Here is a 143,252-nt window from a genome sequence, read left to right on the forward strand (position 1 = left end):
TAGTATTCTGCCATCGTGCCCATTTTACAGATGAGTACTATCTTAGTTACCTAGTGCTGCTGTAACACAAATACCACAAGTGGGTGGCTTTAAAGAGCAGAAATTTATTTTCTCACAGTTCAGGAGGCTACTCAGGGCATGACTGTAGGGGGAGGTCCTTCTTTATCAATTTCATCTTCTAGTAGCCATCAATCCTTAGAGTTCCCGGGCCTGTAAATCTGCCTTCCTGATAATCAGATTATCTTTCCCCATATGTGCTGGATTGTCTCTGTGTCTGTGCTGCTCCTTATAACTCAGAAGTGATTAGGTTTAGGACATACCCTACACTGATATGGCCTCATTAACGTAACAAAGAAAACCCTATTCCCAAATGGGATTTCATCTACAGGTATAGGGGTTAAGACAGCAACCCATATTTTGGGGGAACACAGTTCAATCCATTACGAGGACATTGAGGCTCAAGGAGATAAAATCCCTTGCCAAGGCCCCCAGGTGTTAGGTGGTGGGGAGGGGATTTAGGACCCAGATCATCCAAGTTCACATCCTGTGCTCTTAGCCCCACTTTCTGCTTGGTAATTGCTCTCTCCTTGAAGTTGACCCTGACCCTGGTCCTGTTACTCAGACTGGGATTATCCCAGCCCATAACCCAGTGAGCTTCCCAGGGATAGGTGGGCAGGTGCCATTGAGATGGGCAGGGCACCATCGGGACACACCTGGCTCATCCAGATCCTTTCCAAAGGTCTGGGCAGGCTAGGACATGCCCTCTGGGAGCCCCAGCCATAAGAGCAGGGAGACAGGGTGGGGGCTTGGGCCTGGGGTCTGTCCTACCTGGGGCTGGCTCCCTTGGTCTGGGGCAGAGCTGGCCTTGGCTGGGATCGCTGCCTCTCCTTCTACCGGTTAGGCAACCAGCAATGTTTAGTGCCCACTTCTTTTGGGAAGAATCTGACGGCTGTGGCAGGGAACCAGGGGCAAGAATGGTTGCACAGATGTGGGCTAATATCCTGGTTCTGCCACCTACAGTCTAGTCTTGGGTGCTGACCTAACTTGTCCAGTTCTCTATTTTTCCATCTGTAATTTTTTTAATAGGGGGGAAATCATTCCTGAAGTTATTGGGAGGATTAGATGCGATAATAATATAATATTAGTAATAATAACATAACTACTGCAACCACAACAAAAACTGACATTCCTTGAGACCTTACTCTGGGCACTGTGCTCAATACTTTAAATTTACAACTTCATTTAATCCTCAGCACCACCTTCTAAGATAGGTGTCATTCATTGTTGTTGTGTGCTGTCAAGTCGATTCCAACTCATAGCAACCCTATAGGACAGAGTAGAACTGCACCTTAAGGTTTTCTAGGCTGCAATCTTTACCAGAGCAGATGGCCAGGTCTGTTCTCCTACAGAGACACTGGTCGGTTCAAACTGCCAACCTTCCAGTTAGCGGCCAAAGGCTTAACCATTGCAGCAACAACGCTCCTTAGGTGTTATATATTGCCCACAATTTACAGAGGCAGAAACTGAGGATTATTAAGGGGCACTGAGTTTCTGTTAAGGGTGATAGAAAAAACTGGAAGCGAATAGCGGTGACGGTTGTACAACATGATGAACATAATGTCACTGAATTGAAATGGCAAATGTTTTGTCATGTATATTTTTATCACAGTTAAAAAGAAAAAAAGAAACTGAGGCATAGAGAGGTTATGTAACTTGCCCCGCCACAGTTGAACCCAGCAGTCTGACTCCGAGCCCCATCTCTTTAACCACTATATTGTAATAGACATGTCTAGTGCCATCCACCCTCTCGTACCATCCTCTGGAGACACACAGGAGGAAATACCTCTCAGGTATCATAACTTGCAATTGTGCCATAGCTCCCAGAGACTGGCTCTATATATGTTTTTAAATGGATGGATACTGGACTTAATGGATCTTGTTTTCCTCTTTGCCTTGCCTGCTGGGAAGCTCAGAATGTGATTCTTGGGCAACCTCTGGTAATTACCCAGAACTTCAAGGAAGATATTCTGTGGACTTTATTCAGGCCTAGATTTCCTTTGTTTTCTCACCTGTTTTTCCCTTAGCCAGTTTCTTTGACCTTTTTAAGCATGTTGTAGCATATATATTTTGATAATCTGTTTTAAATTTGGGCAATTGGGGAGCAAACATCCTTGTCTAAGTGGCTGGCATGTAGTAGCCACCTGATACATTGTGGGAATAAGACATAGCCCTGTAAGGAAAAGGCCACTAGTGGTGATGACAAGACAACGGGTCTGCACCCTTAGAAAGCTGTGGATTCAAAGCCCTGGAAGCCCAAATGAGTGGTGGAGGTACATGCTGTGTGCCAGGCCTCACGACAGGAGTGGCATCTCAATGATCTCATTTTTATAAAAGTGAAAACCAGACCCAAACCCATTGCTGTCGAGTTGATTATGACTCATAGCAACCCTATAGGGCAGAGTAGAACTGCCCCATAGGATTTCCAAGGCTGTAAATCTTTACAGAAGCAGACTGCTACATCTTTCTCCCGTGGAGTCACTGGTGGGTTCAAACCACTAATATTTCAGTTAGCAGCTGAGCAACTTAACCACTGCGCCACCAGGGCTTCTTGTTTATACTGTGAAGTAGATTGTATTCCTTTCTCAAGTTACAAATGGGGCTGCCTGATATCATGCCCCAGAGATGGGTAAGGACTCACTCAAGAGGCTTAATAGCTGGCAGATGGCCAAGTTGAAACTCCAGTCTGTCTTACCTCAGCTGTCTGTACCCCTTCCATTCCCAAGGGTTATTATGTAGAGGCAGAAATCAACTCAATCAGGCCTAGCAGAAAAGGAAGTGCGTTAGTCCAACAACTGGTTCAGAGTCTGGTGGTGAATGGCTTCAGGCATGACTGTTCCAGGAGCTCAAACAGTCTTGAGGAACCCCTGCCTCTCCATTTCTTAACTCTGATTTACTCGGTCTTAGATTACTTCTCAGTCAGACTTTACCCTCTTGGTGGTAAGAAGGTCACTGGAAGCCTCAGGGTCACTTAGAAATCCCAGCAGGGAAGAATGAGATTCTGTTCTCAGTGGTTCCAACTAATGTCCTTTATTTGAGCCCCATTGGTTCTTAGTGGCCCAACTTTGGTCACATGCTCACACCCGAATGAACCACTGTGGCCACGAGGAGGCTGTGCTCTGACTGGCCAGGCCTGGATGACAAGCCCACTATGGAATGAGGGGAGCAGATGGTAGGGAGGTTTCCCACAGGAAAATTGAGGCATTGTTAACAGAGGAGTGGGAATAGCTGGAACATCAGGTGTCCGCTGCTGGGAAGACTTTGGGGGGGCAGGGGAGAAACAGTTTCTGAGTGTCTGCCCTGGACTGGGTGTCTCCCTGTCAACCATCACAGGCGCCCAGCATGGGAGGAACCAACACCCCATGGTCCAGATGCAGGCAGCATGGTTCAGAGAGGGGCATCAACTTTCCCAGGTGCCCGGCTTGAAGGAGGCAACTCAAGGCCCGTGGTCTTGTCCCCAGAGCCCCCTTTCTTCTGTGTCACCATGGGAATGGTGTGGTCTGTGGGGCTCAGGAGAAGAGGGTAGGGGAGCTTGGTCCCTGCTAAGAGGTCACTGGCCTTGAGGCAGTGTTCAAACCAGCCCTGGGGTGAATGGAGCCCTTGAAACCTGAACACAGGGGACAAATAGCAACAACAGTAGTCACAAACACTCATTGAACCAGGCACGAGCCAAGTGTAAACCTCATAGGGCTGTTATGGGTTGAATTGTGTCCCCCAGAAAGATATGTTGAAGTCCTAACCCCAGTACCTGTAAACAGGACCTTTTTGGAAATAGGGACTTTGAAGATGTTATCAGTTAACACGAGGTCATCCTGGAGTAGACCCAGAGAGACAGACTGAAGGAATGTGGCAGAGATGGGAGTGATGCTGCCACAGCCAAGAGATGTCTGAGAACCCTGGAAGCTAGAAGAGACAAGGAAGGACCCCCCCTTGAGCCTTCAGAAAGAGCACGGCCCTGCCGACACCCTGAATTCAGACTTCGGCCTCCAAAACTGTGAGACAATACGTTTTTGTTGTTGTAAGCCACCAGTTAGTGGAACTTTGTTATGGCAGCTCTGGTTGACTAACACAGGGGCCCATGTCCTGACCTAACCCCCTCTCACCTTCTCCACAGGTCCCATGTCACTGCTTATTGCCTTCGATGGGCACCCTCCTGTCTGCTCGGGTCTGGGCCTTGTTCACAGCTCAAGGTCGGTGATCTGTGGCCTGGGTCTCTGGCCCCTTGCCTCAGTCCTGCCCTCCTACCCCCTCCCAAGCTGTGTCCTGCGCCTCCTGAGAAATCGGCCTGTCCAGAGGTGTGGTCTCTGGCAGGGTTAATGATTGCTTAGGGGAGGCGGGGATGGTGCCAAAGTCTGCAAGTAGCACTGCCACTGTAGGGCCAGACGAGGCCCATCCGTGCCTGCTGGCGTCTGTCCACCCCTCCAAGGCCCCTTCTGGGGCGCAGGTAAGGACCGCATAGGCGGCTGGGCAGGGGCATGGGGTAGGGTGGGTCTGTGGGGGCCAAGGTGAGCTTTATTGTCTTTTAAGTTTCTCACTGCAGCTGGGCAGAGGAAGCAGGCACCAGCCAGTTCTGGGTTGGACAGACCTGGGGTTGAGTCCCAGCCTGGATGCAAGGCCTCAGTTTCTTCTGCAACATGTGGATAGCAATACCTACTACCCATGACATTCCAATGGCCCCCTTCCCTTCTGAGTCCTTGGGTAATTTGGACCCGCTGAGGGTTCTTTGGAGTCCCTGGGTGGTGCAAATGGTTAATGTGTTCAACTGCTAACCTCCAACTAGAGGTTGGAGTCCACCCAGAGGTACCTCAGAAGAAAGGCCTGGCAATCTACTTCCAAAGAATCAGTCATTAAAAACCCTATGGAGCACAGTTCTACTGATACACACAGCAACTGATGGTGGTAGTAGAGGGTTCTTTACAGGGTGGAAAGGAGGTGGAGTCCTCAACTGAGTCAGCCTGCCTGGGCCCCTTTCTAGGAAGCTCGAAGGGGGTGAGGACAGGGTGACTGAGCCCCCAGAGCTCAAGGAGAAAGAGCCAGGGCTCTGACCCGAGCTACGTGGGTTTAGATCGCAGCTCTGCACTGACTTGTGGTGGTCACTTAACTCTCCTGGGCCTCAATGACCTCATCTGTAAAATGGGAATGATAATAGTGTAAGAAAGAACCTGGGGAGCCCCTGAACCATAGGCCTGTGGTGATGCTCAACTCCAGGCCAGTGTTACGGAGTGTCAGGTTGAGATTAATCCCAGGACTGACCCTGCTCTGGCTCGTTACTGGTCCCTGTAGCATCCCCTTGCCCTGGTGTACAAGGCAAAGACTCAGCTGAAAGCCAGGGCTGAAGTGGGGACTTGCTGGGCGGGGGAGCCAGGCACAAAGCAGGGGCTCATACACACTGAGACCCAAGTGACAGAAAGCGGAAACCAGTGTATGGGCTCTATAGTCCTTATCATCACTCCACATCTCGGCAGGGGAAACTGAGGCCCAGAGACGGGAGGAGGCTTACTTGGGGTTGGACGGCAAGTAAATGAAAAGCTAGAACCAGAACTCAGGTCTGTTTGACTCCATATGAGTCTGCTGGACAAAGCAGCCTTGCTGCAGGCACAGAGGGGCCGACAGGTCCTGCATCTGGGCACCAGGTCACCCTGGCTGGGCTCTGTGTGCTCAGAGGGAGCAAGGATGCCAGGGGAGTCGAGTGGAGCCAGACCAAGCTTTGTCAGGGACTCCTTCATTTGAAATCAGGCTGGGTCTGATGCATCTGCCCCTTACTCTTGGACACTCCTCTCCGAGCTTCTCTGAGCTTGGATTTCCTCACCTGGAACCAGAGCGGTAATTCCTACCCAGGAGGCAACGGTCTTGAGAGGTTAACGAGAAAGTCTGTGGTGGGTGAACTAGAGGGGCAGTGGCTGTGGTGGACGAGCCTCAGAGCGAGGTGGCTGAGCTCACTTGCTGGGGCCTGCAAGCTAGGGGGGCGCCTCCCTCTCCAGTCTTCCTGGAGGCCCTGGGCAGGCCTGGGCTCCCCACACCCTTGACTGGAAATTCTGAAAAGAGTTCTTGGGACCATAAGCTGTTCAGAGTGGTAGTGGCTGATGCCAGTTTGTGGCTGAGAAGAAGCCAGCGCTTCCTGTGCCAAGCAGGCCTGAGGCCCCAGCTGGTTTATCCATCTTTTTAATGGATAAACAAGATTGGACCAGCAAGGGGTACCAGAGTTTAGCGGCCCAGAGGAGGGGGCACTGATTGCCTGACCTTTGCTTCTCACTCAACCTGAATCTTAAAGGATGGAGAGAATTTGCACTTACGTGGAAGGCAGGAAAGGCCTTCGGGGCACAGGAGGCAGCATACGCAAATGAACAGAGCAAGGAAAACAGAAGGTGTGGTGCTGAGGGTGTTGTTGCGTGCCAAGTCACGTGGATTCCAACTCATAGTGACCCTGTAGGACAAAGTAGAACTGTCCTGTAGGGTTTTCTAGGTTATAATCTTTACTGAAGCAGACTGCCATATTTTTCACCTGTGGAGCCCTGGTGGGTTCAAACCACTGGCATTCTGGTGAGCAGCCGAGTGCTTAACTACTGCTCCACTAGGAGCATTCAATCTCACTGGACACAGGAAGGGGAGGAGAAAAGCTCAAAGAGAAGGGGTATCCCAGGATCTGTGAAGACCCAGCCTACCAGCTGAGAGGCAGGAAGTATGTCCTGTGGCCTGTGGGAACCATGGGGGAGGTTTGACCTGGGGAGTAACTAGGCCCGATGCTGCTGGAAGTCTCATCAGACAGGTACATCCTTGTGCCTCCTCCAGTGCACACAGGCTCTGGACCTGTTTCTCAAATGACTGAATCCTCAAAGGACATTTCTGAACTGCAGGACTTTGGCCTCATTTGTGATTGAATGAGCATGTTTATAAAAAGACTCTGTGACAAGGAGGATGCAAAACAGTGTGAAACTCAGGGCTGCGTGGAAGGGAGGAGGGGCAGGATGCAGTAACAGAGAACATGGGTGGGGAAGTCCCAGTTCTACCTCTGACAGACTTTGGGACTTTGAGCAGGAGCATTAATCCCGCTGAGACTTGGTGTCCTCATGTGTAATAGGGAGTTGACAACCCATCCCTTCCTTCCAAGGGTATTGTGAGGACCAGATGACGGGAAAGGACTGCAGTTATGCATTATGCGAATGCAAAAGGTTGTTATTATTGTTCTAAGTAAGGGTCAGCAGCACTCTTGAAGCCCCTGTGAGAATAGAGGCGGATGTTGGGAGAAACTTCCATGGGCCGTGAGTGTGCTGAGTATAGGAAGGGGCCCACAGGAGGAAGCCTCAGAGATTTGGAGCGTGAAGGTCCTAGTTAAGGCTGTTCTCCCTCAACTTCGCCTGTCTGGGGGCTCTGGATGGCCTGCAGGAAAATCTGGTGGAACAAGAAGAAAACACCAGAAGCCTGGAAAGGGGAAAGAGCACAGGCTGGATCTGCTCCTGATCCCATTACTCGTGTACTGGGTCATGTCTTTGCCCCTCCTAGAGACTAAATGGTATAATGGGGGCAAAGCACCAGCCACAACCCATAGCCCATCTTGTGTCTCCCTTTCCCCTTAGGGACTGGGTGGAGGGACTCTCCTGTCTTCTGAGCTGGGCTGAGCTGGACTTTGTAATGGCAACGAGCACACCTTGTATACCTTGTATACCCTACTGGCTGTACTTTAGTGACTAATTGTCCCGTGACTGTTGACTCACCTGAAGGAGAGGAAATGAGGGAACAAAAGGGATGAGGGGTTCAGGGCCAAGATTATAGCCCAAAGGGAATGCCAGGGGTGTCCAGCCTATGTTAAAATGCTTCTGGTTTTTGTCCTCACGTAGTGGACACCAGCAGCCCATCACCATTACTCATGCCAGCCTCATCCCCATCATTACTATCTCCAATGTCATCTGCACCTCCACCTTCATCATCACAAATGTCATCATCCCTCCATCCTCACAGCCATACCCGTCCCCACCCTCACCCCCATCACCAACTTAATTCCCACCTCCATCTCCATCACCACCTCCAATGCCATCTGCATCACCACTTTCATCACAAATGTCATCATTGCCTTCATTCCCACCTTTTTATACATCATCATTGCTTTATCCACACAGCCACCAACTTAATCCTCCCTCCACCTCTATCACCACCTTCAACTCCATCTTCATTGCCACTTTCATCACCACAAACATCGCTTCCATCCCCATAGCACTCTCACCCTCAGTCAAACTTCCACCCCAACCCCACCTCCATCACCAGCTCTAGGACCACATCAGTCATACTTGACCACAACTCCATCACACCAACACCTCCAACAGGATTGCCCGCCCCCCCTCCATGGCATCAACACCATCTCCCTTCCAAGCCCCTTTTGGGTAGGACGGTATCTTGGCACTGGGGATATTTCTCAGGTCTGAGGACTTGTTCATTCCTCCTGAGCAGTCAGCTCCATCTGCATTTCCCAGCCTGGCTGAGTGTAGCCCTGCTGTCCAGTACATGGGCTGTCCCCAGCTACCTTTCCTGGGCATCTCGGCAGCAATCAGTTTTCACAACCTCTTCACAACGGCGCTGGCTAGAGCCACACTGCAAGTAGTGACTAGGATAAGGTTAAATGTGTTCACACACAGCCCCGGCACAGCCTGTTCAGCTCACTCCCACCTCTACACTTAGTCTTGGAGCAGCAGGTGATGATGGTCACAGGGTGAGGTTTCCATGGTGATGGTACCTGCGGTGGGAATAGCAGTCAGTAATAATGTGAAGATGCCCCACAAGATGCAGAAGGAAGGGGTTTGCTTTTGCTGAGCACCTACTGTGGTCCAAGTGCTGAGCTGGCACAGTCTTACTCTCATTCTTTCCCCCCCTCGCCCTTATCATTCTTTAGGGTTAGCTGTCCCATCTTAGAAATGAGGAAACAGGCTCAAAGGAGGGCTGTGAAGTACCTAGGGAGCCTCTGATGCTTCTCAGCTCTGCAGTAAGGCTCTTCACCTCTCTGAGAGTTAGCTTATTGGTATTGTTAACTACTGTCAAGTTGGCTCTAATTCATGACAAACCCCACGCACCACTGACCAAAATGCCGCCCAGTCCTGCGATATCCCTGTCATCGGTTGTGGATCAGACCACTGTGATCCATAGAGTTTTCAGTGGTTGATTTTCAGGAGTGGACCACCAGACCTTTCTTTTTAGTCCGTCTTAGTCTGGAAGCTCCTCTGAAACCTGATCAGCATCATAGCAACACACAAGCCTCCTCTGACAGACGGGTGGTGACTGCGCATGAGGGGCATTGCCCAGGAATCAAACCCAGGTCTCCTGAATCACCACTGCCCCTGAGCTTTAGTTTACCCATTTGTAAAGTGGGTACAATGGTACTGTCCTAGTTATCTAGTGCTGCTATAAAAGAAATACCACAAGTGGATGGCTTTAACAAACAGAAATTCATTCTCTCACAGTTTAGGACACTAGAGGTTCAAATTCAGGATACCAGCTCCAAAAGAAGGCTTTCTCTCTCTGTCGTATCTGGGTGAAGGTCCTGGTCTTCAATATTCCCCTGGTCTAGGAGCATCTCAGCACAGGGATCCCAGGTCCAAAGGACACGCTCTGCTACTGGCTCTTCGTTCTTGGTGGTATGAGGTCACTCTCCTCTCTGTTCCCTTCTTTTTTTGTATCTCAGAGATCAACTCAAGATACAACATAATCTTGTAGATTGTGTCTTGCCTCATTAACATAAGTGCTTCTAATCCTGCCTCATTAACATCATAGAGGTTAGAATTTACAACACATAGGATAATTGGGCCTGGGTAGGATAATTACATCAGACTACAAAATGGAGGACAACCACACAATACTGAGAATCATGGCCTAGCCAAGTAGAATTTTGGGAGGACACAATTCACTCCATAACAGGTACTACCTTGAAGGGTTGTTGCTGAGTATGAAATAAGGTGATGCATGTTGGTGCCCTGCTCAGTGCCTAGCATGCAGTAGGTGCTCCTTACATGGCAGCTATGGCTGTTCATCACCACAAAGTTGAATGACTGCGAAAGTTCCACAGGATGCTTGGCCACATCTTTTTTTAACCATTCCCTTGTGTTACGGGTATATGTTACTTCTCATTTTTCATGATTATAAATAATTATTGTGATAAGCAAACTTCCTGCAAAAAAAGCTACCTTATTTTAAGTTAGTTGGATTACTGAGTCAAAGACAGCAACCCTTTTGAAGGTTTTGGGTCCACTTCTGGCCCTCTGAGGCCCTGGAGAAAGGTTCTGTCCATCCGCTCCCTTCTTTGTGTAAGGGAGGTACCAGGGAGCTTAGGCTTGGGGATCTGGGTTTGAATCCCACTGACTTCTAGCTGTGAGATCATCAGCAGAGCACTCTGAGCCCCAGTTTTCTCATCCGTAAAATGGGTGGCTATGAAGATTACGTTACGTGGATTCCAAACATTCTGCCTCCAAAATATATCTCTATTTTTACCTCTTCTCTCCAGCCTTGCTGCCACCATTTCAGCCCACTGACTTACAGCAACCAGAAAAATCTTTTAGAGAAGTAAATTTGGCGCTGTCACTTCCCTACTAAAAACCCTGATGTGATCCGCTATTTTTCTTAGAATAAAACAAGCCATCATTACCGTATTTTATAGGACCCTGCATGATCTGGCCCCTCCCTACTTCCCCAGTTTCACACCCTTTCCTCTCTCTCTCTCTGGCCTCCAGCCACAGGGACCCTTTTTCAATTCCTGTAACGCACCTGGCACTTACCTGACCTGGGGCCTTCTCTCCTACAGCCCACACTTCCTGGTACTCCCTCATAACAATACCCATTTTTACCCAAGTAATATGTGTGTTAAGGAGCCCTGGTGGCGCAGTGGTTAAAGAGCTTGGCTGCTAAGCAAAAAGTCGGCTATTCGAACCCATCAGCTGCTCCGTGTGAGAAAGATGTGGCAGTTTGCTTCCTTAAAGATTTACAGCCTTTGGAGACCCCATTGGGCAGTTTTGCTCTGTCCTATAGGGTCACTAAAAGTCAGAATCAACTCGACGGAAGTGGGTTTGGTTTTGGGATTTTGAGAATCAAACCAAAAAAACCAAACCAGTTGCTGTCACATTGATTCTGACTCATAGTGACCCTATAGGACAAAGTAGAATTGCCCTATAGGATTTTCATGGTATTTTCAATCACCTCAAATGCATGCGAAAGCTGGACAATAAATAAGGAAGACCAAAGAAGAGTTGACACCTTTGAATTATGGTGTTTGTGAATAATATTGAATATACCATGGACTACCAAAAGAACAAACAAATCTGTCTTGTAAGAAGTACAGCCACAGTGCTCCTTAGAAGCAAGGATGGTGAGACTACTTCTCACATATTTTGGATATGTTATCAGGAGAGATCAGTCCCTGAAGAAGGACATCATGCTTGGTAAAGTAGAGGGTCATCAAAAAAGAGGAAGAGAGGCGGGGCCAAGATGGCAGACTAGGTAGACGCTACCTCGGATCCCTCTTGCAACAAAGACTCGGAAAAACAAGTGAATCAATCACATACATGACAATTTACGAACCCTGACCAACAAACACAGTTAAAGAGTTGACCTGAGTAACAGAGACTGACAACGAACAACCATGGGGAAGCAGCGACTGTGTTCGGAGCCTGGAGCCAGCATCCCAATCAGGAAACCTTGGCGCCCAGCTTTAGACTGGGTGCAGGGGAGCTGAGCACTGCATCCTGAGACAGCGCAAACACGGGGCGCAGCCCTAGCCCCCCGAACTGACCTCGGGAGAAACCCAGTCAGTGCACGCAGACAGTGCAGTGACGCGGCTGACAGGAGGAGAAGTCACCGGGAGGCTGCGACTGGTTTTGGAGTCGGGAGTGCGGTGTCCCAGCCGGGGAACCTTGGTGCTGGGCTTTGGACTGGGAGCGGAGGAACTAACCGCGGCTTCTGAGACAGCGAGAGCACGGGACGCAGGCCTGACCCTCGGGGGGCAGTCTCTACCCAGCCAGCGCACACAGGCGACGCGCCCCGCCTCGGGAATCTCAGATGAAACAGTCATCCCAAGCAAGATAAGTAACTTTGTCTATATTCCGGGGTGCTACTCTCTCCTATTTATCTGAACCCTCCCCTCCCCTTCCCAGGCGGCTTCATTAACATTGGAATTTCCTGAGCCAGAGAGAGAACTGCTTGAGGTTTTTCTTTTCCTTTTTTTTTTTTTGGTCTTTTCCTAACCCATTCTTCTGGCCTGAGAAAAGCAACTACAGAAAACCCAGGGACCAAAAATCCTTCCCTAACTGGACTAAAAACACAGAACCAGCTCCAGCCAAGCATATGTGATCCACAGTCTCGGGCTTTCATCCCTACAGGGAACAAGGTGGCTAGTATAATGCAAATGCATTTCTGATAGGGATCTGACTGCAATTGTTTTAGCGGATTTACTGGAAAGACAAGTTTCCCAGGTCTGATATCTCTGCGTATTCAACAGAGCCCTCACTGACCCACAACAGGGAACTGAGGGCTGAAGCTCCCCCCAGACCACCTAACCTCCTGCCTTAGGGGTCTAAGGAGGGTGACACCTACCAATCTGTAGAGGTACTTGCATCGGGGGCTTAAGGTCTGGTGCACACAACTATCACCACTATTTCTCTAGGTGGACCCAAAATCAGATTCTACTCAAGAATAGTGAATGGACTCAGGCTTATATATCTGGTAACAGCCCAAACCAGCTGGTAATAGGACATAAGTGAGTCAAGGGCTACAACAATCAAGACAGCTCAATCTAGTAGCCCATCTACGTATATTGAAAGAGAACAAAACAAGATAAGACTCAATGAGCAAATATAGAATAAATCACCACAATATCTTAGTGGTGGCTCGGAGACAGCAGTTGATATCAAACCATATAAAGAAGCAGACCATGACTGCTTCTACAACTCCCCAAACTAAAGAATCAAAATCTTTCTCAAATGAAGATACAATCCTGGAATTGCCAGATAGAGAACATAAAAAACTAATTTACAGAATGCTTCAAGACATCAGGGATGACCTCAGAAATGAAATAAGGCAATCTACAGAAAAAGCCAAGGAACACACTGATAAAGCAGTGGAAGAAATCAAAAAGATTATTCAAGAACATAGTGGAAAAATTAATAAGGTGCAAGAATCCATAGAGAGACAGCATTCAGAAATCCAAAAGACTAACAATAAAATTACAGAATTAGACAACGCAATAGGAAGTCAGAGGAGCAGACTCGAGCAATTAGAATGCAGAGTGGGAAATCTGGAGGACCAGGGAATTGACACCAATATAGCTGAAAAAAATCAGATAAAAGAATTAAAAAAAATGAAGAAACCCTAAGAATCACGTGGGACTCTATCAAGAAGAATAACTTGTGTGTGATCGGAGTTCCAGAACAGGGAAGGATAACAGAAAACACAGAGAGAATAGTTGAAGATCTGTTGGTAGAAAACTTCCCTGACATCATGAAAGACGAAAGGATATCTATCCAATATGCTCATCGAACCCCATTTAAGACTGATCCAAAAAGAAAACCACCAAGACATATTATCATCAAACTTGCCAAAACCAAAGATAAAGGGAAAATTTTAAAAGAAGCCAGGGATAAAAGAAAGGTCTCCTACAAAGGAGAATCAATAAGAATAAGTTCAGACTACTCAGCAGAAACCACGCAGGCAAGAAGTCAATGGGATGACATATATAGAGAATTGAAGGAGAAAAACTGCCAGCCAAGGATCATAAAAAAAAAAAAATTTTTTTTTTTTTTAATATCCAGCAAAACTCTCTCTGAAATATGAAGGTGAAATTAAGACATTTACAAATAAACACAAGCTTAGAGAATTTGCAAAAACCAAACCAAAGCTACAAGAAATACTAAAGGAAATTGTTTGGTCAGAAAAACAATAATATCAGATACCAGCACAACACAAGGTTACAGAACAGAGCATCCTGATATCAACTCAAATAGGGAAATCACAAAAACAAATTAAGATTAATAAAAAAAAAAAAAAAACGCTCAAAACAGGGAATCATTGAAGTCAATACGTAAAAGATCACCATAATCAAAAAGAAGGACTAAATACAGGTGGCATAGAACTGCCATATGGAGAGGGATACAAGGCGATATAGGACAATAAAGTTAGGTTTTTACTTAGACAAATAGGGGTAAATATTAAGGTAACCACAAAGAGGTATAACAACTCCATAACTCAAAATAAAAACCAAGAAAAACATAACGACTCAGCAAACATAAAGTCAAATGCTATGAAAATGAGGAACACACAATTTACGAAAAAAAATGTCTCAGCACAAAAAAGTAAGTAGAAAAATGAAATTGTCATCCACAACCACACACATAAAAAGGCATCAAAATGACAGCACTAAACACATACTTGTCTATAATTACACTGAATGTAAATGGACTAAACGCACCAATAAAGAGACAGAGAGTCTCGGACTGGATAAAGAAACACGATCCGTCTATATGCTGCCTACAAGAGACACACCTTAGACTTAGAGACACAAACAAACTAAAACTCAAAGGATGGAAAAAAATATATCAACCAAACAATAAGCAAAAAAGAGCAAGAGTAGCAATATTAATTTTTGACAAAATAGACTCTAAAGTTAAATCTACCACAAAGGATAAAGAAGGACACTACATAATGATAAAAGGGACAATTGACCAGGAAGATATAACCGTATTAAATATTTATGCACCCAATGACAGGGCTGCAAGATACATAAAAAAAATTTTAACAGAACTGAAAAGTGAGATAGACATCTCCACAATTATAGTAGGAGACTTCAACACACCACTTTCAGAGAAGGACAGGACATCCAGTAAGAAGCTCAATAGAGACACGGAAGACCTAATTACTACAATCAACCAACTTGACCTCATTGACTTATACAGAACTCTTCACCCAACTGCTGCAAAGTATACTTTTTTTTCTAGCGCACATGGAACATTCTCTAGAATAGACCACATATTAGGTCATAAAACAAACCTTTGCAGAATCCAAAACATCGAAATATTACAAAGCATCTTCTCAGACCACAAGGCCATAAAAGTGGAAATCAATAACAGAAAAATTAGGGAAAAGAAATGAAATAGTTGGAAACTGAACAATACCCTGCTCAAAAAAGACTGGGTTATAGAAGACATTAAGGAGGGAATAAAGAAATTCATAGAATGCAACGAGAATGAAAATACTTCCTATCAAAACCTCTGGGACACAGCAAAAACAGTGCTCAGAGGCCAATTTATATTGATAAATGCACACATACAAAAAGAAGAAAGAGCCAAAATCAGAGAACTGTCCCTACAACTTGAACAAATAGAAAGTGAGCAACAAAAGAATCCATCAGGCACCAGAAGAAAACAAATAATAAAAATTAGAGCTGAACTAGATGAATTAGAGAAAAGGAAAACAATTGAAAGAATTAACAAAGCCAAAAGCTGGTTCTCTGAAAAAATTAACAAAATTGATAAACCATTGGCCAGACTGACTAAAGAAATACAGGAAAGGAAACAAATAACCCGAATAAGAAACGAGAAGGACCACATCACAACAGAGCCAAATGAAATTAAAAGAATCATTTCAGATTACTACGAAAAATTGTATTCTAACAAATTTGAAAACCTAGAAGAAATGGATAAATTCTTGGAAAAATACTACCTACCTAAACACATTCAGAAGTAGAACAACTAAATAGACCCATAACAAAAAAAGAGATTGAAACGGTAATCAAAAAACTTCCAACAAAAAAAAGTCCTGGCCCGGACGGCTTCACTGCAGAGTTCTACCAAACCTTCAGAGAAGACTTAACACCACTACTACTGAAGGTATTTCAAAGCATAGAAAAAGACGGAATACTACCCAACTCATTCTATGAAGCTACCATCTCCCTGATACCAAAACCAGGTAAAGACATTACAAAAAAAGAAAATTATAGACCTATATCCCTCATGAACATAGATGCAAAAATCCTCAACAAAATTCTAGCCAATAGAATCCAACAACACATCAAAAAAATAATTCACCCTGATCAAGTGGGATTTATACCAGGTATGCAAGGCTGGTTTAATATCAGAAAAACCATTAATGTAATCCATCACATAAATAAAACAAAAGATAAAAACCACATGATCTTATCAATAGATGCAGAAAAGGCATTTGACAAAGTTCAACACCCACTTGTGATAAAAACTCTTACCAAAATAGGAATTGAAGGAAAATTCCTCAACATAATAAGGGGCATCTATGCAAAGCCAACAGCCAATATCACTCTAAATGGAGAGAACCTGAAAGCATTTCCCTTGAGAACGGGAACCAGACAAGGATGCCCTTTATCACCACTCTTATTCAACATTGTGCTAGAGGTCCTAGCCAGAGCAATTAGGCTAGACAAAGAAATAAAGGGCATCGGGATTGGCAAGGAGGAAGTAAAAGTATCTCTATTTGCAGATGACGTGATCTTATACACAGAAAACCCTAAGGAATCCTCCAGAAAACTACTGAAACTAATAGAAGAGTTTGGCAGAGTCTCAGGTTGTAAGATAAACATACAAAAATCACTTGGATTCCTCTACATCAACAAAAAGAACATCGAAGAGGAAATCACCAAATCCATACCATTCACAGTAGCTCCCAAAAAGATAAAATACTTAGGAATAAATCTTACCAAAGATGCAAAAGACCTATATAAAGAAAACTACAAAGTACTACTACAAGAAACTAAAAAGGACCTACATAAGTGGAAAAACATACCTTGCTCATGGATAGGAACACTTAACATAGTAAAAATATCTATTCTACCAAAAGCCATCTATACATACAATGCACTTCCGATCCAAATTCCAATGACATTTTTTAATGTGATGGAGAAACAAATCACCAACTTCATATGGAAGGGAGAGAAGCCTCGGATAAGCAAAGCATTACTGAAAAAGAAGAAGAAAGTGGGAGGCCTCACTCTACCTGATTTCAGAACCTCTTATACAGTCACAGTAGTCAAAAGAGCCTGGTACTGGTACAACAACAGGCACATAGACCAATGGAACAGAATTGAGAACCCAGATATAAATCCATCCACATATGAGCATCTGATATTTGACAAAGGCCCAGTGTCAGTTAATTGGGGAAAAGATAGTCTTTTTAACAAATGGTGCTGGCATAACTGGATATCCATTTGCAAAAAAATGAAACAGGACCCACACGTCACACCATGCACAAAAACTAACTCCAAGTGGATCAAAGACCTAAGCATAAAGACTAAGACGAAAAAGATCATGGAAGAAAAAATCGGGACAACGTTAGGAGCCCTAATACAAGGCATAAACAGAATACAAAACATTACCAAAAATGACGAAGAGAAACCAGATAACTGGGAGCTCCTAAAAATCAAGCACCTATGCTCATCTCAGGACTTCACCAAAAGAGTAAAAAGACCACCTACAGATTGGGAAAGAATATTCAGCTATGACATCTCAGACCAGCGCCTGATCTCTAAAATCTATATGATTCTGTCAAAACTCAACCACAAAAAGACAAACAACCCAATCAAAAAGTGGGCAAAGGATATGAACACGCACTTCACTAAAGAAGATATTCAAGCAGCTAACAGATACATGAGAAAATGCTCTGGATCATTAGCCATTAGAGAAATGCAAATTAAAGCTACAATGAGATTCCATCTCACTCCAACAAGGCTGGCATTAATCCAAAAAACAGAAAATAATAAATGTTGGAGAGGCTGCGGAGAGATTGGAACTCTTATACACTGCTGGTGGAATGTAAAATGGTACAACCACTTTGGAAATCTATCTGGCGTTTTCTTAAAAAGTTAGAAATAGAACTACCATAAAAAAAATACAACCCAGAAATCCCACTCCTCGGAATATACCCGAGAGAAATAAGAGCCTTCACACAAACAGATATATGCACACCCATGTTTATTGCAGCTCTGTTTACAATAGCAAAAAGCTGGAAGCAACCAAGGTGTCCATCAATGGATGAATGGTTAAATAAATTGTGGTATATTCACACAATGGAATACTACGCATCGATAAAGAACAGTGACAAATTGGTGAAACATTTCGTGACATGGAGGAACCTGGAAGGCATTATGCTGAGCGAAATTAGTCAGAGGCAAAAGGACAAATATTGTATAAGACCACTAGTATAAGATCTTGAGAGATAGTATAAACTGAGAAGAACACATACTTTTGTGGTTATGAGGGGGGAGGGAAGGAGGATGGGAGAGGGTTTTTTACTGATTAGTTAGTAGATAAGAACTGCTTTAGGTGAAGGGAAGGACAATACTCAATACACGGAAGGTCAGCTCAACTGGACTGGACCAAAAGCAAAGAAGTTTCCGGGATAAACTGAACACTTCAAAGGTCAGCGGAGCAAGGGCGGGGGTCTGGGGACTATGGCTTAAGGGGACTTCTAAGTCAATGGGCAAAATAATTCTGTTATGAAAACATTCTGCATCCCACTTTGAAATGTGGCATCTGGGGTCTTAAATGCTAACAAGTGGCCATCTAAGATGCATCAGTTGGTCTCAACCCACCTTGATCAAAGGAGAATGAAGAACACCAAGGTCACACGATAACTAAGAGCCCAGGAGACAGAACGGGCCACATGAACCAGAGACTTACATGATCCTGAGACCAGAAGAACTAGATGGTGCCCGGCCACAACCGATGACTGCCCTGACAGGGCGCACAACAGAGAACCCCTGAGGGAGCAGGAGATCAGTGGGATGCAGACCCCAAATTCTCATAAAAAGACCATACTTAATGGTCTGACTGAGACTAGAGGAATCCCGGTGGCCATGGTCCCCAAACCTTCTGTTGGCCCAGGACAGGAACCATTCCCAAAGACAACTCATCAGACATGGAAGGGACTGGACAATGGATAGGAGAGAGATGCTGATGAAGAGCGAGCTACTTGTATCAGGTGGACACTTGAGACTGTGTTGGCTTTTCCTGTCTGGAGGGGAGATAGGAGGGTAGAGAGGTTTAGAAACTGGCAAAATTGTCACGAAAGGAGAGACTGGAAGGGCTGACTCATTAGGGGGAGAGTAAGTGGGAGTAGGGAGTAAGGTGTATATAAGCTTATATGTGACAGACTGACTTGATTTGTAAACATTCACTTAAAGCTCAATAAAAATTATTATATAAAAAAAAAGAGGAAGACCCTCAAGGAGATGGACTGACACAGTGGCTGCAACAATGAGCTCAAGCATAACAACTATTATGAGGATGATGTAGGACCAGGCAGTGTTGTACATCGGGTCACTATGAGTTGGAACTAACTTGATGGCATCTAACAACAACAACAACATAGGGTTTCCAAGGAGCAACTGGTGAATTCAGACTGCTCACTTTTGTTTAAGAGCTAAGCTCTTAACCACTGAGCCGCCGGGGTGTGTTTAATTTAAAAAGATCAAATAGTACTACAAAGTTTATAACAAAACCAGCCTTTCCTGGCTCCACCCTGCCCATCTCCACTCTCCAGAAGCAACTGCTTTAACTACCTCTTCTTCCGCTTACCATAATGTTTCCGAATAGTGTACTTATACTGCTGTTTCTTATTTTTTTCTCCATTTTAGATATTACCTATTGATTTCTTAAAGCAGAAGATGAGCATTTATTTCTCTTACACCCCGACACACCCTGCGTTCTTCCACACTCACAATGTGGTTACAGTACATTGACAATGAAAACGTTCGCAGCTGAGCCGTGCAGTGTACTATGTTTCTGTGTCCTTTCTAGTACAATGGTCCCTCTCTCTGCCTGCCATCAGTTTTGCTTGCTTAGTTTCTTACATGTTGTTGTTGTTGTTAGCTGCTGTCAAGCGGGCCTCAGAATCATGACAACCCCTTGCAGAACGAAACGAAATGTTGCCCAGTCCTGAGTGTTCCCAACGATCAGCTTCAGAAAGACCATTGTGATCCATAGAGCTCTCATTCACTGATTTTCAGAAGTAGATCACCAAGCCTTTTTTCAAAGCCTGCCTTAGTCTAGAAGCTCTGCTGGAACCTGTTCAGCATCACAGCAACACACATGCCTCCACTGACAGAGGGATGGTAACTGCGCGTGAGGTACTTTGGGAAGGAGTCAAACCTGGATCTTCCACATGAGGAGCAAGAATTCTACCACTGAACCACCAACGCTTCAATTTTCTGCACAGTATTATAGATTCCCCTCACGTGTCTGTCAGTTTGAGGTACAGTGGGAACTTATGTGTTGCTGTGATACTGGCAGCTATGCCGCTGGTATTCGAATACCAGCAGGGTCACCCATGGCAGACAGGTTTCAGCTGAGCTTCCGGACTAAAACAGACTAGGAAAAAGGACCTGGCAGTCTAATTCTGAAAAAAATTTACCCAGTAAAAACCTTATGAATAGCAGCAAAACATTGTCTGATATAGTGGTGGAAGATGAGCTCCTCAAGTTGGAAGCCACTGAAAATATAACTGGGGAAGAGCTACCTCCTCAAAGTACTGTCAACCTTAATCACTTGGGTGGATTCAAGCTTTTGGGACCTTCATTTGCTGATGTGGCATGACTCGAAATGAGAAGAAACACCTGCAAACACCCATTAATAATAGGAATGTGAAGTGTACGAAGTATGAATCTAGGAAAATTGGAAATCATCAGAAATTAAATGGAATGCAGAAACATTGATATCGTAGGCATTTGTGAACTGAAATGGACTGGCATTGTCCATTTTTAGTTGGACAATCATGTGGTCTACTATGCTGGGAATGACAACTTGAAGAGGAATGGCATTGCATTCATTGTCAAAAAGAACATTTCAAGATCTGTCCTGAAGTACAATGCTGTCAGTGATAGGATAATATCCATACACCTACAAGGAAGACCAGTTAATACAACTATTATTCAAATTTATGCACCAACCACTACAGCCAAAGATGAAGAAATTGAAGATTTTTAGCAATTTTTGCAGTCTGAAATTTATCGAACATGCTATCAGGATGTGTTGATAAATTCTGATGATTGTATTGTGAAAGTTGGAGACAAAGAGGAAGGATTGGTAGTTGGAAAATATGGCCTTGGTGGTAGAAACGATGCTGGAGATCCCATGACAGAATTTTGCAAGACCAGTGACTTCTTCATTGCAAATACCTTTTTTTTCAACAACATAAATGGCAAGTATACGTGTGGACCTTGCCTGATGGAGTACACAGGAACCAAATCAACTACATCTGTGAAAAGAAACGGTGGAAAAGCTCAGTATTATCAGTTAGAACAAGGCCAGGGGCTGACTGTGGATCAGACCATCAATTGCTCATATGCAAGCTCAAGTTGAAGCTGAAGAAAATTAAAACATGTTCATGAGAGTCAAAGCATGTCCTTGAGTATATACCATCTGAATTTAGAGACCATCTCGAGAATAGATTCAGACAAGTTGTGAAATGACATCAAGGACATCATACCTGAAGAAAGCAAGAGGTTATTCAAAAGAAAGGAAAGAAAGAAAAGACCAAAATGGATGTCAGAAGAGCTGAAACATGCTCTTGAATGTCGAGTAGCTAAAGCAAAAGAAAGAAATAATTAGGTAAAAGAGCTGAACAGAAGATTTCAAAGGGTGGCTCGAGAAGACAAAGTATTACAATCACATGTGCAAAGACCTGGAGTTAGAAAACCAAAAGTGAAGAACACATTCAGCATTTCTCAAGCCAAAAGAGCTGAAGAAAAAATTCAAGCTTCGAGTTGTAATAGTGAAGGATTCTATAAGCAAAATGCTGAATGATGCAGGAAGCATCAAAAGAAGATGGAAGGAATACAGAGTGACTGTTCCAACTAGCTGCTGGCTGATGTTTAATCATTTCAGGAGGTACCTTATGACCAAGAACCGATGGTACTGAAGAAGGAAGCTCAAGCTACACTGAAGGCTCCAGGAATTGACAGAATACCAATTGAGATGTTTCAACAAATGGATGCAGGGCTAGAAGTGCTCACGAAATTTGAAAGACAGCTACCTGGCCAACTGAGTGGAAGAGATCCATATTTATACCTATTCCCAAGAAAGGTGATTCCATCAAATAAAGAAATTGTCAAACAATATCATTAAAACTACACACAACTAAAAGGTTGCTGAAGATCATTCAAAATCAGTTACAGCAGTATATCGACAGAGAACTGTCAGAAATTCAAGCTGGATTCAGAAGAGGACATGGAATTAGGGATATCATAGCTGATGTCAGACAGATCCTGGTTGAAAGCAGAGATACCAGAAAGATGTTTGCCTGTGTTTTATTGACTATGCAAAGGCGTTCGACTGTGTGGATCATAACAATTATGGATAACATTTTGAAGAATGGGAATTCCAGAACACTTAATCATGCTCATGAGGAACCTGTACATAGACCAAGAGACAGTCGTTCGAACAGAACAAGGGTATACTACGTGGTTTAAAGTCAGGAAAGGTGTGTGTCAGGGTTGTATCATTTTACCATAAGTATTCAATCTGTATGCTGAGCAAATAATCTGAGAAGTTGGACTCTATGAAGAACGTGGCGTCAGAATTAGAAGAAGACTCATTAACAACCTGCAATATGCAGATGACACAACCTTGCTTGCTGAAAGTAAAGAGGACTTGAAGCGCTTACTGAGGCAGATCAAAGACTACAGCCTTCAGTATGGATTATACTTCAACACAAAGAAAAAAATCCCCACAACTGGACCAATAAGCAACATCATGATAAACAGAGAAAAGATTGAAGTTGTTAAGGGTTTCATTTTACTTGAATTCACAATCAACACCCATGGAGGCAACAGTCAAGAGATCAAATGGCATATTGCATCGAGCAAATGTGCTGCAAAAGACCTCTTTAAAGTATTGAAGAGCAAACATGTCACCTTGAAAACTAAGGTCCATCTGACCCAAGCCATGGCGTTTTCAATCGCCTCATATGCATGGGAAACCTGAACAATGAATAAGGAAGACCGAAGAAGAATTGACACCTTTGAATTGTGGTGCTGGTGAAGAATATTGAAAATACCATAGATTGTTAAAAGAATGAACAAATCTGTCTTTGAAGAAGTACAGCCAGAATGCTCCTTAGAGGCTAGGCTGGCAAGACTATGTCTCGCATATTTTGGACATGTTATCAGGAGAGATCGGTCTCTGAAGAAGGACATCATGCTTGGTAAAGTAGAGGGTCAGCAAAAAAGAGGACAACCCTCAACGAGATGGATTGAGACAGTGGTTACAACAATGGGCTCGCACGTAGCAATGATTGCGGTGATGGTGCAGGGCCGGTCAATGTTTCGTTCTATTTTACATAGGGTTGCTATGCGTTGAAACTGGCAATGGCATCTACAACAACAACAATTATAAATCTATCCCTAAACTCTAGCCAGAGGTGTAAATCTCCCCCCAAAATGTTCAAAGGGTCATCTGGTTTTCTGTTTTCTTAGCAACAGCCCTCTGGAGCCTGTGAAACTCTTCTTCCCATCAGGACTGGCTGCTCCCTGGGCTGCTGTCCAGCTGCCATCCTAGGATTTCTCTTTCCCATCATCCTGGGATACACCCCCTCCTGTGCTGGGCCCTCTATTTCGGATTCTTCCTCTTCCTTTTTCTTGGTTTACTCCCTTGATATAATGAATGATGTTCTCTAGTAGTTTCCCAAGAAAAGGTCGTAGGAGGTAAACGCATTGGCTTTGCGTGTCTGAAAATATTTTTATTTATTTATTTTTGTATGTGGTGAAAATATACACAACAAAACATAGGCCAATTTAACAATTTCTACATGTATAATTCAGCGACATTGATGACATTCTTCAGGTTGTAAAACTCTTTGTATTTTGCCCTCACCTGCGATTGATAGTTTTTGTGAATATAGAATTCTAGTATTCTAAGTTGGAGATCATTTGTTTTCAGTATTTTGAAGGCATGGTATTTGATAATTAAATACCCCAAGAGTTAACGGCTTATTATATTTCATGATTCTGTAGGTCAGGAATTTGAATGAGGCAGCAGGGATGTTTCAATTTTGTTCCATGGTGTCTGGGGTCTCGGTTGGGATTACACAAAAGGCTGGGGGCTGAAACAGCTGGGGCTGTCTGGGCATCTTGCTCTCTCTCACCGCATAGGCCTTTCAGCATGGTTAGGTTGGGCTTACTTACATCATGGTGGCCTTAGGGTAGGTGGACTTCTTACAAGGTAGCTCGGGTCTTCAAGAGCAAGTAGCCAAGAGGCCCAGGTAGAAGTTGTAAGTTCTGAAGTCCCAGAATGCCACTTCTGATGTATTTTGTTGGTCAAACAAGTCACTGAGTCCAGCCCAAACTCAAGGGGAGCTTAGACTCCACCTCCAGATAGGAGAAAGTCAGAGAATTTAAAAACTCATTGCCATCGAGTCAATTCTGACTCATAGCTACCCTATAGGACAGAGTAGAGCTGCCCCAAAGGGCTTCCAAGGAGTGCCTGGTGGATTTGAACTCCTGGCTTTTTGGTTAGCAGCCATAGTACTTAACCACTAGGCCACCAGGGTTTCCCAAAGAATTTAGGGCCACCTTTATTCGGTCACACATTGATTAGTTTTTTTTTTAGTTTCCAGGATTATTAAAAAATTTCATGGCCTTCTGATTCTGGATCCTTTCTATTTTCTTTCCAGAAAATTTCAGGGTGTTCTCTTTGTCACTTGTATTCTGAAATTGCTTTGGAGTGGGTTTCTTTTTTTTTTTTTTTTCCATTTGCACAGAGAATGCTTTCAATTTGGGAATTTATGTTATTCACCTAGACAAATCTTTTGTTTTTACTTCTTTAATAGTTGTCTTCCCTCTGTTCTCTCTCTCTGGAACTTCTATTAACCAAACATTGGATTTTCTGAATTAATCCTCTTATTTCTTATGTTTTCCCTCCTATTTTCCATTCATCAACTTTATATACTTAACCCTATTAAAATTCTTATTCCCGCTATGATATTACGTATTTATAATAGTGGTTTTCAACTGGGGGGAATTTTGTTCCCCAGGATACAAATGTCTGGAGACATTTTTGGTTGTCACAGCTGGCAAGGGATGTTACTAGTACCTCGTAGGCAGAGGTCAGGGATGCTGCTATTCGTCCTGCAATGCACAAGACAGTCCCTACAACAAAGAATTATCCAGCCCAAAGTGTCAACAGTGCTGAGGTTGAGAAACCCTGGTCTTTAAAACTTTTCTTGTTCCTCAGATGTCTGTTTTGCATATCATCATCCTATTTGTGTTCTTGGATTCAGTAGCTTCTCTTACGACTTTGAGAACATTAATGATAATTTTCTTCAATTTCTTTGTTTTCTCTGAGTTGCTTTTCTTCATGCTTTGGTTTTGTTTGGTTTCTTTCTTTGTTGTCATACATTGATTTCCAGGGGGAAGAAACATTCTGATGGGTTAATTTGGCCATTTCCAGGTCGTAAATACTCCCACTGTGGCTGATTTCAAGCTACCAACATAATGTCAAATATCTCAAAAAATTCTTGAAGATTTAGCAATACCGGTAGCAGCTCCAGTATGCTGCTGGCTTGCATTCCCTTCAGAGTCTGGTGATCCTAGTTCCCTTCAGAGTCTGGTGATCCTAGGCTAAAGGCTGGCTATTCATAATTAAGAATGGGGCACTAAAAGTTTTATTGGAGGCCCTGGGTGGTGGGTGGGGCTTGTCATCTGGAGGTCACACTATGCCGTGATCCAGTGGAGGCCCCCACATTTCAGAACCTGTGGGTCTTTTCTCTTAGGTGGGTCAGATTTTCTCATTTTTAAAATTTCTGCTTGTTGGGGGAGGTGCCATATCATCTAACTGCCAGTGCTCTGGGGACTGAGAGGGGAAAGGCACTGAGTGTCACTGTTGAGTGACATTTAACCTCTGTTTTACTGTGGTGCTACAATCTCCATCAGGCCTGGTGTTTCTAAGTCCAGATCTCTCTGATTCAACCTTTCCAGGAAGTAACCTCCATGTTCTCTAATGTGGGGGATGGGGGATGGCAGCCACATGACTGCATGGGTGGGGAAGTGGTATCTGGGAGTCCAATTGCTTCTCATGCAAACATTCAACCAGTTCTGTTTTCAAGTCACCTCACACCTCTGCTTCCAGAAGGTTCTAGAATCTTCAATCTGTCAGCCTTCCTGGGGTCCTGAGCTTGCTTCCTGTGGGCACCTCCTGCCCCATCCTTACTCTGATTTTAACTATCATTAGCCTGATAAATTGATAATCTCTCATCTATTTGCTTTCCAGCTTCCAAAATCTTTACTGTCATTTTATGGTTTTTGTGTGTGTGTGTATGCTTTAGGTGAAATTTTACAGAGCAAATTAGTTTCTCATTCAAAAATTTATACACAAATTGTTTTGTGATATTTGTTACAATCCCTGTGAAGTGTCAACGCTCTCCTCTTCCACACTCCAATTTCCCATTTGCATTCATTCTTTTTTTCCTGTCATTTCCTGCCTTCTGGGCAGGTGTTGCCCTTTTGGTCTCCTATACATGATTGAACTCAGAAACACATTCCTCACGTGTGTTATTGTTTGTTTTATAGACCTGTCTAAACTTTGGATGAAGAGTGAACTTTGGGAGTGGCTTTAGTTCTGAGTTTAAAGGATGTCCAAGGGCCATAGTCTCTGGAGTTTTCCCAGTCTCTGTCAGACCAGTAAGTCTGGTCTTCTTTTTCTTCTTCTTTTTTTTTTTTTTGTGAATTTGAATTTTGTTCTACATTTTTCTCTCACTCTGTCCGGGACCCTCTATTAGTGGTGGTAGCTGGGCACCATCTAGTTCTTTTGTCCTCAGGCTGGTGAATGCTGCGGTACTTGTGGTCCATTAGTTCTTTGGACTAATATTCCCTTGTGTCTTTGGTTTCCTTCATTCTCCTTTGCTCCAGACGGGATGGGACCAGTAGATGTATCTTAGATGCCCGCTCGCAAGCTTTTAAGACCCCAGACACTGCTCACCAAAGTTGGAGGTAGATCATTTTCTTTATGAACTTTGTTTTGTCAGTTGACCTAGATGACCCCTGCGACTATGGTCATCAGCTCTCAGCTCCAGTAACTCAGTCCCTTAGGGTGTTTGGATGTGCCTTTGAAGCTTCTATGACTTTGCCTTTGTCAAGTTGTGCTGACTTCCCCTATATTGTGCTCTGTTTTTCCCTTCACCAAAGTTAATACTTACCTACTATCTAGTTAATTGGCTCTCCCCATGCCTCCCCTCCCTCATAACCATCAAAGATTGTTTCTTTCTGTGTGTAAAACCTTTTCTTGAGTTTTTATAATAGTTGTCTCATACAGTATTTGTCCTTTTGTAATTGACTTATTTCACTCAGCATAATGCCTTCCAGATTCATCCATGTGGTGAGATATTTCACAGATTTATCAGTGTTATCATTGCGTAGTATTCCATTGTGTACATGTACCATAATTTGTTTATCCATTCATCTACTGATGTTTCCATCTTTTTGCTATTGTGAATAATGCTGCAATGAACATGAGTATGCATATATTTATTCATGTGATGGCTCTTATTTCTCTAGGATATATTCCCAGGAGTGAGATTGTTGGATTCTATGGTGTTTGTATTTCTAGCTTTTTAAGGAAACGCTATATTGTTTTGCATAGTGGTTGTACCATTTTACATTCCCATGAGCACTGTATAAGAGCTCCAGTCTCCCCACAACCTCTCCAACGTGTATTGTTTTCTGTTTTTTTGATTAGTGCCCGCAATATCGGGGTGAGATGTATCTCAATGTAGTTTTGATTTGCATTTCTCTTTTTTGGTTTTTAATGGCTAATAATGGTGAGCATTTTCTCATGTGTCTGTTGGCCGCCTGAATGTCTTCTTTGGTGAAATGTCTGTTCATATTCTTGGCCCATTTTTTAGTTGTATTATTTGCCTTTTTGTTGTTGAGGTGTTGCAATATCTTGTAAATTTTAGAGTTTAGACCCTTGTCTATAGGTTCTCTTTTTACTGTTTTGGTTAAGTCTTTTGATGAGCATAAGTGTTTAATTTTGAGGAGCTCTCAGTTATCTAGTTTATCTTGTGGTACTTGAGCATTGTTAGTTATGGTTTGTATCCTATTTATGCCATATATTAGGGACTCTAACATTGTCCCTAATTTTCTTCCATGATTTTTATAGTTTTAGGTTTCGTATTTAGGCCTTTCATCCATTTTAAATTAGTTTTTGTGTGTGGTGTGAGTTATGGGTCCTGTTTTATTTTTTTACAGATGGGCATTCTGTTTTGGCAACACCATTTGTTAAAGACACTGTCTTTTCCCCATTCAATGGGCTTTGGGCCTTTTTCAAAGATCAGGTAACCATAGATGGATGGATTAATGCCTGGGTTCTCAGTTCAGTTCCATTGGTCTATGTTTCTGTCCTTGTACCAGGACTAGGCTGTTTTAACTGCCATAGCTGTATAGCAGGTTCTGATATTGGGTAGTATGAGGCCTCCTACTTTGTTCTTCTTTTTCAATAATTCTTTGTTTATCTGGGACCTCTTTCCTTTTCATATAAAGTCAGTAATTAGTTCTTCCATTTTGTTAAAGAATGCTGTTGACATTTGGATTGGGATTGCATTATACCTGTAGATCGTTTTGGGTAGAATTGACATTTTCACGATGTTGAGTCTTCCTATCCATGAACATGGTATGTTTTTCCATTTATGTAGGTGTCTTTTGGTTTCTTACAGTAGTGTTTTGTAGTTTTCTTTGTATAGGTCTTTTACATCCTTGGTCAGACTTATTCCAAAGTATTTTATTTTTTTAGGGGTGTTACAAATAGTATTGTTTTCTTGATTTCTTTTTTGAAGTTCTTTTTATTGATGTATAGGAATCCAGCTGATTTTTCTATGTTGATCTTGTATCCTGCTACTCTGCTGAATCTTTCTATTAGTTCCAGTACTTTTCTTGGTGGGATCTTTGGGGTTCTGTACGTATAGGGGTAGTTTTACTTCTTCCTTTTCAATTTGGATGATGTTTATTTCTTTTTCTTGCCTTATTGCTTTGGCTAGGACTTCCAGCACAATGTTAAATAGGAGTGGTGTTAAAGGGCATCCTTGACTTGTTCCCATCTTCAAGGGCAGTGCTTTCAGCCTCTCTCCACTGAAATGATGTTAGCTGTTGGTTTTGTAGAGATGCAGTTTACTATGTTGAGGAATTTCCCTTTTATTCCTATATTGCTAAAAGTTTTATCAGGAATGTTTGTTGGACTTTATCAAATGCCTTTTTTTTTTTTTTGTCAGTTGAGATAGTCATGTAATTCTTTTCTTTCATTTTTTTTTTTAATGTGGTGAATTACATTGATTGAGTTTCTAAAGTTGAATCATCTTTGCATACCTGGTATGAATCCTACTCAGTCATGGTGTATTTTTTTTTTTATATGATACTGAATTCTATTGGCTAGAATTTTTTAAAGAATTTTTGCATCTAATTGCCCTGACAGGGAACACAACAGAGAACCCCTGAGGGAGCAGGAGAGCAATGGGATGCAGACCCCAACTTCTCCTAAGACCAGGCTTAATGGTCTGACTGAGACTGGAAGGACCCTGGTGGTCATGGCCCCCAGACCTTCTGTTGGCCCAGGACAGGAACCATTTCCGAAGCCAACTCTTCAGACATGGATTGGACTGGGCAATGGGTTGGAGAGGGATGCCGGTGTTGAGTGAGCTTCTTGGATCAGGTGGACACTTGAGACTGTGTCAGCATCTCCTGCCTGGAGGGGAGATGAGAGGGTGGAGGGGCTTAGAAGCTGGCGAAAAGGACATGAAAAGAGAGAGTGGAGGGAGAGAACAGGCTGTCTCATTGGGGGAGAGTAATTGGGAGTGTGTAGCAAGGTATATATGGGTTTTTGTGTGAGAGACTGACTTGATTTGTAAACTTTCACTTAAAGCACAATAAAAATTATTTTTTAAAAAAAGAATTTTTGCATCTATATTCATGAGAGATATTGGTCTGTAATTTTCTTTTTTAATGTTGTCTTCACCTGGCTTTGGTACCAATGTTATGCTGGCTTCATAGAATGAATCTGGGGGTATTCCTTCCTTTTCTGTGCTCTGGAATAGTTTGCGTAATACTGATTGATGTGAGCCCTTCTCTGAGTGTTTGATGGAATTCCCAGTGAAGCTGTCCAGGCCAGGTCTTTATTTTTGTTCAGAGGTTTTTTTTTATTACCTCTTCAATCTGTTCTCTTGTTATAGGTCTGTTCAGATTTTCTATTTCAGTTTCTGTTAGTTTAGGTAGTGTTTTGATTATCTAGTCCTGCTATAACTGAAATACCACAAGGAAATGGCTTTAACAAAGAAATTTATTTCTCCACAGTAAAGTAGGCTAAAAGTCCAAATTCAAGGAGTCAGCTCCAGGGGAAGGCTTTCTCTCCCTGTTGGCCTTCTCATCAATCTTCCCCCGGACTGGAACCTTCTCCAAGCAGGGACCCCATGTCCAAAGGATGCGCTCTATTCCTGGCACTGCTTTCTTGGTGGTATGAGGTCCCCAACTCTCTGCTTGCTTCCTTTTCATCTCTTGTAAGATAAAAGGTGGTGCAGCCACACCCCAGGGAAACCCCCTTTACATTGGCTCAGGGATATGGTCTTAGTAAGGGTGTTACAATCCCACCCTAATGCTCTTTAACATAAAATTACAATCACAAAAATGGAGGAAAAACACTCAGTACTGGAAATCATGGCCCAGCCAAATTGATACACACATTTTTTGTCAATCCATGACAGGTAGGTAGTGTTTCTAGAATTTTGTCCATTTCCTCTAGGTTCTTAAAATCTTTAGAATACAAATTTTCACAGTATTCTGTTATGATCCTTTTTATTTCAGCTGGGTCTGTTGCAATGTCCCCCATCTAATTTCTTATTTAGGTTATTTGCTTAGTCTCCTTTTTTTCTTTTTTCAATTGGCCAATGGTTTGTTGATTTTTGTTGATCTTTTCAAAGAACTCCCTTTTGGTCTTGTTGATTCTTTCTATTGTTTTTCTGTTCTCTATTTCATTTATTTCTGCTCTGATCTTTATTACTTCCTTTCTTCTGGTGGCTGTGAGTTTCTTTTGCTGTTTTCTTTCTATTTGTTCTAGTTGTAGGGCTAATGTTTTGATTTTGGGCCATTATTCTTTCTTGATATGTTCATTTATTGCTATAAATTGACCTCTGAGTATTGCATTTGTTGTGTTCCAATGATTTGGGTATGATGAGTTTTCACTCTTGTTTGAGTCTATGAATTTTTCACTCCCTCTTTGATTTCTTCTATTTCCCAGTTGTTTTTAAGCAAGGTATTATTCAGTTTTCATGTGTTTGTTTTTTTATCCTTATTCTTCCTTTTATTGATTTCTACTTTTATGGCATTGTGATCAGACAGAATGCTTTGTATTATTTTGATGTTTTGGATTTTATCGAGGGTTGCTTTGTGGCCTAAAATGTGATCTGTTCTGGAGAATGTTCCATGTGCATTGGAAAAGAATATATATTTTACTGCTGTTGGGTGGATGTTGGGTGGAGTATTCCATATATGTCTATGAGGTCCAGCTTGTTTGGTTTTGTCTTTTAGATCTTCTGTATCTCTGTTGAGTTTCTTTCTAGATATTGTGTCCTTTTCTGAGAATCGTGTGTTGAGGTTACCTACTATTATTGTGGAACTGCTATTTCTCTTTTCAGTGCTGTTAGAGTTTTTGTTTTTAAATGTATTTTGGGACCCTGTCATTGGGTGTGTAGATATTTATAAAGGTTAGGTTTTCTCAGTAGATTGTCCCTTTATCATTATATAATGTCCTTACTTCTCTTTTATGGTTGATTTTGCCTTAAAGTTTTTTATTTTTTTTTAATAATTTTTATTGTGCTCTAAGTGAAAGTTTACAAATCAAGTCAGTCTCTCACACAAAAACCCATATACACCTTGCTACAAATCCCAATTACTCTCCCCCTAGTGAGAGAGCCTGCTCTCTCCCTCCACTCTCTCTTTTCATGTCCTTTTCGCCAGCTTCTAAGCCCCTCCACCCTCTCATCTCCCCTCCAGGCAGGAGATGCTGACACAGTCTCAAGTGTCCACCTGATCCAAGAAGCTCACTCAACACCGGCATCCCTCTCCAACCCATTGTCCAGTCCAATCCATGTCTGAAGAGTTGGCTTCGGAAATGGTTCCTGTCCTGGGCCAACAGAAGGTCTGGGGGCCATGACCACCAGGGTCCTTCCAGTCTCAGTCAGGCCATTAAGCCTGGTCTTAGGAGAAGTTGGGGTCTGCATCCCATTGCTCTCCTACTCCCTCAGGGGTTCTCTGTTGTGTTCCCTGTCAGGGCAGTCTTTGGTTGTAGCCAGGCACTATCTAGTTCTTCTGGTCTCAGGATGATGTAGTCGGTGGTTCATGTGGTCCTTTCTGTCTCTTGGGCTCGTAATCGCCTTGTGTGCTTCGTGTTCTTCATTCTCCTTTGATCCAGGTAGGTTGAGAGCCAACTGATGCATCTTAGATGGCTGCTTGCTAGCGTTTAAGACCCGAGACGCCACTCTTCAAAGTGGGATGCAGACTGTTTTCTTAATAGATTTTATTATGCCAATTGACTTAGATGTCCCCTGAAACCATGGTCCCCAGACCCCTGCCCCTGCTACGCTGACCTTCGAAGCATTCAGTTTATTCAGGAAACTTCTTTTGCTTTTGGTTTAGTTCAATTGTGCTGACCTCCCCTATGTTGTGTGCTGTCCTTCCCCTCACCTAAAGTAGTTTTTATTTACGTTCTAATTAGCGAATACCCCCTCCCACCCGCCCCCGTAACCACAAAAGAATATTTTCTTCTCAGTTTAAACTATTTCTCAAGTTCTTATAATAGTGGTCTTATACAATATTTGACCTTTTGCAACTAATTTCACTCAGCATAATGCCTTCCAGGTTTCTCCATGTTATGAAATGTTTCACAGATTCCTCACTGTTCTTTATCGATGCGTAGTATTCCATTGTGTGAATATACCATAATTTATTTATCCATTCATCCGTTGATGGGCACCTTGGTTGCTTCCATGTTTTTGCTATTGTAAACACTGCTGCAGTAAACATGGGTGTGCATATATCTGTTCGTGTAAAGGCTCTTATTTCTCTAGGATATATTCCAAGGAGTGGGATTGCTGGATCGTATGGTAGTTCTATTTCTAACTTTTTAAGGAAGCTCCAGATCGATTTCCAAAGTGATTGTACCATTTTACATTCCCACCAGCAGTGTAGAAGTGTTCCAATCTCTCCACAACCTCTCCAACATTTATTCTTTTGTGTTTTTTGGATTAATGCCAGCCTTGTTGGAGATGAAATCTCATTGTAGTTTTGATCTGCATTTCTCTAATGGCTAATGATCATGAACATTTCCTCATATATTTGTTAGCTACCTGAATGTCTTCTTTAGTGAGGTGTCTATTCATATCTTTTGCCCATTTTTTAATTGGTTTATTTGTCTTTTTGCAGTTGAGTCTTTGCAGTATCATGTAGATTTTAGAGATCAGGCGCTGATCAGAAATGTCATAGCTAAAAACTTTTTCCCAGTCTTTAGGTAGTCTTTTTACTCTCTTAGTGAAGTCTTTGGATGAGCATAAGTGTTTGATTTTTTTATCTAGTTTTTCTTCTACGTTCTTTATAATGTTTTGTATACTGTTTATGCCATGTATAAGGGCTCCTAACGTTGTCCCTATTTTTTCTTCCATGATCTTTATCGGTTTAGATTTTATATTTAGGTTTTTGATCCATTTTGAGTTAGTTTTTGTGCATGGAGTGAAGTATGGGTCTTGTTTCATTTTTTTGCAGATGGATATCCAGTTATCCCAGCACCATTTGTTAAAAAGACTGTCTGTCTGTGTTGGCATCTCCTGTCTGGAGGGGAGATGGGAGTGTAGAGAGAGTTGGAAACTAACAAAACAGTCACGAAAGGAGAGACTGGAAGGAGGGAGCGGGCTGACTCATTAGGGGGAGAGTAAATGGGAGTATGTAGTAAGGTGTATATAAGTGTATATGTGACAGACTGACTTGATTTATAAACTTCCACTTAAAGCACAATAAAAATTATTAAAAAAAAAAAAAAAAGACTGTCTTTTCCCCATTTAACTGTTTTGGGGCCTTTGTCAAATATCCACTGCTCATATGTGTGTGGATTTATGTCTGGATTCTCAATTCTATTCCGTTGGTCCATGTATCTGTTGTTGTACCAGTACCAGGCTGTTTTGACTACTGTGGCGGTATAATAGGTTCTGAAATCAGGTAAAGTAAGGCCTCCCACTTTGTTCTTCTTTTTCAGTAATGCCTTATTTATCCGGGGCCTCTTTCCCTTCCATATGAATTTGGTGATTTGTTTCTCCATCTCATTAAAGAATGTCGTTGGGATTTGGATCAGAATTGCATTAAATGTATAGATCGCTTTTGGTAGAATAGACATTTTTATAATGTTAAGTCTTCCTATCCATGAGCAAGGTATGTTCTTCCACTTATGTAAGTCTCTTTTGGTTTCTTGCAGCAGTGTACTGTAGTTTTCTTTGTCTAAGCCTTTTACACCTCTGGTAAGATTTATTCCTAAGTATTTTATCTTCTTGGGTGCTACTGTAAATGGCATTGATTTGGGGATTTCCTCTTCGATGTTCTTTTTGTTGGTGTACAGGAATCCGACTGATTTTTGTATGTTTATCTTGTATCCCGATACTCTGCTGAACTCTTCTCTTAGTTTCAGTAGTTTTCTGGAGGATTCCTTAGGGTTTTCTGTGTATAAGATAATGTCATCTGCAAATAGAGATACTTTTACTTCTTCCTTGCCAATCCGGATGCCCTTTATTTCTTTATCTAGTCTAATTGCTCTGGCTAGGACTTCCAGCACAATGTTGAATAAGAGTGATGATAAAGGGCATTCTTGTCTGGTCCCTGATCTCAATGGGAATGTTTTCAGGCTCTCTCCATTTAGGGTGATGTTGGCTGTTGGCTGAAAGTCTGTTTTATCTGAGATTAATATTGCCACTCCTGCCCTTTTTTGGTTACTGTTTGCTTGATGTTTTTTCCATCCTTTGATTTTTTAAATATTTATGTCTAAGATGTATCTTTTGTAGAAATTATATTGATGGGTCATGTTTTCTTATCCATTCTGCCACTCTGTGTCTCTTTCAGTGTGCATTTAAACCATTTAGTGTGATTATGGATAGGTTTGAGTTTATTGCTGTGATATTGTTGTGCTTTTTTTTTTTGTGGTGCTGTTGTTTTCTTTGTTCCTCTTACTGTCTTGTGCTGAGTTCCTTTTGCTTATGGATTTACTTTTGTTTTGCTATTATAAATTTTGTGTTTACTAAGATTTCAAGTTTTCTTCCTTTTGATTCTGATAAGTAGGTTTGTTAACTCTCTTTGTGCTTACCTTGAAATTTGCCCTTACCTTCCTAAGTTTGAACCAGTCTTTTATTACTTGATATTGCCTTGACTCCCTCTCCATTGGAAAGTTCTATACTGACACCGTTTTTCCCCTTTTTATTGTTTTGACATTGTTGTCATTTACAGATTGACAGCTCTGTTTCCCTGTTTTAAGTCTTTTAGTTTTGTTTTGTTACTGAGTATTCTTCATCTAGTTTGGTGTCTTGCTGCTGCTGTCCTGTGTCTTAGGCTCCAGTTGTTCTCTGATGTTGTTGATTCTCTAACCTGAGAACTTCCTTTAATATTTCTTGCATATTTGATTTGGTTTTTGCAAATTCCCTAAATTTCTGTTTATCTGGAAATATCCTAATTTTGTCATCGTATTTGAGAGAGAGTTTTGGAGGCTATATTGTTCTTGGTTGGCAGTTTATTTCTTTCAAGGTTTTATATATGTCATCCCACTGACTTCTTGCTTGCATAATTTCTGCCAAGTAATCACAGTTTAATCTTGTTTCCTCTTTTAGTTTTTCTTGAGCAGCTCTCGGAATTCTTTCCTTGTCTTTGGCTTTGGCAAGTGTGATTAGGATGTGTCTTGGTGACTTTCTTTTAGGGTCTATCTTATATGGGGTTGGTTGAGCTTCTTGGATGGTCAGCGTTTTGTCTTTCATGACATTTGGGACGTTTTCTGCCATTAAATCCTCAGTAGTCTTCTCTGTGTTTTCCATTCTCTCCTACTGTTCTGGAACTCTGATCATGTACAAATTTTTGCTCTTGATTGTGTCCCACATAATTCTTAGGTTTTCTACATTCTTATTCATTCTTTTCTCTGATTTTTCCTCAAAGTGGCATCTATGGATTTGTCTTTAATCTCACTGATTCTGTCTTCTATTATTTCAAATTTGCTCCTAAAGCCTTCCATTGAATTGTTCATTTTTGAAATTTTGTTGTTTATCTTTTTGATTTCTAGTTGCTGTTTTTGTATAATTTCTAATTGTGTATTTATTTTGACAATTTGTTCTAGTATTATTTTCCTAAATTATTGTATTGCTTTGCCTGTGTTTTCCTTGATTTTTGCTATGCTTTCATTAGTTTTGTCTGTGTTTTCCTTGATCTCTTTCCTTATCTCTTGGACAGCCCTATATATTAGTCTTTTGAATTCCATATGAGGTAGTTCCACTGCCTTTTCTTCTACCAGTAGATCATTTGATTCTTTGTTTTGGTCATTTGTTGGAGCCATCTTGCCCTGCTTTTTTTATATTTTGATATTGTCTGCTGTCTCCGAGACTTTAAGGTATTACTTTCCTTATTTATTGATTGTATGTTTGTTCGTTTCAGCCTTTTTTGTTGACTTGTTAATGTGGGTGGGCCAGGCGTGTTTTGCTGATTGCTCATCTGTTGTCACGATAGTTTTCACCACCTTGTCCAGATGGGCTGGGCAGCAACAGGCAGTGCTATACTCGATTGGCAAAGTGGCTGACAGAAGACTGGGCTAGCGCTTTCTGTCTCCTGATGTTGGTCCAGCAGGGTGGGAACTTTCCCAGCCCTTACCAGATAAGCAGGGGTATAGGATGGTCTAGTGCTGCTATAACAGAAATACAACAAGTGGATGGCTTTAACAAAGAGAAATTTATTTTAAAGTAGGCTAAAAGTACAAATTTAGGGTGTGAACTCCAGGGGAAGACTTTCTCTCTCTGTTGGTCCTGGAGGAAGGTCCTTCTCATCAGCCTTCCCCTAGACTAGGAGTTTGTCCATGCAGGAACCCTGGGTCCAAAGTATGCGCTCTGCTCCCTACACTGCTTTCTTGGTGGTATGAGGTCCCCCACTCTCTGCTTGTTTCCCTTTCCTTTTATCTCTTGTAAGATAAAAGGTGGTACAGGCCACAACCCAGGGAAACTCTTTAACATTGGATCTTAGTAAGGAGGTTACAATCCCACCCTAATCCTCTTTAACATAATCCAATTTTGCCTCATTAACCATAGACAGAGATTAGGATTTACAACATACAGGAAAATTACAATCACAAAATGGAGGACAATCCCACTATACTGGGAATTATAGTCTAACCAAGTTGACACATATATTTAGGGGACACAATTCAATTCATGATAGATGGGGAGTGGTGCAGGCTTGCTTCCCACTGTTTAACAGCTGGTCAAGTGGTGGGATGACAGGGCACTGTGGGCCCAGTGTAGTAGCTGGCCTGAGTACTGAGGGTGCTGTAGCCATGGTGGCAAGTCAAAGACTGGTAAGAAGGGTGGGGTGGTGTACAGGGCTATGTGGGGGGGGGCCGGGGGAAGGAGAGAAATAAAAAAGAGAGAAAGATTAAAAAAAAGTAGCCAGTGGGTGGGGGCTGTGTGGACCTGGGGCCAGTGGGAAAGGGGAGGAGGCGGTGTATGAGGCTAGGTGGGAGGTAGAAAGACAAGAAAGAAAGAAAAAAGACAAGAAAAATAAAATAAGTGGTGGCATGATTGGGGTGGAGTGGACTTGGGCCTGCAGTGGGCGAGTGGCTCTCCAGCTACAGTGGCACAGCAGGATCTGGTGACGGGGGGTGAGGTGTAGTCCAGGGCTATGTCTAAGGGAGAAGGAGAAGAAACAGCAAAAAGAAAAAAGCAAAATTTAATTTAAAAAATTGAAAAAAAACTTGGGAGCTGGTGAGTGGGGTGGGGCAGACTCAGTGTCTGGTTGGAAGGGAGGGGTGTGATGTACAGAGCTAGGTGGGAAGGAGAAAGAAACAAAAGCAAAGAAAAAAATGGTGGTGCAGTGGGAGCTGGTCGGTTGGGCCTCGACAATCCCAGGAGGCTGTGTGCTGGTGGCTTTCTAGCCAAGTAGTGTGGCATGGCCTGTCAAAAAAGGGTGTAGGTGGTATACAGAGCTAGGTGGGCAGAAGAAAGAAAAGGAAGGAAGGAGAAGAGAAAGGAAAAAATATGATGCTGAGGGAGTTGGCTGATGGGAGTGGAGTGGTGGTGGAGGGTGGTGGTGAGCCAGTGTCTCTCTTGCCAAGCAGCACAGCACAGCCCATCAGGGGGGGCCAGAGGTAGAACATGGGGCTAGGTTGAAGGGAGAAAGAAAAGGAAGGAAGGGAAAGAGAAAAGAAAAATGGCTCAGTGGGAGCCAGCTGGTGGGGGCAAGGTGGATCTGGGGTGGTGGCAAACCAGTGCTTCTGTAGCTAACTGGTGCAGCTCAGCACATCAGGAAGAAGCAGAGGCAGCTCAGGGGGCTAGGTGGGTGGGAAAAGGAACAAAGAGAAAGTGAAAAAAATTGGCGCTGAGGGAGCCAGCCAGTGGGAGTGGGGCGGACCCCAGTCAGTGGTGAACCAGTGTCTCTCCAGCTGAGCAATGTGTACAGGGCAGAAGGGTGAGGGGTGGGTAAGCGTGGTTACCAGGTACTCTGTCTCCTGTTCGGAGCTCTGTGAAGTTGCCTTCCTGAATTCTCTGTCCAGGGTCATTGCTGCCTGTGCTCCAAGGTGGCAAAGCTGTGTGGCATTAGCTGGCAGGGGACCTCCACTCCATAACTCTCTTTATTCTCTGCTCTCTTTCAGTTTTTTCTTCCATTTGGTGCTTGATCTAGTTCTTTATCCCTTAATTTGATGCTTAGGTTTCCAGGATTGATGTTTGTATCTGTTTTAGTTTTTCAGGTTTTTGCTGCAGATGGACAACATGGTTCTTCTGTCTGTAGCACCATGTTCAGCCTACATTCCTTCAGATACCTGCTGAAACTTTACCTCCTCAGAGACCCCACCCTATATGCCCCAATTATCCAATGCTGCATAAGAAATCATTTAAAAACTTACTGGCAAAACAACAATCATTTTTGAATCATGGTAGAAATCTACAATTTGGGCAGGGCTCAGCAGGGATGGCTCATCAGGAAGTAGAGGATCTATTTCAAGATCTATTTCACATGGCTGGCAAGTTGGTGAGGGCTGCTGGCTGGGCTATTGGCTAGGGGCCTTGGTTCTTCTCTACATGACCTTCTTCAAAGGGGCCACTTGGTCTTCTTACAGCATGGCAGCTGACTCTAAGAGTGAGTGTTCCAAGAACATGTGTGGTGAAATGGGTTCTTGTATGTGGCCTTTTGCCTTGGTTCTTTGGAAAAACAACTTGAGAGAATTTTCCCTTAAACCCCGAGGAGTTACCTTTGCCCTAGTTTTCTACCAAAGATTGTTACATTTCCTAGGTAAGTTGTGAACAACTTGGTTTGATACTTTTTTTCTGGCCCTGGGCTGCAACTTGCCCTGTTATTAGTATGCATTTTGCAGAGATTGGTCAATATACTATGCAAATAGAGTGGCTATGGCTATGCAAATGAGGTGACTATATCCTACTATGCAAATGAATTGTCTGTGGCCTGTTGGGAGATTTGCCATTTTGTGGTCTCCCGCTGGGAGGGGCCATGCCTTGAAATTGACAAGGAGTTGTGTACACATGCAACCAACCCCACAGAGGTTCATTAGATAGAAAGAAGCAGGAACAGAAGCAGCAGACAGAGCAGATGAAAGAAAGAAGAGAGAAGAAGCAGAGAGAGGAGTGGAGGAACCTTGTTAAAAATCTGTAACACAGGTCAAGGGCTGTAACACTGAAGACAGCAACAGGCCCAGAAGGGTCCTGTGACAGAGTCAGTGGTGAAAGACAGCAGGGACAAGAGGAGGCCTATCCTGAGGGGACTGAGAGGAGGCCTGTCCTCAGGGGCCTGAGAGGAGGCCTGCGTGGCAGAGAGGAGCTGAGAGAGCTGTCCTGCACTGAAGAAGGGTATCATGGGCAAGAAGGGGCAATCATGCCCCCCCCCACAAAGTATGTGTCAACTTGGCTAGGCCATGATTCCCTGTATCGTGTGATTCTACACCATTTTCTTATCTGATGTGATTTTCCTATGTGTTATAAATCCTACCTCTATGATGTTAATGAGGCAGGACTAGAGGCAATTATGTTAACGAGACAGGACTCAATCTACAAGATTAAGTTGTGTTTTAGGCCAATCTCTTTTTAGATATACAAGACAGGTGTGAGCAGAGAGACCTGAAGGATGTCCTACCACCAAGAAAGCAGTGCTGGGAGCAGAGCGCGTCCTTTGGACCCAGATTCTTGTGCAGAGAAGCTCCTAGACCAAGGGAAGATTGATGACAAGGACTGTCCTCTGGAGCTGACAGAGAGAAAAAGCCTTCTCTTGGAGCTGATGCCCTGAATTCAGACTTCTAGCCAACTAGACTGTGAGAGAGTAAATTTCTCTTTGTTAAAGACAGTCATTTGTGGTATTTCTGTTATAGCAGTGCTAGAGACTAAGACAAAGGGAAACTTTGCCTAATTGCTTCCTGATCCTGATCCTAAGTTGTACCTTGTTGCTTCTTAATAAACCACTTAACAGTTCATGAGTTCCGTGGCCTTTGCAACAGATTGTCAAACCCAGCAGAGAAGTAGAGAATGCTGTGGGAGGGACAGCTGGTGTAAGAATTAGTAAAAAGGTTAAGAGAGTGTAGGTATGTCTGACCTCCACTGCATAGGAATCAGCTTTGTGCTGATCTTGATTCTCATTACCTCCCCCCGAAGTTAGACGGTTCTGATGCTACTATTACTACTGCTGCTGTTTTACAACAAGAAAGAAGAAACTGCTGGCATCTTAAGGGCTGAGCCAGGAAACCGCCACAGCATCTCTGGCACTATATTCTATTCATCAGTCACAGAAGCTGCCATAGTTCCCATCTCTCTCTAGGAGGAGTGTAAAAAATGTGTAACCCTCTTTCTGCTACACTACCTAAAATAGTTTCCCTTCTGTCTTAGTTATCTAGTGCTGCTGTAACAGAAATGCCACAAGCGGTTGGCTTTAAAGAACAGGAATTTATTTTTTCACAGTTCAGTAGGCTACAAGTTTGAATTCAGGGCGTGGCTCTAGGGGGAGGTCCATTTTTTGTCTATTTCAGCTTCTAGTTGTTGTTGTTGTTAGGTGCCATCGAGTCAGTTCTGACTCATAACGACCTTATAGGACAGAGCAGAACTGCCCCATAGGGTTTCCAAGGAGCAGCTGGTGGTTTTGAACTGCCGCCCTTTTGTTTAGCGCCGAGCTCTTAAACACTACACTGCTCAGCTTCTAGTAGCTGTCAGTAATCCCTGGAGTTCCTGGACTTGTGGATGCATCTGCTACTTGTGTGTGTTCATATAGCATCTTCTCCCTGTGTGCATCTGTGTGTCTGTTCAGATCTTTTTATTACTCAGAAGTGATTAGGTTTAAGACCCACCATACACTGGTATGACCTCATTAACATAACACAAGAAAAACCGTTATTTCCAAACAGAGCCATATCTACAAGTACAGGGGTTAGGATTTCAACACATATTTTTGGGGGATACAATTCAGTCCAAAACTTCTTTATAATCTATTAGAGCTCACATTCTCTTCTTTCATAGCTCCTGAAGCGGTGAACAATTAGTACTTTGTTTACTTGTTTAGAGTCTCTTATTCACTAAGCCACAAGCTTGGTGAGTGCAGCACCTTGACTGTGTTACTCTCCATTGTATTGCAGTGCTGGGAACAAGGTCTGGTACACAGTGGGCACCCAAAAAATACTTATTAAAGGATTGAATGAATGAGTCAGGGTACTTAGCATATTCATAGTCAAGAATGGGCATGTCTTAATTATCGAGAGCTGCTACAACAGAAATACCACAAGTGGATAGCTTTAACAAAGAGAAATTGTCTTATAGCCTAGGAGGCTGGAAGTCCAAATTCAGGGTGCCAGCTTCAGAGGAAGACTTTCTCTCTCTGTAAGCTCTAGGGGATGGTCCTTATCATCAATCATCTCTGGTTGAGGAGCTTCTCAGTGCAGGAATCCTGGATCCAAAAGATGTATTATTGTCCTGGCTCTTGTTTCTTGGTGGTATGAGGTCCCCCTGTCTCTCTGCTCCCTTCTCTCTTTATGTCTTAAAGAGATTAACTCAAGACAAAACCTAATCTTGTAGATTTGTCCTGCCTCATTAACATAACTGCCTCTATTCCTACCTCATTAGCATCATAGAGGTGAGATTTACAACACATAGGAAAATCACATCAGATGACAAGATGGTGTACAATCACACAATTCTGGGAATGATGGCCTAGCCAAGTTGACACATATTTTGGAGGGACACAATTCAATCCATAGCGTTCTACCCTTTGGCCCCCCAAAATTCATGTCCTTACCACATATAAAACACATTCACCCCAACACATCATAGCAAAAGTCCAAAATCCAAAAATTCCTCTTCATATGAATCTAGAATACAGGTTATCTCTTTCCAAAGTACAACGGTGGAATTGGCACAAACTAGACATTTCCATTACAAATGGGAGAAATTAGAGGGAAGGAAGGAATAACAGGTACCAAGCAAGTTAGCAGAACACATTACATTAGCCCTCAAAGCTTGAAAATAATCCTCTGTTCTTTGAGACCATTTATACAATGGCCCTGCCCTCCAGACTCTAGGTATTGGCTACACTCTCTAGATTTTGAGTGGAAGTCCCTGGATCCTGGGCTTCAGCTTCCCCTTCCAGGCCCACTGGAACGGCAACTCTGCTGCCTCGAATTTGGGTGGCCCCATTCTCCTAGTATATCTGAGTGTCGACTCCACCATTTGAGACCCCAGAGGTCATGGCCCTACCCTTTGAGACTGAGGCAGCTCTGCTTCCTGTGTTCCTTGCCTCTTAACCTTCTGCTTCTTGGTTCCTAGGCCTCTCTGCCCCTTGGACCTCTCTGCCCACATCTGCCCTGCTAGGGAAAGTGTTCCAAAGCTCTGTAGCTCCACTGATAAGTGCCTGGAAGAACTTTACTCCACCAGTAAACTTTGGCTGGAAGGCACTCAGCTTTCTTGCTCAGTGGGTCGGCAAGCCTAACTCCACCGAGAAGTGCCGGGAGGCACCCCACTCAACAAGGAAGCCTCCTGCCAAAGGCACTCAGCTCTCTCGCTCCATGAGTTGGCTCCAGTGCTGCCTTGCGCTGGTTTCCTGGTTCTGCTGCTACCATTTTTCTGTTACTGCTTCTCTCCATCTGCACCATCTCCAGTGTTACAGCTCGCCTTGCTTCTTTCTGAGTCCTCACCAGAATTGTCTTTGACATCCATAATTCTACCAACCTCTTCAAGGCAATCCAGGCTTTTACTACTAGGCACTTTAAAACTCTTTCAGTCTCTATTCATTCACAGTTTCAAAACTGCTTCCACATTTTAGGTGTCTGTTAGTGTAGCACCCCAGACTTCAGTACCAAATTCTAGCTTAGTTATCTAATGCTGCTATAACAAAAATACCACAAGTGAGTAGGTTTAACAAAGAGAAATTTATTCTCTCACAAGAGTCTGGGAGGCTAGAAGTCTGAATTCAGGGTGCCAGCTTCAGAGAAAAGCTCTCTCTCTCTCTGTGTAGGCTCTGGGGGAAGGTCCTTGTCATCAAACTTCCCTGGTTGAGGAGCTTCTCAGCACAGGGAGTCTGGGTCCAAAGGACACACTATTCTCCTGGCTCTTATTTCTTGGTGATATAAGGTCCCACTGTCTCTCTGTTTACTTCTCTCTTTTATATCTCAAAGAGATTGACTCAAGACAAAACCTGATCTTGTAGATTGAGTCCTGCCTCATTAACATAACTGCTTCTAATCCTGCCTCATTAACATCATAGAGGTAGGATTTACAACACATAAGAAAATCCCATCAGATGACAAAATGGTGGACAACCTCACAATACTGGGAGTCTAGCCAAGTTGACACAGTTTTGGGGGATGCAATTCAATCCACAACAGGGCACTAAAAGGCTGATCAGAGGGCCTGGGTAGTGGGTGGAGCTTGTCATTTGGACATCACACTATAGAGTGATCCAATGGAGATGCTCAGGAAATAGCAGACGTTTAAAATTATCAGCCCCCCGATACTCAAGTGTCTCCCTATCAGGTCTCGGGAAAAACTGGGGTAAAGACAAGCCTTAGTTAAAAGATGAGTGCTCAGGCTGGGACTTCAGGGAAGGTGTCAGGGGACCAAGCCCTGGAGGCAGGTGGCTGGGCTGGAGACAGGGCCACTCAGATTACCTAGGAAACATTGAGTGAGAGGCGGCGCGTGAGATTACCAAGGCTAACCAGGGCAGATTTTGTGAGATGATAGAAGCCAGGAATGGGGGACTCCACAGCTGGGGACACGGCACAGACCTTTCTTTCTGCCACAATTTTTGCTAACATTTATTGCACACTTACTGCAAACAGGGCACAGTCTAAGCTTCACACCAATCCCATGGTATAGGTGCTATTATTAGGTACCTTTTACAGATGGGGAAACTGAGCCCCAGAGAGGTTAAGTTACTTGCCCAAGAGTACACCAGATTTGCACCCAGGCTGTCTGGTTCACATCTGCCCCATCCCACAGGTATTCCATGTTAGGCCACTGAGGTTACAGTGATTCACTGACTCATTCATTTATTTCAGGAAAGCTCACCTATGCTTGGTCCTGGGGTCACAGTGATGAATCAGACCTGGACCTTGTCCTTGTGTAGCTCCAGCCTGGTGGGAGAGGCTGATCTACAAAGCGATAGTGGGCACTGAGAGGTACAGAAGTTGGGCCAGAATCTGAGCAGGAGCCTATGAGTTGGTAGAGAGGGAGAAGCCAGTTCCTTCTGTGAAAGTATTGTGGGGCATCCAGGTAGAAGGTCACCCTGGACCTGGGTTTGTTTGTTTTTTCATGAGTAGGAGCTCACCAGGTACAAAAGTGGAGAAAGGCATTTCAGGAAGAGGGAACTGCATGTGCAAAGATTCAGCGGTGAGGGAGAGCAGAGTGAGTTTGTGGACACGGAAAACGTGAGGGATGGAGGTGGAAGTGGTTACAGATGAAGTTGGAGAGGAAGATGGGGGTCAGATCAGGCATGATCTTTGAGAAACACTTTGATGAAGCTTGGACTCTGGCAATGGGGAGCTGTTTAAGGTTTTTGAACAGAGGAAGGAAGTCATTAGATTGTGTGAGGAAGGATTATTTTGGCTGAATAGACTGGATTAAAGAAACTGAAGGGAGGGAGACCTTGAAGAGGTTGATTACCATGAGGCAGGGAGAGAGGAAGGCAACCCCAATGACAGTGGTGGATGTGGGATGGAGACATGCAGGTGGGCTGGAGAGAAATTTAGGAGAGGACCTGAATTGGATGTGGGGCATTCAGAAAAGGAGATGTCAAGGGTGACTTGGGTAAGCGGGTGTTTCCCTGAGGTGGGAACTCAGGGAAGGGATGGGTTCTGGATCTGAAAGGGAGAAACATTCTGGTTTTGACACTGTTTTAGGGTCAAAGTTCAGCTCTGGAAGCCTTTCTCTATCCATCCATCCATCCGCCCTTCCTTCCTTCCATCCATTCACTCAGCCAGCCAGCCATCCCTATCTGTCCTTCCTTTCATCCATCCATACCTATCCATCCTTCCACCTATCCATTCATTCATCCGTATCCATCCTTTTGTTCACTCATCTATCCATCTCTACCTATTTCTCTCTCAGGCCCCACACATCTGCCCCCTTGGAGGCCCCTGTCCTCTGGGGTTTGCCACGGATTGAGGTCATTCTCTTGATTCTTCCATATCTTTGGAAAATGACCACCTGCTTCGCATGTGCCAGGGCAGAAGGGAAAGGGATATGGGAGGGGCAGGGCCAGGTGAGGGTGCTTGGCAGCAACTGTATCCCTTTGTTTGCTTTAAAGTTTTAATTTATTTTTGGAAAGTTAATACATTCATTTAACACAAAAATCTAAAAGCTCCAAAAGAATATTCAGAGAAAAGTCCTCCTTCACCTATGCCCAGCCATCCAGCACTCCTCATAAGAGATGGCTATGGTAACTGGCTTTTTGTGGGTTCTTCCAGAGGTACTCTGAGCATATAAAAGCAAATGTGTGTTCTTTTCTTTTTGTGTACATACTAGCACAGACATGCTCTGCTCTGTGCCTTGTTTGTTTTACCTAACAGTATAACTTAGAGACTATTCCATATCAGCACATACAAATTTCTCCTTCATTTTACAGCTGTATAGTATTTCATTCTGTGTATGGATCATACATTATTTAATCTGCTCCTTATTAATGGACACTTAGCTTGTTTCCACTCCTGTGCTATGTTCTGCCATGCTGTGGTGACTGACTTTCTACACATATCATTTCACACCAAAAAAAAACCAAACCCACTGCCATCGAGTCGATTCCAACTCATAGCGACCCAATAGAACAGAGTAGAACTGCCCCATAGAGTTTTCAAGGAGCACCTGGCGGATTTGAACTGCTGACCCTCATGTTGGCAGCCGCAGCACTTAACCACTATGCCACCAGGGTTTCCATCATACCACACGTGAAGGATAAAATCCTCAAAGTGGAAATGCCAGATCAGAAGGAATTGCACTTGTCATTAAAAAAAAAAAAAAAAAATTGTGGTAAAAAAAATATATATTACAAAAATTTCCACTTTAGCCATTTTTAAACGTGCAATTAGTGACGTTACTTACATTCACCACTTGTGCTACGATTACCACTTTTTATTTCCAAAAGTTTTTCATTCCCCAGAGACTCAGTGCTCCTTAAGCAATAACTCCCCGTCGTTTCCTCTCCCCAGTCCCTGGTCACCACCGATGAACTTTTGTTTCTGTACATTTGCCTATTCTAGATATTTCATATTAAGTGGGATCATACAATATTTGTCCTTTTGTGTTTGGCTTCTGTCACTTGGCATGATGTTTTCCAGGTTCATCCACGTCATAGCATGTATCAGAACTTCATTTCTGTTTTTATTGCTGTGAATATCTATATAGATAACACATTTGCCAATTCAACATTTTCCAGGTGCAAAGTTCAATGACACTAATTACATCGTCATGTTATGCAACCATCGTCAATATTTGTTGTCAAATTCCCCATCGCATAAACAGAAACTCACTGCTTCCTAAACATGGCTCCTGCCTTTGGTAACCGCTATTAAACATCAATCTCTATGTATTTGCCTATTTTAGGTAATTCATATACGTGAGATCATACAATATTTGTCCTTTTGTGACTGACTTACTTCACTCAGTATAATGATCTCAAGTCAACTTCATTTCTCTTTATGGCTATTTTTTTTTACTTCACTCAGTATAATGATCTCAAGTCAACTTCATTTCTCTCTATGGCTGAGTAATATTCCATAGTATGGATATGCCACATTTTATTTACCCATTCATCCACTGATGAACACTTGACTGTTTTTACTTTTTGGGTGTTGTGAATAGTTCTGCAATGAACATTGGTGTATAAGTACATGGGCTTGTAATTTTGAGAGATGTTGCCCACTTGCCCTCCCCAAGGTTGTACCGATTTGCATCTCCCTAGCACTGCATGCCCATCTCCCTGTGGCCTCAGCCACACAATGCATTATCTAACACCTTCATTTTGTCAGTTTCATAAGTGAAAACTGGACTGCAAATTAGTCATAATTCACATTTCTCTTATTATGAGTGACATTGAGCAGATTTATATTTTTTCTTTTGTTTCTAAATTTTATTTTATTTTGTTGTTGTCACTGAGAATATACACAGCAAAATATACACCAATTCGACAGTTTCTACATGTACAATTTAGTAACATTGATTATATTCCTCAAGTTGTACCGCCATTCTCACACAGTAGCTTTATATTTTCAAAGAGCCAATTGTGTTTCCTAGTTTATCATCTGTCTGTTCATATCCTTACTCACTTTTCCATTTGGTTGTTGACATTTTCTTTATTGAATGAGAAAGATGTTCCCTTACAGGGGGGAACATTCACCCCTGTGTTATGGATTGAATTGTGTCCCCCCAAAATTTGTGTCACTTGGCTAGGCCATGATTCCCAGTACTGAGTGGTTGTCCATCATTTGTGATCTGATGTGATTATCCTATGAAATCCTAACCTCTACGATGTTATTGGGACCCTGGTGGTGCAGTGGTTAAGTGTTTGGCTGCTAACCAAAATGCCAGCAGTTTGAATCCACCAGCCACTCCTTGGAAACCCTATAGGGCGGTTCTACTCTGTCTTATAGGGTCGCTATGAGTCAGAATCAACTTGACCCCAACGAGTTTTATGATGTTAATGAGGCAGGATTAGAGCTAGTTATGTTAATGAGGTAGGACTCAATCTACCAGATTAGGTTGTATCTTGAGTCAATCTCTTTTGAGATATAAAAGAGACAATCCAGCAGAGAGGAGAGGTACCATTACCTTCAAGCAAGACGAACCAGGAGCTGAGCAGGGTCCCTGCCCTCAGAAGCTTCTAGACCAGGAGAAGATTGATGAGAAGGACCTTCCCCCAGAGCCGACAGTGAGAGAAAGCCTTCCCCTGCAGCTGGCACCCTGAATTTGAACTTCTAACCTCCTAAACTGTGAGAGAATAAATTTCTCTTTGTTAAAGCCACTCACTTGTGGTATTTCTGTTACAGCAGCACTAGATAGCTGAAACATGCTGATTATGGAGGAAGAAACAGCCCAGAGAAGGCAGGGAGTTGCCCAGACTCACAAAGCCAGAGTGGCTGAGTCACAGCTGATCCCAGCCAGGTCAGACTTCCTGTCCAGGACACTCGCTGTTCCTTGCCCTTTCTGATTCCATGACTTAAGGCACCAGGTTGTAGAAGAGGCGGACTTACCTGTTCCAGCTCTGTTCTTGATTTTGAGGCCCCAGAGTGGGGGAAGGGTTCCACTCTCAGAAAATGAAGGTGCTGGTTCCCTAAGAGTGGAATGGAATGCTGGGAGATCTTCCTTCAAAATCTGTAAGATCAAGTCCAGTCCCTCAGCCTGACATCAAGGCCTTCCCATCCTCCTCTCAGTCTAGTGGCCATGCACCATGGGGCCTCTGGCCACATCTGCTGCATTTCCCTGAATAAGGTATGAGCTGTTAGACCTCTGTACCTTCACACATGCTGGCCCCTCCACCTGGAAGGCCTTTCCTTTCATGTCTACTGGGAAAACTCCTACTTTTCCTTCAGGACCCCACCTAACTGTATCCACCAATGAGATGCCCTCCTTGGCTCCCCAAATGGAGGAGACATTCCCACAGCTCTACTATCACACAGACCACAGTGCCCAGAGCCTAGAAGGTGAATAATAATTGTTGAAATGAAATGAAACAAGAGTCGATCAGCTCTAGGAAGACAGATACTCATAGCCCACCAGAATGCAGTTCCTCAAAATGCATTCAGTGCCACACACGTGGCCCAATGGGAAGAAAGCCTCTTGAAAGTCAAATAAATTAGAAACATCAGATTCTGAACAGACCTCTTCCCTCCAGAACTTGTCAGTACCTTTAATGGGCCATTACACATTGTTGTTTTAGGAGAATTCTCAGCCAAAGACCTTGCTAGGCCCTGATTTCCTTGATTCAGAAAGGTTCATAACCCTAAGAGAATGATATCTCCAGGCACAAAGGTGTTTCAAACTAAGTTCCTTTTATATTTTACTTAAGTGAATATTAAGTAGTAGTGATTGAATTTCGCTCCACTGCTTATCTGTCCTTCACTGGTGAGGCAATTCTTTTCTCTAAATTGCTTCAAATATCTGAGCAGTAAAAACACCCCCAGCCCCATAGGAGGGGTTGCCAGTCAAAGTCTGGGGCAAGATCTCCCCCAGAGACAAGAAAGGAAGGAGACCTAACTGTTCATACCTGGGATGAGTGCCAGTGGTGACATGCAATGTCTCATTTTGAGCACAGAAAGACAGGGGTTGGCAAACTGTGGTCTTCAGGCCAAATGTGGCCCACCGCCTACTTTTGTGTACCCCATGAGCTAAGAAGGGCTTTTACATTTTTAAATTGTGGGAAAAAAATTAAAAGAAGGATAATATTTTGTAAAACATGAAAATTATATGAAATTCAAATTTTTGTGTCCATAAATATAGTTTTATTGGAGCACAGCCCTGTCCATTCATTTCCGTATTGTCTATGGGTGCTTTCGGGCTACGATGGCAGAGTTGAGTAGCTGCTAAAGCGACTGTGTGGTCCACAAGCCTAAACTACTATTTGTCCCTTTACAGAAAAAGTTTGTTGATCCTTGTCTTAATAGAATTATTATAGAGTTGTTTTTGTTAGTTGCTGTCAAGTCAGCTCCAACTCATGGTTAACTTATGCGCAATAGAACGAAACTGGCGGTCTTGCCCCAACTTCATGATTGTTGATATGTTTGAGTCCATTTTTGCAGCTGTTGCATCAATCCATCTCATTGAGGGCTTCCTTCGTTTTTGGCGACCCTCTACTTTACCAACCTTGACGTCCTTTTCTAGCAGTTGGTCTTTCCTGATGACATGTCCAAAGTAAGCTAGTTGAAGTCTTGCCATCCTTGTTTCTAAGGAACATTCTAATTGTGTTACTTCTAAGAACGATTTGTTGGTTCTTCTGGAAGTCCGCAGTCTATTCAGTATCCTTTGCCAACACCACTGTTTGAACACATCAATTCTGTCTTCCTTTTTCATCATCCAACTTTCGCATGCATGAGGTGATTGAAAAGACCATGGCTTTGGTCAGATGCACCTTACCCATCAAAGTGGTGTGTTTGCTTTTTAAAACTTTAAGGAAGTCTTTTGCAGCAGATTTGCCCAATGCAATAGGTTGTTTGGATTCTTGACTCTGCTTCCACAGAGTAGCAAGCATGAAAAACACTGTCTTAACAGAGGGCATGAAACAAAACATTTGAAGAACCCATGCTGCTCTCCCCTTTTCTTCGTTGTAGCTTATTATCAATTGTCTTTGGGGATGAAAAAGCCTTGGGGTTTCAGACCACTTGGTGACAATGAGTCAGAGACCCTTTTTCTTGGATGAAGGACAGCTTGCAACATGAAAGGCCAAAAAGCCAGGGCCAGATAGAGTTTTCCAAGAGTCCCTGCCCAGCTCTGAATTACCAAGAAGGGCACAGAGTATACAGTACTAACCAATCTGACTGGATCTGGGAACCCTTTTGCCTTGGGGCATCTTACAGGGCGAGGGTTCCATGGAGAACACTTTAGGAAAGGTTGCAATGGCAGCTATTAAATGTGTCAGTAAGTAGGTCAAAGGACCCTGGCTCAGCCATGGAGTCTCTGGATGATCCTGGTCAAGCCATGGTCCCTTTCCTCTCCCCTGTTTTTGAAGGATGCTATCAGTGTGGACACTTCAAACAGGGGGGATAATGTAGTGGTTGAGGGAATGCATTTTGGAATCCAAAAGACCTGTGTTCAAAGTGAGCTCTTGTCACTGGTTCTCATTGTGGCCTCCAGCAAGCCTCCTAATCTCTCAGCCTCGGTTTCCACATGTGTAGAATGGGACAATGATAATAACCACCTCATAGTTGCAGGAATAATGAAATAATGCATCTAACCTGCTTGGAACAGTGCTTGTCATGCAGTGGGTGCCAAAGGCTGGAGTCAAGTTCAGGTTCAGCCTGAGGCTGGGGCTCTGGATTGGGCTCAGCTGTCTGCCCACACCTCTGTTTCTCCCACCCGCGGAACATCTGAAAAATGGACAGAGGGTGATAAGCCTGCATGACCCAAGACGGGGCTCTGTGGGAATTGCTGGGTGGTGGGCAGGTCTGGGGGGCAGGTCCAGACAGACGAGGACCTGGCAAAGGAGGGAGGCCCAGGTCCAGGCACCCCTCCCTGAAACTGCCTCTCCTAGTTCCCTCCAGACGTGATGGCGTGGCCGTGGCTGTCCTGCGTCCTGCTTCCTGCCCTGGTGGTGTCTGGTGGGTGCCTCCCCTCCCCAACCAGAGTAGTGCTAAGCTGGGGACCCTTGGCATAATCCTTCTGAAGGGATGGGGCAATCGCTCGCTGATCAATAAATACTGAGCTCCTATGGCCGAACTGTATGCTTGGCTGCACTAGGAAGCGTGGGAAGGGATCCAGGTCTAGGTGGGTGAACTGGGGTAGATGGTTGGCACTGGAGTGGGCTTTGGAGAGGTGGGGGGAGGTCAGGTGTTGCAGGGGGTCCAGATGTTCCAGTGCCCTGTCTTTCTGTAGTGGCAGCCAACACGGCCCCAACTTTCCTGCCAAATATGACAGCAGTGACCCTGCCGGAGGACCTGCCAGTGGGTGAGTAATTTTTCTGTGCCCTATGCCCAAGCCCATACCTGAAAGAGTGTCCCAGGGGCTGTCAGGGGGCAGCTCTACCCCAGCACATCTTGTCGGGGGGCAAAACCAGTAAACCCGTTGTCGAGTTGATTCCAATTCATGGCAACCCCACATGTGTCAGAGTAGAAGTGTATTCTATAGGGTTTTCAATGGCTGACTGTTTGGAAAGAGTACCAGGCCTTTCTTCCAAGGCACTTCTGGGTGGACTCAAACTTCCAGTCAAGTATGTTAACCATTTTCGCCAACCAGATTCTCCATCAAGGGACACAGGGGGCCTGAAGTGAGTTTATTCAATACCAGAAGTTTGTTTTCTCCTCATCTCTTACATCCACAAGTATAGGGGTTAGGATTTATAACACATATTTTTGGGTGACACAATTGAATTCACAACATTCCACCCTTTCGCCCCCTCCAAATTCATGTTCTTCCCACATACAAAACACATTCACCCTGTCACACCATCCCGAATGTCTTAAATCAAGTCTTCCGAATCATCTAAGTCAAGTATGGGTGAGATTTTGCTGGATGTATTCCATCCTGGGGCAAAATTCCTCTCCATGAGTGAACATGTGAAACCTACAACACAAGTTATCTGCTTCTAAAGTACACTGGTGGAACAAACACAGGGTAGACATTTCCTTTACAAATGGGAGCAATTGGAGGGAGAGAAGGGCATATGGGCACTATCTTAATTATCTAACCCATCTTAATTATCTAGTGCTGCTATAACAGAAATGCCACAAGTGGATGGCTTTAACAAACAGAGACTTATTCTCTCACAGTCTAGGAGGCTAGAAGTCCAAATTCAGGGTGCCAGCTCCAGGGAAGTCTCTCTTTCTCTGTCGGCTCTGGGGGAAGGTCCTTGTCATCAATCTTTCCCTAGGATCTTCTCAGCGCAGGGACCCTGGGTCCAAAGAATGCACTCCCCTCCTGGTTCTTCCTTCTTGGTGGCATGAGGTCCCCCTGTCTCTGCTCGCTTCTTCTGTCTTCTTTACCTCAAAAGAGATTGACTCAAGACACAACCTAATCTTGTAAATTGAGTCCTGCCTCATTAACATCATAGAGGTAAGATTTACAACACATAGGAAAATCACATCAGATATCAAAATAGTGGACAATCACAAAATACTGGGAATCGTGGGCCAAGATGACACATACATTTGGGGGGGACACAATTCAATCCACAACAGGCACCAAACACGTCCAAAACCCAGTAAAGCAAATTACGTTAGCCCTCAAGGCTTGAAAATAATCCTCTGTTCTCCAGGACTATCTGGGCAATGGAACTACCCTCCAAATCTTTAAGTTTGTTTCATTTTGCACAGTTCATTTTTTTAAATCCATCCCTGCAGAATGAATCGAAGGTGTTGGCCTCAATCTCCAGATTATGAGTGGAGGCCCCATGTCCCTAGGAGTCAGCCCACCTTCCAGGTCCACTGGGACAGCAATTCTGCTTCCTTAGCTTTAGGTGGTCCCATTCTCCTAGTTCATTTACCTATTCATGTCATTTCATAAAAGTGAAAACATACAATATGGTTTTTTGTAACTGACTTATTTCGCTCAAAATAATGTCCTCTGGGTTCATCCACATTGTAAGATGTTTGTGGAACTCATCTTTCTTTATTGCTGAATTATGTTCCATTGTATGTATATATCACGTTTTACTTATTCCTCTGTTGATGGGCACTTAGGTTGTTTCCATCTTTTTGCTATTGTGAATAATGCTGCAATCAACATAGGTGTGCATATGTCTGTTCGTGTCACTTCTATTTGATCTATTTGATCGTGTCACTTCTATTTGATACATGTAGGAGTGGAATTGCTATAGGGTCCTATGAGTCGGAATCAACTCGACAGCAGTGGGTTTGGGTTTGGTTTGGAATTGCTAGGTCATATGGCAGCTCTACCTCTAGTTTTTTGAGGAACTGCCAGAGTGTTTTCCACAATGACTGTACCATTTTGCATTCCCACTGGGAAAGAATGAGGATTCCAATTTCTCCACATCCCCTCCAACACTCGTTATTTTCTGTTTTTGTTTTGTTTTTTATGTTAGTCATCTCAGTGGGAGTGAAATGGTATCTCACTGTGGTTCTGATTTGCATTTCTCTGAGGGCCAATGACATTGAGCATCTTTTCATGTATCTGTTGGCCATTCGAATACCATCCTTGGTGAAGCCTGTTCATGTCCGTTGCCCAGTTTTTGTTTGGGTTGTTTTTTTGTTAAGTTGTAGAAGTTTTCTGTATATTTTAGATATTAGACATTTATCAGTTATGTTGTTCCCAAAGATTTTCCCCACTCTGTAGTCTGACTTTTTACTCTCTTGATAAAATCGTTTGATAAACATTATTTAACTTTTATGAGGTCCCAGTTATCTATTTTGTTCTCTACTATTTGTGTATTTGTTGTTATGTTTGATAATCTATTGCTGAAAAAATTACATCCCAAAGCTTTGTTCCTATATTTTCTTCCAAGAACTTTATGGTTTTAGATTTAACATTTAAGTCCTTGATCCATTTTGAATCGGTTTTTGTGTATGGCATGAGGTATGGATCTTGTTTCATTTTTCTGCACTGAAGAAATCCAGTTTTGCTCAGCATTTCCTTTTATAGCCTCACCTCTAGAGGCACATTTAATGTCCATATATCTAGCAACACTCTGTTCATGATGATGGAAGCTTTCATCACAGCTCTCAGTTCTTTTTGAGTTTTCATCAGAATCGCCTTAATGTCCATAATTCTACCAACAGTCTCTTCAAGGTAAACTAGGGCGTTACTGTGAAGCACCTCAAAATTCCTCCATCCATCCAAATGGTCAACACTTACTTTAAAACAAAAATGAGAATGTAAGGGTCAGGATAACTAGATTAATGGAAATGGAAAAACCAGAAAGGAAATAATGAGAATGTTCATACATTGTGAAGAATGTAACTAATGTCACTGAACACTTTGTGTAGAAATTGTGGAATGGGAACCTAAACTGCTGTGTGAACCTTCACCAAAAACACAATAAAATATTATCTTTAAGAAAATCATTCTATCTGTACTCATTACCCAATTCCAAAACCACCTCCAGATTTTAGGTATCTGTTAGAGCAGCACCCCACTCCCAGTACCAAATTATCTTAGTTTCCTACTGCTCCTATAACAGAAATACCACAAGAAGATAGCTTTAACAAACAGAAATTTGTTTTTTCAGTTTAGGAGCCTAGAGGTCCAAATTCAGGGCACCAGCTCTAGGGGAAGGCTCTCTTTCTCCACTTCAGTGGAAAATCCTTATGTCAGTTTCTCTGGCATTCCTTGGTGATCTTTAAATAGCATGCATTTTTCCCTCCATTTGTACATCCTTCTCTCTTCTTAATCTGCTCATTTTATACTTCAAAGGTGATTGGTTTAACACACACCCTTTATTAATATGACCTCATTAACAAAACAGAAATCTATTCCCAAATGGAATTACAACCACAAGTATTAAAAAACAAAAACCCAAACCCGTTGCTGTCCAGTTGATTCCAACTCATAACGACCCTATAAGACAGAGTAGAACTTCCCCATAGGGTTTCCAGGAAGGAGCTGATGGATTCGAACAGCTGACCTTTTGATTAGCAGCTTTTAACCCCTGAGCCACTAAGGCTTACAAGTGTAGGGGTTAGGATTTACAACACATAATTTGGGGAGACACAATTCAATTCGTAACAGGTCAACACCAGTGTCCCCGGGGGTGTGGAAGACACCACCAGACTTAACCCCTGAGAATGTTCCTCTGTTTTCTGTCCCTTTTGGTCCTTCTGATTTCACAAAAGAGAAAGTTTCCATTTGGTTCCATTATTTCTCTTCCATCTCTCACACTTGCAATTCCAGACCGAAGCAGGAATCAGGACCGCTGTTGCTCATGGTAACCGGCTATTCCAGCTATGGGAGTGTCTGCAAAGGCCAGACCCCTTGCCCATCTCCTCATTTCCCCGGGCCCTGGGGCTTCTCCATGCTCTTCCCTCTCTAGCCTCCAGGGAAATGGATAACTGTTTACTTCGCTGTTCAGAGCAACTCACCCGCCTTACTCTCAGCCTGACTAAGAGAGGGTCTCCTCTTCCAAAACCACACAGCCCCTTTCGGGGCAGTCTTAAACTAAATGGCCATCTTCCCCTTCCTGGAATGAATTCTACACCTCTCCTGTAACATGAAAGCTATTTCTGTCAGATTTTTACAAATATTTTATTTAGACTTTTTATTTTGAATTATGGGGGCAGTGGTGTTTCAGTGGTAGCATTCTCACCTTCCATGCAAGAGATCTGGTTTGGATTCACAGCCGATACCCCTCATGCGCAGCCACCAGTCTCAGTGGAGGCTTGCATGCTGCTGTGATGCTGACCGGGTTTCAGCGGAACTTCCAGTCTAAGACGGTCTAGGAAGAGAAGCCTAGTAATCTACTTCTGAAAAATAGCTAGCTGGGGGTGGGGACATGCTGCCAAGGGCAAGGAAGAGTGGCCGAGTCTGTGAGGCCCTCAGGCTTAGGGTAGTGGGCCCCATGACTGCAGAAGACTGTTGTGGGCACTTTTGCCTTCCTGGTCCCTGTGTTAATCATAACCAACATAAGGCAAATTTCCAAACAACAAACCAAACCCAGTGCCGTAGAGTCGATTCTGACTTATAGGGACCCTTAGGACAGAGTAGAACTTACCCGTAGAGTTTCCAAGGAGTGCTTTGCGGATTTGAACTGCCGACCCTTTGGTTAGCAGCCGTAGCACTTAACCACTAGGCCACCAGGGTTTCCCCAAACTGCAAAGATAACTCATATTCCCATTTTCCCACTTCTCCATCATCCTGACACGAGTTACCCATATGGCACTCTATCTCTCTGACCCTAATCACCCAGTTGGTTTCCACTGTTAAAAGTAATCAAAACTCAATGAAATTTGAACATTAGATTTATTCCGAGCAGTTATTCTATGTACATATAAAAAAAAAATTGCCATGGAATCAATGCCCCTCCCCTCCCTGAGGTTAGTTGCCAGGTGATGAGTTGAGGGGTTCCCAACTTATCTGCACGCATTTAAGTGTTGCCTGGCTGTTTTAGAAAAACAAAGACACCTTGATTGCTGGGGAATCCTAGTGACCCTGTAGGACAGAGTAGAGCTGCCCCATAGTGTTTCCAATGAGTGGCTGGTGTGTTTACAGGTTGGGAGACCATTCTGATTCCAGAAAAAGCAAACGGTTCAAAGAAGCTAGGTACAACGAAGCTTAAAAGGAGAAGAGGGAGAAAGATAGAAGAGCAATCATTGGCTAATCTTGGGATGATTGATTGCACCCTGCCCTCCCCCTTTTACTGATATCAACTGATATGAGGTCACAGGACTGTCTGCACCTCCACTCAGCCATGTCTTTTGAGATTCAAATTGAGTAAGCCTGGCTTCAACCAGGAAAGGCTTTGTAACTTCGGATGAAAAGACACTGGTGGATTAATTTTGGTCAGGAATTTATTTAAAGTAAATATTCAGTTTTGTAAGAAAACCCCAAAATCAAAGCAAGATATCTGCTCTTAATTTCTCTCTTTAACACCACAAACTAGGACTCTGTCCTTCCAACCCCTGCCAAATAAGCAAATGCCAGCTTCTCTGCTGGCTCTCACTGCTCCCCTCAAAAAAACCGGACCAATTGCCGTCGACTCATAGCAATTCCATAGGACAAAGTAGAACTGCCCCATAGCGTTTCCAAAGAGTGGCTTGTGGATTTGAACTGCTGACCTTTCGGTTAGCAGCCAAACTCTTAACCACAGTGCCACCAGGGCTCCACTCTCACGCCCCCAGTGGGCTTGATAATTCACTAGAATGACTCACAGAAACTATTACCTGTCATACTTACAGTTACTCATTTATTATAACCAGAAAGTATACAAGTAAAGAGATGCATCAGGCAAGATCTGGGAGAGATCTCAGCACCATGAGGCTTCCATCTCCCCTAGGCACGTGACACCCTCTTCCATTGATGGATGCTGTCACCAATCCAGGAAGCCCCACAGGAGAGAGCTCCAAGGTCCAGGGCCCCCAAGTCATTGGAACCTCAGTGCCTGTGCTTGGTTTGATGAGTATACTTGTTCAACTGCATCATGCCCCTCCCCTTCCTGAGGTCGGTTGCCAGGCGGTGAGTTGGGGCATTCCCAACCATTTGCACACATTTAAGTGTTGCCTGGCTGTTTTCGGAAAACAAAGATACCTTGATTGCTGGCGAATTCCAAGGGCTAATTTCTGAAAACCAGAACGTCCTACACAGGAATCTTCCTCCAGAAAAATGCATATTAAAATTATATTTCACAGCTGCATTGGTCTAAAGACAAATATAATGCAGGCTGTATTATAATCATTTTTCCTTCTGATTTTTTTTTTTTGTGTGTGTGTGTGTGTGGTTAAATATACATAAAACATACGAGATCTCAACCGTTTCTAGATGTACAATTCAAGGACATTGATTACATTCTTCAAATTGCACAACTATTTTCACTATCCTTTTCCAAATCATTCCACCACCATTAACATAACTCAGTGCCCCCACTCTTAGTCATCTAGTGTTGTTATAACAGAAATACCACAAGTGGATGGCTTTAATAAAGAGAAATTTATTTTCTTATACTCTAGTAGGCTGCAAGTCCAAAATCAGGGCCTTAGCTCCAGGGGAAGGCCCTCTCTCTCCATCTGCTGTGGAGGAAGGTCCTTCTTGTCAATCTTACCCTAGACTAGGAGCTTCTCTGCACAGAAACCCTGGGCCCAAGGGACTCGCTCTGCTCCCAGTGCTTCTTTCTTGGTGGTATGAGGTTCCCAGCTCTCTGCTTGCTTCCCTTTCCTTTTATCTCTTGCTTGCTGTGTCCATGTAACTCACCCTTGGCCTGGGGAGGGGGAGACATCTGGGTAACAGCTGCCTTCCCCCTCCCCCCAATGTGTCCACTGGGTTTGGGGTGGGATTTCTCAAAGGAAATCAGGGCACAGTTATCAAAAGGCCTCTGAGTGGTGCTGAGTGACAACACACAAACCTGTCATCTAAGACCGCAGAGGCTGGAGCCTGGGGTGAGGGGGCGGTAGGCTGAGGAGGTCCAGCCTGTGTCCCGAGAAGCCAGGCCACTGGGCCCAGCTCTGTGGGCGGACTCAGCCAGGTCAGCACAGAAGGAAGTGACCGTGGACCGTGGGCATACTCTGTTTCATTTTCAGGGGCCCAGGTCTTCTGGCTGGTGGCTAATGACCGGGATGGAGACCCCCTGACCTATGGAATTAGTGGTTCCTATGCCTACTTCTTTGATGTCACCAAGGACACTGGAGAAGTGAGGCTGGCCAGCCCTCTGGACTACGAGGTAAATAAAGGACAGCAGCCTCAAGATGGGGAAGGGGAGACAGGGAGGGACCTGGGGATGGAGGTCCTGGCAGTGGGCACCCAGCCTGTACCCCTACCCCACTCAAGCCCTTTCTCTCTGCCCTGACACAGACCATCTTCTACTTTGCCATCACCATCTCTGTGAGCGACGGTCAAAACAGCGCGGTAAGTGGGAAGGTGGAGGAGAGAGGGCAGTACAGGGGTGGAATGAGCAGGGGGCTAGGCCTCCCTGACTGTGCACCACCTCAAGAAGAAAGAGACAGCTCCAGGTTACAAAAATTAATTTAATGGTTATTTTTATTAAAATTATACTTGCCCATTTTTTGTCATATAACTTTATCAAGATTTAAAAATAACAAACTAGGGCCCAATACCCCCATCCTAGTTTCTCTGAAGCAATTACTTTCAATGCCTTTGGCTGAATATTCTGGAATCTACCCTCGTATTTCTAAAAATCATGCTTATGTTGCTGTGTCTTGGTTTTCTGGTTTAAGTTATCTGTGGAAGTTGAGAGTTTTGTCTCTGACATATTCCCAGTTCCTGGGTGGTTTTTTTTTTTTCTTTTTTTGGGTGGTACAAATGGTTAAGCTCTAGACTACTAATGGAAAGGTTGGCAGTTTGAACCCCCCCATAGACACCTCAGAAGAAAGGCCAGGCAGTCTTCTTCTGAAAAATCAGCCATTGAAAACCCTGTGGAGCACAGTTCTATTCTGACACACATGTGGGGTAACCATGAATCAGAACGGACTCAGAGGCAACTAATTTTTTTTCCCTACTAGGGTATGATCTAATTAACACAACAAAGAGAACCCTATTTCCAAACAGGATTACATCTGCAGGTATAGGGTTTAGGCTTCCAACATTTTTTTTTTTTTTTTGAGGGCGGTTAATCACAGTTTAACCATAGTTTTAATTACTTGGATATTCAGGCATACATTCTCTCTGTGAACTTTTCAAGCATTGCAGATCAAGCTAGCGTCTCCTATGACAAACCTCCCCAGCTCACTCCCACTGCCCAAGTGTCCACTGTTCCTGTGCTCTTTCAAGTCTCTTGTCCACATTTATGTACATACATGCATCTATGGGAGAAAGATCGTTTTTTGAAACCCAGATGGGATCTTATTGTACAAATCCGACATTTTGTCTTGAACCTGCCTTGCCCACTCAACCGTTTGTCTTGGAGACCTTTCCATGCCTCCACATACGAGTCTTCCTCATTTCCTTTGTCTGCATTTCAGCTCCATGTCTCCCCTCTGACGGACACTGGGGTTATTAACAAAGCTAAAAGGAACACGCATATAACGAGGCAGGCACATCTTAGATTAAAAAAATTGATTGATGACTGTAACTTACTCTCCAATGGTTCAGAAAAAGGTACAGAGAGAGAAACCAAATGTGGTAAGTGTTAACAATGGGAGAATCTAGATGATTTTTTTTTTTTTTTAGATGAAGGGTACTCAGGAGTCACTTGTTCTGTATTTGCAACTTCTCTGGAGTGTGAAATGACAGTTGATCCTCATTATTCTTTGGTTCTATATTTGTGATTTTTCCTACTCACTAAAATTTATTTGTAACCCCCAAATCAATACCCTGTGTCACTTACGGTCATTTTTGGACACACACAGAGTGGTAAAAAATTTGAGTCACTCGACATGCACTTTCCCAGCTGAGGTAGAACAAGTTGAGGCTCTGCCTTCTTGTTTCAGCTCTCAGACTGTAAGCAAGGATCCTTTCTGAGGTCTATTTAGTGTCATTTTTTTTGCATTTTTGTGCTCTTTGTTGGTGACTTTGGCATTTAGAATGACCCCAAGCATAGGGCTGAAGTGCTGTCCGGTGTTCCTAAGTGTCAGGAGGCTGTGATGTGCCTTACAGAGATAATACTTTAGATAAGCTTGGTTCAGGCATGAGTTATAGTGCTGTTGGCCATGAGTTCAGTGCTAATGAATCAAAAACTCGGTGCATCCGGAAAAAAAGGAAATTCGCCAAACTGCACATTAGGCTGCACTGGGAGGTAACATCTATAGTGTGTGATGACACTGTGGAAAAGATGAAAAGGAGATAAATTTGTAGATTTATGAGATGACAACTGATTAAACAATGCCCAGTGGACAGCAGTGCTGTCAGACTGAGAGCCAAAGAAATTTACAGTCACTTACATTAATCAGGGTCAGGAAAATGTTAAACTCTTCTCTGCTAGTATTTTATTATAAAGAAATATGGCATATAATTATTTGTAAGGAATATATATTAAATAAGGTGTCTTTAGAAGAAATACACATAAAACAAGGTATGTATTGATCAGGTGATGAAAATGTTGTGACCAGAGGCTCACAGGAATCTAACCCTGCATTTCCCCTGGAGCAATGACTCAGTATTTGCTAATTCAGTGTGCATGGTGACTTTATAGAACATAACTCCTGTGAACAATGAGCATTGACTAAGTATCAGATAGAAAGTTACCCAGAGCACTGCCTAATTGTCCTCCTGAGTTGCTATGCCAACTTGTACTCTGCCCAGCCTCTCCCACTTGGTTTTCTCAAGCTCTCACATTTTCCAGACTTACCTGGACTTTCTCACCTACAGGTGCAGAAGGACATGCATGTGATCGTGGAGGACAGAAATGACAATGCTCCTGTCTTCCAGAACACCAGCTTCTCCACCAGCATCAAAGAGGTAACATATATGTTTAAGGTTGGGGGGGGGCAGGGGCATAGCAGAGGCACTTTTCAGAGTGAGAGGGACCAGAGACAGCCATCAGGGGATCCAGGATCTGAAAAAGCACCTTCTAGAAGGGTCGAGCTGCAAGAACCAAATCCAGAGGGAGGTAACTGAGAAACCATTTTTACAGCAATATTTGGTGATCGGTCAGAATGGATTGGAATTCTTTTAGTCATGAAATAAAAAAAAAGCGGGGGGGGGGGGAGAAAAGAATTGATATTCTTATGTGTATTGGAAAAATTTAGAGTACTCTGACTTCAGGCATGCCTGACTCCAGGCACTCAAATCATGTCATCAAGAAAAGGTTTCTCTCCACCTCCCAGCTCTGCTTCTCTTGTTGCCTCCATCCTGTGTTAAAAACATCCCCCAGGTGCTCTGGGTTTATATCCCATTAGCTTTGCAACTTCAGTAGAAAGAGACTATCTCTTGCTCAATGATTCCAGCCAAAGCTGCAGGGCTGACTTTCATTGGGACATTTTAGGTCATGGGCCCATTCTTGGACTAATCTGGGGGTACAGAATGTTCTGATTGGCTAGGTCCTCATCAAAGGCCTTCCTGTCTAGCAAGGAGGAGCGGTCTCACATAACCTTCATGGTAGGGGGTGGGGAGAGAAGAATCCCCCAAGGTTGCCAGACAGCAAACACAACACACTGTTTTTGAAACATCATTGCCAAGTGGTGTGGAGGACCTGCTAGGTGTGGGACCCTGAAATAGGCCAGAGATGAGGCTGGTGAGGCTCAGACAGTCATTCCTTAGGTTCTGATGGAGCATCTACTATATGCCAGGGACTGTCCTAGGTGCTGAGGATGTGTGGAGAACAAGACTACCTTCAGTAGCTCATGTTCTAGTGAAGAACAGACAATAATCAATGAAACATAGATTGAGCGGGGTTATTTCAGGTGGTGTTGAGTTCCGTGATAAACATAAAACAGAGTGAAGTGAAAGAAAGTGACTGCGGTGGGGGCTGCTTTAGGTTGGGTAGTCAAGAAAGGCTTCTCTGAGTAGGTGATATCTGAGCAGAGACCTGAGTGGCAAGAAGGGACTGGCGATGGGAAGCTCCAGGAAAAGATGTTCCAGGCAGGGGAACAGCAAGTGCAAAAGCCCTGACTTGGGAATGAGCTTGGAGTGTGTTCTAGGCATTGTAAGGAGTCCAGTGTGGCTGGAGGGTAGAGGGTGCAAAGGTGATGAGGTCAGAGAGGTTGGCAGCGGCCTAGTGGCAGAGAGGCCATGGAAGAAGTCTGGACCGTATTCTGGGAAGAATGGAAAACCATTGGAGGGTTTTAAGCACAAGAGTGACATGGCCTGGTTCAAGATTTTAAAAGATCTCTTGGGTCACCATGTGGAAGTAGTGAGGTTGTGGGCAGGAGTTGCAGGGCCAGCTTCTGGGGGCAAAGTCCTCTGGGAAAAAACCTTCCAGCTCTGCAGAGTGCTGTTTGAAACCAACTGCTGTTGGTGATAGAGAGCCCACAAGGGTGTTTGTGCAGAGGATGGCATGGTCAGGCTGGGTTTGGTTGGGTCCCGAGGGACTTACAAAGCAGAAGGCAGGCCAGGTGGGTGGTGAGGCTCTGTGGGGAGAGAAGGTAGGGACCCTGCTCCCCCTACAGCTGCCTCCAGAGGCCCCACCCAGGCAGGGGGCAAGGGGAACAGTTGTGGACCACCTGTGCTTCAGACCTTGTAAGGTGCTACCACTACCCCTGTGGTACAGTTGAGGAAACTGAGGCTCAGGGATGGGGGTGACGTACTGGAGAGTGGAGATGGATTTGGACTCACAGGTGACAAGTCCCTCCTTACAGACCCTGCCGGTAGGCTCCGTGGTGACCACTGTGCTGGCCAGCGACAAAGACACGGGATCTGGGGGCTTGGTTGTGTACTTCATAGAGAAGGTGAGTGTGAAAATGTGTGTGTGAGAGAGAGAAAGTGTGGGGAGTACAAGGGGGTGAGTGTGTGTCCTGATGGCTCCTGGTGGTCACCAGGGGGCAGCATCTTCCCAGAAAACCACAGGGCCCTGAAAGTTGGGGTGAAGACAGCAGCTCTGAGGCAGTCCAGCCCTTGGCCCCCGAGCCCTCCTCTGACCCCATCTAAGCCTCACTTTCCTATGGAGGTTGCCCACTGTGCACCAGACTCTTCTTCCCACTTTCTTCTCCGGACGTTGTCTAGGCCCTTGATGAAGGCTAGCATCACACTACCAGGTGGTGGAGGCACTTCAGCCTTCATAGAAGAGGAGATTGAGGCTCGGAGAGATTCAGGGTCTTGTCCAAGTTCACACAGACAGTAAGGGTACATGAACTCAGTCCTTATGATGACAAATTTGCAGTTATGGCTCCCATTTATTGAGTACCAACCATGTCTCTGGTAAGCATGTCATCTCAGTGAATACTCCCTCCTTTCAACCCATTGAGGTGATATCCTGAGCCTCACTTCCCAGAGGCTGAGGGGTTACATGACTTGGTTAAGGTCATACAACTGGTCAGTGGCAGACCTGGGATTTGAACCCAGGTTTCTCAGAGCTGGGGTTTTCAGGGGCAGGCTGTCCCATGGGAGCCTGGCCTGAATGTGCTCTGTCCCAGGTCATACCTGACACCGTGGACAACCAACATCTCTTTTGGATCCTGGCCAATGGCTCCATCGTGCTCAATGGCAGCCTCAGCTACAACAACAAGAGTGCCTTCTATCAGCTGGAGTTGAAGGCCTGTGTGAGTTGGGTGGCCACAGGTAGGATCAAGGGGCATAGAGATCTATGTTCCTGGGTCACAGAAGGTCCTCTCTCCCTTCAGGACTCAGGCGACATATACCAGGACAAATTTACCATCCAGTGCTCCCCCACTGTCTTTTTGTCCATCTCGGTGATCGACCAGCCTGACCTGGACCCCCAGTTTGTCAGAGAGTCTTACTTGGCCTCTGTGTCTGAGGGTGCACCCAAGGTATGTGTGGGAATCTGGAGGGGTCTAGGTTGAGACAGTGGAGGGCAGAGGAAAGTGTCTGGGCCCTGACCATGCCTCCTTCCAGGGAACCTCCGTGCTGAAGGTGGAGGCCATGGACACAGACAAAGGCATCAATGACCCTGTGACCTACAGCATCTCCAGTGAGAACAGGGTGCCCCCAGGCTGGGGGCTGGGGCAAGGGACATGGTGCAGGCTCTATCAGAGCCACTGGAAGCAGCTGTTCCATCTGCCTCCTCATCAGACTCCACAAGGCCGGGCTGGTTTGACATTGAGGCAGACGGGGTCATCGTGGTCAGCGGTTCCCTGGACCGTGAGCAGCTACTGGAGGAGGACGAGGAGGTTCAGGTGCAGGTCACGGTGAGTGAGGGCTCCACGGCCCCTCTGGACCCCTACTTCTTAACCTCTGACCTTTGATTTCAGCTCTCCCTAAACACTGGTTCTCTCTGCACTCTGCCCTCAGGCCACCGAGATGCACCTCAACATCTATGAGAAAGAGGCCAAGGTGAGCATATGGGTCACACTGAGGGTGACAGACGTCAATGACCACAAACCTGAGTTTTACAACTGCACCCTCCTGGCCTGCACCTTCACATCCGAAGAGGCCCAAGTCAACTTCACTGGCTCCGTGGATGAGCATGCCTCAGCCCGCATCCCCATTGATGACCTCACCCTGGTGGCCTACGACCCAGACAAGGCAGGGATGGGAAGGTGTGGGTGGGGGATGATGGTGGGCAGTGGCTAGAGTGAGATGGAATGGGGATGATTGGGGGTGGGAGGGCAGTTGATAGTGAACACTAGAGTGTGGTAGTGCAGAGAAGGGGACGTGGAGTATGTTAGAAAACCTGAGGTGGATACAGGATGATGATGCTGCAGATTAGTGACTAGAGGTGGAAAATGAGTGTTGTTGGGTGACCTTGGAAATGTTGGGTGATGTTGAATTGGTGGGTAGTATTGTGTGCAGGGTAGTACTAGGTGGTGTTGACTAGAAGGGCAATGTGAAGTGGAGGATGGAATTGGATGGTGCGTAATTTTAAGTGGAATATAATTTTTACCAGCCAAAGGTGGTATTGGGTGGTCAGTTATTTGGGGTAATATTGAGCATTGGGGGATGTTGTGCAGTGTTGAGTATAGGGTGGTCTGAGTGAGTATTAAGTTGGAGGGTACTCTTAAATGGAGGTTGATATTGAGTGATGGGTAATTGATAAATAACTATGGGTGGTGTTTGGTGTTATTAGGTGATACTGAGGAGTTAGTACAAAACGTTGAGTGGGAGATGATACTGGGTTGTGATAGGTTGGTGGTTGGTGTTGAGTAGAGGGTGGTGCTGAATTGGTGGTTGATGCTGAGTGGGAGGTGGTGTTGAGTTGGTGGCCGGTGTTAAGTGAAGGGTGGTAATGAGTTGGTGGCTGGTGTTGAGTGGAGGGTAGAATTGGGTGGTGGAAGGTTGGTGGGTGGTGTTGAGTTGGTGGGTGGATTTTGTTTCTTTTAATTGTGGTGAAAATATATACAACATTCTCCACTCAACAATTTTTAGGAGTCCTTGGGTGGTGCAAACAGTTAAGTGCTCGACTACTAGCCAAAAGTTTGGCGGTTTGAACCTACCCAGAGATGCCTTGAAAGATAGTCCTGGCGATCTGCTTCTGAAAGGTTACAGCCTTAAAAATCCTATGGAGCAGTTCCACTCTGCACACATGGAGCCGTCATGAGTTGGAATCAACTTGGCTGCACCTAACAACAACAGCAACATATTTCAGTGATATTGATTACATTCTTCATGTTGTGCAACCATTCTCCCTATCCTTTTCCAAATCATTATACCACCATTAACATAAACTCAGTCCTCGCTAAGCAAAAACTCCCCCTTCCCCAATCTCTCTCCCTCCTGGTAACCACTAATAACCTTTGGTTTCTATATATTTGCTTACTTCATATAAGTGAGAATAGCAGTATTTATCCTTTTGCAACTGACTTATTTCGTTCAGCGCGTTTGCTGTGGCACGTATCAAGACTTCATTTCTCTTTATGGATGGGTAATATTCTATTGAATGTATATACATTTTGCTTATCCCTTCATCTGTTGATGGACATTTTGGTTGTTTCCACCTTTTGGGCTATTATGAAAAGTGCTGCCATGAACATTGGTGTACATGTTTCTGGCTGCGTTCCTTCTTTCATTTCTTCAGGGTGTAGGCCTAGGATTGGGATTGGTGAGTCATATGACAATTCTGAGTTCAATTTTTTCAGGAACTGCCAAACTCTTTTCCACAGTGGCTGTACCATTTTACATTCTCATCAGCAGTGGATGAGGGTCCCAGTTTCTCCACCTCACCAACACGTGTTGTTTTCTGTTTTGTTTTTATCTTTTGTTGTTGTTACGTGCCATTGGGTCAATTCCGACTCATAGCGACCCTATGCACAACACAACGAAACACTGCCTGGTCCTATGCCATCCTCGCAATTGTTGCTATGCTTGAACCCATTGTTTGCAGCCACTGTGTCAATCCACCCAGTTGAGGGCCTTCCTACTTTTCACTGACCCTTTACCAAGCATGATCTCCTTCTCCAGGGACTGATCCCTCCTGACAACATATCCAAAGAATGTGAGATAGAGTCTCCCCATCCTCGCTTCTAAGGAGCATTCTGGTTGTACTTCTTCCAAGAACATTTGTTTGTTCTTTTGGCAGTCCATGGTATATTCAATATTCTTCTCCAACACCATAATTCAAAGGCATCTATTCTTTTTCAGTCTTCCTTATTCATTGTCCAACTTTTGCATGCATATAAGGCAATTGAAAATACTATGGCTTGAGTGAGGCCCACCTTAGTCCTCAAGGTGACATCCTTGCTTTTCAATACTTTAAAGAGGTCTTTTCTTGCAGATTTGCCCAATGCAATGTGTCTTTTGATTTCTTGACTGCTGCTTCCATGGGTGTTGACTGTGGATCCAAGTAAAATGAGATCCTTGACAACCTCAGTCTCTTCTCCATTTATCACGATGTTGCTTATTGGCCCATTTGTGAGGATTTTTGTTTTCTTTTTGTTGAGGTATAATCGATACTGAGGGCTGTGGTCTTTGATTTTCGTCAGTAAGTGCTTCAAATCCTCTTCACTTTCAGCAAGCAAGGTTGTGTCATCTGCGTAACGCAGCTTGTTAATGAGTCTTCCTCCAATCCTGATGCCCTGTTCTTCATATAGTTCAGCTTCTCGGTTTATTTGCTCAGCATACAGATTGAATAGGTAGAGTGAAAGGAAACAACCCTGACACACATCTTTCCTGACTTTAAACCATGCAGTATCCCCTTGTTCTGTCCAAACAACTGCCTCTTGATCCATGTACAGATTCCTCATGAGCACAATTAAGAGTTCTGGAACTCCCATTCTCTGCAATGTTATCTATAATTTGGTATGATCCACATAGTAGAATGCCTTAGCGTAGCCAATAAAACACAGGTAAACATCTTTCCGGTATTCTCTGCTTTCAGCCAGGATCCATCTGACATCAGCAATGATACCTCTCATTCCACATCCTCTTCTAAATCCAGCTTGAATTTCTGGCAGTTCCCTGTCGATATACTGATGCAACTGCTTTTGAATGATCTTCTGCAAAATTTTGCTTGCAGGTGGTATTAATGACATTATTCGATAATTTCCGCATTTGGTTGGATCACCTTTCTTGGGAATTGGCATAAATATGGATCTCTTCCAGTTGGTTGGCCAGGTAGCCGTCTTCCAGATTTCTTGGCATAGACGAGTGAGCTCTCCCAGCGCTCCATCCATTTGTTGAAGCATCTCAATTGATATTCCATCAATTTCTGGAGCCTTGTTTTTTGCCAATGCCTTTTTTTTTTTTTTTTTTCCATGCAGCTCGGACTTCCTCCTTTAGTACCATCAGTTCCTGATCATATGTTACCTCCTGAAATGGTTGAACTCCAACCAATTCTTTTTGGTATAGTGACTCTGTATTCCTTCCATCTTCTTTTGATGCTTCCTGAGTTGTTTAATATTTTCCCTGTAGAATCCTTTAGTATTGCAACTTGAGGCTTGAATTTTTTTTTTTTTTCAGTTCTTTCAGCTTGAGAAATGCTGAGAGTGTTCTTTCCTTTTGGTTTTCTATCTCCTGGTCTCTGCATATGTCATCATAATACTTTACTTTGTCTTCTCAAGCCACCCAATGAAATCTTCTGTTCAGTTCTTTTACTTCATCATTTTTTTACTTTTGTTTTAGCTACTCGATGTTCAAGAGCAAGTTTCAGGGTCTCTTTGGACATCTATTTAGGTCTTTTCTTTCTCTCCTGCCTTTTTAACTACCTCTTACTTTCCTCATGTATGATGCCCTCGATGTCATTCCACATCTCATCTGGTCTTTGGTCATTAGTGCTCAATGCATCAAATCTATTCTTGAGATGGTCTCTAAATTCAGGTGAGATATACTCAAGGGCTCTTGTGGACTTGTTCTAATTTTCTTCAGTTTTAACTTGAACTTGCATATGAGTAATTGACGGTCTGATCCGCAGTCTGCCCCTGGCCATGTTCTTACTGATGATATTGAGCTTTTCCACCATCTCTTCCACAGATGTAGTTGATTTGATTCCTGTGTATTCCCCCATGCGTCTGTCGGTTTGTGCTACTGTGGGGGCTTGTGTGTTGCTGTGATGCTGGAAGCTATGGCACCAGAATTCAAATACCAGCACGGTCACCCATGGCGGACAGGTTTCAGCTGAGCTTCCAGAATAAGCAGAATAGGAAGAAGGACCCATCAGTCTACTTCTGAAAAAAGAAGTAGCCAGTGAAAACCTTATGAACAGCAGCAGAACACTGTCTGATATAGTGCCAGAAGATGAGCCCCTCAGGTTGGAAGCCACTCAAAGTATGCCTGGGGAAGAGCTGCTTCCTCAAAGTAGAGTTAACCTTCATGGTGTGGATGGAGTCAAGCTTTCAGGACCTTCATTTGCTGATGTGGCATGATTCAAAATGAGAAGAAACAGCTGCGAATATCCATTAATAATCAGAACCTGGAATGTACAAAGTATGAATCTCGGAAAATTGGAAATTGTCAAAAATGAAATGGAATGCATAAACTTCGATAGCCTAGGCATTAGTGAGCTGAAATGGACTGGTATTGGTCATTTTGAATCGAACACTCATATGGTCTAATACGCCAGGAATGACAACTTGAAGAGGAGTGGTATTGCATTCATCATCAAAAAGAACACTTCAAGATCTATTCTGAAGTACAACACTGTCAGTGATAGGATAATATCCATACATCTACAAGGAAGACCAGTGAATACAACTATTCTTCAAATTTACTCACCAGGCCAAAGATGGAGAAATTGAAGATTTTTACCACTTCTGCAGTCTGAAATTGATCGAACACGGCTGCAATGATAATTACTGGTGACTGGAATGTGAAAGTTGGAAACGAAGAAGGATAGGTAATTGGAAAATATGGCCTTGGTGATAGAAACGATGCTGGAGATCGCATGTTGAATTTTGCAAAACCAATGACTTCATCGTAAATACGTTTTTTTACCAGCATAAACAGTGACTATACACACGGACCTTGCCAGATGAAATACACAGGAATCAAATCAACTACATCTGTGGAAAGAGATGATGGAAAAGTAATTTTGTTTTTCAGTCATTGCCATTCTAATGAGAATGAGGTCGTATCTCATTGTGGTTTTGATTTACAGCTTGCTAATGGCTATGGGGAAACCCTCGTGGTGTAGTGGTTAAGAGCTATGGCTGCTAACCAAAAGTTCAGCAGTTCGAATCCATCGGGCACTCCTTGGAAACCCTATGGGGGCAGTTCTACTCCATACTATAGGGTTACTATGAGTCAGAATCAACTTGATGGCCATGGGTTTGGTTTTTTTTTTTTAATGGAGTCTTGGTGGCGCATTGGTTAAGAGCTTGGCTGCTAACCGAAAGGTTGGTAGTTCAAAGCCACCAGCTGCTCTGTGGGAGAAAGATGTGGCAGTCTGCTTCTGTAAAGATTACAGCCTTGGAAACCCTATGGGGTAGTTCTACTCTGCCCTATAGGCTCTCTGAGTCGGAATCGGCTCAACAGCAACTGGTTTTTGGGTTTAATGGCTAAAGACATTGAGCATCTTTCCATGTGCTTATTGGCCATTTGAATACCCTCTTTGGTGTAATGTCTGTTTAAGTTCTTTGCCCATTTTTTTTTACTGCGTTTTTTTTGTCTTTATGTTGTTAGGTTGTAGAAGTTTTTAATGTATTTTTGATACATTATCGGATGTATGGTTCCCGAGAATTTTCTCCCAATCTGTAGGTTGTCTTTTCACTGTTGGTAAAATCCTCTGATGAACAGAAGTGTTTAATATCTATGAGCTCCCATTTATCTATTTTGTCTTTTGCTGCTCATGTTTTTGTTGCTGTGTCTGATAATCCATCATTGAAAACTAGGCTCTGCAGCCATATCCCTATATTTTCTTCTAAGAATTTTATGGTTTTAGTTTTCACATTTAGGTCTTTGGTGGTGGTTGGTTTTCAGTGGCAGGTGGTATTGAGTTGGTGTTGGTGTTGAGTGGAGGGTGGTGTAGAACTGGCAGTTGGTGTTAAGTGGAGGGTGGTGTTGGGTAGTGGGGTGATGTCTGGTGTTGGTATTGGGTGGTGGTGGCTGATAAGGATGGCTGATAGTGATACTTTATGGGAGTGAGTGGTGTATGTCCAGGCTCTGTCTCTCCAGCCCAGACCTGGGGCTCACAGTGCCTGAAGAGTTCTTCCTCTGATGAGCCACATTTTATGGAACTAGTGACGAGGCCAGCCTCCTGGCACCTGCTTCCTGCACACTCCATCTTTTGAGAGCCCTCCTCTCATGAGCAGGGCTTCCTGAGGCAGGAACCTGGGGCCAAAGTCTGGGGGAAAGATGCAGGTGGATGCATTGCAGGGGGAAGGGTCTCTACTTAAACGGCCTGCCTTTACAGGGCAACAATGGCACCTTCTTGCTCTCCCTGGAGGGTCCTGACGCTGAAGCCTTCAGTGTCTCCCCTGTGCGGGCCGCAGGCTCAGCTGAAGTGCAGGTACTGGTGAAGATGCCATCGCTGGTGGACTACGAGAGGCAGACCGTGATGCTGGTGCAGGTGAGGGCCCAGGGGCTCAGGTCCCAGGGAGTGGGGACCAGTGGCGTTCTGTTCTTGGTGTGCTGCCTCTTCTCTGCCCACAGGTGGTGGCCACTGACTCGGTCAGCAAGGACTCCTCAATCGCCACAGTGACCATCCATGTCAGAGACATCAATGACCACCCGCCCACATTCCCACAGAGCCTGTATGTCCTTATGGTGCCAGAGCACAGTCCCAATGGCTTTGTGGTCACTGACAGCATTCATGTGAGTGATGTGGGACACAGCTGGGCGAGGATGGAAACTGTGGCCCTGCCCAAGTCTCTGTGTCATCCAAAGTCACTGGGTCTCAGTAAGCACGCATGCATGCACGAGTGTGTGAGTGAGGTGTGTATGTGTCTATGTGTGAATTCTTGTGTGTCTCAAATGGGTTCTTTCTTTGTGTCAGGCAGTACGACAGCTCCATTCCCAATAATTGGGGGGTTGGCAGCAAATGCCATTGCCTTCAAACAGTGCCCGCCATCTCTCTGCCTTATAGGCCACTGACCCTGACACGGGTGAGGGCGGCCACATCACCTACAGCCTGCTCGCAGGGAACGGGTAAGGCCTCAGAGTTGGGGGTAGTGGGCGGGCAGGTGGGCACGCAGGGTCCAGGCCCACCTTTCTGCCTCACCATAGGGTTGGATTGCAGATAAAATACAGGATGCTCAGTTCCATGTCAATTCCAGAAAAGCCCCAAATGTTCTAATATAAGTATGTTGCAAACATTGCATGGGACGCGCTAAGAAGTGTTTCGTAATTTCTCTGAACTTCGAATGGAACTGGACACCCTGTAATTTTATTTGTGAAACCTGGCAACTCTGCACAGGGTGGAGCTCTTTGAGGTGAACCCAGACAGTGGGACAGTGACGGTGAGAGACAGCAAGCTGCTGGACCGCGAGACGCAGGCTACGTACAACCTTACACTGCAGGCCCTGGACGGTGGGAACCTGTCGGGTACCACCACATTACAGATCATCCTGGAGGACATCAATGACAATGCGCCTGTGGTCAGCGGCTCCTACAACATCTTTGTCCAGGAGGAGCGGGAAAATGTCTCCGTGACCATTCAGGTACCAGCTGGCCTGGGGTGGGTGGCCAGGAAACAGCCAGCTCTATAGTCATGCTGGCCCTGGTACAAGCTAGGTTCTGCTGTGTGGCTCTGAGAAAGTCACTCAGTCTCTCTGAGTCTCTGTTTCCTTTTAGGAAAATGAGGACCATCATAGTACTTATTCTCAGGGACATATACTGGGGGTTAATGAAATAATAGATGTACAGCACTCAGCACAGGGCCTGGCACAGAGCACACCCTCAAAATCTTCCTGCTTTTCTTTATTCATGACCCTGCCTCATTATGGAAAATATTTGAGGTGGCTTAGATTAAAAAAAAAAAAAAAGTTAAAATATGGGAAGAAATAAGGAAAAAGAAAATAAAAATGGCATTGTGAAAGGGCATAGCAGTTGAGTTAGAAACCAGGGTCACACAATTCATATAGGTAAGCTGCAAATTCAGCTCTTAGCTTCCTAATGGCCAAAGCAAAAAAGGAAATGAGACCAGTGGTCAGGTTCACAGAGTCTATGAGATAAAAACTCACCTAGTGACCTCAAATTCTCGTAAAAAGACAAGCTTCATGGTCTGACTGAGACTAGAAGGACCCTAGAGGTCATGGTCCCCAGACCTTCTGTTAGCCCAAGACAGGAACCATTCCCAAAGCCAACTCTTCAGACAGGAATTGGACTGGACTATAAGATAGAAAATGATACTGGTGAAGAGTGAGCTTCTTGGATCAAGCAGACAGACGAGATTATGTGGGCAGCTCCTGTCTGGAGGGGAGATGAGAAGGCAGAGGGCGACAGAGGCTGGCTGAGTGGACATGGGGAATATAGGGTGGAGAGAAGGAGTGTGTTGTCTCATTGTTGGGAGAGCAACTAGGAGTACATAACAAGGTGTATATAAGGTTTTGTATGAGAGATTGACTTGATTTATAAACTTTCACTTAAAGCACAATAAAAATTAGACAAACAAACAAACAAACAAAAACCCCACCTAGTGGCTCCAGAGAAACACTGGAGAGAAACTTCTTTCCCAGGTCATGAGAACAAGAGAAGCTTCTCCCTGGGTCTTATTGTCTGAAAAACGGCCTTGTGAGAAGCAGGAAACCAGACCTTCAGAATAACGGTCACATGGCCACAGAGTCCTCTCATCCTTCTAGGTCTGTGCGGTTGACAGAGTACATTTCTGTCCCTGACCTCTTCAGGCCTCTTGACTGGAGTGATGCAGATGCCCTAATTGTCCCCATTCACAGAGGAAGAGCACTGAGGCTCAGAGAGGTTAAGTGACTTCTCTGCAGTTGCACAGCCAATAAATGGCAGTGCTGGAGCTGGAGCACAGGTCTCTCTGGCCCTGAAACCTAGACCTTTCTCCTTGCTCCTTGATACTTTCCACCCTGGCCTGTGACCTCCTTGTGGCAGGGAGCATTTCAGATCTGCCCCTGTGACCTTGGTGCCTAGCATGGCACAGTGTGAGCCCCAAGAAGTATGGGGCAAATTAACTGGCCTGAGGCAGAGCACCAAGGGCTGAAAAGACAGGGTCAGCCTTTTGGAAAAACCAGCCTTGGGCTTCCACAAAGGAAGCATTTAATGAACAAGATCCCAATAGAACTGAAAAGAAAGAGCTGCAGGTGGTGGGGGGGTGGTGGCGGGGAGCAAGGGCAGGTGGAGGGGAGAAGCGTGGAAAGGAAGAGCAAAGAATGTGTTACAAGTTAGAGAACCCCAGCTCTGCCTTCAAAGCCACATTTGCTGAAGAGCTACTGTGCCCTAAGCCCTTTGCTGGGCCCAGGCCCTCAGAGATGAACCCACTACAGTTCTTGCCAAGTGGCCTGCATTTGGGGAAAGGCACCAGTCACTCACATTGTCACCTGTGCTTGTCCAAGGTAGCATAGGGTCAGGCAGAGACGGTGCAGAAAGGGCATTCCAGGTGAGAGAGCAGCATGTGCAAAGTCCCAGTGGCATGGGAGAACCTGTTGTGCCCTGAGAGCTGGATTACCCCAAAGTCAAACCAAGCATGTGTTCAGGGCCCTGGCGGGGCGGGAAGACACACACACACACACACACACACACACACAGGATGAAACATCAGCTATTTTTAAAACACAGCACCAAAGTAGTCATCATGGGGAAATCAGAATTTTGTTGGACTTCACACTTACAGCATTTAAAAATTTTTTTGAAAATCTATAATACCCTGCCCTGACTCCTCCCTCCCAACTAGAATGTCAGCTCCACAGGAAGCTGTCTTGACCACAGCTCTATTCCTAGTCCCTAGAACAGGGCCTGGCACATGGTGGGTACACAGTAAACATCTGTGGAATGAATGAGTGACTTCTCAGTGCTTCAGGCCTCAAAAGCACTTGCAAACTCCTGATCTGACCCACTTTGATGGGAGTCTGAGGCTGGGAGACTGGCCAGCATCCCACTGGCTCCAGGTCCAAGTCAGTGGGCCGGTGCAGGGGAAGGGCTGGAACCCTAAAGGCTGCCCGATGCTGATGCCAATCCCCACCTCCCTACCCCCACCCCGTATAGGCCCACGACGACGATGAGCCCAATACCAACAACAGCCGCCTGTACTTCAGTCTGCTGCCTGGCCCCTACAGCCAAAACTTCTCTGTGGACCCTGACACAGGGCTCCTTGAAAACCTGGGGCCCCTGGACCGAGAGGCTATCGACCCCACTCTGGCCGGCCGTATTGTGCTGACTGTGCGGGTGGCTGATGGTGGTGTTCCTGTCCTCAGCGCAGAGGTCAATGTCACCATCAATGTAGAGGTAAGGCTGGGCCTAGCCAGCGGGGTATGCTGGGATGGTTCGATGGCCTGCTGGCCCTATGTTGGGGGGCTCCTGCGCAGGTGGCCAGTCCCCCTTGGACCCAGGCCACATTTCTGCCCTTTGCAGTGTGGCAGGTAAGAGGGTCCTGAGGATGATAACAGTATAATTGGGAAACGATATAAGTAACAGGAAGTGCCTAGAAGCGTGGCTGGCACATAGAGGGCGCTCTCATAATCATTCGTGGGGTTCTACCCAGAACTCTCCTGTCTCCCACCACCATTCAAGGGCAAAGAGAAGGGGAGAAAAAGCAGTATGTATATTGTCTAACGCACACCTAGTTCTGCAAGGTAGGGACAGCTGGTACCATTTTATTGATCAGGAAACTGAGGCACGGAGAGATTCAGCAACTTGGGTAGGGTCATGGATCCAGGTTTAAATTCAGGTTTATCTGGTTCTAGGGCTGCCACCAGCTCACAAGGCACATTTCTCTGGAAAAGCATAACAACTATGCATCTCTACAATGTCCACGGTGTGAACGGGCATCTCCCAGGGTTGTGCAGTGCACAGCCTGTGCTACCTCATAGAGCAGCCCTGTATCCTACTCGGTTGGGATGTGTCACTTTCCTACAAGTATTAAAGAAAGAGACCTCAGAGAAACAGACAAAATTAGGAATGCCTTTGCCCTTGAGGGGCATAGTCGGGGTGGATTATCCAAGAGGCAAGGTAAGCAAGGTGCTTACCTTGCTTACCAGATCATCTATAGTGAAAAATTTCACATTTTTTCACCACATGAAAGACTCTGCTTCTAGGTATGGCTGGCATCTGTCCCTCTCCCAACCCCACAGCACCTTCCTACAGAAACAAAGCCTCTTTTAAAATTTACAATCCTTGACAGGGCTGGATGACCCAGTAAGCAAGGTAAACACAAGCTTCCTTGTGCTTATTTGCTAATCTGTAGTAAACACTTTCACATCTTTGATGTGGTAAAACCCAGTGAAATTGTTCACTACAGATGATCTGGTAAGCAAAGTAAGCGCTGTGCTTATTTGCTTATTGGATAATCTGCCCCTGGGCAGGGTACAAAGAAGAGAGAAAGCTGAGTTGAATTTATTGAGTGAGCCAGGTCCTTTCACATCCAGGAGCCAGTCCTCCCAACAGGCCTGTGAGTGGGGTTTGCTATCCCCATTTTGCAGATGAGGATACGGAGGCCCAGAGAATTCAAAGTCACACACAAGGCAGAGGTGGGCCCCACTAGGCCTGAGAGCTGTGCTCTCAACTGCGCCTGTGAATTAGGATGGCCTACGTGGGTCGAGCCAGTAACTCCATTATGAGGAAACCTCAATCAGAAAACACATCTAGTTAAGGTAGGGAAAGCTGTTTCCAAGGATCTTTATTTTAGTGTTCTAACAGAAAAAGTTGAAAGTGTACATCTGGAATGTCACCCACCTGGGAGCTTCCTGGGGCCTGTGAGCAGACCCTGAAAACAGTTGGTGTCTCAGGGCAGGTCTGGGTGTAAGCCCTCATAGGTCCCCGGAACCCGGCTCTGCCCTGAGCTCAGAGCCAGTGTCTGGGGTTGGCTGGGTGCAGGAGGGGCAGGAGAGAGGCGGGGACGAGGGGAAGCTAAGGCTGCGGGGCCTTTGTGGAAACATCACAGAGGTGGTCCCAACGTTAGAAATCTTGAGAAATGGGGAGTCAAGTTGGATCAGGCGGAGACACAGACGGGGCTCAGAACCATCCTTCCAGAACCAGCTGCTGTCACCGTTGACTCAAGGTGACCTGATGTGTGTCAGAGTAGAACTGTGCTCCACAGGGTTTTCAATGGCTGATTTTTCAGAAATTGATCACTAGGCCTTTCTTTAAGGTGCCTCTGGGTAAACTCGAACCTCCAACCTTTCAGTTAGCAGCCGAGCACATTAACTGTTTGCACCGCCCAGAGACTCTTCCTTCAGGGAAACAAAAAAAAAAAAAAAAAAAAACCCAATCCCATTGCTGTTGAGCTGATTCAGACTCATAGCGACCCTATAGGACAGAGTAGAACTGCCCCCGATAGGGTTCCCAAGGAGTGCCTGGTGGTTTCAAACTGCCGGCCTCTTGGTTAGCAGCTGAGCTGTTAACCACTGCGCCACCACAGCTAAAAACAGGTCCTAAAACACACTCTAATACAGATCTGAGCTGTGGGGCTCCTTGGTGGGGTATAGCTAGTTGTAGAGGTCCCTCAGCATGCCTCTGAGCGTGGATGGCCTGGGCAAATTCCATCCTCTCCTGTTTCTTTGTCTATGAAATAGGTGTGCAACCCCACTGGGTAGTGTTGTCAGAGGAGACATGGGTAGAAAGTCCGTGACTCGGAGCGGAGGCAATATTGGCTTCTTAGGTCAGCTCTACTGTTAGCTGCTGTCAAGTCAGCCCCTGACTCATGGTGGTCCCATGCACAATGGAATGAAACGATGCCTGGCCCTGCACCATCCCTATGATTGGTTACAGATTGTGCTGTTGTGATCCATAGGGTTTTCATTGGCTGATTTTTGGAAGTAGATCACCAGGCCTTTCTTCCTAGTTCCTCTTAGTCTAGAAGCTCTGCTGACACCTGTTCAGCATCACAGCAACACACAAGCCTCCCCTGACAGATGGGTGGTGGCTGTGCCTGAGGTGCATTGGCCTGGAATCACACCTGGGTCTTCCACATGGAAGGCGAGAATTCTGCCACTGAACCACCAATGTCCCTCTCAGATTGGGTCTGGATAGGGCAAACCCTGAGGGCTACCAGGGTTCCTTGGGCTCAGGACTGCCTCTGCCTGCAGGACATCAATGATAACCTGCCCGTCTTCAATCAGTCCAGCTACAACTTCTCAGTGATGGAGAGGGATCCGGGTAAGTCTTCCCTAGGCTCAATGTGGCATCTGACCCTTCACAGGGAGGGTGTGTAGTACCCAAGGGAGCAGATGGCAGAGGAGGCTCCTGATGGCCAGGCTAGGGCTCCCTCCATGCTCTGCCTTCATCTACAGGAGCCATGGTGGGCGTGGTGGTGGCCTGGGATGCGGACCAGACAGAAGCCAACAACCGCATCAGCTTCAGCCTGTCGGGGAGTGGGTCCAACAACTTCATGCTCCGAGGCTCACTGCTGGGGTCTGGGCAGGCTGTGGGCCACCTCCAGCTGCCCCTGGATGTGAGCCTGGACTACGAGACACAGGCCTTCTTTGATCTGGTAGTGAATGCCGTGGACCCAGACCCCCAGGGTGAGGCCACGGCAACTGTCCGTGTGAACGTGATAGATGTGAATGACGAACCACCCACCCTGGACCCAGCCTCGCTCCGGGGCATCCGCGTGGCTGAGAATGGTTCACAGTATGGCCTGGTGGCTCAGGTCATTGCCCAGGACATAGATACCAGTGCCCAGCTAGTGGTCCAGCTTATGAACGTCATCTGTACCAAGGCAGAAGTTGATGTGGGCAGCCTGTGCCATGGCTGGTTCTCCGTGGTGTCCAATGGTTCTGTGTTCATCAATCAGAGTGAGGCCATCGACTACGAGGCCTGTGACCTGGTCACTCTGGTCGTGCGGGCCTATGACCTCATGACAGATCCTCGCTTCCAGGCCTACAGTGACAATGGTGAGGCTGCCAAGCCTGCAGGGTCTGGCAGGCTGCAGTTCATGGGAAAGAGCCCTGGGCTGGGAGCCCCAGGTCTGGTTTCAAATCAGCTTGGGTTCTTGCTCAGCTGTGTCAGGGAGCAAGTCACAACACTTCCCAAGCTTCAGTTTCCCCATCTGCCAAGTGGAGTTAGATAGTAGGTTGTCTGTGAAGATTAAATGAGAACATGCGTATAAACATGCATTTAGAGTAGTGTCTGGCACATAAAAAAAAAAAAGTAAGCACTTAATTGATGCTGTTGTTTTATGAGGTGGTGTAAAGGAAAATACGGCTGCTAACCAAAAAGTTGGCAGTTCGAATCCACCAGGCACTCCTTGGAAACCGTATGGGGCAGTTCTACTCTGTCCTATAGGGTCACTATGAGTCAGAATCAACTCGACGGCACCGGGTTTGGTTTGGTAAAGGAAAATGCACACTTCAGAGTCACAGAGACCGGAATTCATATCCTGGCTTTGACACCAAACAACAATAAACTACCAGCTGCCATCAAGTCTATTCCAAGTCATGGCAACACCACGTGTGTCAGAATAGAGCTGTGCTCCATGGGGTTTTCTTTTTCCAGATATGTAAAAAGTTTTTATATCCTCTGAATTTTTTTGTTTTTTTCCAACCTTTTTTTTTTTTCAAGTTTCTACATGTACATTTCAGTGACATTCATAGGGTTTTCAATGGCTGATATTTGGAAGTAGATCACCAGGCCTTTCTTTTAAGGTGCCTTTGGGCAGACTTGAGACGCCAGCCTCTCGGTTAGCAGCCAAGGGCGTTAACCATTTGCACCATCCAGGAGCTCCAAATAACAATAGTAGCCATATTAACAGCTAGTATATACCAGTCCTTACTACAGCCAAGAACTATGTCAGGCACCTTATAAGCCCTCCCACACTATCCATGAGGTAGGTGGTCCCTATCCAATTTTATAGACGAGGAAAGTGAGGCACAGAGTAGGAAATTAAATAACTAGCTTACACGGCTAGCAAGTGTCAGTGCAATGTCATGGTCAGGTGGGACATACCTGGGCTGGGCTCAGTCCTGGCCCATCACTTTTACTGTATAACCTTGGACAAGCTGCTTACCCTCTCTGAGGTCTGGGAATGATACTCCCTCCTACACAGGCCAGAGAAGATGAGTGGGCATCCCAGGGTCAAGAGCAGAGGAGTCGACTGAGCACAGATGCATGGGAGGGAGGCTGCAGGGAGTATGGCTGAGTCTCAGGCTCCCTGGGTCAGGCCTCTGCACAGAGCCCAAAGCCAACCTCCTTTGTCCCCCTAGGAAGCCTCCCCATCACCATCGAGGATGTGAATGACAATGCACCCTATTTTCTACCTGAGAATAAGACTTTTGGTAAGCAACAGCTTTGCGATCTCTCCCACCCCACACACGTACAAATTGATTCACCAGGACCACCCTTGGGCAGCCCCCATGGACCCTCCTCAGGACCTAGGTAGAACCTTAGAAATGGAAGAAGGCCTCCCACCCTACCTCACCCCAGGGTTCCAACAGGAGGGGAGACTTGAGTTTTCACCCCAGCTCTGCCTCAACTCATGTCTGACCCTGGGCTGTGCCTCTCTGGGCCTCAGTTTCCCCAGTACAATGGGAGTTGGATGACATGCTAACTACTGGCTTAGGAATAACTGTACTGGGGTCTCCAGTGATGAGACCTGAGCTGGCTTGACACTGCCCCTGCCCTCACTAACCCCTTCCTGTCCACACCTGTAGTGATCATTCCAGAACTTGTGGTACCCAACCAGCAGGTGGCTTCTGTCCAGGTAAGTCCTTGGCTTCACCCTTGGGCAGCTGGCAGTCACAGTAGCCTCAGGAGACACAGGGCTAAGGCTTTGGGCCTTTCAGCTGCCCCCAAAATATTTTAACACTAGAAAGGAAACTTATTGGCTCCAACATATGAAAAGAAAACCCCAAGATGGAAATTAACACCTGCCTAACTGATGTGATCAAACTTCATTAATTGTTAAAGCTAGTATTCATAAAAATTTCATGAGTATAAAAACCACTTGCAGGCTACATCTTTCTCACTACACCAGAGTTCTTGAGTGTTACAGAGACATTATAGCTGATTATAGATTAAATGAATTCCTTGTAGTTAAATAATTTCCAGAGCAAAATTATAAAAATGTGTTTATGGTGTTGGATTTGGGTGCGTTTATTAGAGGGTGATAGCTTATAGTGTGTGAGAGGTTAGGCCTCCCACATAGTCCAGACTCTTCTTCCTGAGTTGCCTCCTCTCTCTGGGACTCAGTTTCCCCTCCTGGACAAAACCCAAACCCATAGCTCTCGAGTTGATTCCAACTCATAGCAACACTATAGGACAGAGTAGAACTGCCCCATAAGGTTTCCAAGGCCGTAAGCTTTAGGGAAGCAGACTGCCACATCTTTCTCTCACAGGGTGGCTGGTGGATTTGACCCACCAACCTTTAGGTTAGCAGCCAAGAGCTTCACCACTGCATCACGAGGGTTCCTTCTCCTCCTGATAAGAAGCTGGCAAATCATATGCCATCAGTGACACTAGTTCCCAGCAGTTAGGGTTAAGAGGCGGGGTGGTCTCCGGATGCCACCCCTATGCTGTGGAGAGAGCACAGGCATAGGAGGTGGACAGGCCTGGCCCTCCCCACTTAAAGTTGAGTGTGCCCTTGTGCAGGGCAGGGTCTCTCTTGTAAAATGGAGATAGCATTTCCCCCTTTCTGAGTTTTCCAAGGAGTCCCTGGGAGGTGCAATCTGTTAAGTGCTATTAGCTGAAAGGTTGGCAGGTCCAACCTATCCAGAGGCGCCTCGAAAGATCTGGCGACCTGTGTCTCAAAGGTCACAACCTTGAAAACCATATGGAGTGCCGTTCTACTCTGCATCTTGGCAGACATGAGGTTGCCATGAGTCAGAATTGACTCGACAGCAACTAATTTTTTTTTTTGGCAGGGGGGTTTCCAAGCCTTAAACGGTCGTTTTCCCTATTTCCCAGTCTTCAGCCAATTGCATTCCAATGTTATGAGTTTAGCATTGGTTGTGAACCTCCATGTATTTTTGGTTTAACAATTTTCTTTAAATCAACTCCTTTTTGAAACTTAACACCAACTTTGTCCTAATCCTGAGCAGTAATGTCAGTGGACTCGCAGCTCTATGAGTTGGTTCTATTTTTCTCTAAAAGGCACTAGAATGAATAAAAATGTTGTGGCCCACCCCCACCCCGCCCCATCATTTCATGGTCTACTAAGGGAATGTGTACTCACTTCGGAGCCCTGGTGGTGCAGTGGGTAAAGCAATCAACTGCTAACCAAAAGGCCGTCAGTTCAAAACCAGCAGCAGCTCTGTGGGACAGAGATGTGGCAATCTGCTTCCATAAAGATTTACAGACTTGGAAACCCTACGCGGTTGCTATGAGTCGGAATCCGCGCGATGGCAGTGGGTTTGGTTGGCAAACAGGGAAATGAGAGGACTCAGGGAGAGGCCTGGGCACAGTTGGTGCTCAGGAAATCCGAGCGTCCCTGTGCTTGTGTACGTTGGTGGGGAGGGGTGGGGGCGATTTCCACATGGGAGGGACATTTGGGCTGTGATCTGTTGAGGAGGAAGAATCAGAGACTTGTGCAAACCTAGACGTGCAGGGCAAGCACACTGTTTGTGTAAAGCATTTGCTTACTTGGGGTGGCCTGGGGTGGCTGATGGAGTTGCTGGGTGGCATAGACCGTTAAGCGCTTGGCTGCTAACCAAAAGGCTGGTGGTTTAAGTCCCCCCCGGAGGTGCCTCAAAAGAAAGGCCTGGTCATCTTCTTCTGAAAAATTGGCCATTGGAAATCCAATGGAGCACAGTTCTATTCTGTTACACATGGTGTCGCCGTGAGTTGAAATCAACTTGACAGTGGCTGGTGGGGGCGGTTGATGGAAATCGAGGTGGCCGATGGAAATCAAGGCGGCCAGCGTCCTGGTCTACCCCAGCCCCTGGTCCCTGCTGGGGGCTGCAGGGTGCCTGGCTTGGCTGTCTGTTGCCATCCACTCCTTCTCCTAGGCCAGAGATGATGACTCAGGGAACAATGGGGCCATCCTGTTCTCCATCCTTCAAGTGGACTTCCTCTCTAAGGATGGGGTCACCACATCTTTCCAGGGCTTCTTCCGGATCTCCACATCCTCAGAGGCTGATGTGTTCACTGGCAACATTGAGTAACTGTGGGCAGGCCCCTAGATTGAAGGCGGGACAAAAGCGGGCCTTGGGGCAGTGAGCTCCCAGTACTGGGAGGGGAACAAGTGGATTCCAGAGGACTGCAGCTCGGGTTCCAAGGCTGAGCTGTGTCCTCTCACCTTCCATAGGCTGGTGACAAACCTTGATGCTAGTCTCCAAGGCACCTACCAAGTGACAGTCCAGGCCCAAGACAGACCTTCCGTGGGTGCTGCCCGGGAAGCCAAAACCACCCTGAACGTGAGTGCTGAGTCTTGCCTCCAGCCCCCTGGCCCCGTGCACCTCATCTCCCCTGACACCCTTCTCCTGTAGCTCTTCACTGTGGACCAGAGTTACCGTGTGAGGCTGCAGTTCTCCACCAATAAGGAGGAGGTGGGCGCCAACCTGGAGGAGATTAAGGCGTACGTCTGGGGAGCCTGGCAGGGGACCGTGGGGAAGAACAGGGCCTGGGAGCTTGGTCTTAGACAAGACCTGAGCAGACTGTCTCTCAATTCTGCCTCTGACCCACACTTGACCTGGTCCCTGTTTTAACCCTGGACTTGTGCCTTCACCCCTTATTGCCCATGCCCTCAGAACCTATGGCTGGTTGGGCAGAGAGAGGCCTAAGCACAGCTTCCATGTACAGTTTTGAAGGCTGTACACTGCACAAGGGCACTCTGCTTGCCAGCCTGTGAGTTCAACCCCAAAAGAAGGGGTATCTTTTCCTAATTTGCACAGATGTGCTAGCTTCTGAGCCAGTGGGGCTGGGTCTGTCCAGAGGAGCTGCTCTTATCTAATTCCCACAATTCCTAATTCCACTGTCAGAGCCCTGGCCCCTAGCCTGGGCTGAGGCTCCCACTCCAGGCCTCTGTGACACCCACTCCTTTCACAGGGCTCTTGCCCAAGCAACCAGGACTACTGTCTACATTGTGAGCATTCAAGACATAGACTCTACAGCTCGGTGAGTGCCCACTGGCCCAGTGGTTGGGGGTGAGGACAAGAGGCAGGGGGCTGCAGGGTAGTTTGGGCTACTGACTCTTCACCATGTCCCATTCCAGGGCCCGAGGTCGCTCTTACCTCGATGCCTACTTCGTCTTCCCAAATGGGTCTGCTCTGACCCTTAATGAGCTGAGTGTGTGAGTGGGGTTATCCCCAGGGTGGGAGGAGGGTGAGCAGGCCGTCTAGGGGTGCCAATGCCCCTCGGTCTGAGCGGCTTCTCTGGCCAGGACAATCCGGCAAGACCGGGACTCGCTGACACAGTTGCTACAACTGGGCCTGGTGGTGCTGGTAAGCGTGGTGGCAGGGCGGGAGTCACTTGGGAGTGGGTTGGGGTGCTGACCCCACAACCTCCCTCACCCACCCTTCTTCTCCAGGGTTCCCAGGAGAGCCTGGAGTCAGACCTGCCAAAGGTGCTCATCATCGTCACTGTGGTGCTGGCCGCTCTTTTGCTGCTGGTCCTCGTGGTCATGACCACTGTCCTCATGTGTGTCCGGAAGAGGTGCTGCTCCCATCGCCCCCTGTGTCTCCAACCCGCCGCCTGTCCCCCCACCCAAGATATCCGGGGGGGTAGAAAGAGCTTGGGTTTAGGTGTCAGGTACATCTATATTCAATTCCCAGTAGCTCATTGTGAGATCATGGGCAGGTCACCTCTCTGCCTGAGCCTTAGTTTCCTCATCTGCAAAATGGGCATGATACTAGAGTCCTCAAAACACTTAATGAAGTGATATACATCTCACACCCAGCAAGATGTCTGGCACATACTATGCATTGAATAAATGCTTCTTCTTTTTCTTTTTCCAATACATATGCAGTCAGAGCTACATGTGGGTTGGATTCCAGACCTTGCCATTGGCCACCTGTGTGGCCTTCAGCAAATCACTTCCCTTCTCTGACTCTTCCTTGTAGCCCCTGTAAAACAGAGCTAACATCCCCACCTGCCAGGCTCATGGTGAAGCCACACTCTCAGAGCCTGCACGGGTGCACATGGGGGTGCACAGCAAATAATGGCTTTCCTGGTTCCCACAGCTACAGCCGGAAGCTTTGGGCTATGAAAGCTGCCAAGGAGGCCAGGAAGACAGCAGCAGGGGAGATGCCCTTAGCCCCTGCCATCCCCGGGACTAACATATACAACACTGAGCGGTAAGCAGGGTCAAGGGTGGATAAGAAGCCTCATGGGGTGGCTCAGGGCCTTGACTGCTTGACTGGGAGGCCAACTCTGCATCTTCCTTTCAGAGCCAACCCTATGCTGAACCTCCCCACTAAGGATTTGGGCTTTGAGTCCCTCTCTTCCTCTAGCGATATAGACCACATCAGGTGAGCATTGACCCTATGCAGGCAGGCTGGTTGGTGATGGCGATGATGGTGTGGTGATGATAGCGGTAGTGATGGTGGCCATGGTAATGGTAGTGATGGTGGTGGTGTTGGTGCTGGTGATGGGTGGTGGTGGTGGTGGTGGTGATGGTGGTAGTTGTGGTTGGAGTGATAGTGGTGGTGATGGTGGTAGTTGTGGTTGGAGTGATAGTGGTGGTGATGGTGATGGTGGTAGTTGTGGTTGGAGTGATAGTGGTGGTGATGGTGGTAGTTGTGGTTGGAGTGATAGTGGTGGTGATGGTGATGGTGGTAGTTGTGGTTGGAGTGATAGTGGTGGTGATGGTGATGGTGGTAGTTGTGGTTGGAGTGATAGTGGTGGTGATGGTGATGGTGGTAGTTGTGGTTGGAGTGATAGTGGTGGTGATGGTGATGGTGATGGTGGTAGTTGTCGTTGGAGTGATAGTGGTGGTGATGGTGGTAGTTGTGGTTGGAGTGATAGTGGTGGTGATGGTGGTAGTTGTGGTTGGAGTGATAGTGGTGGTGATGGTGGTAGTTGTGGTTGGAGTGATAGTGGTGGTAATGGTGGTAGTTGTGGTTGGAGTGATAGTGGTGGTGATGCTGGTGGTGGTGGTGATAGGTGATGGTGGTGGTGGTGATGGTGGTAGTGGCTGGAGTGATAGTGGTGGTTGTGTTGGTTTTTGGCCACAGACAGGGAGGGCTGGGCCTGCCAACTACCTGAGCTCCATCTTTTCCTGTAGCCTCAACTCCCTGGATGACAACATTGTGGACCTGGACCAGGAAATCAAGGCAACACAGGTAGTGAGTTGATGCCTGGGGCTTCTGACTCAGGGTTCTTCTCTGAAGGGGTGGGGTTCAGGACAGAGCTCGAGGGACCTGCAGCAGACATGGGGAGCAACAGCAGCCTTGCCTCTCTGTACCCGGCCCCAGGAAGGCCTGTGGCTTTAGAATGGGGTCCAATCCCTGCTCCTCCATTCATTCCCCATGTGACCCTGGGTGGATGACTTCTCTCTGGTTCTCAATTTCTCATCTGTAAGATGGGGGTCAGAGTGCCAACTATACAGGGCTGTTATGAGGATTAAGTAAGAGCACACATACACATAACCTAGCCAAAGCAAGTTCTCACAAATCTGATTCCATCCCTTTATAACCTTTATATAAAAACTGCTGAGGGTGGGGGAGAGACAAGGAGATGAATAAGCACAGGCAGCAAAAGAGATGAAGGTAAGCTCAAACAGACAACAGTGCAGCCGTCTGTTAAATGTCTTAGTGGTTAGATTAGGTCAATAGTGCACAACCTGGGCTGTCGATCGGACTCACCCAGGGAGCTCTTTAAAAATATCCCCCAGGTCACACCCCAGAGATCCTGATTCTGTTGGCCTGGGGTGGGGCCTGGGAACAAATACATTGTAAAAGCTCCCCAGGGGATTCTAGAGTGTAGCCAGGATTGAGAACCACTGGAGTAGATCAGGTTTTCACATATGAGGGGCATCAGAGCCACAAGAGGAGGGCTTGCTACACACAGACTGCTGGGCCCCACCCCAGGATCTCTGATTCAGCAGGTCTAGGGTGGGGCCTGGGAGTTCCTGGGTGATGCTAACAGTTAAAAGTGTTAGGCTATTTATTAACCAAAAGGTTGAAGGTTTGAGTCCACTCAGAGATGCCTCAAAAGAAAGGCCTGGCGATCTACTTCCTGAAAAAAAAAAGCAGCAATCGAAAACCCTGTGAAAGCGTTGGCAAAAAACAAGGCTCTAGAATTGACAGAATACCAACCGAGATGTTTCAGCAAACGGATGCAGTGCTGGAAGTACTCACTTGTCTATGCCAAGAAATTTGGAAAACAGCTGCCTGGCCAACCAACTGGAAGAGATCCATTTTTATGCCTATTCCCAAGAAAGGTGAGCCAACCGAATGCAGAAATTATTGAATCATATCATTAACATCACATGCAAGGAAAATTTTGCCAAAATCATTCAAAAGCAGCTGCACAAAGATTGGACAGGCCCATAAAACAAAATGAGACTAAAGGGGCACACCAGCCCAAGGGCAAGGACTAAAAGGCAGGAGAGAACAGGAAAGCTGGTAATAGGGAACCCAAGGTTGAGAAGGCAGAGTGTTGACATGTTGTGGGGTTGTTAACCAATGTCATAAAACAATATGTGTACTGTCTAATGAGAAACTAGTTTGTTCTATAAACCTTCATCTAAAGTACAAAAAAAAAAAAAAGTGGCTGCAATGCCATATAGACAGGGAGCTGCCAGAAATTCAAGCCAGATTCAGAAGAGGACATGGAAAGAGGGATATCATTGCTGATGTCAGAAGGATCCTGGCTGAATGCAGAGAATACCATAAAAATGTTTACCTGTGTTTTACTGACTATACAAAGGCATTCAACTGTGTGAATCATAACAAATTATGGCTAACATTGCAAAGAATAGGAATTCCAGGACACTTAATTGTGCTCATGCGGAACCTGTACATAGATCAAGAGGCAGTCGTTCCAACAGAACGAGGGGACACTGAGTGGTTTAAAGTCAGGAAAGGTGCATGTCAGGGTTGTATCCTTTCCAGATACCTATTCAATCCTAGAAGGTCGACTATATGAAGAACAGGGCATCAGGATTGGAGGAAGACTCATTAACAATCTGCATTATGCAGATGACACAACCTTGCTTGCTGAAAGTGAAGAGGATTTGAAGCACTTCCTGAGGAAGATCAAAGACCACAGCCTTCAGTATGGACTGCACCTCAACATAAAGAAAACAAAAATCCTCACAACTGGACCAATAAGCTACATCATGATAACCAGAGAAAAGATTGAAGTTGTCAAGGATTTCATTTTACTTGGATTCACAATCAACACCCATGGAATCGGCAGTCAAGAAATCAAATGACGTATTGCATTGGGCAAATCGGCTGCAAAAGACGTCTTTAAAGTGTTGAAAAGCAAAGATGTCACCCTGAAAACTAAGGTGCGCCTGATCCAAGCCATGGTGTTTTCAATCGCCTCATATGCATGCGAAAGCTGGGCAATGAATAAGGAAGACTGAAGAAGAATTGACGCCTTCAAATTGTGGTGTTGGTGAAGAATATTAAATATACCATGGACTGCCAGAGGAACAAACAAATCTGTCTTGGAGAAGTACAACCTGAATGCTCCTTAGAAGCAAGGGTGGTGAGACGATGTCTAACATACTTTAGACATGTTATCAGCAGGGATCAGTCCCTGGACAAGGACATCATGCTCGGTAAAGTAGAGGGTCAGCGAAAAAGAGGAAAACCCTCAATGAGATGGACTGACACAGTGGCTGCAACAATAGTTCAAGCAGAGCAATGATTGTGAGGATGTTGCAGGACCAGGCAGTGATTTGTTCTGTTGTATGTAAGGTCGCTATGAGTTGGAACCAACTTGATGACACCTAACAATGGCATGGGGCACAGTTCTACTCTGACACACATGGGGGTGCCATGAGTTCAGAGTCAATTAGATAGAACTGGTTTTTTGAGGGTGGGGCAGGTGAGGCTGATGCGGCTAATCCAGGGCAGGGCATCTTCTCCTACCACTGCTGCCTCCTTGCCCTGCCTAAGAGGGCTGTACCTGGGGCCTCACGGCAGGTAAAAACCACCACTAGGCTAATGCCAAAGAGCCCTGGTGGCAACGGTTAAATGCTCGGCTGCTAACCTAAAGGTTGGCATTTTGAACCCACCCAGCAGCTCCATGGGAGAAAGACCTGGTCATCTGCTCTCATAAAGATTAAAAAAAAAAAAAAAATCCCGATTCATAGCGACCCTACTGGACAGAGTAGAGCTACCCCATAGAGTTACCAAGGAGCACCTGGTGGATTCGAACTGCTGACCTTTTGGTTAGCAGCCTTAGCACTTAAGCACTACACTGCCAGGGTCTCCCTCATAAAGCTTACAGCCCAGAAAACCCTACGGGGCAGTACTACTCTGTCACATGGGGTCACTGTGAGTCGAAAATCGATCCAATGGCAAGTAACAACAACAGCCTAATGACAGAGATGCTTCCACACTGCAGTTGCTGATGGTGGTGGTGGTGGGCCTCCTCTACCTGCAGGCGCAAGGTACCATGAGGAGAGCCCCGCCTCCCTCCTCCCCATTCTGAGCCTACGGTTTGGTAGAGGATGTCACCCACCCAACCACCCTACACCCACCATCCACTCGGCGCTGCCCACATTGGGTCCTGCCCTCTAATAGGCCCTGCACTCCCAGACTCCCAGCCTTCCCCTCATGCTTCAGTATTTCCCTGAGGACCCCTTAATTGGAACGATTTGGTCAGCAAGTCACTCTTGGGCTTTACAATATGTGACAGTCAAGTGAGGGAGGGTGAACCACTGATCTCTGTTTGAAGATGGTTTGAGGCAAAAACCACATTTGGGAGGAACTGAGGCAGAAGGAACTCTATGGGGCAGTTCTACTCTGTCCTATAGGGTCACTACGAGTCGGAATAGACTCGATGGCACTGGGTTTGGTTTGGTTTTTTGGAGGCAGAAGGGAGCCTCTTGCCTGCCGGAGCTGGTTGCTTGAAGAGAGCAGGCTAGTGGCCCAGGCAGGGGCTGGCCCCCCTGGGAGAATGGAAGGAGTGGAGTCAGGTGCCCCACTGTAGGCGGGGATTGGACCTGTAGGCTGGAAGGGGCAGGGAACACAGAGGGAAGAGTCTGGAGGGGGTGGGGCCGGGTCACAGAGTTTTCAAAGCCAGAGAAAAGACTTTGTCCTGGGGGAAGGGAAGCGAGATGGGGTTATATTTCTGAGAAGCCACCTCCACTGTCTTCCTGCAGCGGTGGAGTTTGGCCTTCTCAGGAGCCTCCTGTCCCCTCACCTCCCCTCCTGTCCCTGGGTGGAGAACACAAGTGGCACCTTTTTCAGGGAATCCCTTGGTGCTGCTGACTCATCCCAAACCAAAAAACCAGGTCTGTGGCAACTCCATGTGTGTCTCAGTAGGGCTTTCAATGGTTGATTTTTCAAAAGTAGATCACCAAGGCACCTCTGGGTGTATTTAAACCGCCAAACTTTCGGATACCAGTGAACACTTAACCGTCTGTACCCCAAAAAAAAAAAAAAAAAAGTTTCCATCAAGTCAATTCCAACTCATAGTGGCCCTACAGGACAGCGTAGAACTGCCCCATAGAGTTTTCAAGGAGCAACTGGTGGATTCAAACTGCCAACCTTTAAGTTAGCAGTTGAGTTCTTAACCACTAGGCCACTAGGGCTCCCTGTTTGTGCCAAACCAAAAATACCAAATCCAACCCGTTGCCGTGGAGTAAATTCTGACTCATAGCGACCCTACAGGACAGAGTAGAACTGCCCCATAAGGTTTCCAAGGGGCACCTGGGGGGTTCTAACTGCCAACCTTTGGTTAGCAGCTGAGCTCTTACCTACTATGGCGCCAAAAAAAAAAAAACCTGTTGCTGTTGAGTCGATTTCAATTCATAGCAACCCTATATGCTACCCAACCAGGGCTCCATAAATGTTTGTGTGGAATGTTAGTGACCTGAGAGGTTCATCCAATCTACCCTTTCCAAGTCACCAATAGGGAAACGGAATTGGTCAAGGTTAGACAGCTGGCAATTCAGGGGCAGACCTGAACCCAGGACTCCTGCCTCCCAGGCCAGGTCTTTATCCTGGGCCGCTCTGCATAACAGCTGCCAGCTCAGGGTCTGTGGCAAGTGCTCCGGAGAGCACAGGCAGAATGTTCCACCCCTCTGGGGTTCCTTACATATTCCACTGTTTACCAGAGACTGAACAGCCTGTCTGGAAAAAGCCCTTGGAGTGCCCCAGGGAGGGTGGTGGCGTCGGGAGCTCTGGCCCTGAGAGTGGGTCTGCAGCAGAGTAGCTGAGGTGTGTGTGGGGGGGGGGAGGGGGAGGGGTGTCGGTCCATAGGCGGGCTATCTGTGAGCCTTGGGCAGGTCACATGGGGAGGGGGATAAGGGCAGGTAAGGTGAGTGAGTGCCATGATGAACTACAGGGGGGACCCTGGGCGTGCTGTGTCCCTCTGAGGGTTGCAGGAGAGAGATGCTGAATTCCACCAGGGACAGCATCACACCATGGACAGGGCAAGGGCTTTAGAGCCAGCAAAACCAATGGTCCAAACTCTGCTCCACCCCTTCCTGGCCATAAAGCCCTCTGGGCCATAAAATGGGAGACATGCTCCCTCCCTTTGTGGGTACTCCAGGTAATGGATGGAGCATACCCAGCATCACGCCTGCCATGAGGTTCAGGTGTCAGGAACCGTGTCTGGATGGCTCCTTGGCACAGGGCCTGGTGCAACTCAGGATTGGGCAGATCACCAAAGTGCAGCTGTGTCCACGGTGGGGCAAAGGCCAAGCAGACCCTCCCAGGCCCACCTGCACCACCACGGGACACAGCCAGGAAACCAAGGTCCAGGAGGAGCAGGGAATCCCCAGTCATGTGGCCATCTGGGTGTAGGCTTGGAGGCGTGCCCCCTCCCCCAGAGCCTGGGAGATCACCCCATCTTGCCCCTGTCCACACCTGCCCTCTCTGTCCCCCCAGAAGAAGCCACTGCCCAATGTGATGGAGCCAGATGCAGAACCCCTGAGCCTGGTGCTATCGGGAAGGCAGCAGGGCGCCAGAGACCGGCAGGAAGCACTGTCATTCACCAACAATGGCCTGGACACCACAGAACTGTGACAGGGCCCTGCCACAGAGCCCCACCTTTCTGCCTGCTCTTCTTGGTTACCCCCAAGTTGTACCTATCCCTCTCTGGGTACAAAAATATATCTTGTTGCCCTGCCCTCTTCTGCTTTTAGCCAATCAGAACAGATAAGGGTCGGGGAAAGATTTTATTACCAATGTATACTGTGACAGCTTGTAGTCAAAAACCATGGCTGGGGGGGGCAGGGGACTGAGTGGTCACAAGGGACTTGTGGGGGCTAACAGCACAGGGGGAACACAGGGCTGCAGAGGGTGGCCTTTAAAGGACAGCTGTTATAGAATGAGCTCTCCATACTGTCCCCATCGGTCACCAGGCTGCCTGTGGCCTGAGACCTTCCATGAGCCTCTGTGACCTCCTGGCCTGTCTGAGACCCTCTGACGTTTCTTCGACTCTCCCTCTCAGCTAAGCCCCCAGGGCACGTCCTGCACTGCCTTTGGCCTATCTGGGAATTGTGAACCAGACCAGATGCAAGGAGGAGACAGGGGAGGGGGACTGGGCTGGTGGGTACAGGTGAATTGGGGAAGGTCTACCAACAGCATGCAGGAGTCGTCCACGCCCTGGGGGCCAGCCCACCACATGGACACACTCACTCTTTCAGAGCCTCACACGCCCAGGGCCACACATTCGGAGCCTTGCGCCCTCAAGATCCCAAACAACAACCCTTGCACACTTGGAGCTTTGCCCACTCACAGATTTGTACTCACGGTCTTTCCCACTCTGGGGACCTGGCCCTGCTTCAGGCCTCAACACACCAGTCTGAACAACTCAGTAGCCTGCCTGGCTCTGAGGGATGAGGATGGGGTGTTGCACAGGTCCCCATGGTAGCCCAGTGTGACCAGGAGTGGAACTGAGGGCTGTGAGGGGGCAATGAGGCATCAGGGCTGGGTTCGTGGGCTCATGGCCACGAGGGATCTGGGTAGAGGGGGGTTCAGTGTTTGAGTCTGGGAGGAAAGTGGGCTGGAAAGAAGGGGTTGAGAAGGAACCTAGAGGCTGCCCACCCCTTAGGGTCTGGCGCGCGCCGAGGGGATCCTTTCTAGAGGCCTGGGTCCAGAAAGGAGCCTGAGGTTGGAAACCCGGGCGTCGGCATACAAAGGAGGCGCGGATCACTCAGCCGTGGGTCCGGCCCGCGAGCAGCACCGCGGCCGCCGCACACTCTGCAGCAGCGCGCGGAAGAGGCCAGGCGGACGCTTGGCCGCGCCCTCGGGGGGAGCGGCGCGCACAGAGCCCGAGCGGCCCAGGCCTGGGCGGGAGGTGGAAGGGGGTGCTGGCGCCCCTTGGCGGCCGTGCTCCTCGATCTGCCGCTCCAAGTGCTTCTGGATGGCCATGCCCAGCACCTCCACCTCCATAGCAGCGCCATACACCTCCCAGGTCATACCCTTTTCGTCCCAGCTCACGTCGCGCACAGGCTCGGCCGCCTCGGGGGGCGCCACGGCGGCCGCCAGCGCCGAACCGGGCCGCACCCGCACCTCGGGGAAGGCGGGCGGTGCAGCGGCCTGCGGCGTCATGGGCCCGGTGGCCACTGACCGTGTCTCGGCGGCGCCCAGCGACACCTGCAGGCCTGCGTCCCGGCGCAAGGGCGGCCTGGGCGCGGGGCTCGGCGCGCGGGGAGCCGCCTGGAAGCTGAAGGCCGGGTCGCCCGCGCTGTCCTGCGGAGACATGGGGCTCACGGCCACTGAGACACAGGCCTCCGCGCCCGCCTGCGTGCCCGCGTCCTCGCGCGGCGGCGGAAGTACGCTAGCCTCCCACGATGGCGCCTTGGTGAAGTTGTCGCGAGTCCGCTGCCCGGACGGGGTCGCTGTGGCCTCGGAGCCAGGGCTTTTCGTCGCCCGGGCCACCGCCGGGTCTTTCGGGCCGAGGCTGGAAGCCTCGATGCGGAGGGCGGGCTCTGGCTCTGTGCTGCCTCTGCCGCTCCCGACACCCTCTGGGGAAGGGGCTGCACCGTGGGACTTGCCATCTGACTGCCTGAAGGAGAAGCCCTCGACTTTCTCCAGAGTCGTGGGGACCACCTTCCCCAAGGCTGGAGTTTCTGGTTTTCTTGGAGACGCAGAGGGTGCCTTCCCCAGAGGAGCCACCTTCCCAGAAGCAATGGGGTCTGCTTTTCCCGAGGAGCCGGGATTCACCGAGGCCAGCGGCTTCTCGTTCTGTGAACACACGGCCTCTGCTTTTCCTGATGAGACTGCAGCCTCTTTCCCAGGGGGCATCGGTTCTGCTTTGCCCTCAGAGGTCAGCTCTGCTTTCCCTGAGGCACTGGGATCCACTTTTCTGGAGTTCCCAGAATCCCCTTTCTCTGGAGGCAGAGGATCCACCTTTCTCTCTGGGACAGCTCCTGCTTTTCCTGAGGACATGGGATCCCCCTTCCCCAAGGACACAGGGACTGTTTTTCCTGGAGTACTGGGGTCCACCTTTCCTGAAGACACAGAGTCCACTTCTCCAGAAGGGCCAGCTTCTGCCTCTCCCCTGGTCTCTACCCGTTCCACCTTGCCCAAAGCCAGGGACTCAGCCTTCCCAGAGGCCACAGGATCTGCCTTCTCCGAGGACAGTGGTCCCACTCCGATCCCAGTCACTGCCTCAGGTTTTACTGAAGATGGGGCCCCTGCAGTCCCCAAGGACTTGGGATCCCCTGGACCTGAGGACAAGGGGTCTTTCTTCCCCAAGGATTCAGGATTCACTTTTCCATAAAATGATGCTTTTATATTTCCCACAGAAATGGGATCCACCTTCCTGGAGGTCACGGGGACCTCTTTTCCTGAGGATGGAGTGTCTGACTTTTCCACAGATACAGGCTTGGCCTGCGCAGAAGACAAGGACTCTGGCTTTCCCGAGGACACAGGACCGACCTTTCCCAAGAAAACAGAACCCACCTTATCTGAAGACATGGGCTCCACAGTTTTCAAAGATGTGGGATCCATCTTTCCTGAAAACACAGGATCCATTTGCCCAGCAGATAGAGTTTTCATCATTCTCATAGACATAGGATCCCCGTTTCCTGAGGAGGCAGGATCCATCTTTCCTAGGAACTTGGGGTCCTCTTTTGTGGAGGACACAATTTCTGCATTTCCCACAGGTATAAGATCTGCCATCCCCAAGCCTGTAGGATCCCCCCTTCCTGAGGACCCAGGTTCCACTGTCCCAGATGATACAAGTTCTATCTTGCCTGAGGATCCTGGAGTCACCTTTCCCAAGGACCCAGGATCTGTCTTTTCTGCAGAAGCAGAACCCATGTTTTCCAGGGACATGGGATCCACGTTTCCTAAGGATGCAGAACCCACCTTTTCTGAGGACACCGGGTGCTCTTTTCCTGAGCACCCGGGATCCTCTTTTCTTGGCAATGCAGGCTCCACTTTGCCCGAGGACACAGGATCCACCTTTCTCAAAGACCCAGGATCCTCCTTCCTTGGGGACACTGTATTCACTTTTCTAGAGGACATACAATCCTCCTTTCCCAAGGATCCAGGATCCATCTTTCCAGAAGACACAGGATCCCCTTTTCCCAGGATGGTAGGCTCTGTCTGTGCTGTAACTATGGGATCTGTCTTCCTTGAGGACCCAGCATCTTCCTTGGCTGTGGAAGTGGAATCTGCCTTCTTTGAAGACTTGGAATCCATCTTTTCCAAGAACATAGGACTTCTATTCTCTGAAGATGTGGGATCAAGTTTTACTGAGGACACAGGCTCTGCCTTCGAAACCCCTGGCTTCACAGAGAAGGTGGTTTCTGGGGTCCCTGAGGTCAGGGCTTCGTGGATCCCCAGTGTCCCCTGGATGGCTGCCTCTTGGGGAGGGATGCAGGTTGGGGAAGGGCAGGCCAAGTTCCCACCAGGGGCCTCAGAGCAGGAGGCACCTTCCACAGCCCCACTGGGGCTGCTGTGTCTAGAGTCCATGCCTGGGCCTTGGTCAGGGGAGTGTCTGGGGGGTGCAGAGCTGGCCTTTTGCTGGGAGGGGCAGCATTCCCTCATGGCTGGGCCCCCAGCCCCCAGGCTCCCATCCTGTGGGCGGGAGAGGGCTGTGGGCTGCTGTCCTGGGGGGCTGGGGTCCTTCTGAAGCAGCTGGAGCCAGGCTCTGGGTCTTCAGCACTGCCCATCTGCTCTCACGACCATGCTGGGCCCCACGGCTGCTGCCTGGTTCTGAAACACAGAGAAAGCAGACTCAGACTCAGGGGAGACTCAGCAGGGAAGATGCCTCCTCCTTCTTGGAAGGAGATTGCCAGAAGGCAGATTCTACTTCTACAAGCCCTCCAAGCAGCAGGGCCTCCTCACTGGGTTCTCTGCCCATCTGGATCCCTCTCGTTCAGTGAACCTATGCTAGAAACACAAATCCAACCACGTCACTGCTTCCAGTGGCCCTCTGGATAAAATGGCATTCAAGTCCCTTTACAACGTAGCCTCAGTCTAATTTTTCAACTTCATTTACTATTGACTTTCCCTTGTCAGCCCCATCCCATGCGCAGGCTACCCAGAAGTTATACATTTGCTCTTCTAGGCCAGGGGCCATAAACTCTGAGGCCATAGGGGCCAGGTAGGTAACTTAACTGAGGAAGCAGGCTGAGTAAAACACAAGAGGGAGTGGTGGGGACTGTGACAAACCAGAGAGCATATGCCCTGTCTAAAGCGGGAGCCACTACTCAACCTGGCTGAGTGCTGCTGTGGAGAAGTGTGGACCTGGTAGTATCAGCTCTTCTGTTTTCTCAAGAGAAGTGGGAAATCCATAATTTTAATGAAAAAGTTCCTACTTAATTCCAGTTAAAAAAGAAACACTATACAGGCCAAACAAAAGATGTCTGTAGGCCATCAAACTATGTTTGTGTAGGTCCTGGGGAGCCACAAACGGTTTATAGTCAAGAAAGGGATACAGTCAGATGTATGTGTTTTCAAAGATTGCTCTGGGATGGCGTGGAGACTGGGATGAAGGAAGAGAGGGGCCAGCCAAGACCTCTGAGGAGGCTGTTCTATCATTAACCCATTCAGCTAGGACCTTCTCTGTTACAGGCCCTGAGCAGTTGCAGTAGTCTAGATCATAGTGCAGGAGAGGTCCTGGGGATGGAGAGCTGGAAGTCAAACTGAAGGACTGGAGGGAAACTGTCAGGAAACCAACTGACTGTGGGGGTGGGGAAGTGAGGCAGGATTCTGGTTAGGGTGGGGGTTGCTGGTGATAGTGCTGGTAAGATCTGGAGGAGGGGGAGTTCCGCTTTGGACAGGCTGAGCTTGTGGTGCCTGAGGACATCAGGGAGTAGGGTCCGGAAGACAGCCGGAGCTACAGGCTCCCCTGTTCCATTTGCCACTCAGCAGCCAGGGTGAGCAGAGCTCCTGATTCCCCTAAACCTGCTCTTCCCACCATCTTCTCCCAAAGTTCTTTCTCCAGTGCTCAGATCAACATCCTTAGAGTCACCCTTGACTTTCTTTCATACCCCATGTCCCATTCACCAGCAAAATGTAATGGCTGTACCTACAGAATGTATCCAGAAGCTGGCCACTACCCTGGGCCAAGCCCCCATTACCTCTCACTTGGATAATCCCTGCCTTTCTTTTCACCCCTACAGTTGACTTTCAACAGAGCAGCCAGACTGATCTTGGTAAAACCCAAGTCAGATCATATCCCTCCTCTGCTCAGGACCACGCAGTGTCTCCCCAGCTCGCTCAAAGTAAATGCACACTTTACAGTGGCCCACAGACCGTGCATTTTCTGGGCCCGTTACCGCTCTTGATCTTACCCCCTACAGCTGTCCCTCTCCATTAAGCTGCCTCAGCTACACTGGCACCTCACTGATCTTTGAACACGCCCTGCCTCAGAGCCTTTGCACTGGCTGTTTCCTCTGCCTAGAATGTTTTTCCTCCAAGTATCTTCACAGTTTTTGCTGCCTGAGGTTTCCCATCCTGTATACAAAAGCCTCCTCTCCTACCCTGGCTGACACTGCTCATAGCCCTTGCCCTACTCCATTTTTCTTCATAGAACCTGTCATCAGCTGACATATTATGTGTATTTGTTTACTATTGATGGTTTGTCTCTCCCATTAGAATGTCAGCTCCAGGAGGGTGGGGAGTTTGTCGTGCTCACAAATGTATCCCCAGAGGCTAGAACAATGACTGGCATGCAGTAAGTAAGTAAGCTCCCAATCAATACTTGTTCAATGAATGACTGATCTTTCTAACATGTAGATCCAATCATGTCCCTCCCTTGCTCAAAACCCTCCTCAGTCTTGCTGGGAAACTAAATTGGTTGTAATCTTTTAGGAAGGACATTTATCAGGTTCCATCAATGTTTACAATGCAGATAGCACTGGAGCCAGCAAGTCCACCTCCAGAAAGGGTCCTGAAGATGGCCAGTGATATGGCAGGGGTGTACGAGGGTATGGCTGGTGATGGCGACAACCAGGGACGGGTTACATGAAAAGCAGACATCCACACCCAACAGCATGCAGCTGTGAGAATGCATGGAGTGATAAGGCGAGATGTCCAAGATAAATTAAGTGACAAAAGTTAGGGGATGGTGTCACCTAGGACAGAAGTCTAGGAATGTATTTCACATAAAAGAAAAAAGAAAACTGGTTGCCGTTGAGTTGATTCCTACGCATGGTGACCCATGTGTGCCAGAGTAGAACTGCTCCATAGGGTTTTCAATGGCTGATTTTTTAGAAGCAGATTGCCAGGCCTTTCTTCTGAGGTGCCTCTGGGTGGACTCTAAACCTCTAACCTTTCGGTTAGCAGCTTAGTGCTTAACTGTTTGTACCATCCAGGGACTCTACAGGCAGGCAAAAAATTAAGGCTAAAAACAAGGCAAAACCAGTTAGCGTGAATCTTAAGAAGATACACATAGTGAATGAGGAAAAAGTTAACTGAGTAAATTAAGCTTTTGTAGATATACGAAAGGAACTTGTACACTTCTCAAAAGGCCTTTCCTTCGAGCTTTTGCAGAAACAGCGGATTCTTCAGCAGCATCATGAAAACAAGCCAGTTAATGTTGATGAAGCTACAAGATTAATGGCTCAGTTGAAAATCAGTGGCGATACATCAAATTTCAAAAAAAAAAAAGAAATAAGCCCAAGAACCAATAACTTAAGTGTTTAATACCCCTCAAAAAAGCCAGGGGGCAACTGTTATTAAGATCCCATGCGTGTAGCCAAGGATAAGGACAGACACACATTTATGTATAAAGAGAAAAATTATGAAAGGAAATCCACGGAACTTTTAGCAGTGATTGGCTCTGGGAAATGAGATTTTTCTTTGTACGCCCTTGTATGATTTCTGCATTTTGGTTATGTGTGCACGTACTACTTTTTTTAAAAGTGAAGAAGAAAAAAAATGAGACAAACCCTTAAACCCTTAATGACTCCCTATTACCTTGGGGGCCAAGTCCAACTCTTTAATGTGCTTCCAAGCCCCTATGTACCAACTACTTACCTGCTGGGCTTTATCTTTGGTTACCCATTTCCACTCCCAAAGCAGGTGTGTGTGCACACACATACACTCTCACATGTGGACACACACACATGACCTCCCTGGGCTCATTCAAGGCTTCATATTCGCTCATCTCAGGCTCCAAAAACACCCACCCTGTGCTGGAGGAATCTTTCCTTCCCTCCTTGCCTGGCTATCTCTTACTGAGCCTTCAGGTCTCAGTTTGAACACTACCTCCTCCAGTAAGTCTTCTTTGCCTATCAGCCTCCTTTGGCTTCCCATGGCCCCTTGTTCTTCCCCTAACCAGGCTCATGCCACCCTCCATATAGTTATTTGTATCTCTGGGGCCCCCACTAGATCTCAGGTCCCTGGAGAGGGACTCAGTGATGCTGTTAACCACTGGGTCCTCCAAGCTTTGGCCTTATCGGACTTGGGGGAATGGGGACCATCACCAAGATGGGGACATGGGAGGAGGGGCAGGTTTCCAGAGGATGGTGAGGCACTGGGTTTGAGGATACGGAACTGAGGTGCCTGTGGGACTTGTAGGGGGGACATCCAAGAGGCAGCAGGGAGGCAGGTCTGAAGCACAGGACAGTGCATCTGGTTTTGATCAGGAGCAAGAAGCTTACTAGTCCCTGTGGGTCAGGCAGACACCAGATTTCAGTAGCATCGCCTGGGCCCATCTTCGTTTTTCGCCTTATGATAGTGATATGGACACAGATAAACATTACTTCCAATAAGAAAAACAATGGAGCAAGCAATATGACCAAAGGCTCCTGACATCCTCAGAGTCAGGGAGACAAGAAGGAGTGGTGGGGACTGAGGCAAACTGGCCCCTTCTAAAGGGGCAGCCGCACTCAGTTCCCACTGATTTTGGCCAAGTAGGAATTTATCCATTAATTTATCCTTTATTAAACACGTATGCAATGTTCTAGACACTGTTCTCGGTACTGGGGATTCAACAGTGAATATAAGTAAGCAAATAAATGATATAATTTCAATAATAGATGCTGTGAAACAAAGGAGTGGGTAGCTGGTTTAGATAAGGTGGTCAAAGAAGGTGCCTCTGAGGGTAACCTCTGAGCCAGCCATAGAGAGGCCTTAGTGGCTGGAGGTGGAAGGGAGAGAAGGAAGAGGGGAGGTGAGGGAGGAGACTGGGAGAAGAGAGCCTATCAGGCCAGATCACATGGGTCCACAGGGGAGGAGTCAGGGTTTATCCTGAGGGTACTGGGAAACCCTGAGTGTTTTAAGCAGGGAAGTAAATGTGGCCCCCTTGTGGCCAGGTCTCCTAATTTCTAAAACAAAGTCATAAACCTGTTTTTTTCTATATTTTAAATATTGGCTCATTTTTTAAATACCATGTAGGTCAAACAAAAAGCTTTTGTGAGCCAACTTTGACTCCTTGGTCCCCTGCTTGCAACCTCTGGTCTTTGGGACTGTGGCAGAGGACACCGTAAGTCAGAGGGAGTGGGCAAGAGGGGAAAGAGAAAGGGCCCAGGTTCTGGTGAAGGCTGGAGCTGGAAGGGGTCACCCAGGTGCTCATCCTGGGGTCCTCACACACTAGGCCCCTTCAACAAGCTCCATCCCCATGCGTGAACCCTGGGTCTGGAGCAGCGGCCCCAGGGCAAGAAGTCAAGACCTCCCCACACTGACTGTGTGACCTCTGGCAAGGCCCTTCCCTTCCCTGGGGATGCTGACAAGCCCACCCGCTGTCCCCACAGGGCTGCTGTGGGAATTAAAGAAGATGAGGGGTGTGTGAGGCTCTGCTCACTTTAGGGCTGGGCTGTGTACAGGAAGGCCTGTTTTTATCTACTCAGCCTGTCAGAGCCCAGCTGTGCTCCCAGGAGGGGGCAGGGGAGGGCAGGCCTGTAGCAGAGGCACCAACAAGCAAAACCAGGCCCTCAGACAGCCTTGGTGGACCGAGAGTGCAAAAAAAAAAAAAGAGGAATTAATTTTTGAGCATTTAAAAGTTAGATGATTTCATGTGAGAATCAGATTTCCAGTTTCTGTTGGAAAACTAAAATGTGGCCACCCTGAGCTGTATCCTGCCTGGCAACAGTCAGCTGGAACTGAGTGAAGGCAGGCTCCTGAGAGGGCTGTGTGCTTTCCAATCAGCTGAAATTTCCACCCCTCCTTATGGTGTGCCGGACACTGAGGGGCACTGAGGTGTTCTGTCGCCATTGATCACTGAATTTGCACTGTTGTTTTTCTCACAGCCAGTGCCCCATGTATGCTGTCCTCCTGGCCTGCAGTCACCTGAGGTTTTGACTTTTGGCCTAGATGCCGAGAAAGGTGGGAGGCAACCTCACGCACATCCAGCCCTTACTATATGTGCAGACCCCATATACCTGCCAGAAAATAAAGCCTAACCAGTTGCCATAGAGTTGATTCCTACCCATGGTGACCCCATGTATGCACAGTAAAACTGCACTCCACAAGGTTTTCAAAGCTGTTGCCTTTCAGAAGCAGATTGCCAGGCCTTTCTTCCAAGGCACCTCTGGGTATGTTTGAACCATCAACCTTGCAGTTAGTAGTCAAGCGCTTAACCATTTTCACCACCTAGAGACTCCTACACCTGCCAGTTGAGTACTGTATTCCTATTTCCAGAGTTGGAAAATGAGAGGTTCTGAGAGGCAGACACATCCCATCTGCTAACATGCCTCTCTGGAAGCTTCCCTGGAAGTGGCCAGCTGCCCAAGTCTTGTAGTTCTCAGCCTCTGATATGGGATAAGGGCTGGTAGGGACAGAGCTGGCCAGGAAGTTAGACAGATCTGACATCAAGCCCCAGCTTGGTCACTGACTTGCTCTGTGACTTTTTCTACACTCTGGGCCTCAGTTTCCCAATCTGTGAAATGGAAGGGTGTAGTTGTATCTGGAAGAGTTGGCCCAGCCCTGGATTTAAATTCTGTTCAGAGACCATTCCCAGAGGCTCTGTTGTTTGCTTCTGCAGGGCTCTTCCCAGCTTTTGAGGAGGCCTCAGTATCCTCTAGCCCCTTCTCAAAGAGGCACCCAGCCCTGGGGCCTCTCCTCCTTACCCCAACCTCTCCCCAGAACTCAGCTCACTCTCCCACTGAGTGCCTAGGGCTGGGTCCAGCACTCTCAGGACCATTTTTTCATCTGGGCCCCACAACTCAGGAGGGAGGCATTATCATCCCATTTTACAGATGAGGACACTGAGAGTCAGGGGGTTAAAAAGACTTAACCAAGGACGCACCTAGGGGATGGGGAACTGGTGTTCAAAGTCAATACTGTCTGAACCTAAAGCTCAGGTTCTTCCCACCTGTATCAGCTAAGATTTTGGACACCAATGCTTAGCCCATAAAACCCGTTTCTGCTCTTTGGGGTCAGGCCAAGGGGCCTTCTGATCCCCTGGACCCCAGAGACAATAGCGCCAGGGAGAGGATGCAAGAATGTTCCTGCATGCACACACCCACCTGCGGGTACATGTACACCCCAGGAACAAATGTTTTACACATGTGTGCACAAACAAGTAAGTGTGGCCCAACTCACAGAGATGGTTGCACTGACCACTGGGTGTGTAAGCCTGCCCACCTGGGCATATAGAGGCATGTCAGGGGGCTTGTGGATGTCCGTGCAGGGTAGGCCAGCCTGGGGAACCAGGACCTGGCCGTGTCCTGCTCAAGAATAGCTTGGTGTCCACGCGCACAACCTGTATGCGCAGAACGGCCTGTGCGTGCATCCTTTGTCAGAACCACTTGGACCCTGTGGGTATGCACATGTGCACATGGCCTCACAGTCTCACTCATGAGAGAGCTGGCCTAGGGGTGTGCACAGGTGGGTCACCAGGCAGAACAACCCTGGTGAATAACCATTCAGGCCACGGAGACCCAGCTAACCCATTCCTTTCCCTCTAGGATTTCTTCCCACTGTGGACCCATTGCCATCCCCAATCAGGGCCGGGGCTGCCAGTGTCTGCAAACACCTCCTCCCATGGTGGCAAGACCGAAAAAGGCTTGTGGGGCTTTGCCAAGTGTGTGCGCCTGTGTGTGTCTGACAATCCCCATCCGCCTGCTCCTTGTACCTCTGCCCCTAGTATCCTCATAACAGTAATGCCTCCTGCCTGGGGCTGAAAGGGAAGGAGGAATCTAGCAAAGAAGATAGCCAGACCTTCCAGAAACAGCCCCAGACCATCCATCCAGGAGTGGACATGAAGGGGTGTGCACACTTGGGCTGGGTAGGGGTGAGGGTGGGCTAGGAAACAGAGTGTGTGTGAGAGGGAGCATGTGCACATGAGTGACAGCCTACTCCAGGGTCCAGGAATACATAAAGGATGCCATGAGCAAGGTGGCTGTGTGTTGTGATCAGTGAGTACTGGTGAATTGAATGTGGTGTGCTCAGCAATGGCTGATGTGAGTGCGTGCTGTGCCTGGGTGTGTACGTGGGACTCCCGCACTGTATAGTGGAAGGTGCACAGGTGGCTGTGTGTACGTCTAATGGAATGACCACGGGCCACAGTATGTGTGTATATCTGTGGTCTCCCCCAGGAGTGAGGCACCCATGCATGGCCGCGGTGTGTGTCAGCATGCGTGATAGTGCCCGAGTGTGTGCCACACTGGGTGTGTGATGCCGAGTGTGCTCAGTGGTGCGAGTGGAACCATTCCAGCGCCCAGCTCGCTCCAGGGGGAGATGAATCAACGCGGCAGACCACCTCCCCCGCTCCCCCCGCCGTGGCGGGAAGCGCCCCATTTTGTCCGGCCCTGCTGAACAAAGCGGCCGCCAGCTGCAAGGCCAGGAGCGGTGGCCCGGCCCAACATACAGGGAGGCCTGGCCTCCAGGGTCCCTGGGGTGTCTGGCCCGGGGTTGCTGGACCTGCCCCCGCCCTGCCCCGCCCCACTCCGGCAAGAAGCTCGGAAACGGGCACCCACCGCCCCCGGGCGCGCGCACACACACCTGGGCGCACGCCGCGCGCGGGGCCGAAGCCTGGCGACTAAGGCGGTTAGAGCACCCCGGACAGCGGCTCCTGGCCGGCACCGAGCGGAGGAAAGGAATAGACACCGCCGGCCCGGAGGGGCAGGAGGTGCGGGCGCAGAGCTTACCCGGCCCGTGCGCCGCTCCGGCTCCTCGGCGCGCTGTGCGCTGACTCCCGCCGCCCGCTGCCGCCGCCTAAGCAGCCTCTGCTGCCTCCGGCCCGGCTGGCGGGCGGACCCGCGGACTCCGCGCCGCCGTCCCCCGCGCCGGCTCCGCGCTCCCGCCCCGCGCCCCGCCCCGGGCATGCGCGCTGGCCCACTCGCAGCTTCGGAAACGGGGAGGGGGCGGTGCCGGCGGGGAAGCCGAGCCCGGAGCTAGAGGAGTCCTTCGCCAGCCGCCCCTCACCGCAGCCCCTGGGCCCCCGCGGGCCCCGCCGTCCACGGTCAGGCTCCCATTTCACAGACTAGGAGACTGAGGGGCGGAGACGCAGCCCATTTGCTGCGCGCATGCTGAGGGCGAGGCGCGCTGCCCCTAGATCTCACTCAATCCAGCCCCGCGAACGCCTTCTTGTTTTACCAAGAAGGGAATTGGGACTCAGAGGAAGCCACTTGTCCGAGGACACGCGATGCCTGGATGGAGACCCAGATCGGCTCGGTCTATGATCTCCCCCGGCGCGGAAATTTCCCGCCTCTCCCTCGGCCGCACTTCCGGCGGCCTCCTCCACCGCCCTCCCCCGCCCCCGGCCCTTTGTCTCTCGCCGCCCACGCTCCCGCGAGCAGCGGGGACGCGCGTGGTAGTGGGGAGGGGGTAAGAGGCGTCTTGGATTCCCCAGCTGCCAGCCTGTCCAGCTAGGGTGCCCGCTCACCCACTGTTTTGTGCAAGCCCGGTTTTTCTCCCGCTGGGTGCCACTGGGCAAGTCATTTAGCCTCTCTGAGCCTCAGTCTTCTGATCTGTAAAATGGGGACAAACATCATCACTCACAGTGGTTTTGGAAGGATGAAGGAGCCTGAAGTAGGTGATCACAGGCTGCAAGTTGAATCTGAATTGCCAAGGACTTGAGGACTCGGGGCCTATCCTCTCCACGTTTACACGCAGAGAAATAGCCAACTTCCCAGAAGAGAAATGCTAATTCTGTAATTGTGCGAGAGACGATGAAAGCCTATTGCCTGTCCCATGAAACAACTTACTAAAAATGGGTGCAACTAGTGTTAATGAAACCCTTATTTAGGGGCAGACATGGTGCTAAGATTTTTTAAAACAGGTTTTTATCTAATATCAAGTTCCAATCACCATGGAGAAAGTTAGTATTAATATCTCATTATCCCCATTTTCAAACAAGAAAGCTGAGACACAGATGGGTAACTTGTGTGTGGTCGCACAGCTAGTTAGTAGTGGAGTTGGGATTACAAACCTAGGCAATGTAACTCCTGAAACCTCACGCTTAACAATGATGTTTTATTCCTCTCACCTGCTGAACCATAAGTTACCATGATCTTTAAAAAATAAATTCCTTTTTAATCTAAATGGCAGGCCGACCCCAAACCAAAACCAAACCAAATCTGTTGCCAAGAAGTCGATTCCGACTCAGAGCCACCCTATAGCATCCCAGCAGAGGAGAAAATTTCAGCACCACGGACAGCACCACGGACCAGCGCTGCTTCCTAACATTTCTGTACCTGAAAATTGCTCATTCACTGTTCACAAGAGCACTCTGCTTCAGAGTTTACAAACCCTGCTCCATGTTCATCATCTTATTTTATTCCTCCTACAGCCCTTTAAGGTAAACATTACTGGCCCCATGATACAGATGAAGAAATTGAGGCTTGGGGAAGTGTACCAGACGTGAAAAGTGGCAAGGACCAACCTGTGATCTAAAAAGTTCCTCTTGGGGCAAATAGAGAGTGGGCAGGAGGGGAATTCAGATCATGGGGGGCCAGGGCATGAGCGGGGAGGCTGTAGCAGTCATCCAGGGAGAGACCATCATGCTCGAACCACCTCAACGTTTGTCAGGATGGAGAGAAGGGGACAGATTCAATACCCACTTCGGGTAAAATCAACAGGCCTTGGTCACGGAGTGAATGTGCTTGTGGGGAGAGGGAGGATTTTGCTGCCTCTCTGAGGTTCTGCCTTGGGGATCTGGGTTGATGAAAGACAGATACCTGGTGAGCCTGGGGGGGAAATGAGGGGCGTGTGGGACAGCATGCTGAGACATCTGAGTCCAGAGCTGGGCTCTGGAGTGGCCAAGGCTGAAGACAGACCAGGTGGCCATCAACCAAGAGCTGATGATGGAGATCATGGGAGGGGCAACAGTACATGGAAGGAGAGTGTAATCCAAATAAATAGAGCTGGAAGCCACAGGACAACCCCGAGGAACACCAACATTAAGGGACAGGCAGCGAAAAGAAGGCTGCAAAGAAGAATGAGAACAGTGGTCTGAGAAACTGGAGAAAACCCAGAAGAGTGTGAGGTCTCAGAAGCCAAGTGAAGAGAATGTTCCAGAAGGAGGGCAGGGTCAACTGGCTCAGAAAGACAAGATATGGCCTGAGAGATATCCTCTGGGCTTAAAAAGAAGGCAATTGGAAACTTGATGAGAATAGTCAGTGGAGTGATAGGAGTGGAAGCCAGACTTGGTGGGGTGGGGGCAGGAAGATTGGTGAGTAAATGGGAGTAAGGAAGTGGGGAGAGCAAGCGTAGAGAGCTCTCTCAAGAAGATTGGGCTTTGAGGGAGAAGAGATGATAACCTCTATAGGAGTCCCTGGGTGGTGCAAATGGTTAACGTGCTTGACTGCTAACCCAAAGGTTGGAGGTTTGAGTCTACCCTGAGGCACCTCAGAAGAAAGGCCTGGCAATCTCCTTCCAAAAAATCAACCATTGAAAACCCTGTGGAGCACAATTCTACTCTGACACACATGGGGTTGCCATGAGTCGAAGTCAGCTCCACAGCAACTGGCTTACAGAGGGATGGAAGGTTAAGATGGTGGAGACTTGAAGACGTTTAGATCCAGGTGGGAGAGGGCCATCGGAGAGGGAAAGGGAGAGAGGCCAGAAAGGGAAAGGATGATGGCTGGGCCCAGATGCCCAAGGTTGGAGGAGAGGGTGGGATCCAGAGCCCCAGGGCGCCTCACAGACCCTGAGATGAAGCATGAGGGCATGTTGCTTATTTGGGAGGTACAATGACACCAGCAAGGAGCCCTGGTGACACAACAGTTAACCGCTTGGCTGCTAACCTAAAAGTTGGTGGTTCGAACTCATCCAGGGACTCCACAGGAAAAAGACCTGGTGATTTGCTCCCATAAAGATTACAGCCTAGAAAACCCAATGGGGAAGTTCTACTCTGTCACATTGGGTCGCTATGAATTGAAAATCAGCTCAACAGCACCTAATAACAAGGACACTAGCAGGGGAGTGGGGAGGTAACCTAGAAAGGGAAGGAAGTCAATTAAAAAAAAACCAAACTGTTGCCATTGAGTTGATTCAGACTCATAGCCACCCTATAGGTCAGAGTAGAACTGCCTGCCCCTTAGCGTTTCCAAGAAGCAGCTGATGAATTCGAACTGCTGACCTTTTGATTAGTACCCGAACGCTTAACCACTGCACCACCAGGGCTCCAGGGTGTCAATGAGAGGTAGTTATTAAGCCAGCTACAACAACAGGCACCTGAACTTAATCCTGCAGGGAAGTTTTGAGAAATGGGATACAATGCACACCTCAGAATTACCCTGGCCAAGGGCAAGGGAGCTGGGATATTCATATCCCAATATCTGGCAGATGTTGGTTAAGGGCTTTCCCTGGGATGTGTTGAATGGAGCCGTGTGTTAATTTCCAGACATTTCTGGCCCACAAAGGAACCCTGGCGGTGCAGTGGTGAAAGCACTCGGCTGTTAACCACAAGGTCAGCCATTTGAACCCACCAGTCTGCTTCTGTAAAGATTTACAGCCTTGGAAACCCTATGGGGTTGCTATGAATCGGAATTGACTTGACAGCAGTGAGTTTGGTTTGGGGATTGGTCTGTCCCACAACCATGTAGGCAAAGTGGGCCCAGCAGCCCAAGGGCAACCCTTAGACAAAGATGCAAGTGCTGGCCATTGGGAGTAATGGTGCAGGCACAGAAATGTCAAGGGCATCTGAGGGGATGTGATCAGGGCAGTGACAGTGTCTTCATCATGGGCACAGTTAGGGCCATTTCCCATCTTTGTCCTTTGCCATACTTTCCAACCACTCTTGTTCTGTAGTAACTTGTTGATTAAAACATTCTTTAAATTGAAAATTTCCAAAACAAAAAATTTGCTAAGGCAAAGTGGGAGCTCCAAGAAGGCATGGAATGGGAAGGGGGAGGGTATTGCATTATGGGTACTGAGTAGCTAATAAAGATGATTTAAAAATTTAGAAACAGTAGTCATGTTTGCACAACCTGGAGAATAGAACTAATGTCACTGAATTGTATACATAAAAATGGTTGAAATGGCAAGTGTTATATAAATTTCATCACAATAATTTTTTTAAGGGGGTACAGTCAGTGGCAAGTTCAACTCCTAAATTTGCCATTTACTAGCTGTGTGGCCTTAATTGAGGTCTCTCTGAGTCTCAGCTTCATTACATGTCACTTTTAGCTTCCAGAGCCCTGAAGATCTAGGTAAAAAAAAAAAAAAATACCAAGTGCCTGGCACAGCGTGGGCACTCATGGTGGATGCCAGCGTTTTGGAAGCCCTGCCAGCCTTTGGGGTGGGCCGCACCCCAGCTTCACCAGCCACAGTCCTGGTGATTAGTTCTGGGAGTGAGGCTGGAGCGCTGGAAGAAAGCCAGGGCAACTGGCTCTCGCACTTCCTTGGAACTTTTGGGCCTTGTTAAGTTGGTGGTGTGTACACCTAGAGTGGAAACCCTGGTGGCGTAGTGGTTAAGTGCCACGGCTGCTAACCAAAGGGTCGGTAGTTCAAATCCCCCAGGCGCTCCTTGGAAACTCCATGGGGCAGTCTACTCTGTCCTATAGGGTTGCTATGAGTTGGAATCAACTTGATAGCACTGGGTTTGGTTTGGTTTGGTTTACACCTAGAGTTGCTGGGGGTCATTTTTGTCCCCATATGCAGAGTCTGCCTGGGCCAGGTTTGTGGCTCATTCTGGGGTTCAGAGTCAGCCTATTAGAACCATTATGGTCATCCACACCCATGTGTGAGTGTGTGTGTGCACATTTCTCAGCTGGTTTGCCACTGGGGAACCATACACACTCGTACGCACCACAAGATAAACAAGTGCCTGCAGCTCCTTGGCTGGCGCCCAGGCTGGGGGCGGAATAAACAATCCCAGTGACTTTCTGAAAAGCAAGCATGTGTGGCAACAGGCACCATGGAGACAAGCAGACTGTATCAGAGCAGCAGCCACCCCCCATGCCACCTCTAACCACACGCACACTCATACACACGTGTATGTACACACACACACACCCATGGCGTGCACTCACACACATGCACACACCCACACACAATACCCACATATGCACGCACAAGCACATGTAAATACCCACTTCAGCAAATACACAACCAACCCTCCTCCTTTCACCCCCCGGCACGCTCATCCTTGGGATCCTGCCAGCTACACCTGTTACAGCTCTACTTGAGGCTGCAGCCTTTTGAGAAGATCTGAGATTCTCAATAGTGCATGCACAATTCCTGTCCCCTTCACTGGTACACTTGTCCTGGTCTAGGTCAAATTTCAGCAAATCACAAACTCGAAGGAAGGTGTGTGTGCTGGGTGTTTGTGACAGAGAAGGGAGTGGATTATATGACAGGCAATGCTGTATAAACCCAACTTTCTACAAAGTTCTTTTTCTTCAGGGATGCACACAGAACACACATTCACACACTCCTTCAAGAAATACTCACCCATACCCAGGACCCCTGAGGCTTGTAAGATTCTCCCCTGAATACAGACACTAAGATACACAGCCATCTTCACGAGTGCAGCATGTAACCTGATATACCCTCGGTGATGGTCATGATGATGGTGTGCCATTTACTAAGTGTTTTATAGTCATGATCTCAGTCCACTTAATCCTCATAGCAAAACCATCTGAGGTAGATATGATTATTGTTCCCATTTTGCAGATGAGGAAACTGAAGCTCAGAGAGGTTGAGCAACTTGTCAGGGCAACAAAGCTTAAAAGTGAGCAGCTGGGAGTCAAACTTCACCTCACACTATTAACCCTTCCTTACGCACTCAGATGGAAACCCTGATGGCATACTGGCTGAGTGCTATAGCTGCTAACCAAAGGGTTGGCAGTTCAAATCCGCCAGGCACTCCTTGGAAACTCTAGGGGCAGTTCTACTCTGTCGTATAGGGTTGCTATGAGTCAGAATCGACTCAACGGCAACAGGTTTTATGGTTTTTATACACTCGGGTATACTTGCAATACATGCATGAGCAAACCCTGCCTCCCCAATCAGTTCAGATAACAGATGCCCATGGGGTCACCTTCTCCATCCTGATCTCCTCCCATGCACCAGGCCCCACAGTGCTGCCCCAATATTTATGAACACCCCTGGCCCGAGCACATGAGCACAGCCCACTGCCCACGCAACCTCCCTCACTCCCTCCTTCCTTGTCTGCACCCCGCCCCCAGCAGCTGCAGGTCTGGCCCGGTTGGGGGTGGCCCCAGGATTTGGATGGGTGACTCAAGCTGAATCACCACCCAGCTGCTCCTTGGCAGCCCCCTCCCCCATTCTGCCCAGAGAGTCTATTCTGAAGGCAAGAGCAGGCCTTGGACCAGGGGACAGGGAGCAGGGCATTAGGCACGAGGCACTTAGGATCAAGCTCCTGGAGAAATAGGGTCAGATGCAAGGAGCCTCTGTGTCCTCCTCCACTGCCCAAATTTCCACAGGTGCTCTCAGGCGGCCCCACCCATGACACTCACTCTGCCAGGGAAAGAGGCCTTCTGCCCTGATGCTAGCCAGGGGCTCTCTTTCTAGTCTCAGGGCTCATTTTGGCTCCCCTGCCCCACCTCTTGGCCCCAATAGTATCAACAATAATTGATTGCTCACACTTATAAAGCACTCTACAGTTTACAAAGCAGTTTCTCATCAGCATTGAATTTGATTCTCCTACTAGTCCTATAAGGAGCCCTGGTGGTACAGTGGTTAAGTGCTCAGCTGCTAACCAAAAGGTCAGTGGTTGGATCCCACCAGCTGATGCACGGGAGAAAGACGTGGTGGCTGCTTCCGGCCTTGGAAAACCTATAGGGCAGTTTTGCTCTGACTTTAAGGTCAGTTACTCCTAGTGACAATTTACTAGTCCTAAAAAAAAAGATGGAAATTAGTACCTTCACTTTTGATCTGAGGAAACAGGCTCAGAGAGGTTAAGCAAATTGTCCAAGGTTACACAGTTTGTGAAATGACAGAGTCAGGAAGCAAGCACAGGCCTCCTGGCCCAGCGCCCAGGAAGGTCAGCATTCGGCTGCAGTCAGCTGTCATGGATGTACGGTGGGGGCATGGCAGAAGGCATAGTGGGGGGCATGGTGGGCATGGTAGGGTGACATGTTGGGGACATGTAGGGTGTCATGGTGGGGGGTATGAGACATAAGCAGAGGACATGGTGGGGGCATGGTGAGGAGCATGGTGGGGGCATGGTGGGAGCATGGTGAGGGCATGGTAAGGAGCATGGTGGGGGCATGATGGGGGCATGGTGAGGGCATGGTGGGGGCATGATGGGGCATGGCGGGGGGCATGGTGGGGTGATATAGTGGAGGGTATGGTGGGGGCATGATGGGGGCATAGTGGGGGGTATGGTGAGGTCATGGTTCAGGGCATGGTGGGTTGGCATAGTGGGAGCATGGCTGGGGCATGGTGATGGCTTGGTGTGTGGCAGGGTTGTGGCTAAATTTTTCTTTCACCCTGACAGCCACTAAGGAAATTATGGAATTATTTGTTTTTAAGTCTTCTTCTTTCCAGTATTTTGGGCTAATAACCCAAGGCTAACAAATCCAGAGCACGGAGTTTTCACTGAGAAGGCTTCAGCTCTGGGACCTCTGCCTCCTGGAGCCTCAGATTCCTCATCTGGAAAAATGGGTCCAGATGTCCAGCAAGGTAGGCTACTGAGAGGAGCAAGTGGAATCATGGGCACTATGCCCTTTAGAAGCCACAAAGGTCTTCACAAGACTGCTGTTTTTCACATTTTGTTTTATTTTTCTAGAAACTATCAGTGGGTGCTGTGCAAAGGGTGGGTGGGCTTCTGGGAGCCTGGGGGTGGTGCTGCGAGGGGATGTGGGTTACAGCTCTTCCTTTCCCCCTGCCTGGGCTGGGCCTGGCCTTCCCCCACCCTCAGCCCAGAGCCCGTTTCTAGGCAACGGGATGGATGCAGGGATGGTTTGGAGGGGAGAGAGCTATAAATAGGGGAGGGAGAAAACAAAAATAAAGTTCCTGATAAAGCTGTACAGCAGAGTTACTGGGGGTTGGGGTGGGCAGGCTGGGACAGAGGCAGGTGAATGGTGGGGACATGGGGTCAGCTCCCCTGCTCCCCAGCCCTTCATCAGCAGGAGAGGGCAGCAGGCCAATGGGGATTCTTAGAGAGCTGATGCCGGTGGGGGTAGGGGAGCGGGCTCTCTGTGTGCACAAATGAGCAGGATGGGAGTGAGGAGAAGTAACTTCTGATGGGGTACCACGGAAAGCTCAAAGGAGTAAAGGAGTTCAACAGGCAAAAGGTGAAGGCAGCTGGAGGGAAGAGAGCAGGCAACTAAGGGAAGGTGGTGGGTCCAGCAAGGAGACCTCGATGTGCACATCCAGACCCTAAGCACACCTCACGCACACACAGACACACACGGAGGTGGGCTCTTCCCCCACAAGCAACAGTCCCCGCCTCCTTTCATTCAGGTGTCAATTCCAACCTCACCTCCTCAGAAATGGCCTGACCACCCTACTTAACTGCTGTCCACTGCCCTCTCCTTGTCGTGTTCCATCTCATCATTCCACTTGCTGTTCTTGCATGTGTTTGTTGATGGTCTTGTGATAGCTGGAATGTGAGCTCTGGCAGGGCTGCACCTGCGGGCTGCCCCTGCCACCCACCATTTCGGAGGTCAGGGCAGGTGTACGCTTGTTGAACGACTTCATGGGCACACACAACACATGTGGGCAACATCCATGTCCATACCTGAACACAAATACTGACACAGCATGCCCATCTCACCTACTCGAGTGTGCACAGGAGCTCAAGCCCACACACGCCCATAATCTTGCTTGTCCTCTCCCTGACGCTGAACGAGGTCTGTAGCGTCCACCCCGCTGCCTCCACATTTCCTGTTGCTGTTTGTTTGTCCCCCCTCAGAGTCAGAGCAAGTCCGTCTTGGAAAATGCCAAAGGAGTTAGGCTTCGGAGTCAGGCCTCGATTGAATGTGGCCTTTGCCACTTCCCAGCAATGTGACCTGGGGCAGGTAACTTTGTCTCTCCGGTCTCCACTCCCTCGTCTGTAAAATGGGGCTAGTGGTAAGGCAGCCTTGAGGACAGTTTTAAGGGAAATGCGTGGCGATAACAAGTGTCTAATGCCTGGGACATCCTGGGTGCTCAGGAAATGGCTCTGTCTCTGTTAAGAGGGAGGGGCCTGTGAGCTGTGTGTTCTCCTGCACGTGCAGTCAGGACTGCTGTCTCAGCTAGTGCTGGCATCTTCCCCAGATGCTTCCTGGGCCTGTGCCTGCAATAGCGTTTAGTGACCCTGACAGATGAGAACATTGGTCTCTGAGCAGAACCAGGCTCAGTGGGGCCAGGTGCCGGGTTTGAACCCGGGAAAGAGAAATAACCCCCACAGGCCAAATGGTGGCATCTAGAAATGGGGATCAGGTGCTAGTGACTGGAGCAGCGGTCACACAGTCAAACCTTTTAGGCAGTTCACGAAAATGAGTGCAGTGGATGGATGTAATCCAATATTGAAGGGACGGGGCCGGGGCCGACAGGAAAGGGTGTGCCCAGACCAAAAGTATTCAAATTAAAACACTGTGCTAACTAATCAAATACATCGACAGGCCAAATTCAGCCCGAGGGCCACGAGTTTGCAGTTCCCATGGATTGCGGGATGTAAATAGTGTCTTCATTCAGCCAAAGGGCACCAGCACGTAAGTGAATCAGAGAATCATAGTCCACCGGTTTGTTCTCCTTTCGGAAGCGTCCACCTGCTGCCTCCAGCTTCCGGAAATAATTTACACTGCAAGGTAAAGTGACCCAAGCGGGCCAGTCTCCCCCAGTGTTCAAGGCCTCCCTTGCCCTTGCACTAACTCCAGTCCCAACGAATCAGGGAAGGAGGGAGGGGTGCTAACACTTGGAAGTTGACTGACTAGAGCAAGCTTCTCCAAGCCACCGGACTGGAGAGCGTGACACGACTTCCTAGGGAATGGAGGCAGGACCGCTGCAGAGACGGGGGCGGGGCCTTACGCAGACAAGGTTGCGGGCCTCTGCGGCAAAGAAAAGAAGATCTTCTGCAGGGACGGGGGTTGGGGCCAGCGTGCAAGAGCTGGGAGAAGAGACCTCTGCGGCAGGTGAGGGCAGGAGCGCTGCACACCGGGGCGGGACCTGTGCACCGATGAGGACTGGGCCTCCGCGCGAGGTGTGCCAAATCAGACCAGGACCTTTGTTTTGACGGGGGCGGGGCCTCTGCGCAGAACCCGCGGCTTCTCTGCCCCAGCCTTCCCCACTGGAGGCGGTGTCGGAGGTCCCCTAGTGCCGGTCCTGTTCCGCCCAGGTGGCTTCCCAGGTTTCTGCAGACCCTCGCCTACCTCCATCAAACTTTCGGGCACCTTTCCGGGAGGCGGGGCACTGGTTGCCGAAGCCCCGCCCCCTCCTGGGGCACCTACCCATTTCCCCTCCGGGTAGACCCGGTTTTCTGCGTTTGGCGGGTGTGTGCAGAGGTGCGTGCAGTCGGGAGTGAGAGAGGTCTGTCTGCGGATTAACAGCGTCTTCTAGTGCCCGCTGTCGATTTCAGGTTTCAACGCTACGCGTGGGCAACTGTGAGGGCACGCGTGTGTGCACGTGCACGCCCGTTAGGGTGGGTACACTCGGGTTAGCGCGAATACACCAGCGTACCTGTACGCATGGCCGCGCGTGCGTGGGCACCGCGCGCCTGCGCTACTTGTGAGCCGAGGTGTGCGCTCTCGGTTTCGCATCCCCAGCAGGCGCTTCACGGCCCAGCAGGTGGCACTCTAAGCCACTTTGCGGCTCTCTGCTATCTACCAGTTCACTGCGTGTCCCGACCTTGGGGGACCCGACTCCCCACTAGGTCATCGAGCGAGTAGGAGATGGAGAAGCTGAGGTGGCCCGCTTTGTACTTGGGCTGAGCGTACCAGGCCTCAAAGATTGGAGTTGGGCAGGGCTGGGACCTGGAAGCCGGTCAACCGCTCCCACCCGGCGCCCAGCCCAGCTCTGCCGGTGTGGCGCCGGGTACAGACAGATTGGCTTTATTCATGGACACGCGGGGGGCGGCCGGGCCCGCCCGCCCGGGACACGCTCACACGGGGGGTTGGAGAACTCTCCATGCCACATCACAACACACGACGCCCGCATTCGGACCTGGCCGGCTGGGGGGAAGGGTCATGGCACAGCCTGGCTCCTGGTTTTTGGTTAAAAAAAAGGTACTTGGGGTCGATGTGGGAGTGGGCTGGGGGCTCTCGGGCTGCTCAGGGGCCCCTCGAAGAGCCCCTTTCGGGGAGCAGGACAGCCGTCGCTTTCCGATCTTCGTTTAAAAACATAGAACATGCTACATCCGCGCAGACACTGGACGGGAGGGGGCAGGAAGGGGGCAACCCTGGTGGGACGAGACTCCCAGCCGCGGCCGCAGCCCCTGCCTGTCCTCTCCCCAGGAGTGGACGCGGGCGGATAGGACAGACGGACGGACAGACACAACACAGGCTCCAAGGGGGCGCCTCGGAGCAGAAGGAAGATCTCGTGTTTGGGGAGAAAGGGCAGAAGGACAGCCCTGGCTCTGGGGGGTGGGGCAGGGGACTGGGAAAGGATTGTGCTGCTGGTGGGGGCCGTCCTGGGCCCTTACGCCTCTGGCTCATACTCCTGATATTCCTCCTGCATCAGAGGGGTGGGGTGAAGTGGAGAAGAGCAAAAGGCGGGTGTTTGGCGACCAAGTAGCCAAGCCCTGGCCCCAGACCCCTCCCCCTCAAGGAGGAACAGGGCACGCCTCTCCCCCTCGGCAGAAACGAACTCGAGATTGGTGACAGCTGAGCTCTTCCTGGACAGGGATGCCTGGGGCCCAGCGCTATGCCCCATCTGTCCTCCTCTCTCTGCTCCCCTCCCACACCTGGGTTCTAGGGAAGTGGGGTCTGAAGCCTCCCGGCCCAGGCGATCCTTCCAGGGGACCCCTTCCCCAGGTGGGGATGGCAGCAATCTCCCTGGATGCCTGGAGTCCCACCCAGCCCTGCTGCCCCCTCACCTGAGGCGGTTCCTCATAACTTTCCCGCTCTGACTCCATCAGGGGCTCGATCAGGGGCTCCTCAGCAGCTTCCTGGGCCACTTCCTCTGGCTGCAGGCAGAGAAGAGGCAGGGTGGGTGAGATGGCCCCCAAATTTCTACCAGGGAAGCTTTTGCCTGTTTAGCAGAGTGGGGAGGGCTAAGCTGTGTTGGCTGTGCAAGCAGTTTCTAATTAAATTATTTATTTGGAGTGCCTTGAAGTGGAATGGAGATGTGAGGGGTTAAATCTCCCCTAATCACTAATTGAAGTTGAGGGTGAGGAGGGGGAGCTGGGCTCTCTTTACTCCTCCCCCAGCACAAGACAGCTTCCTGTACCATCATTTGGACTGGATGGGATAGGAGGACAGAGATAACGCCCAGTCACCAATTTACCCCTACCCCTCCTTGTTTCAGGCTCTGTCCTGGGCATTGGGATAACCTTGGATGCTCCCCTGGGCCAGAATGAGATGGGGGTTCAGGAATGGGGCTGGGCAGAGGCTCTGAACCATTCCCCTGCCACCTTCCACCCATCCCTCCCCCAGGGCCCTGCATGGCCTGATTTCTTCAGCTGTTGCTATTTTAAGATAAGCTGGAAGCAACAGCCCATGGTGTTGCTTGGATGTGTGAGCTAAGACTCTCCCCTCCCCCCTGCATCTGCTGCCCAGATAGGCACAGACCAGCAGGCATGTGGGGGACTGCCAGACACATGGCCAGCCACCTGCAGGTGAGCGCACTTATGTGCACATACACAGGATGGAGCTGGCTGCACACATAATAACTTGGGGGGTACATGCACACTGTATCCCTGGGTGGTGCAAATGTTTAAGACACTTGGCTGCTAACTGAAAGGTTGGCAGTTCGAGACCACCCAGAGGCACCTTGGAAGAAAGGCCTAGCGACCTACTTTCAAACAATCAGCCACTGAACACTCTATGGAGCCGTTCTACTCTGACACACATGGGGCCACCATGAGTCAGAATCAACTCAATGGCAACTGGTATGGTATGGTATACATGCATGCTTTACAGCTTCCAAGGCCACATGTGGGCTGGCACATGCCAGACCCCTTCCACATGTGGCCACTGTCCCTCCCTAGTGGGTGGAGGTAAGAATGTTGGGACCTCAGAGAGTTGGCACTGAGGAGGCCCACCCTGACCATACCTGTGCTCTCCTTGCCCCAGCCCCATCCAGACAGCTTCAGCTCCTGTACGTGACCTGTCTAGGTGGGCCCCTGCGGGTATATGAGTTTACAGCTCCTGACCTGGCTCATTTCCCCCCATTTTACAGATGGCGATATCAAGGTCCAGGAGGTAGGCAAATGTTTATTTGCCCAAAGTCACCCAGCAACTTAGTTCCAGAGCCATGACCAGAACCCAGGGAAGAAGCGTGGTGTTAAAACCCCAGTTTGAGCACATTGTTTGGAAAGAACCCAAATGTCAACAACAGTAGAAGGGATGTGTGCGTGGTGGTTTGTCACACGGTGGAATCCAATACAACACGCACAAAGAATTAGAGTTGCGCACAACAGCACGGTTGGAGCTCACAGACTTACTATTGAGTGAAAGAAGCCAGATGCAGAAGAGTGTGTATTTCGTGATAACATTTATATGAAGTTAAAAAAAAAAAAAAACACCCAGCCAGTGTCATCACTAGGGTTGGTGTCACCTCCCGCATGAACCTCCTCCCATACCAGACCATACAGAATCCTTAGTGTTTTTTGTACTAATGTTATTTGTAAATCATAATTCACGTGTATCACTCCTTCTATTCCATTATTACTACTTCATTCTTAAAAAAGTTATTGATAGAGGTTCACAAATACTAATTACCACAATATTGTAGCTAAAACACCAGAAAATTTGACAAAATCAGCAACTATAAAAACCCCGGCAGGAACAAAAACAACAGTGCGTGCTCTTAGGGCATCCAGACGAAACCCTGTGATTCCAAGCACCATTGTAATTGGATAATAACGATAGCTCTGACTGGCGTGCATTAGAAGAGTCAAAAAGCAAATTAGCATAGACTTTTAGCCTTGTAGGTATATTGATACATGTAAGCTGGGCTTACGAAAAATGTTTTTGCGTTGTGACTAACCACAGGGATATTTTTATGGGCAGTCATTTTGGTGTCACTCCCTCTGACAATGTTACCGGTGTGGTCTGCACCCCTGGACACCCTAGTGATGCCACTGCATCCAGCTGGTTTGTGTCGATAGAAGTCTGGATAGCTGTTTTGCTTGGAGGGCGTGGGCAGGGTCAGGACTAGGGCGAGGTGAGCGGTGAGCGTAGTGCCTGGTGGGCAAATTTTAATGAGGCACTCAGTCTCGGAGTATGCAGATGAGACCAAGTGCCCCTTTACATTTTGCACCCTAGGCACCAGCGTAAGCTTACCCTAGTCCTGGCCCTGGGAGTAGGAGCTGGAAGAGGGCACCAGGGGCTTCTGAGGTGCTGACATTCTGTTTCTTGATTTGGGTGCTGGTTACACGGGGGAGTTCCCTTAGTGAAAATTTCTTGGAGCTGCATGTTTTCTGAATGTGTGTTATCTTCAGTAAAAATTAACTTACAAAATTCCCAGCTTGGTGACGGAAAAACTTTGGAAATAGATAATGGTGATGCTTTACAACCAGGGACTCAATAGATGGCCCTGGATAGAATGGGAGAAAAATGTAGAACAAAACTCAAATTGCTAAAGAAAAAAAAAAGTCTAGACTTACTGGACTGATAGAGACTAGATGAACCCCTGAGACTATTGCTCTGAGATACTCTTTAAACTTGGAATTCAGACCACTCCCAGAGGTCACCTTTCAGCCAAATGACAGATTAGCCCATGAAATAAATAATATCACCCATGAGTACTGTGCTCCTCAAAATCATTGTCTAGATGAAGCCAATGGTTAACACTTACCCTAGACCAAAGATTAGAAGGCTGGGGGGACAGGGAAGCTAGATTAATGGAAACAGAACAACCAAAATGAAAATAACAAGAATGCTGTTATGCTGTGAAGAATGTAACCAATGTCACTGAACAATATGTATAAAACCACAAAAAACCAAACCCAGTGCCGTCGAGTCGATTCAGACTCATAGCGACCCTATAGGACAGAGTAGAACTGCCCCATAGAGTTTCCAAGGAGCGCCTGGTGGATTCGAACTGCCGACTCTTTGGTTAGCAGCCGTAGCACTTAACCACTACACCACCAGGGTTTCTAAACAATATGTATAGAAATTGTTAAATGAGAACCTAATTTCCTTTGTAAATTTTCACCAAAAACACAAATATTTTTCAAAAATAGGTAATGGTGATGGTTGTCCAACATTGTGAATATAATTAATGCCACTGAATTGTACACTTAAAAATGGTTAAAATGGCTAATTTCATGTTATATATACTTTATCGCACACACACACACACACACACAACCCAGCTTGGCCATCTATTTGACATCAGGCAAGTTATTTCGCCTCACATCTCAGCTGCCTCCCAGGGAAAACGGGGTAAGGGATAACTCTTTGCTTTGGGAGAGTGTGGTGAGGACTCAGCAATAATGTCTGTAACCAGGTGGTAGGTAGGGATAGGTAGAGACACTCGGAAATGCTGACTTTGGCTGCATGGCTACCCTTCACCCAGTGGCCTCAGAGGGCTGTTGTTTGGCTGCAGCTCTACGTGTCTCCATCTCCCTTGAGAGAGAAACCTTAAAGTGTCAACAAGTGCTGGTAGGAGGAAAACAGTGAGGGAAATGATTCTGAACAAAGACCCATCACAAACAGCCTCACAGTGACAGGTCAGGACCAGGGCCTGGCCCCTCTTTGTACACCAGCCCCTGGCAGGGCCTGGCCTCCCTCTGCACCCCAGCCCTCAGTGGGTCCTGGCTTCTCTGCACCCCAGCTTCCAGCAGGGCCTGGCCTCTCTCTCTGTACCCCAGTCCTCAGCAGGGCCTGGTCTCTCTGCACCCCAGATTTCCAGCAGGGCTTGGCCTCTCTGCACTCCACCTTCCAGCAGGGCTTGGCCTCTTGTTGGCACCAAGAAACTCCAATTAAACGAAGCTGAGCTTATTCTCCCAACTACCTTATGAGCGAAGGAGGCAGCAATGGGATCTTGGCAAGTCACTTCACCTCTCTGAGCCTCACTTCTTTCATCTGTAAAATGGGAAAGTGATGTTGCCTTCCTCACAGGGACATTGTAAAGACAGTGAGGGGACAGTAGTGACTGCTGGTAACATGATGATGATAAGAAATAGGAAGTCACACAGCTAGTAAAATGCAGAGGCAGAACTTGAACGAGAACTTCTGAGTCATGTCCCAGACTCTTCTGACAGTGGAAGGAATTAGCTGTGCAAAATGTCTGGAGCGGAGGGCTGGGGTGGGGGTATGCTCATGCCGAATGTGCACTGGTCACCCAGTCCAAGTGCAGAGCAAGGAGCCCCCACCCCCTGAGGCAGAGGTCTGCACATGAACTCGGACAGACAAGGTGCAGTCCCCGGGAATGTTGGCACTCGCACGTGTGGGCCCCCAGTGCACACTATTGTCGTGGTACACTTCCCCCACACACCTGGGATCACACGATCTCCTGGGGACAGATATGGGCTGTTCACATGATTGTGTGGCCATCGTCACTTACTGAGCACCCACTGTCCACAGGCCAGGCTCTTTACGTTAGTGGTTCTCAGCGTGTGGTCCCAGACAGACCCAGAGGCATCAGCATCACCCGGGTACTTCTTAGAAATGCAAATTCTCAGGCACCACCTCAGACCTGCTGAGGCAGATATTCTGGAGATGGGGGCCGACCATTTGTATTTTAACCTATGCACACCCACGTTTTAGCACCCCTGAGCTATATTATCTTCAATCTGCATAAGAGCTCTATTGTGTTCATCTCCTATCTTTACAGGCATAGAACCAGGCTCAGAGACACGGTGGGACCTGCCAGGAAGTAGCGGGGCTAAGATTCCAACCCAGCTCTGTGAGGCTCTGGAGCCCACGACTCTTGTCCTCCCGGGCATGCCAATAGAGACCTGTGTCTCTACCCACACATGGAAGGCCGCTGCCACTTCCCTGAGGGAACATGTCCTGTACAAAGGTGTGACAAACCACCACCCCCTTTATTGGCTTACATGATAAGCTCATGCCTGCCTCAGGGCCTTTGCACTTGCTGTTCACACTGCCTGAGGTACTCTTGCCACACATCTCCCCATGACTGCTTTTCTCTCAACCCTTAGGTGTCAGTTCACATATCCACTCCTCAGAGAAACCTTCCCAGTTGAAGCAGCCCCCTTACCCCTTGACTCTATCCCATCTCCCTACTGTCTGGTGGCTGCACTTATCTCTGTCTGAAATTATCTTTTTTATTTATCGGCTGCCTTCTTACTCCTATCTTCTCCCACTACAATGTACGAATACAGGAACCTTATTCCCTGTGGTAACCTCTAGAACAATTCCTGCCTGGCGTGAATATTTATTGAATGAAAAGAAATGAATGAACAACGAGTGGCATATGCAGATGTAGCTGGAAGTGATCCAAGCCACACTCTCAAGCAGGACACTCCTATACAGCCGGATCTGGGTCACTGTCACAGGGAAAGCCATGCCTATACACACCTTCACACATACATGTTCTAAGTGGAGTCTAGCAGGGCCCTGCAGAATGTGGGGCAAGGTATCTTGAGCCCCAGTTGGCTGGGAGAGAGGGCAGAACGGTCGCAGGCTTGTTTGTGTCTGGTGTGTGTGCGTGCATGTGTGTGCGTGTGTGTGTTTGTATGTGTGTGGTAAGGGGGTTTACTCACCTTCAGATCCGTGGGGAATTCCTCCTTCTTCACCAGGCCGGTGGCTGCTGCGATGTTCCCAGCCCCAGAGAACACAGCCCCGCCCAGATGTGAGGCTTGCTCCTTGGTTTTCTCAGCCACTGGATCAGGGACAGGGTGAGGGAAAGCAGTCGTGGGCCAGGGTGAAGGACAGGCACATGTGCCCTTCCCACCATAATGCCCCAGGCCTGCCCTCCCCAGGGAGCACCCCCACCGCGGCCTTGAGGGGCTGGCAGGTCCCAGGGCCCAGGTGAGGGAAGGGGACTGGCCAGATGGGGCTGGTACCTGAGGCAACACCTTGTACCACCCCCTCTCGGGTCTTGCTTCCTGCAGGGAGAAAAGGGAGCACATTTAAGGGCTCTGAGCCAGGGAACAGAAATTCCAGGCCCTCACGGTGGCCACATAGTGGTCAGAGGGACCCAGTCAGCTGCAGGCGTCCCAGCCCAAGGCCTCCTTGGGCATCCTCAGACATGGTCTCCACATCCCACAAACCCGCCCCCATACTAGCCCCTCTCCATGCAAGCCCCTCTCCCACTTCTCATCACTGCTCCCCGGCTTCCTGGGGACTTCCACTCCTCCCACTGTCTGCCCCCATCCCCACCCGATCATAATACCCACACCCTGCAGTGGGTGGTGGCTGAGTGCCAGCCCAGTGTGAGTGCCTCACTGGCATCGCTTCCTGTAGCCCTCTCCCAGCCCCATGAGGACAGTGCTGCTACTGTCCCTTTTCACAGATAGAAACTGCTCGGCAAGGGAAAGCGCTAACTAGGGGTCCTGCAAATAGTAAATGGTTGAGCTGGCGTTCAAGTTCAGGTCTTCAGACTCCCAAACTCTGCAAGTACGCGCCCAGGCCAGGGTACAGGTAGAGTGGGGCAAGGGGATAAAAAAAAGCTGTGTATTTTGAAAGGCTCCCTTGGTGCCCTGGTGTATGGCTCAGCTGGTACCCATGGACACCCATACTCCCCCCTCCACTCCCCCTTAATGAGGTATAAACCCCTCCTTCTGGCCAAAGTGGGGAGTGTTTCAGTGCAGGCTGGGTCTAAGGGGGATGTGGAGATGGTGACTGGCACCCGGACACAGGCTGGGCCTTCCTGGGAGGGTATGATTGTCACCTGTAAAATGAGGGGCTCTTGGGAAGGGCAAGGTGCCTGACCTGGGGGAAGGGAGGGGCCTCAACAGATCAAGGAGCCTCCCACCCTGAGGGTTTGGCAACCCAGACAGCAGCTGACAGACCCAGAGAAAGCTGTCTGGGAGGGCTGAGTCTGGTGGAAGGAGGAGGAGAGGCCGGTAGCGTGAGAAGACAGTCTTCTCAAGGCTAAGGCTAGCCAGAACCAGAGGACTGGAGGGGGCAGGCTGTTACCCACCCCATCTTGCCTTCCACAAAATTTGTTTGCACCTGCTTGGTGCCAGGCCTTGGGCCAATTGCTCCCTGTCTGACCAGGGTAAGAGGGGAGCCAATTCTGGGCCCTGGATCTTGAGTAGTGGGGAGATGACTTCCAGTCTCAGAGGGCTGGGAGCTGGAGTGCAGGACAGGGAGGACACACTACTGGACCTTGACAAATGGGGGGCAGTGGAGATACAGAAAGGAGACTGGGGAGGGCATCGGTCAGAGGGAAGCACAGAGCAAGCACAGAGGGGTGTGATCAGGACCCCAGGAAGTGCATCCAGGTGGGTCTGTGCACCACGAGCAATGGGCACAGTGAGAAACAAAGTTGGACAAGTAGACCAAGGTGGAACCATGAAGAACACTGAATGCCAGGCTACCGGGAGCCGAGGCTTTAATGTGTAGGAACTGTAGGGCCACTGCAGATTTCTGGGCGGGGGGGGGGAGGGGGAAGAGCAGCATGGCTTAGAGTGGTGGAGTCTATTAGCAGAGAGACAATGTCAGTGGGGCCAGGGCTCAATAGGGCGGAAGAGGCTGAGGGAGGAGGCAGACAGGAGGCCGGAGATGCGGGCTACCTGACAGGGCTAAAGCCTTCTCTCTCTCCGCATTGCTACTACCCTTGCCTAATCACTCTTGTCTGGTGGCTGCACTACCTCTCAACGGGCCTCCCTGCAATTTTTTCTGCACCCAACAGCCTGAGGGATCCTTTAAAACTGAAATCAGACCATGTCAGTCCCCCGCTTACAGCCTCTTGTGGCAATTATAATAATGCTTTGTCCTGTCCTAAAGGGCCTCCTTGCCTGCCTATCTTATCTCATCTCCTACCACTGCTTGTTTTCTGCCTCTGCAGAGCTTGGTCTCCTCTAACTCATGCTACCACAGGGCCTTTGCACCTGCCATTCCCGCCCCACACCCCCTGCCTGGTTCCTTCTCATTATTCAGGGCTCAGCTAAAATGCCCCCTCCTCAGGTAGGCCCTCGTGGACTCTCCCACACAAAGTAGTCCCCCGTTCCAGCTACTTGGTGTTGAATCCCCCTGCTGAAATGCTCTCTACCACCCTCTGATATTTTCTGGTTCAGCTCCTTTGTCTCTCCTGCTCACTGCTGCATCCCCAGCATCCACACAATGCCCTACATGTTGTAGTAGGTATCCAATGAATATTTGTAAAGCAACCATAATCCCAAGTCTGCCATGGTCCTGGGCAAGTTACTCACTTTTTGAGCCTACCTAAGGGGCAGTTAGTTATACCTCAGTACGTCCAGAGTGTGGACTTCGGAAGGGCCAGTTTCTGGTCCTTCCTTTCTTTATGCAAATGACCTTGCAGGCTCAGCCTCCTCACATTTAGGGGGAGAGATTTTAACCACCCAGTCCTTCTCTTGACACCAGCTGGCAGCTGCAGGGAGGGGTGGACTGGGAGGAGAGATGGCCGTGGTGGAACCACAGGCACAGGGAGGCAGGGAGACCTAGAGAGCTGCTCAGATGCAGAGGTAGTTGAAGAGGAGGGCTGGGAGGGAGGGCAGGGACAGACAAGGAGGGAGGATCTGCCAGCAGGAGGGTTAGGGCTTTGGAGTCCCTAAGGGTAGGTTCAAAACCGAGCCTTAGGCTTTACCAGCTGTGTGACCTTGGACAAGACAGATAAACTTGTGGGAAGCCCGGTCTTCTTAGCCTGGAGAATGGGCTCGGAGGACTACATGAGGTAATGGATGCTATGGCATTTCATACAGTACTCGGTATATAGTGAGGGCTCAACACCAGGTAACTATTAACGATGATAATGACAATAGTAACAATAAAAAAAAGGCGGCTATCTGCTTTTATCACTGTATTTGTCCCCTGGTCTTTCAGCTGAACCCCATTCTCATCACCCCCCACCCCCTTCACTGACCAGGCTTCCATCTGCTGGTTAGGTCCCCAGTGACCCCCGCTGACCCTGGCCCATCTGCTGACTCATATTCTCCTGCCCAGACCTCCTACTCCCTCTAAGGACACCGGCCCCTTCCCTCCGAGGACACCCCAATCTTGTAGCCCCGCCCCTCGCCCACCGACGTAGAGGACGCCCTCCTTGGTCTTCTCCGCAGCCTCGGTGACCCCCTGCTTGGTTTTCTCCGCGGCGGCCACGACGCCCTCCTTGGCCATAGACAGGCCCTTCATGAACATGTCCATCCTGGCGGCCTAGGGAGGGCGAACACACGGGCACCGGTGCGCTGGCTCCGCACCATCACCCAGCCATCCCCGAGGGGCCCGGGTGCCCCCTCCCCGCCCCTCGGGGACTGGAGCCCCTGTATCCCCTTTTCCCCTCTCACTCCCAACCCCGGAGCAGCCTCAGGGCCGCAGCGAGTCCTAGCGTCCTTGAAACCTGGGGACGTGGGAGGGGCAGCCACTACGGTTATCCGGGGCCCTGCAACCTACAGCCCCATGGAACCGGAGTGCTGGGCTCGGCGCGAAAACCCAGGACCTGCCTGTCACACATGACAAAGTCACACGACCATGCACACACGGACATACACCCACAGACACGCTCACGTGCACATACAGGACACACACATTCAAACGCGCACGGACACTTTGACACACATGGACACACGGGCACGGACGCACGTCCACACATCCACCCAGAAAGCTGCAGACACAGAGGAGCAGGCACACAGCCAGGGGCTCACACTGATGCGCTCCCTCCGGCGCCTCCTCGCCATCCTCTTCCCCATCTCCAGCCCCAGGCCCTTCTCCCTCCCCCTTCTCTTTTGCACCTCGGCCCCTCTCGGTCCAAGTCCCGGTCCCCGGTGCCCGGCGCCTCACCTGGATGCGAGGCCCGGGCTAGGGATGGAGCGGCGGCTGCAGCGGCGGCTGCGGCAGACGGACGCCGGGGCTCGGCTAAGGCGGGCTGGGTGGGCTTGGAGCGGAGGGAAGATCGGGCCGTGGCCGGGCCCTCGAATAAGCCAGCAGCAGGCGGGGCGCGGACCCTGAACCGCGGCGCAGCAGTGCCCCGACCTCGGGTGGGTCTCCAGCCACCGCTCGCTTGGGTTCGGGCTCCGGCGCTGCGGCAGCTCTGAGCTCAGCACCCCCTCTGGCGGGCGTACCGCCCCCACGGTCTGACTGACAGGGGGCGGGGAGGGCCACATCTCTGCGGAGCCTATGAACCTCCCGGGGCCAGCCCGCTACGCGCCACTGGGGACCCGGGAGCGTCAGACTCGCGCCCTGCCCCCGGGAGACTAGTTTGGTGAGAGAGACGTGCCAAGAGTAGGGAAGAAATAATGCAGTTGGCTTTGGAGTGAGTTCGAATCCCGGCTATGCTTCTTTACTTAATGTGGGACTTCATGCCAGTTTCCTCTTCAGTAAAATATGGACGAATCATTCCACAAATGTTTATTGAGTCCATACACAGGTGCCAGGCAAGTTCAAGACTGGAGACATTGGAAAAGGTGAACAAGACCCTTGCTCTCGTGGAGCTGGGGGTAGGGGCAAAACAGAAAAATGAACACGGAACACTTATATCAAACAAAGTTATTCCAGCTATGAAAAGTGTTATGAAGATAAAACAGTGATGTAACAGAGGTAGGACAGCAGGGGTGCTGAGATAAAGGGGTCAGGGAAGGCCTTTCTGAGGAGGTAAATTTGAACAAAGACTCAGGAGAGAGGTCATCAAGCCAACATGGATGAGGGCAAGATCTATAGAGAGGGAACTGCCAGAGCGAAGGCGCTAAGGCAGCAATACACTTAGGAAGAGGCGAAAAGCCTGTGCAGCTTGAGAACCAGAAAGGAGGGAGAAAAAGGGCACAAGACCACTTCTTTGTGTGGTTATTATGCGGATTGTCAAAATAGACATAAAATGCCAGCCGCACAGTAGGCCCACAGTCAGTGCTATGATAGAATTAGGCCCAAGATGCTGTGGGATCCCAGAGGAAGGGAACTCTGACTGCTCAGGGGAGTCAGGAGAGGCTGTATGGAGGAGGTGGCATCTAAGCTGGGCCTCACAGGACTGGTAAGATTCATCTGGCAAACAAGGGAGGAAGGAATTTCAGGCTGTGAGTACAGCATGGGTAAAGGCCCTGTGGCCAGAAACGCAGGATATGAGAGTGACAGGAGATGCGGTGAGGGGCTAGCTAGTGGCCAAACTATGCAAGGCCTGGAAAAAATGTTCACAGGCTGTTGATAGGACTGGAAATTGGCGTGGGCTTTTTTGGAAGACGTTTTGGCAATTTTTATCAGAAACATAAATGCACGCTTCTTTTGAGCCAGAGGTTCCGTTTCCAGGAATTTATCCTGTGGCTCTCTACTCACACAAGCACACAAAGACGTTTGCAGGAGGATGAATGCTCGCCGTAGAGTGGTTTATTGGTAGCAAAAAAAAAAAAAAAAAAAACCCTGAAAATAATCTAAATGTCCATCTATAGCGGACTGGCTGGTTAACTGTGGTAGATCCACTGGGTGTAATGGTATGCTACAGTTAGAAAGGATGAGCTAGACCTGTGTACTGACATTGGAGTGTGTCAAGATACATTGTTAAGTGAGAAAAGCAAGGTGCTAAACTGTGTGCATGGAATACAGCCCACTTTGATACATAGAAAAAAGATACACACTGTCTGAGGCTAGGTTCTCTAGAGAAGCAAAACCAGTGAAGCATATGGGTGTGTGTATATACATAGATATATATGAACATATATATACAGAGAAAGGAAGAGAGAGAAGAGAGAGGGAAGAGAGGGAGATTTATCTCAAGGAAATGGCTCATGCAGTTGTAGAGGCTGGCAAGTCTCAAGTCTGTGGATCAGGCTTCAGGCTGGAGGCTTCTGACTCATGTAGCTGCAGGGACTGAAGACTCCAAGATCTGCCGGCAATACAGCAGAGGTCAGATGCTGATGAGCCACATACAGGATCCAGAGGGAGCAAAAGCCAGCAAGTTTTGCCAGAATGTCCATATATATCGGATGCAGGCCACACCCCTGAGGACACTTCCCTTACGACTGATTGGCTGATTACATCAGATCACATCATAGAGATGATTACATTATATCACAAAATGGAGAATAACTACATTACTTAACTGTCAAAAATTACACAATTACATGACTGCCAAGCTACATAATTATATAACTGCCAAACTACATCATTACATAACTGCCAAACCACTGAAATTATGGCCCAGCCAAGTTGACACACAACCGTAACCGTCAGCTTGGCAACTGTACACATCTCCTTAAACCATACATGATTTCTAAATAAAGACAGTTACAAAGACATACTTGGCACCCAACATGATTCAACTAGCATGGGTACAACTGAAAATGCACTTGCCCCATTTACATCTTATATTTTATAAGCAAAAAAAAAAAAAAAAGAAAAATATTTGATGCACATATACAAGAGAAGAATCATTTGTAACAATTACAGTCCTTGTTTCTTCAACTGGTCACATGGTTGTAACTGGTATTTAGAACTACCTTCTTCCACCACCCATTCCTTATTCTTTTTGCCCCCAGTAAGCACCTCAGCTGGTTGTGGTTCTCCACCTGGTGGGGTGACCCAAACCTTCATTCCTGAAGGGTCTGGGCCATTAGCAGTCACACTGGAATTGGGTTGCATTAGTTTTCCATTGACTTTAATCATAGGACATGGTAGCGCTAAGAGATATCCTAAGGGATCTCATGTATTCCAGGCATATTCTCTTTACCTCCATTATGTAACATCAATCCAGCTTTCCCTTGGTAATCAGGATCGATCACACCAGCCAATACAGTAATTCCCTTCTTTGCCCATTGATCCAGAGGCATGAGGAGCCCAAAGTGGTCAGGGGGCATTCTTAACTTCCAGTTCAGTGGAATCAGTGTTGTGTCTCCTGGTGGAGGCACTCCTCCCTTTGAAACTAGGACCTCTAGACCCTCAGAGCATAGGGTCACAGAGAAAGGAAGCAAAAACTTTGCAAGTGGGTCACACAGGGTAATAGTGAGTGGTGCCACTCTCATTTCCATCCCTTGATTCCTGGACCCATGAATCCTGACTATGGGAGAAACAACGTCATATATTGGACACTGGTTTAGAGCAGATGCAGGCTTCTGGAGAACATTGCCCTAACCCTGCGAGGTATTTCTGCTTAGCTGGTGTTGTAATTGTGTCTTTAGAAGGCCATTCCATAATTCTGTCAAGCCAGCTGCTTCAGTATGTTGGGGAACATGGTAAGACCAGTGGATTCCATGAGCATGGGCCCATTCCTGCACTTCATTTTCTGTGAAGTGAGTCCCTTGTTCTGTGGCAATTCTGTGTGGGATACCATGACAGTGAATAAGGCATTCTGTAAGTCCATGGAAGGTAATTTGGGCAAAAGCATTGAGTGCAGAGAAGGCAAATGTATATCTAGGGTATGTGTCTATTCCAGTAAGAACAAAACGCTGCCCTTTCCACGATAGAAGGAATCCAATGTAATCAGCCTGCCACCAGATTGGTGGCTGATCACCTTGAGAAATGGTGCCATATGGGGACTCGGTGTTGGTCTCTGCTGCTGGCAGATTGGGCACTCAGCAATGGCTGTAGCCAAGTCACCCTTGGTGAGTGGAAGTCCATGTGACTGAGCCCGTGCATAACCTCCATCCCTGCCACTGTGGCCACTTTGTTCATGAACCCATTTGTCAATGATGGGAGTGGCTGGGGAAAGAGGTTGACTGGCTTTCATAGACTGTCATTCTATCCTCTTCATTGTTCATATCCTCTGCTGAGGTTACCCTTTGGAGAACATTCACATGAGATGCAAATATCTTCACTTTTTTGAAACATTCAGAGAGGTCTACCCACATACCTCTTCCCCATACCTCCTTGTCTCCAATTTTCCAATCATGTTTCTTCCAAGTCCCTTACTATCCAGCCAAACTGTTGGGGACATCCCATGAATCAGTATACAGTTGCACATCTGGCCATCTCTCCTTCCAAGCAAAGTGAACAACCATGTGCACTGCCCCAAGTTCTGCCCATTGGGAGGATTTCTGTCACCACTATCCTTCAGGGATGTCCCAGAAAGAGGCTGTAGTGCTGCCACTGTCCACTTTCTAGTGGTGCTTGCATATCTCACAGAACCATCTGTAAACCAGGTGCAAGTTTTCTCTTCCACAGTCAACTGATCATAAGGAACTCCCCAAGAGGCCATAGGTACAGACTGGGAGAGGGCAGATAATGTGACAGAAGTGGATACCATGGGCATCTGGGCCTCTTTCTCATGCAACTTACTTGTGCCTTCAAGTCTTGTTCAGGCCCGATCTCATATATACCACTTCCATTTAATAGTGGATTGGTGCTGTGCACAACTGACTTTATGGTTCTGTGGGTCAGACAACACCCAATCATGATGGGCAGCTCAGGCTGCATGGTGAGTTGGTGGCCCATGGTTAAACATTTAGTCTCTGCTAAGGCCCAGTAATAAGCTAAAAGCTGTTTCTCAAAAGGAGAGTAGTTGTCTCTAGGTGATTGCGGGGCTTTGCTCCCAAGTCCCAAGGGTCTGCACTGTGATTCACCAGTAGGGGCCTGCCAAAGACTCCAAACAGCATCTCTACCACTAATACTTCAAGCACCATTGGATCAGCCAGGTTATATGGCCTGTTATGAATTGAATTGTGTCCCACAAAAATGTGTGTTAACTTGGCTAGGCCGTGATTCCCAGTGTTGTTTGACCGTCCTCCATTTTGTGATCTGATATAATTTTCCTATGTGTTGTGAATCCTAATCTCTATAGTGTTAATGAGGCAGGATTAGAGGCAATTATGTTAACGAGGCAGGATACAATCTGCAGGATTAGGCATCTTGAGTCAATCTCTTATGAGATATTAAAGAGAAGTGAGCAGAGAGGAGGGGGATCTCACACCACCAACAAAGGAGAGCCAGGAACAGAGGGTGTCATTTGGACCCAGGGTCCCTGCACTGAGAAGCCCCTAGACCAGAGAAGGTTGATGGTAAGGACATTTCCCCAGAATTGACAGAGAGAGAAAGCCTTCCCCTGGAGATGGCACCCTGAATTCAGACTTCTAACCTCCTTTCCTATGAGAGAATAAGTTTCTGTTTGTTAAAGCCGACCACTTGTGGTATTTCTGTTACAGCAGTACTAGATGACTAAGACATCGCCCAAGTGCCACAGCGGCTTGCATGGCAGCCTGAACCTGCTGCAGAGCCTTCTCTTGTCCTGGGCCCACTTAAAACTAGCAGCTTCTCAATTCACTTGATAAATAGGCTGGAGTAGCACACCCAGATGAGGGATAGGTTACCTCCCTAATCCAAAGAGGCCCACCAGGTGTTGTGCCTCATTTTTAGTTGTGGGAGGGGCCAGATGCAATAATTTATCCTTCTACATCATTACATAACTGCCAAACCACTGAAAATCATGGCCCAGCCAAGTTGACACACAACTTGAACCATCACACACACTATGATACTTTATATACACAATACCTTATATTGGGTACAAATATATGCTTGTTTATTTATAGCTGGATGCAAAGAACTACCACCTGCCTATCGGTTTGTCAAACTGTGGTAGCTTGTGTGTTGCTGTGATGCTGGAAGCTATGCCACCAGTATTTATAAACCAACAGGGTCACTGATAGTGGACAGGTGTCAGCGGAGCTTCTAGACTAAGACAGACTAGGAAGAAAGGCCTGGGGATCTACTTCTGAAAATTAGCCAATGAAAATCTTATGGATTATAACAGAACATTGACTCTCTTGCTTTGGACATCTCATCGGGAGGGATCAACTGCTGTAGGAGGACATGGTGTTTGGTGAAGTAGAGGGCCAGTAAGTTTGAGGGAGACTCTCGGTAAGATAGTTTGACACAATAGCCACGATAATGAACTCGAACATGCTGGTGATCTTGAGGATTATGCAAGATAGGGTAATGTTTCGTTCTGTTGTGTGTAAGGGCACCACAAGTCGGAATTGACTCAATGGCATCCATCCATCCGTCCATCCGTCCGTCCGTCCATCCATCCACACATCCATCATCTATTCACCTATCTATATCTATCTGTCTGTCTGTCTGTCTGTCTAACTAGCGAAAGAGCATTATCTGCCAGGGTTTCTAAAAATCAGTTAATCACCTAGTTCATTCTGGGAAATGGGACTGAGAGGGCTCAGGGAGGGAGGCTTGTACATTTGATCTTCCTCTTTCTTGTGCTGTTTGATTACTTTGCCTTGAACAATTTTTAAAGCTAGCATGAGACACACCTGTCATTATTTTTGGTCTCTCAACATTGGAATGGCCCCATTTATATGTTTGGAGATCCTCCACCTTATGAGGCAGGACGCACTTCCCCACTTTACCCCAAGGGTGGGCAATGCCAAGTACTTGCTTTCCTAGCCTGCCCTGCAGCTGAGGCATGGATGCGTGACCAGAGTCCTCCACATAGATGCACCGCCCTCACAACCTGAAGGTGGTACCAGAAAGAAGCAGGGAAGAAGAGGAGTCTGTTCTTGTGAGGAGGAAGGTTATGGTGGCAGTGGCTTCCAGGGACCATGGGCAGCAATGACACTGGTTCTGAGAGTTTCCAGCATCACTGGTCACAGGTCAGAGAACTCTTCATGGGCCTGCTTGGCTATGTGATTTAAGCTATCATTTGGGCCATGCGGTCTCCAGTGTGGCTTCTCTGGCCCTCTTGGAGAGGCTTTGAGTTTAGTAACTGCCTTATCTGCTTAAATTAGCCAGAAGTGAGTTCTGTGTCTTGTGCCTAAGAACCCCTGAATGTCAGAGCAGATGGTGAAGATGGAGCAGGAGCAGGGTGGTGGATCCTTGGGTTGGCAGCAATCTGGCTGGTGAGGAGTTTAACAGCAGCACAGAGAGCTATGGGAACCCAAAGAGGAAAGAGGTGGATAGGGAAAGCCTCCGGGAAAAAGTGACATTTGAGTTGGGTTTTGAAAGATAAATAGGATCTTACAAGTAGCTGTGAGCATTCCCAGTAGAGGATGCAGCAGGTGGAAGAATCCAGAGTTTTGTGGGGCATAAAATAGTTTAAATTCTGAATCAGGCAGGAAGTACATTTGGTTGCTAGTTGGGGGCACTAGTAGTTCAGTGGTAGAATTCTCTCCTTCCATGTGGGAGACCCTAGTTTGATCCCTAGCCAATGCACCTCACACACAGCTACCACCCGTCTGTCAGGAGAGGCTTTCATGTTGCTATAATGCTGAATAGGCTTCAGTGGTGCTTCCAGACTAAGATAGACTAGGAAGAAAGGCCTGGTGATCTACTTACAAAAATCAGCCAGTGAAAAATCTATGAATCACAAGAGTCCAATCTGCAACTGATCATGAGGATGGTGCAGGACTTGGCAGCATTTGGTTCCATTGTCCATGAGGTCAACATGAGTCAGGGTCCCATTTGACAGCAGCTAACAACAACAGAAGCTTAGGCAAAGAAAAATTTTTTACTTCACTTAAGAAAGTCCAACAGTAGGCAGTCCACAGTTGGTGGGATGACTTTAGGGACCTGGACTCTTTCTACCTTCCTGTTCCACCATCCTTAGTTCATGGATTCCATATTCAAGGTCACCTCATGGTTCAGGATGGCTGCTGGAACTCCAGCCATCATGTCTAGGCAGCACACAGGAGGAGAAAAAGAAAAGTATAAACAACACTTGCTGGTCATTTGCCTGTCCCTTAAGGAGTTGTCCCAGAAGCCCCACTTAACTACTTCTGCTTATCGCTCATTGATTAACCCTAGTTGCAGGGAGGCTGGAAAAGTGTAGTCTTTTAGCTGGGCACCTGGCTTCCCAGAATCTTCTTCCTAGAATTGTGAGAAGGCAAAAATGTTTACTGAGTGGGCTGCTTGCTTCTCTGCCACTATTTCTTTTTTTCCTTCAACTTTTTTATTTTGAAAAATTTCAAACCTAGAGAAAAGATGCAAGAATAGTACAATGAACAAAATCTACAAAACAACCCCGATAATAGTACAACGAAAAGTCAAATATAATTCATCTAGATTCCACAGTTATTAGCATATGCTACCTTTTTCTTTATCTCCCTCCATCTGTTCTGTCCCCAAAAGAGGGGATGTGGTGAAATCAGTTCCTTTACGTGGCCTTTTACCTTGGTTCTTTGGGAACACAGCTTGAGAAAAATTTCCCCTAAGTTCTGAGGAGTTGCCTTTGCCCTAATTTTATACCCCAGAAAGTTTTTTGTCCAGGTTGATTGACATTGCCTGGGCAAGTTGTAAATAAAGACTTTTGTCTAGCCCTGAGCTGCAGCCTACCTTGTGATTAGTAAGCAAGCACCTTGCAGGGATTGGTCAATATAATATGCAAATGAAATGACAATAGTCTACTGTACAGGCAGGGACCAGTAAAGTGAAATTTGCCTCTAAAAGTGGAAGGTGCCAAGAGATCGAAGAAAGAGGCGGGCAACTCCAGTGTGGTGGCAAAGGAGCTTATTAGAAAGACTTACGTGTGAAGCCAAGTCCTGGGCAGCCACAGGACCAAAGCAGATCTCTGTACCCTAAAGTGGGAGGACAGAAGTTTTATAGTGGTGGTGGACAATAGTGGCTACGAGCCAGGGGCTTACATAAGAATGACTCAGCAAACAGTAATGAACTAGTGGACCACACAAGGGCCCTCGTGTTTGGCCTCACAAAGTCTGTTTCCCCTTCAGTCCACCCCTCGAGGCTGGCTCTTACAACTTGGCATGTTCCCCTTCTTGTGCTGCAGCATGAGAGACCCCGTTCCTGCCCTGCTGGGAACAGATATAGAAGTGGGGCTGGCCAGGTACCATGTGGTGCCCATGCATACGCAAGAGACAGAGAAAGTCACTGTGTGCCCAGATGAATGAACTGGGAGAGAGAAGGCAACCCAATTCCCAGCCTCTTTATCAGAGAATGTTCTGGACCCAAGGCCTTTACGCAGGCAGCCTGAATGGGAGGTGTAGAGACAGATCATTCACCCCAACAGTCCACGCCTGACTCCCATCAGAGTGCCAGAAAAAGCAGCAAAGCAGTACCATGTCCTGGTATGCCCATCACCCATTCTGTATGTCCGTGGTTTGGTGCATAACTCTGGTGGGTGTTATATCTGTGTTTCATTTGAGGCATCATTTAATGAGAGTTACTAGTAGGACTGTCTCCAGCACACTGATCAGGCCTACCTGGAGGAGAGATCCTAACCAGTCACCCCAGTTGTGGCTTAATCCAAGCCAAATGAATAGATTAAAGGGCTGCATTTGTCCAATTTTATGTATGCATAACAGGTCCTGATTCATTTATATGAAAACAGTGTATTTCTCCCAACATGGCACATTATATGAACAGTATACATTTCAGTACAAAAAACCAAACTCTTTGCTGTCAAGTCGATTCCAACCCATAGTGACCCCGCAGGACAGAGTGGAACTGCCCCATAAAGTTTCCAAGGAATGCCTGGTGGATTCAAACTGCTGACGTTTTGGTTAGCAACTGTAGCACTTAGCCACTACGCCACCAGGGTTTCCCCCTTTCAGTGCAGGTAATACAAAAGCTCCCTTTCTCAGCACAATTGTACAAGGTATTACTATTGCCAGACCAGGCTACTCCAGACTTGGTGTAGTCAGTCAATGTACACCAGACCACCTGGTTATATTCTGCAAGTTCTTCATGTCCAGGGTAAAGTCAAACTCAGTCTTAAAAGTGTTCAGAGTCAAAACATCTAGTCCCGTGCCATTTACATTTTTAACACACAGAGAGACTTCCTTTTAAAGTTGGAGCACTCCCCATAGGCAGCTTTCATATTTCAAAAGATATTTTCCATGAGTAGTGGGGCCAACAATATTCATTTACCCCATGATCAGTACACCACATTACACATTTGATTAGTCCACGAGGTGTCCTCCTTGTTGATAAATCAGCTGGAACAATGTGGGGGTATGACTCATCATTTTGGTTTATATCTTGCAGAGCCAACAGGTGGTCTGATTCGTAACTCTAGCAAAAGTCTATATTAGTGGGGTCCGTGGATAAGGGCCCTGTCCATCCATTGTGAGATACTCTGGGAAGAAAAAGAAACATTAACAATTCCTCCCCTCCACTCCCCTATCTCCTGTGGAACTTGAGGTGAGGATCTCCCGGATTTAGCCACCAAGGCTGTCTGTCCTAGTTTTGAGGCAGTGACCCCTGTGGGAACACAAATCTTTTGCCAGGAATGGCTGTATACAAAAGAAAGACATTTTATAGAATAGACAGTTTGATCAAACATACAGTAAAAATGGGAAATACCTTTGCAGGGAACTGCTGCATTGAGACCCCAGACTGCTTGCCTGAGATGTATACCTCAGGCTAGGGTTGTCTTGTCCTCTCCCATCAGCTGTTTAAGCGTGTCCATTGAAGTGCTCAATTGCCCCTATGGCTTGGGGACGATATAGAGCATGAAGAGTTCATTCAAGGTCCAGTGGAAGACTCTGTATAGGATAAGAGGCTCCGGTATGATTGACCTGCCAAGAACGCCCTGGCCTGTTGGCTCAGGAATCTATCCCTGAACAGGTTTTAGCCTTGGCCAGTGTCTGGTAGGCAGGCCTGCCTTTCTATGCTGTCCAGCATTTTCTGATGACAGTGGCAGTTCATGGATGTAGGCTCAGTCTAGGATGGTGCATGAATCTCCATGGGCCATCTTCTCTTAAATCTAGGAGGTGGTCAGTTGCATATCTCTTTGCTCTGGAGCAGAGGATGTTTCAGCCTCCATAGTCAGTTGGTAGGAGTGGTCTGCTTGTTGGTTGTTTTCCCTTCCTTTCTCAGCATAAGGGCTTTCAGACAATCATTCACACAAGTAACAAAACTTACCAGGAGCAGAACTAATTTTTTTTTTGGTCCATATCCCTTATCCCCACAGAGACTTGCTTTATATGTCAGTCTGAGTGCGTCACAGTTTCTGAGTGCCTCACTAAAAATGGCCCTAATGGCAGCAATGGCTATGAGGGCTTGGAGGCAAAAGTTAACAAAAATGTACACTAACATCAACATCATCAATGCACATTAATAGGGGTTTGTAGGGGCTCCATGGGATGTGTCCATAGTCAGGCTTGGGCAAGGGTCTCAATGATGACCTCAGACCCAAAAGTTTTCCTCATTTTGGTGCCAAGTGTTACAGAGATCACATCACCTGTGCAATGGTATCTAAAAGCCTAAGACATATAATTCTTTTTCATTTCCTCATTGAACTTTAACTGTAATATAAGGCCTTTGGTCCTACCTGGTGACAGAGGGGCTAGGCTTAATCTTCAGTTTTAATTTTTTCTGAAAGTCAGAAGATCCTGGCAAAGGTGCCAGAGCTCTCAGTCATTTGTGGAGCCACACCTCCACCATACCAACTGCAAGCATAAGATCAGCCCAATTGCCTGGTAACATGCAGGCAACCCCTCCTATTTTAGTTTTCCCTTTACTATTGCAGCTGTCCCCTATGCATCTGTCAGTTTGTCATGCTGTGGGGGCTTGCATGTTGCTATGATGCTGGAAGATAACGCCACCAGTATTCAAATACCAGCAGGGTCACCCATGGTGGACAGGTTTCAACAGAGCTTCCAGACTAAGACACGCTAGGAAGAAGGACCTGGTGGTCTGCTTCAGAAAAGAATTAGACAGTGGAAACCTTATGAATAGTAGTGGAACACTGTCAGATGTAGTGCAGGAAGAGCCCTCAGATTGAAAAGCACACAGCAGCTGCAACGTTGGGCTCAAGCGTAACAATTGTGAGAATGTCGAAGAACTGAGAAGTGTTTCATTCTGTTGTACACAGGGTGGCTATGAGTTGGAACCAACTTCATGGCACCTAACAACAACAATGTTGCAGCTGTGACTATGTTGCTGCTCTTTATCTTGGCAGGGGAAGTTATCAGAGAATTCCGGAGACGGCTTCTAAAGTCTCTTTGAGGTCGCTCAACACAAGCATTTTGAAGGGCTTTTTACTCTTTTTTTTCCCTGCTGTTTTAACTCTTGCTTTGTTCTGGGTGTTACAGGGTGTTCTCAGCACCAGAGACCTGCTTAGCCCCTCCAACTATCTCTGGTCCCGTTGTTGGAGGGCTTTGAGCAATGGATAGGCGGTTGTTCTCCTAGCCCTTGAATCCCCCATCTTTACAAACCAGCAGGTAGTGTTTCTAATTGCTCATCCTGTTCACAAATGTGGGTGTTCAAAACGTCGGTCATTGCCACACAGGATTGGCACACATCTCTTTCTAACTACTACGCACACTTCAACAGCTAGCTGGGTGTTCGTGGCCAGCCAAACCACCCAGAGCAGTGGCCATCCTACAGCTGCTACTGCTCTCTTAGCTTGTTTTTCACACTTAGGAAGGTATGTATCTGCCTACAACTGTGCTATGCTGCCTGGCATTTTCAGGGCATCCCCCTACTCACACAACAGTCCACAGACATAAACACATGGGCCAGGCCTCCCCATGTGGAGGTTGTTGGCCAACTTGAGATTTCTTCCATAGATGCCTCACTCCCACTTGCCATTTCTTCAGTCTCCTGTTTGGCTTGGCAGTTGCCTGGGCATGGACCAGTAATGTGATATTAGCCTCCAGAAACAGAGGGTGCCCAGAGACCAAAGAAAAAGGTGGGCAGCTCTGGTGTGACAAATACGGGAGGTGGAGTTTATTAGAAAGACTTACATATGAGGCCAAGTCCTGGGCAGCTGTAGGACAAATGCAGATTTCCACACACCAAAGTGGGCGGGCAAGGGTTTTATAGTGGTGGTGAACAATAGTGGCTACAAGCCAGGAGCTTACTTAAGAATGGCTCAGCAAGTAGTAACGAACTAGTGGACTACATGAGGGCCCTCGTGTTCAGCCTTGCAAAGCCCGTTTCCCATTCAACTAGATAAATAAAGTGTACCTAGTGGGAATTGGTCAGTTCGTGACCCTAGTGGGAGGGCCAAGCTGTGAAATTGACCAGGAGTTTGCTTCTATATGCAGCCAACCCCACATAGGACGAAAAAGGCAAGGAGAAAAGGCAAGAAGAGAGAAGTAGCAGAGAGAGAGAGAAGGGGAGGAATCTCTTAAAAGAACTGTAACATGGGTAAAGGGCTATAACACCGAAGACAGTGACAGGCTCAGAAAGGGCCCAGCAGCAGAGCCAGTGGCTACAGGCCCAGAGAGGGCCCTGCAGTAGAGTTGGAGATGGCAGAAACCTGCTTCTAGGAATGCAGCTAAGAGAGCTGAAAAAAATTGCTACACTGGCTACGCGTTGGGTCAGTTAGCAATGGAGAGGCCAATGGTAGGGAGGCCAAAGACAGAGAGGCCTGTCCTGAGGGGGCTGAGAAGAGGTTTGCATGGCTGAGAGGGGGCGTGCATGACAGAGAGAAGGGCCTGCTTGCTTGCATCGCTGAGAGGAGCTGAGAGAGCTGTCCTGCAGTGAAGAAGGGAGGGCTGTGCTCTCCTCTTCGGGGAAGCCTTCCAGGCTTTGTCTACATGCTTCCTGATCCTGATCCCGAGTTGTAGCCTGTTGCTCCTGATCCTGAGTTGTACCCTTGGTTCCTTAATACACCACTTAACTGTAAGTATGGTCTGTGGGTTCTATATGGCCATCACAATGGATTATCAAATCCAGAAGAGAAGTAGAGGGTGCCATGGGAGGGACGGCTGGTGTCAGAATTGGTAAAAAGGATGGAGAGTGGAGGCAGGTCTGACCTCTACCTCATAGTAATCAGCCTTGGGCTGGTGTTGATTCTCATCATTCCCCCTGAAGTTAAAAAGGCTCTGGTACTACTACCACCATTTTACAAGGGGGCATGGGCCTGGGGCCCCCACTTGCTAGCACATCCCCTTTAGGGCATAGAATGGGCAGACCCCAGGCTCCTGGGTCTCTTTCTGGCTAGACTCTAAACCTGTGAGTTCTCCTGGACCTCTCCTTGTCTCTTTTCTCTCTTTCCTGGAAAATGGGCCTCTCCATCCCTTTCCTCTTCCTAAGAATGTACTAAGGAGAATGCATATTGAAGGTTTGGAAGGGGAAGGGTGGGAGGATGTGGGGAAGGATTTTGGAGAATGTCGCAGCTGGAGAAGCTAGAGCAATGGGGGTTCCCACCCCCCCCAGCTCGCCTGGGTTCTGTGAAAACCCAGATGTGCCTTTATAACTCTGCATGGTGCCTGCCAGTGCAATGAAACATTTATCAATATTCCTGCTGTCCAGAGGTCTCATGGTGGGGAGGAAGATAGGCCAGCAGGTGGGCTTCCCATGGGACCACGGGATGGAGGAATGAGAACTGCAAGTGGGATGGGTGACATTTGGTGAATGACTACTGTGTGCCAGGTATCTAGCTATCATATCATGAAGCCCTAAAAACAACCCTTAAAAGCAGGCATTTTTATTTCCATTTTACAGATGAGGAAACTGATTACCAGAAAGGGGAAGTCCTATAACTGATCAGTGGGATTTATTCTTTTTAATCTGTTTTTCTTGAGTGCATATTGCGTGCCAGGTATAGGAGATTCAGCAGAAAACAACAATGAAGTCCTTGGTCTTCTGAAACTTGAAGTTCTAGTAGGATGTGACAGACAAGAAACAAGTGAACTCATAACCAAATAAGATGCCCCCAGTTGTGTTGTCCTTGTTGAGGTTATCGGTGCTCCCACCTTGCTAAACCCGGTAGCCAACTCTGCCTACCTCACCCTGACCTCTGAGTACCTAGTATGGGCCAGGCATGTTACAGGCACTAGGGAAAACAGCCTGGAGCAAAAGATACCTGGGAGACCTCAGATTTTTTAGTAGGGGAAGGCAGATGATAAATAAAATAAATAAGTCAAATGTATGGTATGTCAGGAGGTAATACACACTAGGGGAAAAGGTGAAAAAGAGACTGCATAGAAGGTGCTGCAGTGGGGCTGAGGATAGGGCTGAGACTTGGAGCAGTTGAATTCAGTGGGCAGGGGATGGCTCACTGAGAAGGAGACATTTGAGAAAAGACCTGAGTGAGGTTAGAAAGAGAGATATGTGGGCGCCTGAGGGAAGAGCATTCAGGCAGAGGGTGCAGCCGGGAAGCAAGAGGCAGAAGAGGACCTGGCATGCTGTGAAGATCGGTGAGGAGGCCAGTGTGACTGCAGCAGAGTAAAACCCATTGCCGTGGAGTCAATTCCAACTCATAGCGACCCTATAGGACAGAATAGAACTG

The 143,252-nt window shown here is 47.5% G+C and overlaps 3 protein-coding genes across 5 annotated transcripts; 1 reads left to right on the forward strand and 2 right to left on the reverse strand.

Annotated features, from left to right (window-relative positions):
- Positions 1-3,844: 3,844 nt before the first annotated feature.
- Positions 3,845-93,221, forward strand: CDHR2 (cadherin related family member 2). The gene is made up of 31 exons (XM_064279176.1): positions 3,845-4,501; positions 52,016-52,082; positions 52,357-52,428; positions 59,661-59,800; positions 59,932-59,971; positions 62,378-62,493; positions 64,332-64,421; positions 65,106-65,459; positions 65,545-65,620; positions 65,722-65,837; positions 65,941-66,174; positions 72,431-72,586; positions 72,670-72,831; positions 73,103-73,164; positions 73,433-73,676; positions 76,186-76,425; positions 79,224-79,293; positions 79,428-80,030; positions 81,339-81,410; positions 81,786-81,835; positions 84,078-84,229; positions 84,377-84,485; positions 84,558-84,646; positions 85,117-85,185; positions 85,283-85,360; positions 85,451-85,511; positions 85,598-85,722; positions 86,250-86,363; positions 86,457-86,537; positions 87,293-87,350; positions 93,084-93,221. The coding sequence occupies exons 1-31, from the start codon at positions 4,397-4,399 to the stop codon at positions 93,219-93,221; spliced, it is 4,143 nt and encodes a 1,380-aa protein (XP_064135246.1). The 5' UTR covers positions 3,845-4,396.
- A 59-nt stretch (positions 93,222-93,280) lies between these two features.
- On the reverse strand, positions 93,281-97,324 carry GPRIN1 (G protein regulated inducer of neurite outgrowth 1). The gene is given in 2 exon segments (XM_064279174.1): positions 93,281-97,301; positions 97,304-97,324. Coding segments are annotated over 2 exon segments (2,973 nt in total). The 3' UTR covers positions 93,281-94,349.
- A 20,248-nt stretch (positions 97,325-117,572) lies between these two features.
- On the reverse strand, positions 117,573-127,333 carry SNCB (synuclein beta). Of its 3 annotated transcripts, XM_064279778.1 has the most exons (5): positions 127,213-127,333; positions 124,072-124,113; positions 123,769-123,887; positions 117,970-118,059; positions 117,573-117,605 (listed from the first exon to the last, which is right to left on the reverse strand). In XM_064279778.1, exons 1-5 carry the CDS (start codon positions 127,331-127,333, stop codon positions 117,573-117,575), a joined length of 405 nt encoding a protein of 134 aa, XP_064135848.1. The 3 variants fall into 3 exon arrangements, with proteins under 3 accessions (XP_064135848.1, XP_064135849.1, XP_064135850.1); XM_064279779.1 differs by lacking the exon at positions 124,072-124,113; XM_064279780.1 differs by lacking the exon at positions 117,970-118,059.
- Between the last annotated feature and the right edge of the window lie 15,919 nt (positions 127,334-143,252).

This window comes from Loxodonta africana, chromosome 2, assembly GCF_030014295.1.
Source record: "Loxodonta africana isolate mLoxAfr1 chromosome 2, mLoxAfr1.hap2, whole genome shotgun sequence".
NCBI lineage: Eukaryota > Metazoa > Chordata > Mammalia > Proboscidea > Elephantidae > Loxodonta > Loxodonta africana.

Excerpts from the sequence above, each read along its gene's own strand:
- CDHR2 (XM_064279176.1), top strand. The coding sequence starts at position 4,397 with ATGGTGCCAAAGTCTGCAAGTAGCACTGCCACTGTAGGGCCAGACGAG. Across the intron at positions 79,294-79,427 it reads AGTGATGGAGAGGGATCCGG|GAGCCATGGTGGGCGTGGTG; the intron begins GTAAGTCTTCCC and ends CTTCATCTACAG. Across the intron at positions 86,364-86,456 it reads AACATATACAACACTGAGCG|AGCCAACCCTATGCTGAACC; the intron begins GTAAGCAGGGTC and ends TCTTCCTTTCAG.
- SNCB (XM_064279778.1), bottom strand. The coding sequence starts at position 127,333 with ATGGACATGTTCATGAAGGGCCTGTCTATGGCCAAGGAGGGCGTCGTG. Across the intron at positions 124,114-127,212 it reads GGAGGGCGTCCTCTACGTCG|GAAGCAAGACCCGAGAGGGG; the intron begins GTGGGCGAGGGG and ends TTCTCCCTGCAG. Across the intron at positions 118,060-123,768 it reads AATTCCCCACGGATCTGAAG|CCAGAGGAAGTGGCCCAGGA; the intron begins GTGAGTAAACCC and ends CTCTGCCTGCAG.